The sequence below is a fragment of the Pleurodeles waltl genome, chromosome 10, assembly GCF_031143425.1.
Source record: "Pleurodeles waltl isolate 20211129_DDA chromosome 10, aPleWal1.hap1.20221129, whole genome shotgun sequence".
Classification (NCBI taxonomy): Eukaryota; Metazoa; Chordata; class Amphibia; order Caudata; family Salamandridae; genus Pleurodeles; species Pleurodeles waltl.
In genome coordinates, this window is record NC_090449.1 from 852094077 (window position 1) to 852238255 (window position 144179).

Genomic DNA, 144179 nt, shown 5'->3' on the forward strand with positions numbered 1-144179 from the left:
TTTTTGGGAGATATTCTTGTCTTCAGGAACTCGATCACCTTATAGTAATGTTTCATCACCTCAGGTGAAGGTGCACCCGTTACTTTATCCCTTTCTGGTTCACTTGTTGGCCAATCCACTGCCCTCTAACACTCAACACGTAAGTCGGCTGGGACCACTATCTCCAACAATGTGTTTAAGTCTTCCCACAGACATTTGGAAAGTTTCACACACCTGTCTGTCTGCTGATACCACTCGACCCGTTTCTCTCTCAGTTTTGGGTAATCATTTGTGAATGACAATATATCACTCCTGTGCCATGGGACATGAACAAACTGCCCTTTGGAATTTCTCTCATCTGAAGCATCTTTACTGAATCCCTTTCTTTTTGAACATCTTCAAACCCCTCTTGCGAATCTCGCTTCCGCTTATCCTTCTTCTTTGCCCATCTACCTTCCCACTTCTCTAATGCTCCCCAGATCTGAGCACTATGCAGCAATTCTTTCAAGTGAGTCTTCATTCCTGCTGATCTTATGTGTTCAAAATCCTTCGCCTCAAAATCTAACCTGTAACTGCTTTTTAAATGCTTTGTTTTCTCAATCTCGATGTCGTTTCTCTGCTATCTCTGTCAATTTCTGATGTATTTTACTCACTTCTTTTGTAATCTTTGGGCACAAATACCTAAGCTCTCCTTCAGTGTGGGACTCTAACCTGTTCACACCCATTGTTCCCTCGACTAACTCAGTTGCTTCTATATTTAACCTCACACGATTTATCTGCTCTTCACCCTTGGATGTATTTTGAGGTGTATTTATACTATCTAACCATTCACACAATTGCTGTGCTGAAAATCCCTATAATGAGATATTACTTGCATTTGGCACTGGTACCTGTTGCATCACTGCACCTGGAGTTTGCGGCATCAAAGGTTTCACACTTTGACTCACATTTGGGCCATTTACTGCATCTGGAAGTGCTACAAGTGGACTAAGATCCATTAATGATCTAGATCCATTGAAAGTTTGACCCACAGACAACATCATCTGCCCAAGATCATTCAATCTCCTACTCACAAGACTCTGTGACATTTCACTCTGCTCTCCTGCAATCGCTTTCTTTTGCGCAAATAACGATACCTCTGGACCAACAGTAATCGGTAGCAATATTGCATCTGGAGCTGCCCTGACACTCGCGCCTTGTGGAAAAGTTACTCCCATCACCTGATTCATGACTGGTGTAATATCTGACTGTGTTCCTGTTATAGGTTTAAACTTCGGCAAACCCTGTGGCTGTGCCGCAGGCAGTAACATTGGAGTTGGCTCAGTCTGAACTAGCTTTGGCCTCGGGAGTACTGTCTCCATTGGCACTACTAAGTTTGAAATTGTCTCAAGGACTGGCACATATGGATAAATTCCCTGTATTGATGGTGCTAGTACTTGGACCACCTGAATAAGTCCCATAGGGCGGAGGTCGATCCCTCAACAGCTGTGTAATAGGGTCCTAAACATCAGAGTCCTCATCGTCTACATAAGGCTTACTTTTTTCTTTGTCCCTGCACTTTCACTCTCTTTAGCATTATCTTCCTTCTCTGTCTCGTCTTCCTCTGTAATTGCAGGAAACAGTTGAACTCCCAGGAAGCATCTCTGTTCTCCACCTTTTCTGTTCCCAATCTCACCTAGCTTCAGCTAAGTATTTTCCTACTCTTTTCATTCTCCTCTTAAATTTCATCTCTTGTTGCTGTCTGGCCACCAGCTCCCAAACCGCTAAAGCCTTGAACTGTGCTGGTCTCAGTAACGGCTTCATCTCAAATAATGCAATTCATCCAAAATTCTCAAATGAAATGTTCCATGCTCTGGAAATGCAAAAGATCCTCGCTTCTTTGTTAGCTTGCACTACTGCTTCAACCAAAGACACTGTGCTACACCTCGCTCCTCCATCACAATATAAGACGGAGAATTTTCCTTTGGTGTCGGCTCCCCCACTGATTCCTTAATGTAATAATCACCTTTCATCGCACTTCTAAATGCCTTGAAAAACTTCATTTTTGTCTGTTTTATTTATTTCGATTCAATAATGAAATTACTTTTACCCCCAAGATTCCCTTCACCTGCTTACTCAACCAATTGCCTCTTACAGACGGCTGCCAATCCGCTCGCCACTCTTCTCACTAACCAACCTATCCCAGCGCGGCACACTCTGACATCACACTCACATACTACGGCTGACAAAGTCTTGCGGCTTGTCCTCCTAAACTTCAACTCACACTACTAATGCAGATTATTGCGAGCACCTTAACCAAATAACTAAAACAAACCTGCTGGTTTACTACAGGAAGGGACACAATTGCTTCAGAGACCTTATGGATTTTTACTAATGACCGTTTCGCTCATATAGCTATTCCTCTTTCTCAGTCTCGCAAATTCGCAAGAAAAATGCGACCCGCAAATTTTTACTCTCAACTGATCAATGGGTCTGTCATGGTGCACATAGTACTCGCCAAATCTCAGTTGAAAAATTTCTCTTACACATCTAACTCACACAGACTTGTTGACCACGCCCGATCAACCTACTAAACCAGGCAGATTACAACATATAAGCAAGTGTCTCCTACACTTGTCCATATACTCCGGAGTCTTAGACCACACAGGGTCTGTACATCACCAACAATCATGTGGATAATTTTTTAGCACAAAGCGCATCACACATGTGAAATTCGATGTCTTCCCTACTCTCGCACTGCGGAGTACGCACACTCCTACTTAACCTTAACTGGAGTACGCAGACTCCCTACTTTACCTCACATACATCACAATTCACCTGCGGTTTGCTTAAGCTTGTACAAGCGCAACCTACCACTTTCACACTATCACAAAAAACGCCGAGAACATACCCAACTTTTACGAGCGGGATCCAGGATCTGGGAAAGTCATTTCTGGGCTCATCTTTGCCATTTCAGAAAAACAAAATTCAAACCTAAAAAAATACGAACAACTTATCCTAACTTAAACTACCATCATAACCAATAATCACTACATAACTAGTTCTCCAAGGAAACTAACCATCAAGCTGCTACCTAAAACTCCTAGCATGCCTGGTCCTTACTAAGTAAACTTTCAAGGGGACGCCTAGAGGTCGATGAACCTTTTGAATCGCATGGAGTATCCTAGTCATGCCGTGACTACTGAATCAATGGCTAACATCAATAATAAAGACACGTTTTGTGGAAAACAGCTTATAACCATCTACTCATGAATAACCACAACTCAGGAATTAGTTAAATAATTCTATTTCCCTATTGATTACAATTCTAAATCATCCGTTAGTTCAAGCTTTATTCAATCCACTCAATTTATTAATTCATTAATAGAAAACATCATCTCTTGAAAGAAACATATACGACAATGCAATTTTATAAACTAAGAATACCAGCATTAATAGCAAAGTTCAGCAAGATAAGTTAATCAGTCATTTGTCACTGTCACATCACCCTTAACAGCCTACCTAACCATGATTAGCATCAGCATGTGGGTCTTCATGCAAAAAAATCTTTAGAGAAAACATTAATTTGGAAAAAATCTATCTAAATGAGAATTTCTATAATCAGCTCAGTGGGTACCTAGAAGAAAAGGCATAAACATTGTCAGTCACATTTTCAAAGCTACCTATCCAGAATAGATCAGCAACAAGTCAGTCTTCAACTTCAGGTCATCAGTTAGCCACGGATCAGGCTCACAGAGTATGAGCCCAATGTCAGCACCTCGGACAGCGTCTCCTGACGTCATCAATTCTCTCCCCATCATCTGAAATTTTAGCCCCTTGTCATGACTTTTTATTAGGGTCTCCCAGTCCAACCCCCTAATTTCTAATTGGTCGGTCAGTCAGCAGATATAGCTTTAACTTATAGTATTTGTTTACCGAATCTACAAATTTTACTATCAGTTTGTTCACAAGATGTGGATTGGTCCACTTTATGATGTCCTCATCGTTCGGCTCTTGAGGTATCGAAATTGTTGCATGTTCCTCTTCAGTCAGTGCCTTCATTGTTCAAGTCCTGTGAAAGTACATTTAGCCTACTCTACACATAATTGTATCAAATTGTCTTCATCATCTCCTGTCCATCGGTACAATGAAGAAAATTCTAGCTAAGCAACTTTAACATCGATCTGGTCAAGGCTAGTTCGTAGCAGGTTCTGTGCAAATGTGGTTATTGTTTTCTGCTCTCAGTGTGCGAGGCCTAGAGTGACTAGGCCTTTAGTTCAGCTAACTTAGCACTACAAATTAATGCAAAACATAGGTTATACATCTCAATATGACATATTATTACATTTTGCTCATATATTTTAATTATTTCTTACATTTTCAGTTCTATTAGTACAGATGTTGATCACTCCCCGAGGGCACATTTTCAAACATGCACATTATTTTCTCTATGATTAATTTCTCTACGCATTTCTCATTAGTAAACACTTATACATCATTAATAATTTTCCTAATCAGCAAATCTGCTTCAACAAGATTGTGGATGTAATATCGTACTTGCTGGGGACTTCAATGCTAAACTGGGCTCAAGGGATGTGATGTTATCCCCCTACCTGTTTAGGCATGATGTAAGTAATGCATTCAAATTGGTAGCTCTCATTGTCTTTCAACACCTACCTTTATGGGAGAGGGAGTCTCATTGATCATAGATTACATATTTGTCAGCAGGAATATGCTTGGCCCTTTGGCAGATGGAATGGTAATTCCCAGTATTTTTAGTGATCACAGTCCTCTTTCTGTTACATTGTCTTGGTTGAATTTCTCTTTAGTTTGTCTTCAAAGATAAGCAGTAAACTTGTAGTGGCCCTTATCGAGATTTACAAAAAGAAGTGCTTGCCGATCCTTACTTATGCTTCAGGCTTGTAGGGGTGCAAAGCTGCCAATATATTACAGGCTGAGGATAACAGTGTTTGCAGCTGCATCCTCAGAGTGCCAATAGGTAACCAACCTATTCCATCAAAGACGAATTTGTCAATCCTGTATGTAGTTATTGCTATTAATCTGGCCCCTCTGATGTTATGGTGTTCCTGTGGCATAACCCGGAGGCTTCCCTGAATAGGGTTATCATCTTGGACTATCTTGCATTTGAAAAGGGTCTTTCCATTCCCTGGTATGTTAAGGATATGTGTAACAAGCTTGGCCGTCCTAACATCATTTACTTGCCTGGTGACATCACCACAAATGATAAAAGCTGGCTAAAATCTACCTACAGCATCCTTATGAAAACAGAAAGGGAGGTGTCCGAGCTGAAGAAGCTCACTAACAGAGAGTACCTACTGGTCCAAACCACCCTTGGTCTGGAGGCATCTTATCGTGATCCCGAATGACCTGGATAGGGTTTCATTTAACCAGGTTTTCACTGAGTCAGATTAGATGTCACCTCTCCTTCCCCCTAGGTCAGTTTGACCCATAAGGAATCTTGGGTTGACCCTGTGACGAGTGCCCATTGCAAACCTTGGTGCACTTTGTGTTCTTCTGCAGGTTTTATAGCTGTTGCCCCAGAAAGTTTTTTATCCCACTTTTGAGGGGCCCTTGATATTTCCACCATAGCCCTCCTTTTTTTTTATTTACAGTTGCTCCCCACTCCTGAGGTTTGTCTAGGCATGGTCATCTTTTTTAAAGACATGTTATGGCATAGGCATTCCTAACTGTTTTAAGTGGTAGTTTTAGCTTGCTCATATAGATTATGATCTAGGTATGAACCGATCAAGGCTAAAGAATTGAATTACACTTTGACTTTATTAATGTCACACAATTAATAAATATCCCATAATAATTCCATTCCAGATTTTTACATATACCCCACATGTATTGCATGTTACATTGTCTGTAATTCTATTATGAAGTCCATGGTATCAGCACTGGTTTTAATATTAAACACGAGAACAAGAAAATTCGAGCTCTCATAGTAATATTTTAAACAGAACAAAGTGAAATGGTGTTGGACGTGCTCTCTCTATAGGGGAACCCCCAAACATTTTGCCTTAACCCCTCCTGCTTCTGAATTTCATTTTTGTTAGCATTAGAACTGCTAACCAGTGCTGAACTACTCATGCTATCGCCCTAAAACATAGTCAACTTGGCCTACACCTGATTGGCACATTTAATTTACTTGTAAATCCCTATTATGTGGTACCACATGTACACAGGGTCTGTAAATTAAATGTTACTAGTGGGCCTCCAGCACTCATTGTGCCACCCACTCCAGTAGTGCTTTAAAACATGACTCAGGCCTGCCATTGCAGCCTGTAGTGCATTTTTAAACTGCCAGTACAAGACAAAATAAACATTGCCATTCCTAAATCTTCCTTTTTAATACAATAAGTCACCCCTGTAGTAGACCCTAAAAAGCCCATAGGGCAGGGTGCATCGTTTTTCACAACCTTCCCCATCGGGTAACAGTGGGCTACAGTATTACATTTAATAAGAGCTAACATTTCATTGGGAACATTTAGAAATGTCTTGGTTAGACTCAAATGAACTTACTTTAAAATCTCCTTTAATGGTAAAGTCAATTTTTAAGTCACAATTCTGAAAATGCCACTTTTAGAAAGTTGGCATTTTTTGCCCTAACCATGTTGTGCTTCTGTAAGTGTGCTGGATCACACGACAGTGAATGGATTAGATGTTGGGATTTGTGTATTCCTCCCAGACAGCGAGACAAAGGGGACTAGGTGCTGAAAGGATGGGTTGCTGGGGGCAGAGTTGTTCCCTGCCCTATGTACATTTCAAAGGGCTGCCACCAGCACATGCACAAAGGAACCCAACACTAGTCTTTTGTCATCCCAGACATCCTATGGCCTTGAGAGGGGAAAGGCGGAACTTTCCAGAACCAGATGTGGGGGTAGCCTAGAAGATTCCCCTCACTGCACAGGCTGGCACCACAACCTTGAGAGCACTTCTTAATTACACTCCTGGACTTGTGGAAGACTTCAAAAGGACTGCTTGTATCCCCAGAGGACTGCTTTGCTGCTTGAGGACTGCCTTGCTGCCCAGAGGACTGTCCTGTTGCTTGAGGTCTGCCTTGCTCCCCCAGAACTGCCCAGCTGCTTGAGGCCTACCTTGCTGCTTGAACACTGGCATGACAGAGTGACTCAAAGGGCTACTTGGCTAACCTCCTGTGTGAGGTTCAGAAACATAACAAGCGCCAGAGACCTTGAACCCGATGCCTCGCCTCGGCTGGAGTGAGCCCTACCCCGAAGTGGTGGCCTCTAAGTCCTTGACACTTGGAAGTGGAATTAGAGGTCCTGCTCCTGCCTAACCTCAAAAGTTGGGATTTAGAAACTTTTTCACCTAAAATTGCCACAAGAACTGAAAGAAGACTGGAACCTACCTGTCAGCTAATCTGCCCAAAGTGCATCGTCGGTCAGCCTGCCTTTGCGGAAGCTCCTGCGGCATTCTTCACCGCAGCAGCAAAACCTGTTCAGCGGGAACTCAGAGTGACAGTATCTGTCCTAGTGGAGCCCTCTTCAGCTACAGCTTGCATCTTTGACCAGCAGGAGGATTTCGACTTCCATAAAGTTCTTTAAGTCCCAAGGTAAAAATATTTACTGCATTCGATAGTTTTTTTCAAGTTAAAGTTTTATTTAAATGTGTAGTTAATAAAAACCAATGCATCATACATGCAATAAAAAAAAAAATACAAATAAACATCCCCTCCCTTACACTTTAAAAAGGATCAAGACTTTCCATTCTGGGCCCTTTGCAAAGCCTGTCTGATTGGAAGGAATAATACTGTTCTCAGTTGCCCACCTGGGAAGTTGCTCCAGTAGTAGCCCATCATAGTATTTGGCCTCTACATCCATTAAGGTAATCAATCGATAATTCTTAGGATAAAATGTACTACCTCCTTTAGATATTGGGTGGATTATGGCCCCCACTCCAGGATTTTGGAATACTTCCTAGTTCTGTGCAGTGGTTGTAAGTCAGGACCAGTTTTTCTCCCCAAAAGGCTGGGTTCATTTTGAACAATGTATTTGGGATCCCATTTGGACCTGGAGCACCTCCTCTTTTACTGTTCTTTATTAAATGTACAACTTCCGACGTTGTGAATGTTAATTTTACAGATTCTTTTTTGAGAGAAGGGGGCTTTAATGTTAATTCTTTTGGGCTTGACTCATTTATTGTCTCATCTGGGTTTTTGATAGTTCCCTTTTTTCCACCAAAGTGGTGAATTAAATAATCAGACCATACAGATTCCGAAATATTGCAGAAAGTCAGGGTCATTGGGGCTTTGTTCAAGTCATTTACCATTTTCCCAAATCCCTGTGCATTTGATTTTTTGCTTAGAAATAAGGCCTTTACCCAATAGTCATTATTTTCCTGTTGTTTATGATCCCAAATTTGTTTCCGATGGATATTGGGGGTCATTATGACCCTGGTGGAAGGCAGAGAAGCGGCGGTAAAGACTACCAACAGGCTGGCGGTCTTTTTTTTTTTATTATTTCATCCGCTGCTTCTCCGTTCCACCCGCCAGGGCGGAGACGACCGCCGGGCTAGAGACCTGGGTCTCCAGCCCAGCGGCCGTCACTATACCGCCGGCGGTATTTTGACCCGGCTTACCGTGGATTTCCTGCGGTTGGTAAGCACTATCAGTGCCAGGGAATTCCTTCCCTGGTGATGATAGGAGTCTCCCCCATCCCCCACTCCCACCCGACTCCTTCCCCTACCCCCCCACCACCCATGCCACCCCCTATAGGTGGCAGGACCCCTCTCCCCTCCCCGACCCCCAACATAACATCATGCATACACACACGACACGCACGCAGGCACCACCAACACACATACACGCACACACACCGACATACATGCCAACATCCACACACACAGTCAGACACGCACACCCACATTCACACATACACGCACACATCCATACAGACATACCTACAGACATACACGCACTCATTCCCAAACACACAACACCCCCGCAAGCATACACGCACTCACACACCCCCTCTACACACGCACACCCCCATGCACACACACAACACACAACACCCACCCACCCCCCTCCCCTCACGGACGATCGACTTACCTGGTCCGACGATCCTCCGGAAGGGGACGGGAGCCATGGGGGCAGCTCCGCCGACACCACACCTTCAACAGAACAGTGCCACAGCGAATCACAGGACGTGATTCGCTGGGCGGTGTTCTGTTGGCGTGGCAGTGGAGGTGGAGCAACCTCCACTTCCCCGCCTCCCGCCAGTATGGCTGTTGGCGGCTCTCCATCCGTAAAAGGACAGAGAGCTGCCAACGGTCATAATAGGCCGAGTGGCAAACCGCCACCACTGGCGGTCTTCCACACAGCGGTCCCTCAGCGGTCTTGGAAAAAGACCGCTGAGGTCAAAATGACCCCCATTGTTTCAATTTTTTAGGTCAGCCTTCACACTGCAGTCCGTTGGATTTGTTTTATGTAATCTTAGGAGTCTGTTTTGTTGTCTTCTTAATTTTATCATGTGGACTGAAATTTTATATTCTTATTTGTTTTTGCTTTTAATTGCTTTTGGTAATTCTTTTGTAATTTAGATGTGAGAAGACCAGCTGCAAATCTATCCAGGAATGTCGACCAGATATCTGTTGCGTCCCTGGATGTATCGTTATAGCAGTCGTCAGTTATCACCATTGACCGTTCTCCAATGGATTCCATTGATTTTTCAGTCCATCAAAGTTTTTTGTAGTTCGTTGTGGTGACATCCCTTGGTGCAGTCAGTGCAGAATTAAATATGGGAATGCCATATCCAATCTCTAAGCATTGTTGACCATGGTCACTCTTATCTGATTTTAAGATCTGATACTTAGTAATTAGAGTAAGTAGAAATAAGGAGGCCACAGTGTAATCAATTGTTCCTTGAGTTCCAGTGACATAATAGGTGGTTGCCGCCGGAGTATCTTGTGGGAACCTGCCGTTTAGGAGTCTGAGCCCTGGGGCCTCAAAATCTATTACTAAGGAAAGTGCTGTTGTGCTGGGTTTACCTCTCTATCGACCCCACTGACTGCTGTGATACTGCCCACAGTTGATCTTGCATGATGGTTTGGACATCCCTCTTGAAGGGATTTAGTAGTCTCAAGTTGAAATCCCCAGCTATTAGAAACTCCAGGGATACCAAATCCTGATGGGCAGTTAATATTGTGTCTATCAGTTTGGAGGATATATGTTTCTTCGATCGTGCATCTGGATGGATGTAAACATTTATTAGCAAGAGAGGCAAGAGCGTTCTTTATTCCATCGATCTAGCTTAACTCTTTGTTTTCCTCATATAATCATGTGCATGATATATTTAACCCTGCTGAAATAAAAATTGCTGATTCCCCCTTTGGATGGCCAAACTTTTTCTCTCTGATTGCTGAGGAAAAAAAAACATAAATCTGTTGATTGCAAATGGATTTCTAGCCCAAGTTGCATGTAGTAGGATAATTTTTTATTTTTTTTAATAAGCTTGTCATATCTTTTTGTTTGGTATTTGATCTAACCCCATTTATGTTCCAGGAGCAAACTCTGAGTTACCCGCCTCATGGGAGCCCGGCTGTTCGGAATTCACTGACGATTTTCTAAATGAATTACTTCTGACATCCAACCCGAATCTAGCTGCGATAAAGGGTACGTATTAGATGCTTTGAACCCAGCGGAGTGATCATCCTTTTTCCCAATTGCAGATCTGAGAACTAAAAAAAGGTTTATTTAACTCTTTTGAATTTATTGGGTTTGGCATATTGATTTGATCCTCTAGAGCATGGGTACTCACAAACATTTTCCCATGGGCCGCACTGTTTGGTCTGTGATGTGACCGAGGGCCGCACTGATGCCAGCAGGGTGGCGATCGGAGGGGTAGTGGTAAAGTGGTTTTAGTAAAATTGCAGGAAATTAGTAGTAAAAACAGGAAATGAAGCGTATACATCTAGTGTGTGAATTGCGCAATATGAAACCAGAAACCTGGGTATAAATCCCAGCTTCTCCACTTAACCAAATTGTGTGATCCTAGGCATATGTTTTATTAAGTCTTGCCTCCTTTTTCTTCATCATCACATATAAGAACCTTGAAATACGTCTTCAGGATGTATGCTGTATAAGACCTTCTGGATCTGTTTTAAGAATCTATAATATTGTTCATGTATAATAGAAACCCAGCCCTCCCAAAGAGTTCGCATAACAACTGACTTGCCTCTTAGTTCACGGTTCACATTGTTGTCAGGGCGTGGGGGGTGAAAGGGGATGAAATTTTGTAAATGTATGCTTGTAAAATATCACTTTAAAAAATACTTCTCAATGCAATGAAATAATCGTGTGTACTAAGGTGAAACTGTTCTGCAGATTAATGAAATGCACCTTTTGAATTTCAAACAGATCATACTTTTATATTTTTGCTGCAAGATGTTGTTAATAATGAAGGTATTTCTAAATTTGAGTTCCAGGACACTGTAGTTACTCCCTTTTCAATTAGCCTCCAAATAAATACTTGCCCGTTTATTTGACAATTTTTTGTGCTAGTACCAAGTCAAATAAACAGCAGCACAGCACAGTGCTGCTGATGACTTTGGGGCCGCATGTAAAAGTCAGGAGGGCCGCATGTGGCCCTCGGGCCGTATTTTGAGTATCACTGCTCTAGAGGGTCAGGATAGCCTGTTTGTTTGGGTATGCTGAATTTAATTCCCCATTTTAAGAAGGAGCTTTTTTCTTTGACAACTCTTCTAAACACTTGTGATGTCTTCCACGTTACCAGGGTTGATTAATTTTGTCCTCCTTCATTATTTTTGACCACTGGTAGAAATTCTATAGAGACATTGTGAGTAGATTTTATATCTTTTAAAACCTGAATAGCTTGTAACAATTTTAATATATTTCCTCTTTTTAGGATATCATATGAGCCCCTAGGTTTATATTGTGGTTCCAGAATTAGTTGTTTGCAGTCTCTAGATAGGACGTAGTTGGGGCTTGTTATAGAGACCTCCAGTTCTCTTATTTTGACAGTCCTTTTGTGTTCTGTTACCTCTGTCTGTGACGGAGAGCCTCTATCTCACCATCCTGAATTTGCAACAAATTGCCTCACAGCTGATCTATTTTGGGACTCTCCTCCCGAGAGTGGTCTAGACACTCTTCCTTTTTTTGGCTGGTGCCGAGCCATTTGTGCCCCTGTTTGAGCTCCTTGATGCTCAGCATATTCAGGGTTGGCAACTGTAATTGTTATGCCCTCTTTATCAAATGACATCCTTTTAGTTGCAGGACTAAGACTTGATTCAGCATTCACCTCCCGTTGATGTAGATTGATGTTCTGTGATTCCTGCTTGTTTTGGCCTATAACGTTTGGAATTGGTGGAACTCATTGGTCCTTACATTGTATTAACTCCACATTTGAGTATGGTTCGTTTGGCCCCTTATGGTTTTGTAGAGTGGGGCCCCTCATTTGAGAGTTGAATAATGGGAACAGTTTATTTGCCGTTGGGATACTTTTTTTGCTTTTAATGGGGTCATAGTGCATTGACGTACCATTACTTATATCCAGATTTGAAGACGGGCTTGACTTAACAGCAGGGGAGCCCATAGAGACACCCCCTATTTTGTTTCTTGCTTTTTTTTTCTTTTGTCTTTTTGTAGGTGGCTTTTCTAAGCATAGCAGATGCCCACAGATTTGTGGGTTGGAGGGGGATGGGGAAGTGTATTTATTTGAAGCTCAGGCTGACATCTTTCCTCGATCTCAGGAGATTTTGATGAGCATGCATTTTCCTTTGGTGCTCCTTCCTGACCGCATCCTGATTCTACAGGGGATTCTATTTCCTTGTCAGTCATTTCCACAGGGCAGCCATAGGCTCTGTTGCCCATATTTCTGTTGTAGCTGGCTTCCTCCATTTGTGATTCTTCGGTTGAAATTTCACCCCCTCTTTTCATATTAAGGTTTTCTTTTAGGTTAATTATCATTGAATTTAGCGCTTCTGGGAGTGAGGCCAACTTGATAATTGTGGGCTCACAAGTGCAATCAGTTATTGTCATTTCTGCAAGATTCTGAGCTCGCCTTATCAAATTGTTTACGTTTTCCAGTTTCTGATCAATCCTTGATACTGATTTAGCCATAGCGTTCAGTAAGTCCACCTGGACGTCCATTTCAGAGGACTGATAGGACAGGGCATCCAGCTTTAGTTGCAAGGTTTTAAAGAAGATATCCCAAACAGCATTTTGATCCAGTTGTTTTTGTGAAGGTAATACATTCTCATAATTTTCGTCCTAAGTTCCGAGTTCAATTATTTTTGTTTTTAATGTGGCAGAGGCGTTTGGGGATCTGTATTCAAGCGCAGAAGTATCCAGTTGAGTTTTTGAGATTGCAGCTTGCTCTTCATTTGGATTTTCCTCCATATCTTGGAGGAAGGACCCATTAGAGGTGTGTGTGTGTTGGAACTCAGATCCACTTGTAGACGACAAAGATTTAATTCTGGTGATTCTGGGTTATTAAAGACCTCCAAGGTGTGGATAGTTTCTGGATGGGGATTCCCTTCCCCTACTTTACTGGCCTCTTGTGGCCTCAAAGCAGGTAGACTTATTGTGGAGTCCTTGGCTCATTTAACAATTAAGTTTACCTCAAAGGGAGGTTGGATATCTGTTTGTGGAAAGTCAGTTTGATTTTCTAGAGATGGAAAGTTGGAAGTATGGGGGACGGGGATGACAACCAGAGGGTCAGTAATTCTAGGTCACTGATTGAACCCAAGACATTTTCTTTATGATTGTCGTCCATTGATATTTTAGTGTTACAGAGAGCAGTTTTTTCAGACGGCCCCTCCTCATTGAGCTCGCTTTTGTCACCTTGCTCATATAGCAAGCTGCTTTCACTTTTTATAGGGGAAATTGGATGGGGTAGAATTATGGAGCCAATAGGTAAGGAAAAAATTGCATCCACAGGATCCTTCAGGAAGTCAATTTTGTGGGGGATGTTGGCTGATTTTTGAAATCTTTGAAAGAAAGGGGTTATTGGGGAAATCAAGGGTTGATGCTTTGACTTCATTTTTGCTTCCCATTTTGACGTTGAAGGTGAGAGTAGGGTTTGTTAAGCTTCTCTTTTTGCTTGCAGCTGAAAGGCCCTTTCTTTTCCTGATCGCATCCTCGCCATCTGTAGGTTTTCCTTAAGATTTTCTTATTTACTTCTTTCTTGCCTGATAAACGTGTGGTTCCATCAAATGCTGCCAAATTTTACTGCTGGTTATTGTTGAGGTCGCTGGAAGTCTGGGCCTGCTGAGGCAGCTGGGGCTTCCTGTGGGACTTCCAGAAACCTTTTGACTGTGGACGCGCCGCCTCACCCCGGCTATTGAGGGGCACGAGCACGCACAGAGTTCCTCGATCTATTCCTGGATCCTGCTGGGCCCAAATGGAGAACTGCTATCGATATGAGTGGCCCTTTAACAGTTGGTGTATTTCAAGAATTGTGTTGGTTTACAGTTGGTTTATAGTTTGAGGTTTTGGTGTTTTGCCGGCTTTTTCTAGGCCATAGTATGTCGACTATGGTGAGTGGAACAGTTTTGCCACCACAAGCCGCACCCAACCCTGGCTGGACCGCTTCTGTGGTGGCCAGGACTCACCCGACCTTCCCTACACAACCCTGCTGAATGCGTAGTGTGGCAGTATAATAGTGCAGGTATGGCTGTATGGTAGATGGTGTGGCAGTAAGGTGATGTTTCAGGATTTTTTGGCAGGGATCAGAAAGGGGGTGGGGGTCCGGAGCAGCACCTATTACTTTCAAAGGAGGACTACTGTTGGATCTGATGCTTGAATGCTTGTAGTAATTCCTAAACGGCGGTGCAGAATGTCCTTTAGTGACAGTGCATTTGTTGGTAATGCTCATACCAAGATTGGCCATGAGGTACAAGTTGCCAGTAACAGGAGTGGAGTAGGGGCAACAGTATTGGTGCTTTATCAATTAGTATTACCCAAGTGGGTTGCCTTGTGCGTGGACCACTAGACAATCTGAGTGAAAGTTTTTTTTTTTTTTCCCTTTTAAGCCTTCAGGAACCGCTGCACCCACTTGCTATACCTCTTTTTCCCAGCTCCCCGGTTCCTCAGTGGCGTATCCACTTCCAGCTGCCTTCCAGCTGCTTCCTGGGTGGTTCCTGGTTGTACCGCAACCCGCGGGACCCCCCGGGCCTCCGGTCGCTGCCGGTACCACCTGTGCACGTTCACGTGCAAGTGCAGGTTTTTGGGTGATCGGGGTAGGTACCCGACCGCTCAGTCCACCGGTGCGGCTCCATACAGCCGTACAGCTGGGGAAGACTCGAAAATGGGAACGCAAGCCAAGGCTGCTCCTGCTCCTCTCCATGGACACGAACGCCGACGTGCGTTTGACAGCCATCAACATCCTTGGCCTGTGTTGGAAAATGGGATATTGGTAAGGGCAGGTAGGTATCTACACATAGCAATAGGCCACTAAGACCCACTTAGGTCCAGTTAGGTCTCAGTAAATTAAACCCAGCTCAACCCTTGGTAGCTTCGCAATGAGCGACAAGGCTTAACTTAGGAGACAGAGTGTAAAGCATTCAAATATTACAAAACACTAATTAAATAAAACACAGGAAACAGTTTTAAAATCCAAAACCAATTTATAAAAATAGATTAAATTTTTATCTTTAACATGACACAAAAAGGAATAAAATCGGATAAAGGGAACCGGAGTTATGAATTTTTAAAGAATTATAGTTTTTTTAGCGCCTTGAAACAAATAACGCCGATCGGGTCATCTGGTTGCACCTTGACCGGAGCAAAGTCAAAGTTTCAGGCCGACCGCGATGGAGCCTGGATCGGTTACAGGCCACGGGAGGCCTCGGTCAAAAGTTTACCTTCACACTTAGTCGTTTTTCTGAAGATTTTCTTCAGCGGGACAAACCTCCCAGTCCAATCCAACCTCCTGGAGCCCATCTTCGGATTCGCGTCGCGGGAATCCTCTGTGGAGATTTTTACCTTCGGACTTACTTGTTTTTTTCGAGGTGAAAATCCTTTGACCGGGGTAAACCTGGATCTTGATCCAACGTCCCTGGAGCCCTCCTCGGATACTCTGGCTGGGAGGTCCCGGTCAACTTTTTACCCTTGGACGTAGTCTCTTTTTTGGAGATTTTCTTTACCGGGATGAACCTCCAAATCAGGCCGGGTCGCGGTTGAGGCAAGCTAGCTAAAGTTGCCGCGGCGGGTCAGTCCCTCTATGGAGCTTTTTTTCAAAAGTTCTCCAAACTTCTCCAAACTTCTGGGGCTTCTCCCAGATGTTCTTTTAAGGTTCTTTTGGGGTCCACAGCTCACCCCAGGGGTCCAGAAGCTCTGAGATGATCCTTGGGGGTGCAGACTACAACTCCCAGAATGCACCTGGCGCAAACTCCTTTTTGGCCACTGGGCAGTGCCCAACTGGTTGATTTCTTCAGGAGTTGGTGCAGGGGACTCTGGTTAGCAGTTTTTCAGCTGTAGCCAACAGGGAGTCCCTCCTTGAACCAGTTGAAGCCAGGCAAAGTCCTTCTTGTGGTGAAGCCCAAGTGTGCAGCTGGTGCAGTCCTTCTGAGTGTAGGTTCCAGGTGCAGGCCAGGTGTCCAGCAGGGCAGTCCTTCTTCTCCTTTGGTTCTTCTTGTTTGAATCTGATGGGGATCTGAGGTGTGGGTGCAGGTCTGCCAGTTTTATTCTTGCTCCTGGGTGAAAAACAGGGGAGTCCTGATTCTCCAATCAGGTGCAGGGTCCTTCCTCCTGTGATGACCACTTCCTGGGAAGTGTGGCAAAAATAAATCCCAGGAGGCAACATTCTTCAAAAATCCATTATGGCTGAATCTGATTTTTGGAGGTTACATCTGGCTGAGCCCACCCACTGGTGTGGCTAAAAATCATAAACACACCCTTCTCCCGCCCTCTCCTAGTCTAATCAAGGGGGCACCTAGTTGTCTGGGGTTGCAGGATGTGGGGGTGTTGCTGGGTTGTACCAAATATCCTTCTCTGTCTTTGAAGACCAGTTTGGCAGCCCTCCCCCTTCCCCCCTCACCATCTGCTGAGGGGAAATTCCCTCCCACAGGCACATTTCTTTGTGTGAAGCCAGGCCAATTCACACCTCATCAAGGCAGGCTGGCCAATCAGAGCCCATCAGCAAAAACAATGCAGGACTGAAATTGGCAACTTTTCAGGTAAAGTTTAAAACTCTTTACCTGAACAAGTTATATTAAATCCCACAACTGGAATTTGTGGGATTTATTATAACAATTAATTTGATACCAAACTCTTGGTATCCATCATTTAAGGGGACTTTAAAAATTAAAATAAAGTCTCCCCATTTATACCTCACCAGGGCTTATAAAACTATTTGTATAAGGTCCCTGCTTTTAGTTACATGGCACCCAGCCCTAGGGGCACATAGGGCACACCTTAGGAGTGACTTGTATGTAACAATAAGGTAGTTTAAGACTTTGGAACTACTTTTAATTCCAAAGTCGAATTTGCATATAACTTTAATTTAAAAGCAGCCAGCAAGGCAGGCCTGCCTTTAAAATGACACTAGGCACCTCAGCAGTACACCTATGGGTGCACTACCTATGCTGTTGTCCCTAAACCTACATGCCCTACCATATACTAGGGACTTATAGGTAGGTTAACGTAGCCAATTATAATTAGCCTAATTTGCATATCCACTTTACACAGAGCACTGGGACTGATAAGCAGTACCCAGGGCACAGCCAAGAGTCAGTAACCACCAGTACCTGTCCAAAAAGTGTGGGGGTGACAAGGGCAAAAAGGAGGACTTTCCTACAGCCTGGAAGTCCAGCATCTCCAGCTCAATGTTTTTTCCCACCATTGTCAAGGGCTTCACCTAGACCTCGTCCAAAGCATTGAATGTTTAGAGATCTACATTCTTAACAAATCAAAGCAAACCTTTTTCTTGATGTCTGGGATCAGCGGTTTATAGGTATGGTTCTAAACAGAAACTGCCTATGGATGGTGCCTCCTTATTCATATATGTACACAAGGACTGCAGCCAAAAAACTCTAAATCATCCTGGAGACAGTGAACTTCTAACTCTAACTGAATCCCTTGATACTGTCTAATACGCACTTCAGCACTACTTTACAGTATTCAGTCTACCCAAAACCATGAGAATCCTGTCAATATATTGGGAGGAGAGAGCCTACACAGGAAGAATAAAAAATCCAGTAGAAGCAGCAACTCTAAAAGAAGAATCGGAGCAGCTATACTAGAGAAGGACTGTGCACCTATATGGGGCAGACACAGGCCCCTTGATGACCATCTTAATATTTTCCTCGGAATCATGACTTAGAAATAAAATTGACACTAAACTGATGACTCTAAGTAACTCTCCAAAGTTAATAGATGTAAAAGTAACATGCTTTGAAAGACAAAATGATAAACTAGGAGGCTATATTTTTCATGTTGAAACTCAAACAGATGAAGATGATATAGAAAAAAGGGACACAGAAGTTGCAGAATTTTTAGAAACCACTTGAAAACCATTCTTACCGTGACAGTATTTGGGTACTGAAGACCCCAAGCCCTGGTGAAAACTATATGGTTATGTTTTGAAGAAATGTTTGAGATGATGTCTGACTGAAATGCAGATGATAATCAAGATTGATATATTCAGGAAGTCCATCTTTATCTGTTGTGGAAGAGATATTACATTTTACATCACTCTGTACCTTAGTGAAATTTACACAGTAAGCAAAGGAGAAAGTACTAAGTCACAGATATAAAACATGCACGGCATCAATGGCTGTGAAAATATAATCTCAACAGTCTAACCGCCCACTATTAAACACAAGAAACGGGATTTCAAATGATTCATTGATACATTTCCAAAATCAACATAAAGGTTTTCCTGCAGTGTCTAGCTGAGTATGAATTATTTCAAGTCATCCCAATCAAGAATGCTTCCAACAAGGAAGAGGCACAAAATGCAGGCCAAGAATATACAGATATCCCTCTTAAGGAGCTACAGAGTGAATGCATTGAAGAATCTCAAAAGGTGAAGACACAACTCATTAATCATAGATTGGAGAAAAAAAAAAAACACAAAACAACGTACCAATGCAAGTCTCAAAAACCTTATGAGGTTATGAATAGGAGACCAGATCCTACCAAGGATGAGAAAGACACATTATCTGTAAGTATTTTTGGTAGATGTGGTTTAAATTTCAGTCTTTCCTAGTAAAATTTCCAACAGAATGAGATTAGATGGGCAAATGCATTCAGAATTTCTTTCAAGCATTTGCAGTTTTCTTTAAAATCTGAATGTCTGCTAATCAAGCTCACTCAGTCTATTAAGAACAAATGCTGCATTTTCTGGGTATCGCAGAGAATTTGTTCAACTCTTCAGTGACCAACATTGTCACTCTCCTTCCACCAAATTACAATTTTCTGAAGAACAACAGATCATAGGAGAAAAGGTGATGTTGTTAGGTCCTACCATTTCCATACCAGTCAGCCTTCCTCAGCATGGTGAATGTAACATCAAACTAACACCCATTGCACTGGCAACATTGTATTGTACGTCCTCATTGCTGTTGGTTGCTGGTTCTTGAGGAAGGTCTGTGTAGCCTATGTGTTTACTTGTGAAGACCAGCCCTTCTTTTCTGTTGAGAAAAATTCCAAAGATTGGTAAGAACCATGTGGTGTTTTCCAAGAACAGGAAGCAATGTTTATTTTTTCAATTTCTGTTCCAAAAGGTACTATTTTTACCCAGTGCAACTGTGCTATCAGGGGGTCCTTGAACTTAATTTGCATACAGTTCTATAGTACCTGCACTTACGGAACGGGTTCAGTATTTGTTGGATGCTTTCTGTTTGAAGTCCAAATCTGCTCTGGACAGTGAGGCTCACACCTCCCAAGGAGATCAGCATAATAAAGTGAAAAGCAACGTTTTAAGAAGCTTTCAAAACTGGAGACTCTCCCTTCATTTTCCCTAGAGACTGTGGAATACAAGGCTTTGTATATCTAATCAACTGCATTCCATCCTAACATATTTCAATGTATCTTTGGTGATCCTTGACGTAGTCTACCGTTTTACTTTACTCTTCACTCCATTATCATTGCAAGCTATAAATGAGTGCATTGGGTTTGAAGACCTTTCTATTGTCTGGGACTTTGTGTTTGGTTGAAGTATACATATGCTCTGATCCTATATCATTCTGCATATCAGGTGAGCGTTTCTATGGTTGCTGTGTTCCATGTAAATTCACTCCCTGAGACCTGAAAAGACCATTATACACATCATTAGAGTACCTTATAAACAAGGGGTTCACAAGCCCAACCACCACACTACTCAGCTTGGTTGTTTACCATAACATAACATGTGTATTTGTAAAGCGCACGTTCACCCGTAGGCATCTTGGCGCTGAATAACAGATGTTTATTGTTACCCAACTCAATGGTACTCATTTTATCGACCTCAGAATTTTGGATGAAAGGCTGAGTGAACCTGCCGGGATTTGAACCTGTGACCATGAGGTCAAACACAGGCCCATACAATGGACGTATTAGTCCACTAAACTTCCAGACCTGGCCATCAACCCAAGACATGCCCTGCTACCTTATCTTCTGATTTCCTTGATATTGCTCAGCACATACTATCTCCAAGTTTTATTTTGTGTGATTTAAATATCGTGACTGAGAGTCCATCTAACTTGTTCAGTCAACATAATTAATAACGTGTTCCAGTGGTTATAGGTAATTGGTCAATCAACCACTTCTGGGAGTAACTATAGCCTTGATCTACTTTTCTCCCTACCACCTTAATTAAAGCTCCTAGAGTTCCAACATTACTCCTGGATCTACAACCATCACAGCAGATTCTACACTGAAAACGAACTAGATAGTAGACCTAAGAACTACATTGACATTAGAAAAGTCTTCTCATGGCAAAACCAACACATATGCAGCCTTTGCCCTGGAAGCATTGCTGACTGACCTATCTTGCTAAACCCTTTACCATCCTTCCTGAGCCCTCCAGTTCTCCATGTTCAGGACAGCCTCCTCCATATTTTAGACTGAAAGATTACTAGTAGAAATTTGAGGCACCTTTTCTGTCTTGACTTCAAATACCCATATCCTCTTCTGTGATAGCCTTTTTCAGGCAGGTTGCTAACTCCTCCCTGGTCAGATGCATAAGATTATCTTTGCTTTCTTCACCTAGGCTTTCATGACATTTGCTGTTATTCAAAGCTTTTTAATCATACTGTTTTCAGATGGGTATCTCCAGGCACTCTCCCCACCACATAATTGACTTGTTCTTCACCTGAGGGTTGTTGTAAAAATTTCACATTGCTTCAGGCCTTCCCCTTATACATACCCATTCTCCACAAAAGCACTCTGGGTCCACTGCAGGGTGGTTAGTAGTGCTTTACAAAAAGCCATATAAATTAAACAAATACATATCTGCTATGGTTCCACTTATAAACAGGGCATATGCTGTGTTATTTGAAAGAAAGATGGCAATTGTCTGTAGATGACTCGTAGATTGGCTAGTGACATCTAGGTCACTGGTGATGTTGGCACTCGCTTAACTCAGAACTGGGGTGTGGAGATGCTCCTGTGTGCTCCAGCATGCACTGGACTCCTTTTGTCCATATTGGGAATTTCCTTTATGTGGTCTGAACAAAATTCTATTTCCTGTTTTAAAAGTGTACTGGTGGTCTTGCTCATGTCTTAACAGACCAGACTCTCTAAATAGCAGCTTGACGCAGAAGGGAGGAAATCTACTATCAAGAAGCCAGTCCTGTAGGCTGGAGATTTTGGCCCATAGCAGATCTGCTCCACAAGGCACAGGAGAGCAGAGGTAATGTTGTAAACATGACCTACCTCTCCCGAAAAGTGGGTGGCTCCATCTTTGAAGTCTCCTCGTGCTGGTGGTGGTGATGTAATAGATTTAGAAAAGATTGTCCTGGGGCATGAATATAAAGGTTTCTCATTAAACGACAGACCAAACCCTACTCTAAAAGACACAGCACTGCTGCAATTCACTGTCTTACTGACATGTCCAGTCAAGTAGTGGCTGGCCCCGCAGAAATACAGAAGATCAATGCTGGCCACCGCACTCCTCCTAGGAACCTATGATCTCATGGTGGTGGTCCCGTGGGCAAGCTTGGTGTGGGACAGCAGCAATAAAAATACAGAATTGATACCTAGCCTGTTTGCCCAGGCCATTTTGCATGTTGATTTATTGAAATCTCACAGTATAACTCCACTTCAAGATGGTGCTGAAACAATGAGGCAGCAATCATGTTCTTACTGTCAGGCTTAGTTGTCAGGCTTTAATGCTGCTCATGCTTCTCATGAGCTGCCAACAATGATTACTACCCTTCAGTGAAGATCAGTTGGCCACTGGGAGTCTATTAACTTTCTTGTTCACAGTCTAGCAAGATGCTGAACACTTCATCATCTGCTTAGATAGCACATTACATTGGGACATTAGTTAGAATAAAAGGCACCACCAGCAGAAAAGCCCACTGATTGCCGGTTTTACTCTTGCACTGGAAGCAGTTTGAAAACTGGCTGAATGTCCACCTTGTTAGAAGAGCATCAGCTACTATGAAGTGCAGTAGAGTGATTTTCTGAACTAATGAAGTGTGTACAACAAAATAGTCCTACTGTTCAGGAAATTGTTGCTCAATAGCCATTATGGAATATGCATCATACAATATTCATAACACTCTAGATATCAGTTTAAAAAGAGGTAATGGTGCAGGAAAAGTCCCCATTGCACACCCCACCCTTCATTCTCTGGATAGTTTATCTGGTAGGAAAGCTTCTTGGATTACTTCTAGTTCATCTAGTACCCAGTAAATGACGACCAAATCCTACAGCAGGCAAGAGAATGCACTGGTGCGATAAAGAGTTATGCACTATAAAAACAAAGCTTAGTGAAGATGGAATAGTAAGTTGTCTAATGTCCTTGACAAGAACAGGATATTGCCTGTGCAAACATTTTCACATCCAACTAAAGGAAAAACGAGTGTATTAGTACAATATAGGGAAAGCAAGCTTCTTTCATGATGAACAAATTAATTGCATTTAATGAAAGTGCTGTTGCACCAAAGATGCATCAGCACTTGATACTGATGCTTTGAGCTGCATCAAACAGTGAAAATTAGTCTATCTAGAAAAAGGAGAGTCAAGTTTTAGGTGATGTCATAAAACTAAGACAATTCTCTTCAGTGTGCAAACACAAGGACAGAGAGTTACAGACTTAACCACAAGAAACAAGACAGAACAACTCTCCTCTTTCTGATCCTGGGAAGGTTTACCTCATAAGTGTATGCAGAGCTTAACAGTCTGGTTGGCACGTGCCACCCAGATACTGGATATTTCAGCTTGGCTATTCAGTGATATTGGTTTTAGTTTTAAAAATGCTCTTTAAGCCAGTGCAAGCCTCTAATATGCAGGGACACAGGATTCTACAATACGGATCCAGGCGTAGTCTGGTTGTGGTATTTTGCACAACCTGCATTCTGGAAAGGAGGAATATTGGGGTCGAGAGCTCCTGCAGTCTAGGCAAGTCTTAAAACACATTCTGTGGTAATGATAAGAGAAAGTGACTTTGGTGACTTCTATCAAGAGTGAGAGAGTTTGATTGGAAAAAAAACAGATTCTGTACCACCTGAACTCAAACTGGAACAGAATCTAAGTGACTAGACCACCAATTGCTGGAACAAGAGGAACTGCTCCTCCCAAATATAAACATTTCAGGTTGTTTTATGTTTAATGTAGTAGCATTAACATCCATCCACCAGACAGGTTTGACCTCAAGGACTGTCAAGCTGAATGACAATTTTAGGATTGATTGGTAAGGAATAAAACACAAAGTGGGATAAGCTGAGAAATGCCCCTGCGCTCTCACCCACAAAAGTCAGTTTATTCTCCTGACTAACTATTACTACATTGCCACAGAGCTGTGGGGAGAAAAACTGAGTACAAGAGCATTACAGAAAGAGCAAAATACACCACATACAGTAAATCATTGAGTACATATTGTTATATTATTCTATAGATACAAATCATATCATGCGAAAATGCAAATCACTATACATGCCATCTGATCATAAAAGACATTTCCCATAAATCAAATTAAGCAGTAAAGTAGGCCAATAATTTTCATAACATGATCATCATCTACTGAAGTTGCCAAAATTGCCCATGCACTGAAGTTGCTGAGATTGCCAACATGTGTTTTGTTTTTTTACTTTTTTGTCCTCATACACCTCCGAACTTTTATCACACCTTCATTCCCTAAGTTTCTCACTTTCCATGACCAAAAGCGTAAAGGTGGACACGCAGCCCAAGGAGGCCCATCTCACCCACTCAGCCTTCCTGGGATCACCCTTGTGGCTTGCACAGAAGTTTTTTAAAATCATTGGACTATAACCACAACAGTTGTCTTCTTTTAGCGGCTCCTCATAATAACTTTATCCTAGCATTTTGATTTAAGGGGGGGGCACTCCAGAAGATAACTTCTTTTTCTTCAGTCTCTGCTCAGGGCCACCCACCTTTATATCTAATTTGGCAGTATTAGAAAAAGCTTCAAACCAACTCCTGTGCATGGGTGGGGAGGGGGCACCAGCAGATCTCCCTTCTAGCTAAAAGAATGGCATAAAACAAAAAAATCCTCTTTTCCCTAGACCAACCCTTCCGATCTTGTGGTTTCCCAAAAATAATGAGGGGAAGATTTACAATTATTCCCCTTCCTAAAACCTGCGACAATGTTCCCACCACCTCAGTCCCAAAAAAATCAATTGCTGGACACTCCATAAACATGTGAATATCAGTAGCATTTGGGGCACCACATTTAGCACAGTTCACCACTTCCCCTTTCTTTATTTTCGTGAGTTTTGCTAGGGTGATATAAGCTCTAAGTATCACACACAAATTATTTTTCCTCAACGGGGCAGCTTTTACTACCTCAAAACACATTCTCATTGATTCTTGCCATCCTATCTGTGCCAATTCCCTCGTCCTGGTGCCTCCCCATAGCTGCTCAGGCAATTTAAAGTCACCGTCAATTAGCTCCAGAATCTCCCAGTACCTAATTAAGACCTTATTACTGTTAGAGGAGCCATTAAAGAGATCTTCTGCTTAGGGATTTTCCCCTTGCCCACTTAGGGAAATGGACTGTGCCCAAGCTTCCACTTGGATATATTTAAACCTGGTCAGAGCAACCTCAGTTTTTTTCCCTTAATTCTTCCCAGGAGAGTAACACTGCTTCCCTTAAAAGTTTACCCCAAAGTTCCAAACCGACTTCCCTTATTGGTTTGGCCAATATGTCTTTCAAACACTCTGGTGTGCCCGGAAAGTCTCAAATCAGAGCCCGCTAGTTATAATAAGCTATCTTAGTGATCATTTTAACCTGGTGCCAGCACATTGCTGCATCCCTCATTACTTTTAGTCTTATTTTCTTGAAGAATTTTTGATTGCGAACTTAAAAAGAAAATGATTTGCAGCTCCATGGATAGTTTTTGTCATAGCCTTAAACATAACGCCCATCACTGTATCATCTGGTGAGGCAAATAATAACCTTAAATTCCTCAATAGGAAGGCCCATGAATTTAGTTGTAAATCCGGCAATGATAGAGCTCCCTTCTCTCTCCTCCTCTGCAACTTTTTCCATGCAATTCTAGCGCCCTTGCATGCCCAAATGAATGAGTTTATAGCTTGTTGGAGCTCATTGAGGTACCTGGCATTCATTTGTAACGGGATAACATTCTGAATAAAATTTATTTTGGTCAAAATATTCATCTTGACCAAGTTTACCCTCCCCAATATCGTCAGCAGGAGATAAGCCCATCCCTTCATTAGGTTAGTGCACTCCTCTTAAAGCTTTTCCTGATTTTTCACTGCAAGTTTCTCAATGTCTTGTGTTATAACTAAACTTAAATACCTCATTTCAGTGCCATTATTTTGTTCTTTTCTGAGTTCACCTGAAAGCCAGAGACAGAGCCAAAATCCTCAACTAAGCTCAATAAGACTGGAAGTGCGGTGGACAAATTTGTGGTACACACCATTAAATTGTCTGCATAAAGTGCTACTTTCCTCTCCCACTGATCCCACTTAAATGGGACTATTTCAGGATCCTGTCTTATTTTCCTAGCGAGAGTTTCAATGTACAAATCAAACAACAGTGGAGCTAGAGGGCAACGCTGTCTGGTACCCCTGGATATCCTAAAGAGCTTTGTTAGTTTACCGTTGATCAAAATTCTAGCAGAGGGATATAATAGATCCATCTTATAGCCCTACAAAAGCTATCTCCTAAATTATGGTTCCTCAGAATTAGAGTTAAATAGTCCCAATTGACCCTATCAAAGGCTTTTGTAGCATCCAGAGTTATGATTCCTAAAGGGAACTTATAGGCGGTTGCCAGATCTATTGCTCCAATTAGAGTGTGCGTAAGCTCATGTAGGTGCCTATCCTTAATAAAACCCTTCTGATCTGCATTGATCAAATCTTTCACTACAGCCTTTAATCTATCCGCTAATGTCTTTGCAAATAGCTTATAATCACAATTCAACAAAGAAATGGGTCTATATGACTCACACCTAACCAGATTTTTACCTGGTTTCAGAATCACTGAAATAATTGCCTTATTCCAGGAACCTGGAATGGGAAAATCATTCCCAAAAACCTCAGAGAATAATTTTAACAAGAATGGTGCTAGTGCCTCCTCCAGTACTTTTTACAGCTTGCCCGGGAGACCATCTGGGCCTGGGGCTTTCCCTCCTTTACTATTCCTTAAGACAGCTGTTATTTCACCTAACGTAATAGGTCTATTTAACCAGAGCTGCTGCTCTGGTGATAAGGTAGGAAAAGTATCCTTCCCTAACAAAGTATGAAACTCCATTTCCCCAACCCTTATCTCTTCAGAATAAAGTTGGGGAAAAAATTGCAAAAAGGCACTATTTATTTTTTCACTCTCTGTGGTCTTTTCCCCTCGATCTGACTCAACTTCCTTAATGCAGTTTCTCACTTGATCCCTTTTTACTTTCCACACTAATAACTTCCCTGGACTTTCCCCATATTCGAAATGTGACAACTTGCTAGCCTCCCATCGCTTTGCAACTTTTGATTGTAAAAGGCCTTTAAATTGCTGTTTGACAGTGTCCAGCTTTTGCTGCCCCACCAGTTTCTCCCTTTCATTGGTACTCTTCAATAACTGCTCTCTACATCCCCTCATCTCTGTTTCTAAATACTCTAATTCTACCCTATACTGCTTGTATCTTGCAATATTCATAATTACCCCTTGTATCGCTGCTTTATAAGCGTTCCAGGACACATTAAATGAGGCTGAACCTAGATTCTCCTTAAAGAAGTCCTCAGTCTCTGCAAGCAGCTTGGTTATAACTTCTTCATCTTACAATAAAGTATGATCTAACGTCCACCGGTTCGCCTCTCTCTCCTTTAGTAGATTCATTTTTAATACTACAGCTCCATGGTCCGATAAGTGAGGGGGAAGGTAGACTAGGGGCCTGATTACAACTTTGGAGGAGATGTTAATCCGTCCCAAAAGTGACGGTAAAGTGACGGATATACCACCAGCCGTATTAGGAGTCCATTATATCCTATGGAACTCGTAATACGGCTGGTGGTATATCCGTCACTTTACCGTCACTTCTGGGACGGATTAACACCTCTTCCAAAGTTGTAATCAGGCCCTATATCTTCTATTGCATCACACCATACCTGATCCACCAAACAATAGTCAATACGTGAAGAATTACTGTATTCTTTATTATTATATGAAAAGACCTGCTGCAGACCCGCTCTGTCCCTCCACCAATCGTACAACGCCCTTTCCCTCATCATCGTTCTCACAAATTGCTGAGATTTCGAGTTAACTGCCGATCTACTTTTTGTTGATCTGTCAAACTTACTATCAAAAATTACATTGAAATCTCCTGCCATTAATACTGGGTCAGGAAAGTCCAAAAGCCGACAAAACTGCTTTCGGAGTGATTCTATATTATCACAGTTAGGGCCATAATAATGAGTCTTCCAAATAGCCGTACTTTAACTATTATCCATCTACCTGTGTTATCTGTATTGACCTTTAATATTACTACATCTATCTGATGTTTAAACAATATTACCACCCCTCTAGTATTGAAATCCTGTTTGGTACATACACAAAGACAGACCCATTTCTGTTTTCTAAACAACTCTTTACATTCATCCCCGGATAAATGAGTTTCTTGCAGTATCAAAACCTGGGTGGGAGAATCCCTCAGATACTGTAAGATCCTTTCTCTTCTTCCTCTCACCCTAAAACTGTTCACATTCCAGGACAAAATTTGAATGCCTTGGTAACGACTGGTCCCCTGGGCTACCCCCTTCCTATCCATCTCTTGCGGTTTGTTTAACAATTTCAGAGGTGCACAGGACTTTTTTTCCAACATTTTCTCCCATCTGCTCCCCACCCAGTGCTCCCCAAACCTCCCAACACCGCCGTGCCCCCCCTTCCCACCCATGGAGAACCCTCCCTTCATATGGACTGATAATGTCCCAATTATGAAGCACCTTCGGGTCTTCCTCAGCGGGTGCAGTACCCTCAGCTATTTCTCGATATCTCTGTCTTGAATAGTCTCCAGTAGCTCATCCGCTGCTTTAACCTCTCTTATGTTATACATTTTGTTATTATACACAATCATGAGGGTTGCTGGAAATCTCAACTGTACAGATGGACCCATTTTCTTGAACTCATCCATCCACCTCCCAAGCTCTCACTGCCTATTTATAGTCACACTAGACAGATCTGACCTGACCTCAAATGTAAAATGATCTCCCTTTAATGTTTTCCGCCTAAGCGCCAAGGTCAGGATTTTCTCTTTCAATAAATATGTCTGAAAATTTATCAAAATCTTCCGGGGTTTGAGACTATCCGATTTTTTCTTAAAAGGATCCCTTGGAATCCTCTGAATATCATTCGCTATTTCTTCTGGACTTTTCTCCAACGAAAGCAAAACCTATAGAAGAGAGCTCAAAAACATTTTAAGATTTTCGCCTTCTGCTCCTTCCGGAACATTCAACACAAATTGGTCCTCCTAGAATTATTTTCTAGCTGTTCCAGCTTATTTTGCAAAGTCTGCTCGTTTGCCTTTAATGTGTTGATTTCTGCTTTGTGAGCTCTAATTTCATCCTTCATTACTTCCACCGCCTCTTCTAACGCTTGTGTTCTTAATACCAGGAGGTCCAGCGTTTTTTCCAAGGTTCCACAGGCCTCCCTTATTTCTCCTTGAATATTTTCAGAAATCGCGAACCCCCATTTAATATCTTTAGACAAGGCTAAGAATGCCTTTTCAATAGAGGAGTCCGGATTGTTTACAAATAAAGCAGAGACCGGAGATAGGGGCCAAAGACAGGCAGGTAGACATGATTGGTGCCACGCTTCCTGGTGGCACCGGTACTGAGGGGTTGGCAGTATCAGGTAATACAACCATGGTACTGGTGCTCTCTCAGTTCTTTTCCTGAAAGTCAGCAGATTTCTGGGACGCCATCAGTGAAAGTTGTTGCAATATTATATAGGCAGCTTTCTACTTGGTGTCCACCCTCACCCTCCATACTCAGCGCTCTTATAACGTTAGCACTCATTCCTTCTTCCTCACTAGCAGACTTAACTGGAGGCCTCACCCTAAGGAAAGTTTTCAAAGATGGAGTCAACTTTGAGCTAGGTTTAGTAGAACAAGTTTTTTTCTTTACTTTAATATTTTGAGCAGTTTTTAAAGCACCCTTTTCACTACCTTCCCCAATTTCAATTTTGGTTCTAGGCAAACCTTGCCTGTCTAGTGGATTATTATGCCTCATAGAAACCACTTTGGACTATGTGTGTCCCTGCTCTCTCCCCCCTCCAGTTACCTCCTACCTACCAACAATAGTCCACTCCTTTACTGGGCGGGAGGCAGACTGCAGCACCCCCTCCACAGCACCTTTGTGCAAGGTTTGTAGTTTTTCCACCATCAATCGGCAGCCTGTCAGCGCTTGTGCGGACTCGAAGCTCTTGCCCCGGAAAGAAACCTGAGCTGAAAGTTGTCTGGAGCGTCTGAACTCGGACCTCGCCCTCCACCAACTCAGCTTCGGGGGGCATCAAAACCCCCAGAAATGCCCCCGGACTTGCGGGCTACTCCCATTCAGGAAAGCAAGCAGATCCTCCAAAATTCAGCTCCAGCGTGAGCGCCCGCCGAGAGACCCGTGAGTACTTCAGAGCGCTGCAGACCGTGCAACCGCCATGCTCTCCTTTTTGAAACTTTGAACTGTTTTGTTGATGTGCCAACACGTGTTGAGAATCTTTTGTGACACATTGTGGAATGCTAAAGAGAAGCGTCGTAAAATTAAGTGACTCTCTACAGCACTTATCTACTGATATTCTTAGATCTTGTCTAGAGTAGCTAGGCTAGTCTTTATACCGGCGCTGTAGGGAAACCTTATTGAAAAGGGTTTGAGATTTTCTTTGCCTCTAGAAAATGGAAATTTGTTTGAGAGAGAAAAGTGAGCGGACTCCATCGTTTCTCTGTCATAAACAGTTTAAAATGGAAGTCTACTGGTCACAGAACAAAGGAAGTCGTCAGGTTGCTGCACACTGCTCTGCATTGTGGACCACAAAACTCAGAGTTCGTGATGCCAAGGTGAAAGACCTGGGTAACTGTTATGTCTACGTCATTGGTGCATACCAGGTATGCGAGGGGTGGGCTCAAAGCGTGTGGTGTAACACGTGCGGGCCATCACCCCTGTTATAGGAGGGGCAGTTGGTTTTGACCGGGAGTTAAGCAAAGTTTAACAACAGCGCGCGAAGGCAGACGGCGCGAGGCATGGAAGCAGACATCAGTGTCAGTGTGATTTTATTACAACGCGCGTTGCGCCCGTAACAATTATGCCGCGCGGTGATTCCTGATTCAGAGTATATCGGGAACGCAACAAATTGGCGACGAGCGGGAAAGAACAACGCGGTCGGTTGAGCGGTATTTGTCAGCGGCGTGCACCATCGACGCGCGCTGAATAGGAAAAAGCGACTGCTCGGAGAAAACGTTTGACACGCACCTGGGGAGAAAAAGGGCTCACGGCCGGAGCACAGAAGGTGAGCGGGCTCACACGCCGACACGCCAAGCCAACAGCTGACTCTGACTCAGAGGCAAGACATACGGGGACATCAAACGGAGTGGATCCTTTGGGGCGGTGATTTTCTTATCCAAAGCAGTGGCCCCGCCCCCCCCAACAAAAAAAAAAAGAGGCTTGGTCATAAAACACGAACTTTAGTCAAAAAAAAAAAAAAAAGAGAATAAAAGATTTACTTTCTCACTTTTTTCAAAGGAAGACTCACCTAAGTGGAAGAATCAATAAGATGGCCACATTCCCAACATTAGAACCTTTTGTCATGGAGGGGCCTCCGTCAGCACAAGCTGCCAAGTGGAAACTATGGGTGGAACGCCTAGAAAACTATTTTGCAGCCACCGCGTTACACCCAGAGAGACAAAGGCCGATGCTCCTTCACATGGGAGGAGTGATGCTGCACAAAATTAGCAAAACAGTGACGGAAGAAGGACCCCCATTCAATTACCAAACTTTAAAAAGAGCAATAACGGCATACTTTGAACCAATGGCGAATCCTGACTATGAGCGTTTTATTCTGAGACAAGCCAGACAACAACCAGAGGAGTCGGTGGACACCTACTACGCCAGATTAAGGGAACTGGCCAGCACATGCACATTACCAGATACCAATGATGAACTAAGGGCGCAATTTATTCAAGGATGTCATTCCACAAAACTCAGAGAGCACATCCTACAAATCCCAGGCATGACAATGGAGGATATGCTGACCATGGGCAGGTCGAAAGAACTATCCAGAGTAAGAGCGGCACACATGGAGTCGGTGCTTGCACAACACATTAAAACAGAACCGGTGAATGTCGTGGCCGCAGGAGTCGCAACAAGATAATTCATAATGACTACATTTCCACCTTTGTCTGCCTCACGAATTACAATAGATTGGTCTTTTTTGAGGCCGATAAGTGCCTTGCGTTCTGAAAAGGATAAATTATCTACTTGACACCAGTTGGTTTTAGGCCCATTGAAAAATTTATAAAGGTCAGAGGATATCTTGCTTGCAAATAAATCGATATTACTTGTATCCGAATCGGAATATTGGTATGTGCTTTCCTTGACTCCCCTTTTTTCAAAAATGTATTGCTTCACTTCATGATTTGAACTAACTTGTGTCATTTTGTGACCTTAAGGGAAGGAACTATATTAACATCTATCACGTTGCTTCTAATATGTATATTACAATTGTATGGGCTTTGAAGCTTACTTTATTCACTTTTCTATTTCGGTGCACATCTTTCTCACAAGAGATATATGTATATATATTGTTTGGGATGCTCTCTCACCCCTTTTTCTTGCTGGTTCTGTGTATAAAATACGATTTGATATCGACCTTAATTGTTTTTCTTTGTTTTTTGTAACTTTTTTGTAATTTCACTACAGTCACAAAATGTATCGTGTTCTTGTAATTTGGTTTCTGTAAAATATTGTTTTATACATTAATATGTTCCTTCTTGTTTTTCTATACATTACAACTATGTTATCTTACTTTTTGTATGGTCGTATGTTACTTTACAGCCCTGAAGAAGCCCATGTATAGGGCAAAACGCGTTGGCTGCTTTCTCTTACGAACCAGTGCTAATTAAAAACTCTTTGGAAGAAACCAACAGACATTTGGCATCATTACTTTTTTGACTATATTGGACTTTGTATATATTTATTGTATTTCACCTGATGGATCAAGTGGTGCACCCCCTTATTATGTTTAACCATATGGGGTTCTCTGTTACCTCTTAGGCTCTTCTGTGCAGCAGGAGCTTCGGTGGAGTTGCACACTATTGTACCTGGAATAATTTTGTATTATTATATATATCATGAGTTACTGGATACTAATAGGGCTTGGTGCGTCTCTTCTCCTTTTTGGGTTTGCTGCATTTCTTCTTGTACTAATGTTACTCAGCTGTCGAACGGCTGAAGAACTGAAGTTGGTAGCGTTTGCATTCAGCATACACGCGGAAGAGTTGGAGAATCTGCAAGGAGAGTACGCCGAGTTGTTCCAAGGGATAGGCTGTCTCAAGGACCGTCAAATAAAGCTGAACATAGACCACTCCATAGAACCGGTGGCACTAAAACACAGGCGTATAGCTTTTCACCTCAGGCCGCAGGTGGAGGCTGAGCTGAAGAAACTGGAAGAGGCGGACATCATTGAAAAGGTGGAAGGGCCAACTCCATGGGTGTCGCCCATTGTCGTCACACGAAAACCAAAACAACCAGGCGAGGTACGCATATGTGTAGATATGCGTCTTCCCAATGTGGCCATTCGGAGGGAACGGCACCTAACTCCCACGGTTGATGACATCGTGACTGAAGTCAGCGGATCCAAATGGTTTTCCAAAATGGACCTGAGAGCAGGATATCATCAGCTCATGCTAGCCCCCGAATCTAGAGTAATCACCACGTTCTCCACCCATGTGGGACTGAGGAGATACAGAGATACAAACGCCTAAGTTTTGGCATTGCCAGTGCAGCAGAGGTCTTCCAGGACACCATAAGAGGAGTGCTGGCCGGATTAGATGGAGTCATCAATGTGAGTGATGATATCTTAGTGCATGCGCCCACGGTGGAGGTCCACCTACAAAGGCTGAGAGCCGTATTCCAAAGATTACACACAAATGGACTGACATTACACCAGGAAAAATATGAATTCCTGAGGCAGGATATCGCTTTCTTTGGGTACCATTTTTCAGAGAAAGGTGTCCAACCTGATCCAGAGAAGGTGGTGGACATTAAGTCCGCGACAGCCCCCACATCGGTCACAGGTGTTCGTAGTTTCCTGGGAATGGTACCTTACTGTGGCAGGTTCATTCAAAATCTGACTTCCCTCACCGCCCCACTGCGTGAATTGACAAAAGCCCACACCCCATGGGAATGGAATCGGACACACGAAAAGGCATTTCAGGACACGAAAAAGGCACTGTCTGCAGAGACAACCTTAGTGTTTTTGACCCTACCAAGGCTACGGAACTGTCAGTAGATGCCAGCCCCGTAGGGCTCGGAGCCGTGCTATCACAAAGAGGAAAAGAAGGCGAGTGGGCACCCGTGGCATATGCCAGCAGAGCTTTGACACCCACGGAACAATGATATTCTCACATAGAGAAAGAGGCACTGGCGGTAAACTGGGCATGTCGACACTACCATCTGTACATCTACGGTCACCCTTTTGAAATATACACAGATCACAAGCCACTCATTCCACTGTTCAACAAGACGGGGTCGCAGCCTCCCCCGAGAATCGAGAAATGGGTTCTTCAACTATAGGGATATCAGTTTTCAGTCATATATCGCCCAGGTACTCATAATCCTGCTGACTATCTATCGCGACATGCCCGGCCAGTTACAGCAGGCGAAGAAGAGGAAATGGAGCATACCGAGGAGTATGTAAGACTGATAGTGGAGAGATCGCGGCCTTTGCCCATGTCCCTCAACGAAATACAAGAGGCCACAAAGGAGGATGAAGTATTACAAATGGCCATTTCATGTGTTAGTGATGGAAGGTGGCACCTGCTGAAACAAAACCTATCGCTGAGAACCACAGAGGCCACCAACACATTGAAAGCACTGTTTCGAGTCAGACATGAACTGGCAGTGTCGTCAGAACAGTGCCTTTTGCGAGGTCACCGTCTGGTCATCCCTGAACGGCTGAGACAAAGGACCGTTGACTTGGCCCATGTTGCTCATCAGGGCATCGTGAAAACCAAAGCGAGACTGAGGAGCAAAGTGTGGTTTCCGGACATGGATACACAGGTGGAGCAAACTATACAAAGGTGCCATGTTTGCCAACTGGTGGGGCCGACGGAGCCGCCACCCCCCATCATCACTGAGCCCATCCCGACCAATCCCTGGCAGAGAGCCAGTGCAGACCTAGGAAGTCTACCAGATGGACGACACATGCTAGTAGTAATTGATGATTTCTCAAAATACCCAGAGGTGGAGTTGCTGGAATCCACTGTCACTGAGAGGATCATACCCTGTTTGGAGAAAATAATGGCTACCCATGGGATAATACAAGAGCTGAGAACTGACAATGGTCCCCCGTTTTCAAGTCATGATTTTGCATCATATCTGGCATCACATGCAATCCAACACATAAAAATCACGCCGCGATGGCCCCAAGCCAATGGAGAGGCGGAGCGATTTATGAGGACTTTAAACAAAGTTTTGAGAATAGCGGTGGCAAAAGAAAGGAACCTGGACTGTGCCATTTTTGAATTCCTCAGAGAGTACCGTCTGACACCACACAGCACGACGGGAGTGTCCCCGAGTTAAATATGTATCCAACGGGAAGTAAGAGATGTCATCCCTCATGTGGGAAGCACAACAGTAAAACAGAAACAAGTGGAAGCGAATTTGAAACTAAGACACATTCAAAATGAGCGAATGTCAAAAAGAAGGAGAGCTCGGATGAGGTATTTGCAGGTTGGCGATGTGGTCCTGGTGAAAAACAGACATTCGGGTGGAAAATTCCAAACACTGTTTGAACCAAAAGTATGGACAGTCACACGAGTAAAATGAACATTGATAACAGCCATGAGAAAAAATGAAACAGTAACGAGAAACATCTCGTGGTTCAAGCTATATCATGGAAAACCCAGGGAGTCCGAAAGGCTTGAAGTCAGCAACGAACCGTGTTTGGGCGATGAGGAGTCTGTGATAACTGGTCCCGTCCAAGCCGGTGAAGACTCGGAAGAAAGGTACAACACATCATTGAAAGCGCCTGACAGGAGAGAGGAGAGAATTGGAGCTGAGGTGCCATCAGCTGAGGTGACATCAGCGTTTGGCCAGAGAGGAGGCATGGACAGGTATAGCCTACGACCCCGTACGTCGGCTCCTGAAAAACTGAAAGACTATGTGAGGTATTAGTTGGACTCGTGAGGAGGTACGGGGGTCCCTCAGTGCTCGTCCGGGAAGTGTGGACTGAATGCACTGGTGTGTAATGTGGGTCGGGAGGTCATATGCCATGACTTTATCTATTGTGTGTTTTTGTTGTCAGTTTTACGATTTTGTTTTAAATCCAAGTTGAGGAGGAATGTTATGTCTACGTCATTGGTGCATACCAGGTATGCGAGGGGTGGGCTCAAAGCGTGTGGTGTAACACGTGCGGGCCATCACCCCTGTTATAGGAGGGGCAGTTGGTTTTGACCGGGAGTTAAGCAAAGTTTAATAAAGGAGCCGAGGGCTGCGCGCGAAGGCAGACGGCGCGAGGCATGGAAGCAGACATCAGTGTCAGTGTGATTTTATTACAACGCGCGTTGCGCCCGTAACAATTATGCCGCGCGGTGATTCCTGATTCAGAGTATATCGGGAACGCAACAGGTAACAAATTCCTCTTGCTTTCTAAGGGTGCCGGCTTCAAAAAGAAATTGAAGTTCCATGAGTTAGTTGCGGGTGAAAAAGAATGGCTTTAGCTACACTCTCTTGCCCCTCGAGGGTGTGTCCAGCCTATTGATGCCATCTCACCTCCAAGATGATGTGACCACTCGTGATCTAATGACATCAGATATTACCTGGTTGCTTGCTAAACCCTGCCCTCTAGTAGCCACCAAACAACCCCCCTTTACCTCTTACTTTCACCTTCCAGAGAACTGCCATAGCCAGTCACAACGGGTTGTTTCTATCTATTTCTAGTAGAAGGATCGATCATTAGTGAAATTCATGTTTTCAGTATAATTGCTATGTTCTATTTGTATGTTTTTTTCACTAAAAACAATTATTGCTGAAGCACGTCCGTTCACGTGCATTAATTAAGGAGACTTACAGTGTGCATTAATTAAAGAGTAAGTGGTTGCCATATTGTAGATAGATACCAGAATTTCAATAATATTGACTAATTTCACATATAATATGCAGCAAATGACTTCAGCTTTAGTCAAGCATTCACCTCTTTTTTGCCAGTCACAGATGTTCTGGTTCATACTTAGTATTTATATCCAGGAGGTAGCAGATGCTTCAAGGAAAATTAAGTGATTAGAAATGGAAACATACATAGTTTGGTAGTACATCTTGCATAGTTTGGTATTGAACCTTCAGGCAATTATCCAGCCTGGAAGTGTAGTACCTAGAATATGTGTAGAGATGCATTGTCTGTCGGGCAAGTTATGTAAGCAGCCAAGGTCCAAACATGCCTTTGACGCTTTTGGCTGCTAAGCCTTATTCCCATTGAGCAGGCACTTGTCCTTAAAATGGAATGTACAATAGTCTGTTAGGAAACGACGTCCTGAGAATATTACATCTTATGGAGCTGCTCATACAACACAATGCCATTCAAGCGACATCCACTTTAACAGAATAATGAACGTTTGCAGCGAGCAAGATGTAAGACCATAGAATAGGCAGAAGGAACTAAGGGTCCGATTTACAGAAAATACATTCATGCATCATTCACTTATGACTATGCTTCACATAGTTTCTCATACCATACTTATTGGGATTCTGAAAATCTGCTTAGGTCAGAGGCATAAGTGTGTGATGTGTAGGTGCTCGCATTTTCTAGTGAATTGTGGTCCAGTGGTTATGCTCATGCTTTTCCTCCTGGAGGAGTTTCTTACTTTTTAGTAATTTTCCATGGTGACCAGTGTTTTTAAAATTGTATATTTTTTTGTGCAAGAAATAATATCAAGTATTAATGATTTTTGTGTTGGATTTGAAATGAAAATGGTTAATTCATATGATTACAGTTGGAACGAGTGTAATACAACATATAGAAGTGTGTTTATTAACATAATTTCGTTATGCCACATTTTGGTGAAAAACTCAATTTTGGAGAAAATGGATGCTGCTGTCTCTGTTTTTCCTCCTATATTCATCCCCTTCCAACAGGTTCCTATGTGCATCTTCTCTGACCACTGCTGTGCAGAACGGAGACAAATTAAGGTAATTTTCTTGTTCTGTACTCGATTGAGTGTTCCTAATTGTGACATTTTGCCAAGGTTCTTCCACTTTGTTCCATAGCTCAGTTCAGTGTTATTCATTTGTGAATTGATTTTGTTAAATATTGCATGGTTTGAATATCTCCGGTTGACAGTGACACGAAAAACAGAATGATTTTTGATAAATAGTATAGTGCTAATGTATAATGTTATTGACATGAATTACTCTTATTTGGTTAAGAATTGATACATGGGGTCATACCAAGTTGAACTGTGGTTTTAGCAAGAATTGTTAATAAGAACCCCTTGATTCTGGGGGTGAGCCAGAGTTTTTACCAGACCTTCCTGTTCTATTAGGGATCAATTTCTTACTGATTATTAATGCTCACTTGGGTCTTAAACTAATTTTTGACTAATCTAAAAATCCAAAGAAGGGTTAATTCATCTAGTTTTTATGGACCTTTCTTGCACACCCAACATGGTAAATCAGTCTAAATTATGGACTATTATGGAGGTGCTAGAAGTTGATCATGTCGTGATCGATTTACTATGCAGGATGCATTGGGATACAGTGGGCAAAATTCGTTATGGGATGAATAGGGAAATGTTCAGAAGGAAAATAGGTCGAGGTATGTGATATCAGCAGTTAGTATCTTGGGGATTCCAAAGTTTTTTCCCAATCCAAATAGCATTAAAAATGGCACCAAAGGTTTGGTCAGATATTCCTTTTTTATATGGTGATATGGGAGCTGTCTAAAGGAATTTTATAACTTACAGATAGCTCCAAAGGATGAACTTATTATATCAACAGGTCTAGAGTTGAATCTGTCTTCTATCCAAAATGCCAAACACATATTTTACCTTAGCAGGCTTCCCTTTAATATCTTCCACTTTTTAGTTGCTTTCCCGGTGCAGCCCACCTGTTTCTGTAATCTCCCAAACTGCCCCTGTAATTATGCTCAGTATTTCTCGCATAGGAAGCATTTTTTGGTCCCGATATCACGTGCTGCAAATATCTGACATTATAAACCTTACACTCTTGTCATGCTGTGATTAATTTCATTTGAAGTTCCTTAGGGCCAGATGTAGCAAGCATTTTGCATGGCGCAAACTGCGAAAATCGCAGTTTGCGCCATGCAAAATGCCGATTGTGATTCTCATTCACAATGTGCGAGTCGGTACTGACTCGCAAATTGTGAATGCGACTCGCAAATAGGAAGGGGTGTTCCCTTCCTATTTGCAACTCGCATCGCTATGCTAAATTGCTTTGTGACCGCGAATGCAGTCGCAAAGCAGTTCGCAGTTACCACCAGTGTCACACTGGTGGTAACCCATTCGCAAAAGGGAAGGGGTCCCCAGGGGACCCCTTCCCCTTTGTGAATGTTGCCAAAAAGGGTTTTTCAGAGCAGGCAGTGCTCCAATGGACTACTGCCTACTCTGAAAAACCGAAACCAAATGGTTTCATTTTTTTTATTTTATTTTTCAACTCGTTTTCCTTTAAGGAAAACGGGCTGCAAAAAAAAAAAAAAATGATTTATTTAAAAAGCAGTCACAGACATGGAGGTCTGCTGTCTTCAGCAGGCCACCATCCCTGTGAGTGCAGGGACTCGCGATGGGGTCGCAAAATGCGACCCACCTCATTAATAATAATACAGGAACAGGACCAGCTGACGTAAATTTTAGGCTGATCTAAATTTTGGGATTTCCTAAATATTGGGGTTTGAGGTCATGTTTATATACAAGTAGCATAAATCCTTTCATTTTTCTATTCATTGACATTCCATCATCAAATAGGTGCACTAGGTTTTGATGTTACGTCATGAGGGGATTTCACTTTCTTCTACCTTAAACCATGTGAAGTTATCATCATTTTCATTTCTATTCTTTGAGTGGTTGAAGCTATCAAGGGACGAAAGTGAACCAGGAACCTGTTGCTCAGTGCTGACATCCCTGACTCTGCCTGCCAGTCTTTACTGGGTCTCAGGATGTACCCAGATTGTTGACCGTAGTAAGATGGGGGAAGGGGGACTTTGGCGATGTGTCATCTGTATTGGTGGATCTAAAGTGTGTCTTGTTCTGTGATTGAATCTCTACACCTGAATGCACAACATTGAGATTAATGTGCTAAAACTACTACTCGAAACTACGGAACCTCCCCTCATTTCCCCTATGCAGAATAATTTCTCCACTCTCCTCTAACCTGGCATCCTCTGCCCCTGCAGTCTGATTAATACACAATGTTGTTTCCTCACATTCTAACATCTTTATTGCCTTCCTAGTATCGTCTTTCTTATTACAGTCTTGACAGGGCCACTGACTGCACTTTTGAAGTCTTTTGCTGAATTCCTTTCTCAGGAAATACTTGATAAGTTGAGATTTTTCTTTCTCATGAGTGTATTGATGTATCTCCACCCACATTGCACTCAGAGTATTGGCGTTTGAAAACTTAAACAAGCACTAGCAATGTCAAAAGGTCTCTCCTTTGAATGAGGCTGTGCAGCATCAGCCAATAGTAAAAAAAAAAGCATAATAACATAGTGCCTGAATTAGATATAGGCAGATGGGTTACTCCATCACAAAGGTGATGAATATCCTGTCCGCCGAAATCTAATTCCCATTATTTTCTATGGGATTTGGATTTCGGCAGATGGGATATCCACCACCATTGTGATGCAGTAAGCCATATACAAAGAAGGCAGCAGCAATGGAGTAGCAAGCTAACATTCTAGAAGTTTTATTGATCATGTATAAAAATGATTGGTAAACTTATTCTGCTGAAACTTGACAACTGGGCACCCAAATATGACATATTGTGCCATTACCAATCGGGCTTTTAGAAGAAAATTTGATTTTCCAATTCTACATGACAGGGGTGCAATATTCGACAATCAATATGTAACAATCTGGAGGGGATCCTTAAATGTGATGGTTGTAGATGAAAAATCTGGATTCCACAATGCCCCTTGGAATCTTCTTTGGGATACACAAAAAAATGGGGGCTATGCTAGACCTACTCAAAATGATAATTGAAATACATAGTTGTAATTGTGCTAAAATTATATGGGGCTCTGGTGGTGAGGCAACTAGATCTTTCTCCATCACACACGGTGTTTGCTAGGGCTAAGCCCTGGTACGAAGTCACAGGAAAAACGATTACAAAATATGTTACTTCACTATTTCTTTACCCTCGAGGAAAGACATACAAGTTAGAAACACATCTTCAAACAATGAAGTCAGTCAAACTACGGAACAAATTAGAAACATTTTATACAGCTTGCATTATTCAATGACCTTACATCTGCTTCTACTTCAGTCCGGCAAAGGCCACTAAATACACATTTATTTCTACTATTTGTTTTAGTTAAGAAACACACTCTCTTGTAAAGACAAAATAATTTCATAGGCTTACGATAGCATGGACAAAATATAGGCCTTACATAAGATGGTGGCCATTCAATTAGTCACAGTTTTCGTAAACATAACAGGGATGTGGGAATTCCTATCGCCCGACCGGGACATCTTGTTTGGGGTCAAGGGCAACAAGTTTTTATGTCTACTTTGTCCTTGGGACAAGTAGGCCCAACCCTCTGCAGCACAAACCCTTTAGCTGCCTGTTTACAGAGAGTGGAACTCTCTGCAGTTGAGGTAATGTGTTTCCGAAAGATAATGCTGTTCGAACTTGTATTTATGGTTCATTATTTGAAAGCCTTCATTATTAGGATGAGTGCTGTAAATAAATGTTTTAAGGTCACACTTCACTACTGACGTTGGTTCCAGTACAAAAAAAAAAAAAGTGTATACACATGTTTGAAAAGTTTAGGCTATGAGGCTAAGTATAATGCTCCCAGAATGCTCTCTGTTTAGATGCAAATGAAGTGTCATTTAGTAAAATGTTTTGATGCATGCTGGTATTTCCCAAATATATTTCTAATGGAAAATCAGTGTAACCATTTTCAACACGATTATGGGAAGCATGAAAATAAACAAACACTGACAAAGCCAACTGATCTGACATATTTTTATAAGTCCTTTAGTTTCATCAATGCGTGTCTTGTTTTGACATGGCTTTTGTAACACTTTATTGTTGTGGGAGGTACCAGGCCCTCAACATTGTAACAAACACTGGCATAAAAAAAACGAAACGTTTTTGAACTCTAAAAGCACACGTTTCCACCGGTGGCATAACAAAGGCCCCGCAGCCGCCCTCCAGGGGGCCCCTTCAGCACAGCACCTGCCCTGAGTGAGTCTGGAGAGGGGGCTCCTCCATGTTCTTTGCAAAGGGGCACCCTCCAGTTTCGTTATGTCACTGATTGCCACTGTAGTTCCTGACACCGAACAAAACTACTTTGTGTGCCAATATGCTCCTTGTGGAAGAGCAGAATGCGATCACTCACAGTAAAGCCAGCCGAAAGAGAGAGAAATAGAAGTTTAATAAAAACAAAATGTCTTTGTTAACACCAGACCTAATTAGGGACCAAGACCCACATGTAGGTAGCTTTTTGCATGTCGCAAACAGCGACTTTCGCTGTTTGCGACGTGCAAAAAGCACATTGCGATGCACAAACCCAGTTTTGCGATTCGGTAACCTGGTTACCGAATCGCAAAACGGGTTTGCGACTCGCAATTAGGAAGGGGTGTTCCCTTCCTAATTGCGACTCACAGTGCAATGTAGGATTGTTTTGCGAATGCGGGCGCAAACCAATCGCAGTTTTCACCCATTTCAAATAGGTGCTAACACTTTCGCAAAAGGGAAGGGGTCCCCACGGGACCCCTTCCCCATTGTGAATGTTACTGTAAACATTTTTTCAGAGCAGGCAGTGGTCCTGCGGACCACTGCCTGCTCTGAAAAAGTGAAACAAAAACGTTTCATTTTTCGTTTTTGTAATGCATCTCGTTTTCCTTTAAGGAAAACGGGCTGCATTATAAAAAAAAACTGCTTTATTGAAAAGCAGTCACAGACATGGTGGTCTGCTGTCTCCAGCAGGCCACCAGCCCTGTGAGGGCCGCCATTCGCAAGGGGGTCGCAAATTGCGACCCACCTCATGATTATTCATGAGGTGGGCATTTGCGAAGCCCTTGCGAATCACAGATGGTGTCAGGGACACCATCCTACATTCGGATTTGCGACTCGCAATTTGCGGGTCGCAAATCTGAACCTACCTACATGTGGCCCCAAATTCTTAAAGAAAGTCACAAAAGTGCACCCATGGTATATGTCGTACCCCTATAAAATATTTGTGAACTGTATTTTAGCATAGGTAAATACGCATGTGTAGATTTGCTCATGTGAAAATCTATTGAGCATTTGCAAGTTCATTTTCCCTCCAGCCACTTTCTTCCCAACCCTGGAAGAAGTTCTAATTCTGCCATTGTCAGGAGTAAATGTCCAACCTTTCTTATTATGGGAAAATATTAGAGAGAAGCTGGTGAAAATCTTTAAAACATGCAGGTTAGTAGGTTTGCAGACTCAAAGGCATTCCAGCCCTGGAACTATTGCTTACTGCTTCCTCCAGCCCCAGTATGCAGATCTGCAGAAAGGTGGCAAAATAAGGAAATTGCTACAGTAGGGATTGAAACTGCAAGTATTCAAGCCCTACTATGGTAGTAGCCCTGGCATAGTCAGAGAGGCTATTATCAGAGCTCTTACATAATGAGATTGCTGCCATAATTTGGCACCACACTACATGGCACCAAAGGGACAAGTAGATCTTTTTACAGGACAAGTAGATTTGAGAAGCAACCTGTCCCCTTGACAAGTAGATATTTTAATAAATTCCACACCCCTGCATAATATTATCTAATAAATTCACACATTAAACTGTAAGTATAATCACTTAAAGACTCAACATTTTATCAAGAAAATCTCTGCACTCACAGCAGCGAAGGGTTAATAATCATGTTCTTTCATTTCCAATGTTTGTATGTGTTTTTGGAATCCAGGCAGACCTAGAACCATGCCAGGGATATTTTACAGTTATAACATCTTTTCTTTGGTAGTTTCAGACAATGTTCATTAGTTTTAGATTTAAGGCTCCATGACTTTGTTTTCCTGTTTTGAACATTGTCTCTCCCACAGCTTTGCAAAATGCCTGTTTAACACGTTGTCTCACTATTAAAAGTGTTGTAGCTTCAGCACAAGATCATCATGGAGACACTCTGCAATTCCAAAGTTCCCCTTCTACACCACAAGAACAAACTTAAACAAAATGTGTTAAAAATCCATTTTAAACTTTTGATGAGCGCGATTAGGTATTTTTTTTAGGGTGAACAGATGAAAACATTTTAGGAAGGTAGCAGCTTTCGAAGGTGGAGAAGGCAACTTTTGCCATTAAGTAACGTAGAGGCCAGGTAGAGTCCAAATGCATTCCAAGTTTTGGGAAATTTGATGCAGTTTTCAGAAATGTGTTCTTCAAGATGGATCAGCAAATTAAAAATATTTCCCAACTGCTTCATTTCCTAGGCATGCGTTTGCACAGTGATGCATGAGTGCACACATGTTATCAAGCATGCTAGCGACTACGAAAATGACTTAATCATTGTAGAGACTATGGGCCTGATATAGATATTGGCGAATGCAGGGGTGTGGAATTTATTAAAATATCTACTTGTCCAGGGGACAGGTTGCTTCTCAAATCTACTTGTCCTGTAAAAAGATCTACTTGTCCCTTTGGTGCCATGTAGTGTGGCGCCAAATTATGGCAGCAATCTCATTATGTAAGAGCTCTGATAATAGCCTCTCTGATTATGCCAGGGCTACTACCATAGTAGGGCTTGAATACTTGCAGTTTCAATCCCTACTGTAGCAATTTCCTTATTTTGCCACCTTTCTGCAGATCTGCATACTGGGGCTGGAGAAAGCAGTAAGCAATAGTTCCAGGGCTGGAATGCCTTTGAGTCTGCAAACCTACTAACCTGCATGTTTTAAAGATTTTCACCAGCTTCTCTCTAATATTTTCCCATAATAAGAAAGGTTGGACATTTACTCCTGACAATGGCAGAATTAGAACTTCTTCCAGGGTTGGGAAGAAAGTGGCTGGAGGGAAAATGAACTTGCAAATGCTCAATAGATTTTCACATGAGCAAATCTACACATGCGTATTTACCCATGCTAAAATACAGTTCACAAATATTTTATAGGGGTACGACATATACCATGGGTGCACTTTTGTGACTTTCTTTAAGAATTTGGGGCCACATGTAGGTAGGTTCAGATTTGCGACCCGCAAATTGCGAGTCGCAAATCCGAATGTAGGATGGTGTCCCTGACACTATCTGTGATTCGCAAGGGCTTCGCAAATGCCCACCTCATGAATAATCATGAGGTGGGTCACAATTTGCGACCCCCTTGCGAATGGCGGCCCTCACAGGGCTGGTGGCCTGCTGGAGACAGCAGACCACCATGTCTGTGACTGCTTTTCAATAAAGCAGTTTTTTTTTTGTAATGCAGCCCGTTTTCCTTAAAGGAAAACGAGATGCATTACAAAAATGAAAAATGAAACGTTTTTGTTTCACTTTTTCAGAGCAGGCAGTGGTCCGCAGGACCACTGCCTGCTCTGAAATTTTTTTTACAGTGACATTCACAATGGGGAAGGGGTCCCATGGGGACCCCTTCCCTTTTGCGAAAGTGTTAGCACCCATTTGAAATGGGTGAAAACTGCGATTGGTTTGCGCCCGCATTCGCAAAACAATCCTACATTGCACTGCGAGTCGCAATTAGGAAGGGAACACCCCTTCCTAATTGCGAGTCGCAAACCCGTTTTGCGATTCGGTAACCAGGTTACCGAATCGCAAAACTGGGTTTGTGCATCGCAATGTGCTTTTTGCACGTCGCAAACAGCGAAAGTCGCTGTTTGCGACATGCAAAAAGCTACCTACATGTGGGTTTTGGTCCCTAATTAGGTCTGGTGTTAACAAAGACATTTTGTTTTTATTAAACTTCTATTTCTCTCTCTTTCGGCTGGCTTTACTGTGAGTGATCGCATTCTGCTCTTCCACAAGGAGCATATTGGCACACAAAGTAGTTTTGTTCAGTGTCAGGAACTACAGTGGCAATCAGAGACATAACTAAACTGGAGGGTGCCCCTTTGCAAAGAACATGGAGGAGCCCCCTCTCCAGACTCACTCAGGGCAGGTGCTGTGCTGAAGGGGCCCCCTGGAGGGCGTCTGCGGGGCCTTTGTTATGCCACCGGTGGCAACGTGTGCTTTTAGAGTTCAAAAACGTTTTGGTTTTTTTATGCCAGTGTTTGTTACAATGTTGAGGGCCTGGTAGCTCCCACAACAATAAAGTGTTACAAAAGCCATGTCAAAACAAGACACGCATTGATGAAACTAAAGGACTTATAAAAATATGTCAGATCAGTTGGCTTTGTCAGTGTTTGTTTATTTTCATGCTTCCCATAATCGTGTTGAAAATGGTTACACTGATTTTCCATTAGAAATATATTTGGGAAATACCCGCATGCATCAAAACATTTTACTAAATGACACTTCATTTGCATCTAAACAGAAAGCATTCTGGGAGCATTATACTTAGCCTCATAGCCTAAACTTTTCAAACATGTGTATACACTTTTTTTTTTTTTGTACTGGAACCAACGTCAGTAGTGAAGTGTGACCTTAAAACATTTATTTACAGCACTCACCCTAATAATGAAGGCTTTCAAATAATGAACCATAAATACAAGTTCGAACAGCATTATCTTTTGGAAACACATTACCTCAACTGCAGAGAGTTCCACTCTCTGTAAACAGGCAGCTAAAGGGTTTGTGCTGCAGAGGGTTGGGCCTACTTGTCCCAAGGACAAAGTAGACATAAAAACTTGTTGCCCTTGACCCCAAACAAGATGTCCCAGCGTCGGGCGATAGGAATTCCCACATCCCTGTATAGTGTTTTAATGTTAACCCTCAACCAAGACTTGGTGATGTGGTCCATTACAGATCCATAGGTATACTCTTGAGATCAAGAGCCAGATGTACAGAGCATTTTCCAGGACGCAAACAGCCCTATTCACAGAACTGGGTCGTTTGCGACTGGAAAATAGCTTTTTCAAATGTACAAAATGGAAAATGTAATTCAGTAACTTGTTACAAAATTGCTATTTGCATTTACGGCTCGGTATTTGGAAGGGGTGTGTTTTGGCCATCCCTTCCAAATACCAAATACCAAATGAGTATGGTATGGAATTCAGGTCACCAAACAGTAATACTTTACCATCTTTTAAAAGGTGGTGATAACTCATTAGCAAATGGGAAGAGATCCCTTTGGGACCCCTTCTCCTTTGAGGATTATGACAAAATATTTTTAAGAGCAGGCAGTGGTTCCACCAACCACTGCCTGCGCTTAAAAAATGAAACTTCAAAGTTTAACTTTTTTCTTTTTAAACGCATCCCATTTTTCATTCAGGGAAATTGACTGTCTTTTTTTTTAAACAAAAGATTGCTTTATTAAAAAGCAATCACAGACATGTTTGTCTGCTGCCCTCAGCAAGCCAACATCCCTTTGATGGCTGCGATTAGTAAAAGGTTGCAAATTGCAACCTACCTCATTAATATTTGTGAGGCAGGTTGATTTGCGACCCACTGGTAATCGCAAATTAAGAAATAAACATGTAATATATTTAGCAAACAGATTAACAAATGGTGAAGCAGATTTTTTTTTATATGGGAGTCATTGTTCTAAAGATACCCACATCTGGCCGTGCCCAGCAACTCTTTTGGCTAGGTCTACAACAGCAGAGGACATCAATTAGAAGGGAGTATGAAAACATAGATCTTGTATATATTTTGACAATGTCTGACCTTTTTTTGTATTAATGTACACATTTATGCTAATTATCCTCTGTCATGTAAAGTTTTTGTGTGGCAACAATTTCCCTAATGGAAGAGATGCATAAATCAAATTATAATATTTTGTTCATTAGTAATAAAGATGTCAAGGTAGGTACTTTGTTACTGTTTTTTTACCAGATTTCTTTGGGAAGTGAAATTATCTGTGTAAGTCATGGGCACCAAGCCTGAAGAGGAGTTCTACGTTCTTCTATAATAGAAGTTGCCAATAGTTTAGAGATTTCTGTTCCTTGTGGAGCTGTGGTGGGGATTTGGCTAAATGGTTAGGAGGCAACGGCCTGTGTTTCAAAGACTGCATGCCTAGGCCTGTTGTCATGTCTATGGGTGGGTTCAATTGGACTTTGTTGTTTTTGGCACTCAGACAATCTCCTCACTACAGTACATTCTCCAAGATGACCTTCATTTAGCACACACCTTGTGTCTCAGTCCTGTATGTATAAAAACACTGCCACTCAAGACAGAGGCCCTCTTTATGCAAATCAGTACTGACTCTACTCCTAGTGTGAACTGTCCATCTTGATCTGCCATGTGAAGCAACCGCCCTCCACTATACCCGACCCCAGAAGGAACCACAAACAGCTCCAGACAGGTTTCAGCCTTGTTAGGCTTCATTAGTGAGCTGTAGCTTAGATTGTATGGCACAGTCACCAGGGGACCAACATTTGGGCATTCCATTGGCCTCTTACTAAATACATTAAATACACAAAACAGTGATTGGAACACAGCATGTTAACAGCCTAGACTAGTGGCAATCTCTCTGAGTAACATTCTGACCCATATTTCCTTGCCGCTGTGCTACTCTTAACAGAGGCCTGCCATCTGCAGACCATGACAACAGGCTTTCTTAAACTGCCAGGCAAGGTACTCTTCTGAAAGGGATCACTGGAACTACCCAGGGTGATTGCCAGTGGTTTAGACTAGTTGCAAACATTCCTCCCATCACCTTTCAGGTGGTGCACCTTGGGAGTTGCTACTCCATGGCAGCCTCTATGGCTGTCCTGAGGCTTCTAATGTCAGATGCTAATTATCTGCCTTGCTTTGACACTGTGGTGTATGCAGGTTTCAAATACTTCCTCATGGACTTTTTTATGTGCTGGTTGACTGGTGCTCACAAAGGTGATACTCCATATGTGCAGTGTCTGGCTACTCCTGTCAGCCATGCAAAAGCCCTGAGAGAGAGCAGCACTAACAAGCTGTACAAGACCTTATCACTCTAACTCCACAAGGCATCTAGAGTCCTGCACCCCAGATAATGCTAATGCTCATAGTAGGCCCATTTCTTGACCCACCATATTGTTCCATCCCATCTGTGACCAGCTGATTCATTTATCCACCAAGGCTCCTATACGCATGGTGCTTACAAAAGTATATAAAAGCCTTGGTTCATGCAGGTTTTGAATAAATTGCACTACCGTTGTTTGGAGGACATCAAAAAACCTACTACAGTCCCCAGCTGTGGTGGTGCATTCCCTGTTCTCTTCAACCCACATAAATTAGTGACCTGGCAACTAGGTGGTTAGAGTCCTTCAAAATGGACTGACAAAGGTATAGATTCCTCATTTCACAATGCCAGATTTCAACAGTGTCTTCACAAAGGCTACTAGGACACAGCATTATTCCCTTTGCCCATCAGAGACATTGGGGTACTGTAATCTGTAGTGTGAAATACAACAGGGCTTTCTACAGTGAGAGAGAGGTTTTCATGGTAGAGAGTGCCCTCATGTGCATCTATCCCCAACAACGATTACCGCTGTGTTTCTACCTGATTTTGTGACAGTCCAGAAGCTGCATAAACACCCATTCCCTCTCAGATGAGCATAATAAATGGTTCTCAGTGTATAAAGCACATTTAATTGAATGTAAACTTTGTGGGTGTGGATTACAATCCAGAAATGGAGGCATACACTGGGAGTGGTTGTGATGTTTGAAGAACTCATGCCTTTACCATGCATGCTGTTACTCCATGGTCTTTACAACAAATGCGTCTCACACAGAAGTGCCAAATCACCATTAATGATTGTTTATGTGCAGGAAGGGACACCTTCTCACAAATAAACAATCAAACCCCTCAACGCAGACATCCTTGCACAATGGTGTAAGAATGCCTGTGTTGGCAATAGGCAGCTCAATTTAGCCCCAGTGCAGGAGACAACACAGAGGTGCGCCATATTCAATTAAATACGGCGCATCCCTGCAATTTGAAAATGATGGAGAGCAGCGCTGCCAATTTTGGCACAGTGTTGGGCTCCATCAATTTCCTTTAAATATGGGCCTAAAGGTCTAACTTAGAGGTCACTGCAACACTCAAAACGATTACAGACATGTTCAACGCCTGCTTTAAGGCCTGTATCCATATCGTTGATCACCAGATAAAGGCGGTTTTAATGCAGAGCCCAAAGTGGGTGACAGTGTAGGAATAATGCACAATATGGGTACAAAAACCATAAGCAATTATTATGCCTCGTTTTCTGCTCGAACAAATGTAACTGGTGTTTTTATCCAATTTCACTGCTTTACTTTAAACCATTCATAGTGGTCGGTTTGAATCATTATCTTGTAAAATATTCTTGCTAAAATATTCTTGCTGCTATATTCCTGGAGATTAAGGGTATGCATTAACATCCCTTAATCTATGTGCTTACAGCCCCACATCGGTTATCCCGCAGGTTTTGTTTTAGTTTTCAACAAAACTGATGTTTATTGTTCTCTCTTTGCGCCCAAAAAACCTTGTAAACATTGTTACGGGACCATTTAAGCAGCAGTAGTTACTTCCTTTTCTTTCAGATGTATACCTCAACGTGAGCAATAACCAGATAACTTCATATGTTTAACCTGTTGTGTGCCTTGGACGAGGTCACCTCGTCCAAGGCAGCGGTTCCCGTGTGCCTTGGACGAGGTCACCTCGTCCAAGGCACGGGAACTGGGGGGAGCGCTAGCGCTCCCCCCCTGTGCACCCCACCCACCCCCCCAAGGCGGGGATGGAAGGGGAAGCCCTTCCCCTTCCACCCCCGACCCCCCCCGGCAATCTGATGACGTCAGCGCGCGCACTGTGCGCCGACGTCATCAAGTGTTGCCGGGACGCGTTGGAAGCCATGTGCTTCCAGCGCGTCGAGGGGAGAGGACTTCCCGAGGTAAGTCCTTCCCTTTTTGGGGGTTTTGGGGGGGGGGGAAACAGACACGGGGGAAAGGAAAGGGTTTTTCCTTTCCCCCTGTGCCTGTTTTCACTAGATTCCTGCTCCACGATTGCGGGCAGGGCCCGCGATCGTGGAGCAGGAATCACCACTACACACCAGGATTTTTTGGGGTATGTTTCTTTTGGGGGCGACCCCTTGGGCAAGGGTCGCCCCCCTGGGAGGCTATTTTTTTTAGTATTTTGCCCCCCCCCCGGGGGGCAGATCGCCGATTTTTCGACCGATCTGCCCCCGGGGTGGGGGCGAAATCCACTAGACACCAGGGATTTCTTTATATATAAGTTTATTTTGGGGGCGACCCCTTGGGCTAGGGTCGCCCCCCTGGGGGGCTATTTTATTTAGTATTTCGCCCCTCACCCCCCGGGGCAGATCGCTGATTTTTCGGCCGATCTGCCCCCCTGGGGGGGGGGGGCGACATCCACTAGACACCAGGGATTTACTTTTATATGTTTATTTTGGGGGCGACCTCTTGGGCAAGGGTCACTCCCCTGGGGGGCTATTTTTATTTTCTGTTTCGCCCCCCCGAGGGCAGATCTGCCATGTTTTTGGATGATCTGGCCCCCGGGGGGTCGAAGCACACTAGGCGCCAGGGATTGTGTGGTGTGTGTGTGTGTGGTGTGTGTTTGGGGGCACCCCTTGGGCAAGAGTCGCCCCCCCAAAGTGGGGAAAGTTCGTATTGGCCATCTCTGCCCCCAAGGAGGGCAGAAACCACCAATACGGCAGGGATTTTTTTTTTTTCCTTTTTTTTTTTTGTGCTGGGGGTACCCCCCTTGGGAAGGGTCGCCCCCTAAAGGGGGCATAGAGCTGTTGCCCATTTCGGCCCCCCTTGGGGGCAGATCAGCCAATTTTTTTTACGCCCATCTGCCCCCGAGGGGGGCAGAATCCACTTAGGTACCAGGGACAATTTCTAAGTTCTTGGTGGTGGGGTGTTTGTCAACTGGCGAAGTATTTGTATTTGTGATTATAACAATTTATTTCTTCTTTTTCTTCTAGTTCAACGCTTTTGCTTCCTTTGCTGTGGATCCTTGCGGTTTTGGCAGTAGTTGTCCTGAGGTTTGCATAGTTGCATGTTTTAGGTAAGTGAAAGCAATTTACTCCAAAGGAGTATTGTTGACATGCATGAATGACATGTTTGTAGGTGGTGTACTAAATGCAGTATTGTGTGTGAAATTGTCCTTAGATTTGAGCACAATGATATTTGTGTTGTCATATGTCTAATTTGCTTTTTTCTTTTTAGTGGGATATCATTGGTGATTGCTGTGTCTGTGCAGAGTAGTTGCTTGGTGAGTAGCTTTTTCAGGCAAGTGAGTGGTATAGTTTTTAGTACATAACTCTTTGTGATAAAGCTACACTTTGCTTATTACTTATTTTAGTGCTAGTTGTTGTTGGCAATCCATTTGTTGTTAGTGAGGATCATGGCTAGCCGCAGAGTGACCGCTCAGCAGGTTGTTGGCATGCTCTTTGAGTTGTCTTCAGACCATGATTACGAAACTGACTCTGCATCTGAGGCAGAGGAGGAAGTGGGAGATTCTGGAAGTGAGTTTTCTGTCCGAGAATATTCTTCTGATGAGGAAGCTACTCTCAGTGCAGATGAAGGGCCTGTTGTAGAGGAGGACATTGATGTGCCAAGAGTGCAGCAGCCTGGGGCTGAAGGGTTTCCCATTAGAAGACCTGACACCTGGATTGCCCCAAAAATGGAGCAGCCACAGTTACCTGCATTTACTGGTCTCCCAGGGTGTAGAGTTAATACGGAAAACTTTTTGCCTGTCCATTTCTTTCACTTGTTTATGGACGATGTATTTTTGGAAGAGATTGTGGAGCAGACTAATTTGTATGCAGAGCAATATTTGAGGGACCACGCTGCCAGACTTAAGCCTCAGTCTAGAGCTACTCAGTGGTTTCCCACATATCTGGAAGAGATGAAAAAGTTTTTAGGTTTGACTTTTTTGATGGGGTTGATCAGGAAGCCATCACTGGCTTCTTATTGGTCTACTAGTCCCTTGATGGCAACGGCTATATTTCCTGCAACTATGACACGTAATCAGTATTTGCTTCTTCTTCGTATGCTGCATTTTGTAGACAATGCTTTAGCCTTGCCACGAGATCACCCTGATTGTGACCGTCTTTTTAAGATTAGGCCTGTCCTTTATCATTTTGTAGATCGGTTTTCAGAGGTCTATGTTCCAGGCAAAGAGATAAGTGTGGACGAGTCTTTCGTCCTTTTCAAGGGGCGTTTAGTTTTTAAGCAGTACATTCCTAGTAAGAGGGCACGGTATGGGATTAAATTGTATATGCTGTCAGAAAGCAGTACAGGATATGTGTATAATTTCCGGGTCTACACTGGTAGGGATTCCAGTATTGACCCTCCTGGTTGTCCAGCCACTTTTGGAGTTAGCAAAAGAATTGTGTGCAAATTTGGTAGTCGGCTGTTTAACAAAGGTCACCATTTGTACGGAGATAATTTCTACACTGGAGTGCAGTTGTTCAAGGAGTTGTTTAGAGTGGACACTGTTGCTTGTAGCACAATCCGTTCTAACCGGAAAGGCTATCCAAGGGAGCTTGTCTGTAAAAAAACTTGAGAAGGGACAGTGCAGTGCCTTGCGGAATAATGAGCTGCTAGCTCTGAAATTTTCATACAGGAGGGATGTGTACATGCTGTCTACCATCCATGATGAGAGTACTTCCCCTGTGACTGTTTGGGGTCAGGTTGCGGAAGTGCGCAAACCTGCGTGCATTTTGGACTACAATAGGCACATGGGTGGTGTTGATAGAGTAGATCAGAGGTTGGAACCTTACACTGCTCTTCGTAAGTCTTACGTATGGTATAAAAAGCTGGCCCTACATTTATTTCATTTGGCAACTTTTAATGCCTTTATTGTGTTGAAGGATTGCTCACCTGAGTCAAGGATGACATTTGTTAAATTTCAGGAGTCTGTGATAGAAAGCCTTATTGTGGTGGAACAGGCAAGAGTTCCTAGAGTAGAAGTGGTGGAGGATGTGGCTAGATTGAAAGATCAGCACTTTCCAGATCACATTCCTCCCACTCCCAAAAAAGACTTGCCCTCAAAGAAATGTAGAGTATGAGCCCGGAGATTAATCCGGAGGGAGAGCCGGATGTACTGCCCCGAATGCCCTTCAAAGCCTGGGCTGTGTGTGCCCAGCTGTTTTAGAAGTTACCACACAAGGAAAAACTTTTGGGAAATACCGTGAGCGTAAACTGTCTGTTTTATATTTTCATATGTTTCACGGTTGGCATCACTGTCATGTATTTAGTTAGAGCTTTTGTGTTTGTAGTTTTGTGCTTATTTTATAATTAATTAGTGTTTTTTTGTTGTTTATAAACAAACAAAAAAGTCATGGCGGTGTGCGTGGGGTGGCGCTTGGCTGGCGGTGTGCTTGGGGTGGCGCTTGGCTGGCGGTGTGCGTGGGGTGGCGCTTGGCTGGCGGTGTGCGTGGGGTGGCGCTTGGCTGGCGGTGCGCGTGGCGTGGCGCTTGGCTGGCAGTGTGCTTGGGGTGGCGCTTGGCTGGCGGTGTGCGTGGGGTGGCGCTTGGCTGGCGGTGTGCGTGGGGTGGCGCTTGGCTGGCGGTGTGCGTGGGGTGGCGCTTGGCTGGCGGTGTGCATGGGGTGGGGCTTGGCTGGCGGTGTGGGTGGGGTGGCGCTTAGCTGGCGGTGCCAGCCAAACGCCAGTCCACACTCCCATCAGCTGGTGTGATTGTTGTATCAAGCATGTGGGCGTATGTAAGTGATGGGCCCTTGAGTGGCGCTGTCTGTCGATGTGAGTGTTGTAATGTGCTGGGCCCGTGGCTGGCGGTGTGAATGGTCTTGTGCGTGTCATGTATGAAAGGTGTGTGCCTTGTCGCGGCTTTACAGCTCACGAGCTGTGAGTCATTGGTTCAGTTTTTTGCCTTTCAGTTATTAACAGTGCATTTCATTTTTGTGAAATCTCTTGTTAATAAAATTTGATCTACTGAACCATCACTCCCCCTTGTGCCAAATCCAACCAGTATGTGTGGTACAAATGACAAAACCTGCTCCGCTGTAATCAGGCGTCGCAGCACACTTGAGACACGCTAGGTGTCTCAGGTGGGACCCCGATGATGAAGCATGCCACCAACTTGGTTGGTGGGTGAGGGGTCTTTTTCACATAACCTAAGTGCGTTTCTTTTCACAATTTTAGTGTTTGGCACATCACAGACGTATGTGGACACATCAAAATGATATATTTCAAAACTACCTGTGTTTGGGGGGCGGGGGCCACCTATGTTTTTGGTCCTGGGTGCGGCCTTCATCTAGGGAAACCTACCAAACCCAGACATTTTTTAAAACTTGACACCCCAAGGAGTGCAGGGAGATGTGGCTTGCGTGGATCCCCCAACATTTTCTTACCCAGACGCCTCTGCAAACCGCAACATTTGCTTAAAAAAGCATATTTTCCTGACTTTTGTTTGTACGATCACCACTCCAGCACAAAATTCCTACTCCCCAGCGTTCCCCTCAGTCTCCCAAGTAAAATGACACCTCACTTGTGTGTGTCCCCAAAGCAGAGTCAGCCTAAAGATGTATAAAAGAAGAATATGTCCTTATCAACTCGCTGTGCTATCCCCTCTATCTCTACAAGTTTTTGGCCTTATTCTGTTGCAGGCACCTGGCCCACCCACACAAGTGAGGTATCATTTATATTGGGAGACTTGGGGGAACGCTGGGTGGAAGGAAATTTGTGGCTCCTCTCAGATTCCAGAACTTTCTGTCACCAAAATGTGAGGAAAATGTGTTATTTTAGCCAAATTTTGAGGTTTGCAAAGGATTCTGGGTAACAGAACCTGGTCAGAGCCCCACAAGTCACCCCATCTTGGATTCCCCTAGGTCTCTATATTTTAAAAATGCGCTGGTTTGCTAGGTTTCCCCAGGTGGCGGCTGAGCTATAGGCCAAAATCCACAGGTAGGCACTGTTTTCTATGAAAAAATGTGATGTGTCCACGTTGTGTTTTGGGCCATTCCCTTTCGTGGGCGCTAGGCCTACCCACACAAGTGAGGTACCATTTTTATCGGGAGACTTGGGGGAACGCTGGGTGGAAGGAAATTTGTGGCTCCTCTCAGATTCCACAACTTTCTGTCACCGAAATGAGTGGAAAACGTGTTTTATTAGCCAAATTTTGAGGTTTGCAAAGGATTCTGGGTAACAGAACCTGGTCAGAGCCCCACAAGTCACCCCATCCTGGATTCCACTAGGTCTCTAGTTTTAAAAAATGCACAGGTTTTGTAGGTTTCCCTAGGTGCCGGCTGAGCTAGAGGCCAAAATCTACAGGTAGGCACTTTGCAAAAAACACCTCTGTTTTCTGTCAAAAAATGGGATGTGTCCACGTTGTGTTTTGGGCCATTTCCTGTCTCGGGCGCTAGGCCGACCCACACAAGTGAGGTATCATTTTTATCGGGAGACTTGGGGGAACATAGAGTAGCAAAACAAGTGTTATTGCCCCTTGTCTTTCTCTACATTTTTTCCTTCCAAATATAAGAGAGTGTGTAAAAAAGACATCTATTTGAGAAATGCCCTGTAATTCACATGCTAGTATGGTAACCCCGGAATTCAGAGATGTGCAAATAACCACTGCTCCTCAACACCTTATCTTGTGCCCATTTTGGAAATACAAAGGTTTTCTTGATAGCTATTTTTCACTCTTTATATTTCAGCAAATGAATTGCTGTATACCCGGTATAGAATGAAAACGCACTGCAGGGTGCAGCTCATTTATTGGCTCTGGGTTCCTAGGGTTCTTGATGAACCTACAAGCCCTATATATCCCCGCAACCAGAGGAGTCCAGCAGACTTAACGGTATATTGCTTTCAAAAATCTGACATTGCAGGAAAAAGTTACAGAGTAAAACGAAGAGAAAAAGTGATGGTTTTTTTCACCTCAATTTCAATATTTTTCTTTTTCAGTTGTTTTTTTCCGTAGGAAACCCTTGTAGGATCTACACAAATGACCCCTTGCTGAATTCAGAATTTTGTCTACTTTTCAGAAATGTTTATGTTTCTGGGATCCAGCATTGGTTTCACGCGCATTTCTGTCACTGACTGGAAGGAGGCTGAAAGCACAACATTTTTAAAAAATGGGGTATGCCCCAGTAAAATGCCAAATTTGTGTTGAAAAATTGGGTTTTCTGATTCAAGTCTGCCTGTTCGTGCAAGCTGGGAAGCAGGTGATTTTAGCACCGCAAACCCTTTGTTGATGCCATTTTCAGGGAAAAAACCACAAGCCTTCTTCTGCAGCCACTTTTTCCCTTTTTTTTAAAAAAAAACGAAATTTTCACTGTATTTTGGCTCATTTCTTGGCCTCCTTCAGGGGAACCCACAAAGTCTGGGTACTTCTAGAATCCATAGGATGTTGGAAAAAAAGGACGCAAATTTGGCTTGGCTAGCTTATTTGGACAAAAAGTTATGAGGGCCCAAGCGCGAACTGCCCCGAATAGCCAAAAAAAAAGCCTGGCACAGGAGGGTGAAAAGGCCTGGCAGCGAAGGGGTTAATAAACAAGTGAGAACGTTTTCTGTTAGCATCCTGTCCAATAACCTATCGAGGCACTATACACATTCTTCTGGTTGAAATATTATATTATATTTGAGCTCCCAGTTCTCAGTTTTTGATGATTTTTATTGCTGACCATATATAGAAACCAATTTGCTTGGGTGTCTACATTTACCTACATCGTACATAACAACTGCAGAAATGTGAAAATGAAAGTGTTATTAGCAAATCACAGTGGAAAAGCAATAGGAGAAAGGAATGAACATTGAAAACAACGAAGGAGAAAAATAATTTTGTTTGGAAGAATTCAAGTTTGCGTCCATCGGAATGGTCATTTAATATTTGAACGTTTTAGGATTTGAAAAAGACACATGGACATTTCACAATGTCTTTTCGGATTTAATAGAAGTTTGTCTCTAAAGAAAGAAAGGTAAAATATTGTTATCACCAGTGAAATTCCCAGACGCACTTAAAATGGAAAAAAACACAGGAAGTTGTTTTTTTCAATACTGGTACAGCATGCAAATATGGTAATACAACCTTGAGGTCTGAGGTAAGCGATTTCCACAGACTCATTAAAACTTCACGATCGCCGATTCAGGAAAAGTCTGGAATAAAGTACAGGTTTCTTTTTTTACATTTAAATGTTGGATGTGATTTTAGATTTAGTATGAATTTTTACTGGGCAATCGAACTGGGAAACCCAAAATGTATTTTACACGTTCAGTTCAGTATGGATCATCACACAGCATGATAATTTACAACTGTTTTTTTAATGTATTTTTATTCACAGTTCAGTTTCATAGACTTCTATTGGTTTAACAAAAAAAAAAAAGCGCAGAGAAAGATTCATAGAGGATGCAAAACGCAGTTTGCAGTACATCTCTGAACACAATGAAGATTGGATTGCAAATAGAAATATGAAAGTTTTTAGACGCACATATCTATAAGTACTGCATTAAATATGTTGTTCAAGAGTCACTTCAATTCATACTGTCTTCCCCTTAACCTATTTCCATTATAGATTTCTTAGAGGCTTTCCTTCAGTTGGTAGGGATAACTTGATGCCTCCAAGATCCATTGTGGTGGAGAAGTGTGGCTCAATGGTTAGAGCGGCAGACCCTGATGCAGAAATCTGGCCGGGGGCCAGGGTTCCATTCCTGCCTTGGCAGGGTCTTGGGTTCAATTTCCTTGGACCTGATAATTCTCGCATCAGTGCCTAATCTAATTCATGGGTCCCACTCTGTGACTCTGGGCAATAGCTTGCTTAATCTCCACAACAGCCCCAACAGTGCTGGGATGCCTGGCTTCACCTTGGAGGTTACCCAGGAGTGGGCACCTCACAGGGAAAAGCCAGGAGGGGTTCCACAGCGGTATGCCTACAGCGCTTGAGACCCTAACGGGTGAGTAGTGCACTATACAAGTACGAAGTTTACAAGGATCAGTTTATTGAGTTTCTGCTGTGTCTGATCTTGGTACATAATTGTATTATATTGAAATTTAATTTTTAAAGCTCATTATATCCCAATGTGGAGGGCCGAAGCTTATTACCATATGAGTAGCACAATACACGGTAGGGGAATGATTGGTTGTAGAGTGTACTTGCTGGGAGCCAATGTGGGAAGCATTTTTGTGTCCCGTGTGAGTCACTATAGAGGTGCATTTATTACAGCACTTAGCAGTGTAATGGGGAAAATAGGAGAATGACCCTCTCGTGTGATTAGTGCGCTATGCAAATCAATATAACACAGCATGACAGATAGAACACAATGCTTGTATTAGCTATACATTATGCCTGGGTTTGCCTACTCCATTTTGTCTGATTGACTTCTCAGAGTTTAACGTCCAACCAGTAGTAAGCAGGCTGGTTGATTTCTTATTTTTTCTTAGAAATTCAAGCGATCTATGTTTCTTTCTTCAATCTTTCTTAGAATCCTATTTCCACGTCATTACTCACTACGATTCGTTTCATTTACATTTTTCATTGATTCTATTAACTAAGCCTTGTACATATTATGCAGTAAAAACAATAAAAAAATACAAGAATCTGTCAATTTGGATAGGTAAAGGAGTGTTAGGGTGGAAAGTCAGGGAAAATAAGGAGTGTTACATTGTTGCGATTGCTGATGAATCTACGCTATTTTGTTCTGATTGGACTAGACTTGCACTGCCTATAGCTCTATTGTATTGTTCATTTAGGCCCTCGTCTCGAGTACGCCGTTAATTCCAATGGGCCTGATAACACGAGTATATGCCATTGCATTTAACAAATGAGTCAGGGACTCTGCCATTGAGTCATGAAGTTAAAGGCTGAACACTGAAAGCAGAGAATACATTTTTCCTTACTACACTACTATGGATCATTGCCAAGGGCATGAAGGCGCATTGGCAGCTGTGAGCAGTGTTTGCTACAAGGAATTCACAATAAAAAACAAAGGTCAAACGCTTGAGATGTTTACAAAGCAAAACCTTCACTTATTTGTACTGTTTCAGGAGCGACTGTCAGCCGCTTTTCCAGGAAGAGGCTCTCATCTTGAGCAATTGCCTAACGAAACCTGAGGCTTCCCCGCCCCCCCTCACCCCCTCTCAAGATACATTGAGTGCGCGTCCCTCCTGACCACCTGCAAGTCAATTTATAGCGAAAGAGTTCAAATTCACCATTTCTTTTCAAAGCTTATGCATTACAAAAGTGTATTGTTTTACATCTTTATACAACTATTATCATCAAATTCTGGTTTGTAATCTGATCTCTGAGCCAACCCCTGAGCCAACCTCTAAACCAACACGAGGTTCTGTGTTGGACCTCGTGTTCGAGATACTCCAAACTCCTAGAGTTGACACCCTATCAAAGTCTGAATGGATTGACCATATTTATTTTACAGAATCAGGACCACCAGATTTTAACATTTGAGGGTGGGTTTAGCCAGCGTTGTGTACTAAGGTATGTGTCAGAAGTTGAAGCATGCACAACTGAACACTGTCACACTTTGCCTTCAGAATCAGCAGAGTATCAGTGTAAACAAAGAATCATTGAAAAATTCCAAAAGTTTGCTAAAACATTGAGGCCCTCATCATGAGTGTGGCGGTCTTAAAACCGCCACACTCACTGTGGTGGTCTTACCACCGCGGTCCCGGCGGTAAAGAACGCCGCTTTACAAGTTTGGTGGTTTGGCTGAAACCAAACCGTCTCAATGCCGTCATTCCCGCCGGTGCAGTCGGACTGGTGCGGCTGGCGGTGAGCACCTCCGGGCCGAAGACTGCCGACTGTATTACGAGGCAGCAACCTGGCAGGCTTTTCATGGCGATTGCCCGCCACGAAAACCATGGCGGTAACGCACCTAGAGACATGAATCCCCATTCCTGTTACCGGCACATGCACCACCACATGTCCACACACTTGCAGACACACACTCCTACACATCCACACACTTGCAGACACACACCACCACTCGACCGCATGCATACATGCACACACCCCAACTCACTCGCACACAAACTGACACGCATCTCCACTCACTTGCACACAGACACGCACCCCCACTTGTTCTCACACAGACATGCACCCCACTTGCTCGCATGCATACACACCACCACCCTCTGCTTACATGCACACACCCCCTCCACACATGCATACAGTCACATACACACAAGTGCACACTCATTCTGACACACACACATGCTCACACACATACAAGCATACACCACACACATGTACCTACCACACGCCCCCCACCCACCTTCCAGTCGGTCCACCTACCTGTCTGGGCCGCACAGCAGCCCACGTCGAGGTGGTCGTCCGGGGGAGGGGTGTTGGCAGTTCCACCACCAATGCCGCACCGCAATACAAGGACCACCGTGCTTGTAATATGGCAGGCGGACTCCTTGCGGCATGAAAGTGCTGCCCGTGGTCTTCGGACTGCCAGCACTGGTGGTCTTTTGGCACCCGCTTTGACCGTGGTCTTCACGAAAGACCGCCAAAGTCATAATGAACACCTAAGTGAGATACAAAAATATAATATTTTTTAGATTTTTTTTTAAAAGAAAGAATTTACTGATGATAGAAAGGAAATGAAGAAAAGAAAAAAGCAGCATAAATTTGTCTTTGTCATATTGTATCATGGCTTCAAAAGAGTCTAGTAAAACAATGACACATTATGCATTACATATCGTAGGTATGTAGAACTAGTAACTATATATACATATAGATCAAACAGTTTACCTTGATTTTTTGTCACTTATTGGTAAGTGTTATTAACGCTCTAAATGGCATTCATTTTATCAACCTTGAAGTACAAAATCTTTGAGCTAGCCTGCATGGGTTCAATCCTAAATCATAATTGTTGTGCACTGATGTCTGAGCCGAACTGTCCAGCATACGACACTCAGGCAGGAATTGACACTGTAATGTAAAAAATAATTCTGACAGTCCCCACTATGTATTTTATGGGCGATTCAGAGGAATCATCTCTACCCACTAAGTTCAGCCTATTGCTCCCTAGAGGCATTTTACTCATGTTTCGCACCTATTATTTATCTCAAAATTATCAGGATCCAATCAGGTGTTATGGCCATAAGGTTACACAAATTATCAAATTATTTATCTTGGTCCAATCAGATCTTATGGCCAGAGGGCTGCACAAGGACCTCTCAAACAAATGAATGACTGCATCAAACTATCTTACGAGGAATCAACTAGGTGATCTAGGAGTTACATACTGTGCACAATAGAATGCTGATATATCAATTTAGGCTATTTGTTAACTCCTTAAACTGTTTACCACCAGGTAGATATAGATAGTAGATAAAGCCAATGAGCTAATATCTCTGATGGGTAAACTGATGTTAAAATCAAGATAATCTTACTCCAGCTCAGTGTTTCATTCTGCATTGACCTTGTTCTCTATAAAATGCTGTGCTTCTCATTGGAGTCAAGTTGATACATACCACCAAGCAACATCAGCATTATTGTCCTATACAGTATCAAGCCATTGGAAGCCCAGAAGAATAGCAGGCTGTGATAGTTTAAATTGAACATATAGATTTATACCCAATCGGCCTGAGACACCACTTAAGTTAGCCTATGGCAGGTGTAAGAGGAGTAGTTCATGCAGTCTTGATTAGGGTTGATGTGTATGGTACTTGAGCCAATACAAAACTTAATTTTAGGGGCTTTGGATCTGCCACTTTTAACCATCAGCGTCTTTTGCCCTAAAACCATTAGCTTGCAACATTTTCAACTGTGTGCCTTTGCCAAATAAAAACTCAGGCATGTTACCTCTCTAGCTATTCCAACAAATGGGTGTGTGTACATGCACGCAAACACACACTTCTGCTTAGAAATAAAAATCACTGAAGGCACCTTTTGTTTTGAACTTACACATAAAACATCAAGTGCACCTCAGTTCTAACACAGAAAACTATCTTATTCTTATCCTGAGCACAACCTACAAATATTCTTTAGTCTAGATTCCTCAGCTGTCCTATACTGAGCACTGCAAAGATCTGCAAAATCAAATCAGTTGAATCTGAGTTATGATTTTTTTTTAGTTTTTAGTGAAAGCTTGCACCTAAAAAATCAAAGCACCAACCACGAACATCTAACTGAGTGAAATTGGGGCAAAGAAGAAAGTGATGGACTATCCTGATGGAGCGTGATTTGGATACATGAGGTGGATTGAGCCTGGTCATCACTTACCATCGGACTTATATATACTTTTGAAGAAAAATGTCTGAGAAGGTAAAGTTCCGCAGGGCAAGGCAATCGGTGGTGTCTGAGAAGGAGGCATCGTAGTTAGGGATGTCATGATGAAGATTTCTACATTTCCAGCGGGGCAAAGTTGCTGGCTGTAGCTAATGAGGGCTTCACAAAGGCTGAATACCCCTCCTGCAGTCCTCTGAGAGTACAAAGCAGACCTCGGGTAGCAGGGCAGGCCTTGTGAATGTCCTCCGCAGGTCCTGGAGTGAACTAAAAACTGGATCTGAGGGACCTATCTTTGCAACTGGTACCAGCTTTGAAGTGGAGATGTTTGGAGTTTCCCCCCGGCAGATTGTTCTGGGATTTCCCTCCTCCGTGCCCAGGCTGCAAGGGGTGTGGGGTGACAAAATGCTACTGTCAAGTTCTTTGTGAGTCTGCTGAGGCAACTTCTTAGCAATGTAAGTGTTCCAGGGAACAGCTCGCCCCACGCATCCTGGCAGGATGGTCAGTCCTGTTAACACCTCGTTCGGCTTTGTCTCATTGTCTGGGAGGAATTCACAAAGGTCAACTGTCATGCTAATCACAGTCATGTAACCCAGGATACAGGCCCCAAATGGTTTTGACAAGAAAATATCAACTTTTGAAAACTGGCATTTTCTGAACTGTGACTTAAAATCTGACTTTACCATTAAATGAGAATTGAAATTATGGTTATTTAAAGACCAAACATGATATTTCTACCTGTTCCCAAACAAACATTATCACCTATTAATAGTGATGAGGTAACCCAATGTTATCCTATGAGAGGTAGGCCTCACAGTAGTGGAAAACAAATGTAGGAGTTCTTCACTACCAGGACATGTAAAAAGTCAAAAGTACACATCCAGCTCTTTAAATAAAATACACCCTGCCACATGGACTGTTTAAGCCTACTGTATGGGTGCCAAGCTACTTGGGGTCGAGCACAGGTTAATTTTGGGTTTGCTTGTGCATTACTTTGACTAGGATTGTGATTGCTGCTTGAGCAGGTATGCCCCAGTCAACCATTAACCCAAATTCTAGCTTTGGTGATCAGCAGTGAGGATTGAACTTCTGTTTTTACAGCGCCGTACAGTAATTTGGTGTATACTACCATCCCGTACCTAAGACCAATCCAAGTTTTGAATTCTTCTTGATTGGCTTCTTTTAGTCTTTTTTCTAAATTTATCCTCATTGCTGCTACTGGAATGACTGAAACCATACCTGCATTAAGGAAATTTAAGCTGTTGAACCTGGAAGGCTACACAATGGCTGAGCTTAAGTAGTACTGCCAGGAAAGGGGTTTACAAATGAAGAAGGCACCCATACGATCAGGATCAAAACTAGGAAATCCCCTTGCCAGAGCAGGAGGCAGTGCTTTAATTACTAAACATTACTCCAACCAACGCCTCCAGGCCTTGCAGCCAATGCACTATAACTACGCAACCCTGTGCCATACACAGCCTTCAGGAGTGCATAGTGGGGGTTGACTGCAGCCCTATGGCTAATCCCCTGTAACTTCACAACCCCATGCCAGGCAGAGCCTTGGCTGTACACTGTAGAGGTAAGCCGCAGGCCCTGCAGCCAACCCCTTATATGCACCCAGTCCTGCATGCATAAGTCTGTGAGTGGGTCTGTGAGTGTGTGTATGAGCACCTCAGTGGGTGCATGAGTCTCTGAGTGGGTCTCCTAATTGGTGCATGAGGGTCTGAGTGGGTCTGTGAGTGAGTGCGTGAGTGTCTGCATCTGTGTGTGCGTGCGTAAGGGTCTGAGTGGGTCTGTTAGTGGGTGAATGAGTGGGTCCTTGAGTGGGCGCATTAAGTGTCTGAGTTGGTCTGTGAATGGATACATGAGTATCTGAGTGGGTCTGTGAGTGAGTGCTTGAGTTCTGAGTGGGTGTGTGAATGAGCGAGTCTATGAGTGGGTGCATGAGTGTCTGAGTGGGTTTATGAGCGAGTACATGAGTCTGAGTGAGTCTGTGAGTGGGTGTATGAGTGTCTGAGTGAGTGTCTAAGTGCATCTGTGAGTAGGTGTGTGTGGGTCTGTGTGGGTGTCAGTAGCTGTGTTAGTGACTCGGCCAGAAAGTAACCTCACCTGCCCTTTTATCCAAAAAGAGTCCACAATTATGCACAAAATATCTACCCAAGTGTAGTTCTTTCTGCCTCTTTGGGTAAATGCCCAGTACGTATTCTACACTACAGCTGTGTGATGGAGCACAAGGAAATGTCACCAGTGACCTTCTTTGCGTTTTGGCAACATGATTGTTCTTGGTGCGTCTTTCGCTAGAATTCTCTGATAACATGAATCCTCCTATAGAGAGACCAATGAGACTACAAAGGCGTACATCTCCACCAAACCATGGTCCTTATTGTTATCTATATGACTTAAGTGCTTCTTTGTCTTGTGGAGATGTCCTCATATTCCTTGGATTTAATTACACACCACCAAAAGCAGTGGGAAACACATTAGGGGACCCTTTGGCAAGCTGTCCATCATCCTGGCGAAAGGAAGGAAGATCTTTGCATACCACTAGTGTGGATGGTGTGGGGCCAAGGGGGCGGAGCTTGCAGGTAATTTGCACATTTACATACTTGTAGCATTATAAAGGAAGAACCATGTACTCTGCTCTCACCAGGAGAGGACAATGAAGAACCCACCCCAGTCACAGTCAAAGATTGCACTCAAATTAATCAACAATGCATTCACCTTCACAAAGGCACACTTAATTGAGGATGGTGGCCACACGACCCACCTCCCTAGGCTGATTTTGGCCCTGTAATCCCATCCCCCAGTGTCTGGCCATGTCTCCTTGATGTCCTTTGGCACCCAGTGTGCAGGGTCGAGACCGTGGTGGGAGCCTCAAGGTCCCTGTGACCCCCAGTCGGCTTCCTGCCTTGTGCAGGAGCCAGCATTCCTATTGCACTCAGGGAGCTGCTACACATTCTGCTCCCTCAGTGCAAGAGCAATTGCTTCATCTCTTTCCCTGCCCACACCTCTACAGGCAGGGAAAGAGATGAAACCTCAGCTTCCAGCAGGCAGGAGCACTTTGACAGTGTTTACTTTTGCTTGGTGGGAGCTGTCAAAGCTCCAGACAAGCAAAAGCAAACAGCTATGTCCTGGGGATGGGTACCCTGGCATGTGTGGTTCCACTTGGTGGGCTCCCCTACCCTCTCCAATGTTTAATCTAGCCCCAAGGAGGTGGTTGTCCCTGTGGCTGTGGGGGTTCATGTGATCCCCTTTAATTTAAATAAATTGCTCTGGTAGGTGGCGGTCCAGGGGGCTGCATGAGGGCCCACATTAATTGCAAGTTTAGACACTGGGAGGTTGTGATCCCTGAGGGTGTGGGGGGGCGTGTAGGCTCCCCTTCATTAATTTACAGTGATTTGCCCAAGGGAGGTGGTTGTCCCTGAGCTGTGGGGGTGCATGAAGGCCTCCCCTTCATTTATTTACCATGATGTGCCCAGGGACTGGGCTGTCCTTGGGGTGTGGGCACGCCCTGCAGGCCAGCCCACATACATATCTTGAAGTGCCTCAGGCAGGCAGCAGTCCCCGGGGCTACCATAAGCCCTAGGAGGGGGGCCCCGTGCACCCCACTCCTAATTTAATCTCCTAATGCCCCTGGCCCACCCAGGGACAAAGAAAAGGCATAGAGTGGGAGACTGTGCTTTAAAAAAAAAAAAATCTCAGAAAGCTCAGTGGATCCAGCTGCAGATTTTTCTGAGTTTAAAAAAAAATGCTTTCCAGCCCTGTTCGGGTCCCTGGGGCTCAGGATGACCGTACCGTGGGCCCTTTTATTTCTTTTTTAATCTTTTGTTTGTGGTACTCGGGTAAAGGTGAATCCCAAATTGGCTGCCAACACTTCCTTGTTGTAGTGTTGGCAGCCAATCTGATATCAGCACAGGGACAGTTGTATCTGCAGAGGACCTGTGTCCCTAGATAGCTATATGTTTTAAACTCTAGTATCTCAAAAACTACTGAACGGATTTACACCAAATCACAAAAAGCACGCTTTCTGGACCATGAGCTAGCAGGCCGCCAAATTTTGTGTTATTCTGTCCACCATTTATGGCTATAGTTGTGTTCTAAATCCCTATAGGAAAATGCATGGGGAAACACATTTTAGGACACACCCTTTTTCTCGCCCCTCACTTGAAGGATCACCTTGAAACTTTCAAGACAACAGTTCATGAAGGTTCATCAAGTGGCGCCCAAGGTATTGGCAAAACAAAAATGCTCTTCCTATGGAAATTAGGTCCTAACTATAACTACCTACAGGTGAGTGCCAGTAGGTAATATATATTTTTATATTAAGACACAAAAGAATCCCCAAAATGTAATCAAATCTGGGCTCCAAACAGTAAGATCCAAAAATAGGACTCCAATTTTGCATGGGAAGGAAGAACGACAAACAAGTTATCAGATAAGACTAATTACCATGTATTCATCTGAAACAAACAAATTGAATTTCATCTTAAGAACACATTGGGCGATCCTCAAATTAGATCCATCTGTGGCAGAAATAGTGGTAGATCACCCAACCGTAACATAGAGGAGAGCACAAAGTCTAAAGGACAAATTAGTGCATAGGCACTTTAAAATAAAATTTAAAATATTTTCCCCAAGTTTTTTGGAAATGAAACGAGTGTAAAGTCTGCAAGATAGCAATAAACGTAAAACAATTCACCTTGGAAGATGGATGAATCTGGCAAATACAACAACACATTACATGCAGGAGCAAATATGTGGTGTACATCATTAAATGCCCATGCAAATTGAAATATGAAATATGTGGGAAGCACCACCTTTGAATTGAAAAAGAGAATACTGGATCACACTCGTGCAACCACAAACAGAGACAGAAGTAACGCAGTAGCAAAGCATATGGAATCTAACCACAATAGTAGATGGGAAGGTCTGAGTTACTATGCCATAAACCAGATACCGTTGCCAGAAAGAAAAAGAAACAGAGAAAAAATGCTTAAACAAAGAAAATCAAGATACATAGGTCCAGATTTAAGAGGGCCTAGCACCATTCCAACGCCACATTAGCATAATTTGTTTTAAGCTAATGTGGCGTTAGAAGTCCAAAAATGCTGCGCCATATTTACAAAGTGACACAATGCTTGCATTGCATCACTTTGTAACCCCTTGCGCCTCATTATGCGTGCGTCATACATAATGTATACAAGGTGGGCGTTCCGGAACTGGGGGGCTGGAAAAATGCAGCAAAGAAATCTAATAGATTTCTTTGCATTATTTTTATCTGCATTTTTTAATGTCTGCTAAGGGCAGGTGTTAAAGGGATGGTCTCATTGTTTTCATTGGGCCTATGGATGCTTTGCAGTAATAGTGTCAAGATTTTTATGCTAATCCTGCCAAACGCTAGACTACCATAAAAAATTATGAAGCTAGTACCCCCGACTACTGCCATGATGAGCTGTATTTTAAATACAGCACACACATGATGGCATTAGGGGGGCGCTAAGGGGCGCAAGAAAAGTGGTGCTGCACTAGGTGCAGCATCGTGTTTCATTTTGTTTTGAAATTCTTTTTATTATTTTCAATCTGTGTTCATCAGGTCATACAAACATGCTTGTTACATCTCATATAACACGGCAGTAGTACCAACCGTGACACTCAGCTTTAGACACTTAACAAAGCTTGTAAGGGCGCTTTTATGACCAGCATATACATTTCGCACAATACCTGTTTTCCATTGGTGTAATATGTCTACTTATTTTAGGGGTTGTACCCCCCCCACTATCAGATCCTTCTATATATCTGCCATGCTTCCACACTGTCTTCCACTTCTTTTGGCAGCCGCAGCTTTGATAGATTACCTTTTCAGTTTTTTGGCACCAGTCTAAGTCTGACTTCCAGTCTGTAAGTCTAGGTGGGTCAGTACTCCCACAAGCGCCCTTGCAATGTTTCTCTTGGCCACTCCTACAGCCAATCGCAACCATGCTTTCTGGTGTATAGTCCAAGTCCCCTCTCCCAACACTGATTATAGGAGCCATTTTGCATCTATTGTTAGCTCAGTTGACATAGCTTGAGACATAGTTTCCACCACCCCCTTCCAACATACCTGTATTATCGAGCACTCACAGAGGATATGATAGAAGGTGCCTTCCAGCCCACATCCCCTGAGGCATGTCGACGTGGGTTCCCTGCCTATCATAGCCAGCCGAGTCCTGGAGTAGAGGAACCTGTGTAATATTTTAACTGGACTAATCTGAACCATGCACGTATTGCTATTTCACGAGGACTTTGAATTGATTCAGACCATTCCTCACCTTCAAGATCACCCAAATCTCTAGCCCATGCGTCCCTCAACTTCATCAGCGGGTCAGGGGAATTAAAGACTATCTTTCAATAGATGATGGTGATCGCTTTGTTTGGAATATAAGATACATAATTTCATTATGAACCTTAGCACTGAGAGGCCTCAACTAGGATGAAGAACTTTATGTACATTATTAAGAAAAAATTGCACAAATAGAATAATAGAATTCATGATCAGCGACTAATAAAACATATGAACAGCAAGAGTTAGTGAAAAGAAGTAGATGTCATCAAAGCAAATACAGAAAATAAATATATAGAAGAGAAAAACAACATCAAAATAAAAAAAGAAGATGCAGAAGAGTGAGTGGTGTCAATAATAAAGAATAGAAGAAGTGAAACCAGGACAACAACATCAAACACTATACATAACATTTATGAAGAGCCAACCAACTGGAGGACAAAATGTGTATCAGATAATCAATCACACCATCAACAAATTGTGAGCAGTGGCACACCACACATGGGATGCTTGAAATGCCAGCTCACCTTAGGGCAAAAAACATATGGTGTAATTGTCAAGTCTATCAAAAAAGAGCAGGAAGGATTAACAATCGAATGTCATGACATAAGATCATCTTATGCATTTTTAATGTGAAGTATCAGTTCACTGAATGGCCCACATTTATGATTAATGAGCATAACAGGACATGCATAATGGTTACTCGACTTTGGATGGTGCAACCTGAGCTCATTGACATCGATAGCAGTGGTGAAAATTACAATATTGCATCAAGGTTTGATCATACCTTGGAAAGAATCAAACACATTTTATATTGAAGAAAAGGACACTGGAGACGCTGTGTTCAGATTCTTAGAAGCACTTTTGCACTTTAATAAATTGGGAAGATTCTGGAACAGGTTGAACTGCACTGTCAAACCGAATGAAATGACATTTCAAGTAGACTCTTAAGAAGCATATTTGTACTTAATTGAACTGCGATGAACCTTCGAATTGCACATCTTTTTAAAATTCATAGCACTAGCACCAGCACTTTGTTTTTTTTAGCACTGTTTTGCGATTTGCACAGAAACACAAAGACACTTTTATTCGAGTTACGCCATTCAACAGAATGAACTTTATATCCCAGTGACCATTGGGACATTAGGAGAAACTAATGTTAGTTGTTGGAAACATAAGCATAGATGAGGGACTACAGAGCTTATACCTGTGATCATACCCCTACAGATCATACTCGTGGTTAGTGTCCAGGCTGACCGAAAAGCGTCAGGATGTTACTTGCTTTATGCTTGTAATAAATTGAAAATAAAATAGGTAAGCAGTGAAAAATCTCCTCAACAGTGTGTTCCTCATTCGCCAGTCAGCACAAAATGTGGAGCAATATATATATATATATATATATAAAGAATTTTAGTGACAATGTAATGCTTTGTCATGTGTAGCATGGGTTTGGCCCCATCCCCTGGGGCCACATGACATTAAATGGGGTGGAGCAAAAATGGCCCCCTCCTCTAGCTTTATTTGGAACTGGAAACCCCATCTTCTGGAGTGGCAGGACTATATAAATGGGAAGGGGGTCATGCAACCCACCCTCTCTGAGCCTATTCTGGCTCCAGGGGCCCCATCCCTCAGGGCATCTCTTAAATAGGGTGTTTTTCTCGAGTGTTTTACCAGAGACCCCTCAAACAGCACATTTGGGTCTGCAGGTGGCGCTCCGGGGCGCCATTACTTCCACCTGAAGGGAGCAGCTGCTTCTACTTGCTCCTTCCAGGTGGGAGCAATATCTGTTTACCGGCCCAAAGGAGTGCAAGCAGGGAAACAAAGTTCTGCTTCCATCTGTCAGGAACATCAATCCCCCACCAACTCGTTTCCAAACGATATTAAGCCCTGGGTACCCCATTTTCTGGTGATGATTACACCTTATTAGCCCCGGGGGATCCCATCCCCTGGCACCACATGATATTAAAATGGGGAGAAGTCAGCAAAGACCTCTCCCTGAGCCTTATTAGGCCCGAGGGACCCCATCCCATGGGGGCCACTTGTCATTATGAAGGGGAAGTAGCCCCGGGACCCCAACCCTTAGTCCTCTCTTAATTATAGGTGGGTACCCTGGTGCCTTCATTAATATTTTACTACTAGGTCATTTTTTATAATGATTGGGTGAGCTGACCCTATTTCATTGCTAGCTGATATATTCTGTTAATTGTAAGCATGTGACTTAGGCAGTTTTAGTTTTTTTAGGCTTGTACTTCCAATAGCTATTTATATAGAAATCCTCAAAAGTTCTTGGTGACTCCTTTTGTTCCCCTTCATCCGGACACATTTCTAAACTTTCCTTTTTTTGTGCATGCACATTATATGAATTATTGTTTATTCAATGTGCAAGGTGTTTCTTTTATCTGTACTGAAGAGGACCCCACTTTTGATGCACTGCTGACACGCTCCATTCGAAACATCAATGATAATTTCAGCCTATATCAAAAAGACCAAGTTAAGTGAACACAGTCCTTGAAAACTAAAGTGACTTGCCCCTATTGTGCAGACTCTATGAAATTTATATTTTGATCAAGCCTTCATAGAATCGAATCTTGAATGCTATACATGGATGTCTCTTGTTTATGTTTTTTACACGAGTTCAAGCAATGATTGAGCTCCTCTTGCACATTTCAGGGAGCACCTCAGCAGAAATCATTGTGACCTTGATTGGTGCAATATTTTCATAAATGTTCGTCTGTGACTTTTAAATTTATGTGTGTGTTATTGAAATATTTTCCTCATGTGTAATAAGTGAATCCAACAGAACCACTTTATATGATACTCCATTTTAATCACCAACAGTCATTATGAAGAGCCCCCACGCTTAGATGATAATCAGGCATTTTTCTTGGTACACACCACTAATTAGACTTAAAGATGACGTCAATTGGATTGTGATCACTCTCTGCCTTATGATGTATTGAAAGTTACCAAGAGAGCAACTATATTTTTAAGGACCAAACACTAATATGGTATTGAAATAGCTCAGACAGGAAAAGACAGTATAGTTGAGGCATTACTAAAAAAGCTCTGATTTCGGGTACATAAATTATAAATTGTAAAGTGCCATTACCTACAGGGAAACATGGTCTTTTCCATCACTTCCAACATTGTTAGTAATAGTATATGGGATACCCAAAGAAGCATTTGAAAAGGCGCCCCGCTTTTCAAATAAGATCCCCCATCAATGTTTGTATCCTTATTATTGATTTATCAACATAATCATTTGTCTTGACCTTTAAATGACACAACCTTTCAGAAACAAGCTTTTTATGCTTCATAACTGATTCAATTAATCAGCAGTTACATGAACCAAAGAATTAGAACAAAGAGAGGATGGACAAACTCTTGGTTGAAATCCTTGCATGCAGAAAAGAAGGTGGAAGCTTAATAGCATTATGAATTGAATTGTTTTAAAATAATTCCACAACTTGCAATTAAGAGGCCTAATTATCTGGGTAGATTTAAAGTAGCATTGCACAAATTGCTCCAGATTTGATTTGTTCACTCCATTTGTCAATATGACTGAGGATGGTAACAAAAAACAGAAAGAGCTTGTTTAACACTGAATGCCTCATACCTGGTTTTCCAAAAGTGCAGAAGGTATTGAGTACCTTTTTTCAGAAATATTTGTATGAGATACACTGTGAAGTAAAAAACAATTAGTCAAAATCCTTGAGCAATTCATTTAGCTGTTGGTAATTTGGGCAGTGGAGCAAAATGTGTATCTTCGAAAAAGTATCTACAGTAATCATAATAAAGCCCTATGCTTCTGAAGATGGGCAGTCCATTATAAAGTCAGTTGAGGTAATATACCAAAGTTAAGGAACTAATGGTAATGGTTTAGATTGCATATGGTTTAGAACATAAAGAGTTATGCTGAAGACAAATTGGGCAAGCAAAACATATTTCTGAATGTCAGGTGAAGTGTAGGCTACCAAAATGATTGCAGGACTAAATCCAGAGTAATCTTGACTTCTCTATGACAGGGCATTTCTGCATCCTGAGACATCTACATTACATCCGTTTGTAGTTCTTTTGTAGAAACAAAGATAACTTGATGACCAAAATATAGTTCATTTTGGTGAACTAGAGGAGTCTTTAGATGATGTTATTATGTTTGATCCATCTGTTCTTGAGCAACCTTGACCTCGTCTAAAAAGGACAGCACAGCTGCAGTCATTATCTGAAAGGGAATCATAGTCTGATCATATATGAATGATGACTAAGGAGAATGATAGGCTAAACCATCAGCTAACACATTCTTAGAAACAGATAAGTATGCGATGGAAGAATAGTGCTAAGAAACAAATGGCTGTCTAGCTTGATGACTGTTCTTAATTTCAAGATTTCTCAAACCCTGTAAATTCTGATATTATGTTTAAATTCTAAAAGGCTCTTTACTGACCAACAATACATGTATTGATTGAGTACAAGATATCTTGTTAATTAAACATTTCATCTCAAATATTGCATTCATATTCTTACAAAATGTAGCCTATCTTCTGTTTTCCTTTGTAACAGAAATGCCCTAACTGATCTTTCAAAGTCATTTGTTCTCACAATGAATTCCCAGGAAGTAGCAGTATGACGTAAAATTGGTTATTGCTTAAATATTAGTTTCAGCATATTAAAACTTTTTCATCTTAATAATCCCAGCAGAAGCCTCTTATTTTTTATCTTTTGCAATGCACAAGTATTATCACTGGTTGCATCTGCAAAAGGCTTACATTCTACCATTTAGTCAAATTATGTGGTGTACAAAGGGTTGTGCTGATTCTCTTGAAGTGGGTAACTCTAGTAATGGGATAAAGTTCCCTTTAAAGCTAAAAGATGTACAACCACCGAATCTACAGTACAATTCTGGCCTTTGAGACCCTCTACTATAAAGTCCATTGACACTCAGGCCCTCATTTCGAATTCAGTGGTCTTTCGCAAAGACCGCCGTCAAAGCGGGCACCAAGAGACCAATTCCTGTCACCAGGTGTGTTACCACCAGGGTTTTCGAGGTGGGGCGACCGCCACGAAAAGCCTGGCGGTTTGCTGCCTCGTAATATGGGCGGCGGTCTTCGGCATGCCGCCAGCCCAGAAGAGCTCACCGCCAGCCGTGCCGGTCAAACCGCACCAGCGGGACTGGTGACATTGTGGCGGTTTGTCTTCGGCCAAACCGCCGAGTTCATTATGCGGCGGTCTTAAGACTGCCACACTTGTAATGAGGGCCTCAATGATTAAGGTTGGGTGGGATAGGTAATGGTCTCAAATGGCCTTCAGATTTAATATGGCAACTCAGAGCAGAAATGCAACACACCTTAGTTTATTGTTTCACATCACCAAAACAGGCTTGACCAACAAAACTATCTATAAACTCCTGGTAACATCTTAGCCATTTAAGGATGCCCTGCAGTTTAGCATAATGAATCCAACAAATAACCTACTTTCTTAGTTGATCTGATGGCAAGTACAAAGTCCCTATATGATACAGTAATGTATCCATTTCCATTTCAATCTTCAAGTTCTTTTAGCCAAGCATCTCTGTCTATAAACTGTGTTTCTGTACGTACTTCTGTCTGTACATTCTTTTATTAAGAATGATTTAAATTGAATTAAAGTATAGAATGATTGTTAAAAATTTTGAAAGCAAAAATTAATGGTGGATCATTCACTGGGTTATTCTCATGGTAACTCAGCTAAGTACTATACAATCTCACATCCCGTTTAGCTAAAAACGAATACAAGGCACCACCTTTGCCATCCTAATGTTACTAATATCCACAACACTTTGTGCTATGATTTGATTCTGAAATTGGTTTTAAAATGCTATTTTTGATGAACATAGCTCATTTTTCCCTCAAATCAAAATATTCCAGTTTGAATATAAAGAACATTTTCTCTTAAAATGCAGAAGCGTATACACAATCTGAAACATATTCAGTTGGATTTCAAGCACCTGGGAGAATTTAGAATTACCTCCTCCTTTGTTCAAAGACAGTGATTCCTGCAGGGCCATGGGCAATCCAGAAACACTGGAAATTTTCCTTTGATCCACTTCACACCTTCTTTCGTATATTGTGCCACATGAATCTGATAATATAGGTCATCCTGGTAGGTGTGAAGGAAGCATATGCTCATATATCTTGGAGAAATGAAGATGTAAAGATTTGTAGCAAAGACCAATGTAGAAACCCATGGAATGCTGTACATAAGGCCAATAGGGCTAATTCCTTATCTCAGAGACATAAGTAAGGACACTATTGGACCACTAGGCTCTGGCAGCAGTGAAATTGCTTATCAGAGGGACGTGATATGCCCTTTGAAAATACATGTTTTGAGCTAACCTCTGAAGTGCATTAGTGTAGTAATGTCTGGTGTAAGGAGGGATGCTGTTCCAGATTTGGATGTATAGTTTGTGACAGCTTGTCTTCTCGCTTTCCCTTGTTTTTCTGGGACAATGATTTTTGTAAAAAATGGTATTATGTTAGTGAGGAGTTTGTGTGCTTCTCTGGAAAAGTATTTCAAGAGATGGTTAGATCTTCTAACAGATAGGATGGTTTGCTTAATGTGAGGCCTTGTGGAGGTGCAGCATGTCTTGACAATGACGAAGACCTGTAGGACCGGTCACCACAGACCTGCAGCATTGGGCAAGATGTGGTGGTGCATCCTTCAACTTTTGATGAAATGCAATGATTTCTTAATTGCATTAAAAATGGCATCAGGCTGGCAAGGCCTGTGCTCAAACCATCTATTGTTATGTCCAAGACTAAAAAGTTGGATATATTTTGCACAGAAAAAAGTGGGAAATCACATAATTCAATTAACATACGAGGCTGTTTGGTTATTAAATAGACTAACAAAGAGGGAAAATTAGGTTTTTTAGGGCTGAGTTTGTCCTCCTTATAGCCTATGTAACATTACAAAAAGGCCGAGCCTGAAGGAACTTCCACAGAGTAGAAAAAGGGATTTTTGTGTGAAAAACCCTCACCCACCAGGGTTACCCTTTGGTGGCATGCTTCATCATTTGGTTTCCTCCCGTTCTGCTGCGGAACAGGGTGTGCTACGACCACCAGAAAGCGTGGGGATACTGTTGTAGTTTCATCAATGTGAATACTGACAGGGATAGGAGTTGTGGGGTCTTAGGTGAGTTAAAAATACCTGCTTATGGATGGTATTACTAATTTAATATGTCTCACAGGGGCAGCATGGTTAAAAAAGGGGTGTTGGAGGTGGGGTATATTATGTACCCCACCTCCTAATCGGTCTACATGTTTCAGAGTCTACCCCTAGACTCCTCTTCAGGACCAAGGTGGACTCCCTAGTGTCACTCCTTGATTAACTACCATTGGTGAAAGCACTAACGTTAAATGCTCTGTTGTATGGTGTGGTACATCTAACTAAAGTAAAGTAATACCCAATTGTAACAATGTCTACTAACGGTTTCACAGCGTTCCCCTCACCTCGCGTCACCATATTAGAATGGCGACGGTTGAGGCGAACGCTGCCATCTCTCCTTACCTCCTCTGGAGCGGCTGGCTCTCATTGAGCTCATTTTCTCACTGTTCTCACAAGGCTCGTTTTTCCTTGTTACAAAAGGTTTTCCGTTCCTCTGGTCACCGTCACTTGCCTTTTCCCCGCCCATCGGCGGAGTTTCTCCATTTCTGCCGGCAAAAGACTGATTAACCCTTTCCTTGCTGTTTTTTCCAGCTATACCCTCTGTCAAGCATTTTACAATGGAAATTGATAGCTCTCCCATAGCTATGAACCAAAATGAGGAGGAGGAACTTATTAATGATACTTTGAATTACTTTATTCAAGTCTCTGTGGAACAGGCAGTTTCTGCCTCTATGAATAAATTGTCAAAAAATCTTGAAAAATCTGTTTTAAACGTCGTGTCCAAGACGATTTTGGCCCAATCTGTGGGGGATAGCAGAAAGCGCCCTCTCCCCAAAAATTCTTCAAAAATGGCGCTGTTGATTGTTGAGACTTCCTCACACAAGGCAGGGGATGTGGCTCCTCACAGGCCTCCCTAAAGGGAGGGGATTCCTAATACTAAATCGTCTTCTAAATGCTCCATGAAAACTAAACACATTTCTTCCCCTATAGTTATATCTAAAATTCTGGACACGGACGATGAGTTGGGTGATGCAGCGTCGGAGGCTGACAAATCTGATAGGGACAATGATGATCCTTTCAACGCTCCTCCTCCAAAAAAGTCCAAACTCTCCTCTTCCAATCCTGCCACAATTTCTAACTCTCAAGGAGTCCCTATGGTTGATCCTAGTGAGATACATCACCCTCAATCAACCGAATGGTTCCCAGCTGTACATGTTGGAGAGTACGTTGCCTCACGTTTGCGTACTCCGCTGGACAAACAGACTAGAGCAAAGTTACGCTCTGAATGCCCTCGCCCATCTCTTCACTCTAAAATTTCTTCAACTCCATCCATTGACCCTTCTTTGCTCAATTTTTTCACCAAATTTGGCAAAGACCCACGTAAAGGAGTGGACAAGGCCTGGTCCACATGTCAAGACAAACTTTTGAATGTGGTGGGCTCGTTAACACGTATATTTGACTTAGCGGAATTGGCTAGGTTAGAACATGCTGCTGTGAATCCAAACGAACTATCTTTATAGGACCAACGTCCTGTCTGCCTTTTAGGCAATGCTAATGGCGCCATAACGCACGAGCGTAGGAAGGGACTCCTTCTAAAACTGGATCCCAAGTTGGTTAACTTAGCGTTTTTTTTATCCAGGTATTAAGAACTTAGTAAGTACGTGATCACCTTTGCATCTCTGGACAAAGCCCAACAGTACTTGAGAAAGATGTTTTCTGGGCGGGTTTTTGCCAGGGCCGGCACAGGTACGAACCGCTTTGCCAGCTGTTCATAGAACACCCAAGGTTCCCGAGCCACTTACCAAGCCTCGTACCAGAAATATAGTCCACAATTCTACCCATAGAGGAGCCGTGGATATCGTGGCAGAGGCAACAGAGGTTCCAAATATACCTCTCAAGCAGATAAGTCACCCTTCTGGCCTTCCTATTGTAGGAGATCATCTAAAGTATTTTCTTCCAAAGTGGCAGGCTATAACTTCGGATCCATAGGTTTTGAACACTGTTCGGGGTTACGTCATAGAACTTTATTCAGAGCCCTTTCAGGCGGTGCTCCCTCATCCCCCATCTTTTTGCAAACTTGATCTCATTGGAGGTACAAGCTTTCCTTCAAAAACAAGCTGTCGTCCCTTGTTCCCTGGACCCCTCCGGGTTTCTCAGCTCTGTGTTCCTTGTTCAGAAGAAAAACAAAAAGATGCGTCCAGTCATCAACTTAAAACAATTCAATCACTTTGTCGTCTACAGGCACATCAAGATGGCGACTATTTTGCATCTCCGAGACTCTGCCCTACAAGGAGATTAGATGGTTCACCTAGATCTTCAAGATGCGTATCTTACTGTTTCAATTCACCCCCAATTCCAATGGCTGGATCAGATTTTTCACTTTTCCTCTCTTCCTTTCGGTCTTTCTTCCACTCCATGGTGTTTTACCAAATTCATGAAACCAGTTGTAGCGTATCTCAGAGCTCAAGGTGTCAGACTGATTATTTACTTAGACAACATTCTCATCATGAATCAAACTGTTTCCTCCCTTCAATTTCAAATCCAATTAACTTGTTCTCTCCTCTCATATCTCAGGTTTGTCATCAACCCAGAAAAGTCTGCCTTAATCCCTCAACAACAAATAGAATTCTTAGGCTTCCTCGTAGACTCCATCCCTGCAACTCTTCACTTACCTTCTGCAAAGGTAAAATCCATCAAATCAGAAATTCTCCAGATTTTACGATCAGCCCAAATTTCTCTCAGAACATTAGCAAGAATGGTAGGTCTCCTCTCCGCTTCCATTCAGGCTATTTTTCCGGGGCCCCTTCATTATCGAGCTCTTCAAAGACTCAAGATTCGACATCTTCAGGAAGGTCTCACTTATTCAGATGTCATTTCCCTAGATCAAGAATCTCAAATAGAGTTACAATGGTGGCTAGACCATTTAGACACTTGGAACGGAAGAACCATTTTTGCATCAGCCCCAGATCTTGTGTTGGAATCGGACACAAGTCTTTCTAGTTGGGGTGCCCGGTGTGGCCCGATTTCGACTGGGGGTACATGGTCACTAGAGGAGTCCAAGTTGCATATCAATTGTTTAGAGATGCTTGCCGTCTCCTTTGCAATCAGAAGCCTCGCAAAAGACAGACGGGGTCATTACAACCTCGGCGGTCTTTTCACAAGACCGCTGAGGGACCGCCATGCTGAAGACCGCCAGTGGTGGCGGTTTTCCGCTCGGCGTATTATGACTGTTGGGAGCTCTACATCGTTTTTCCGACGGAGAGCCACCAACAGCCATAGTGACTGGCGGCGGGGAAGTGGAGGTTGCTCCACCTCCACCGCCACGCCAACAGAACACCGCCCAGCGAATCACGTCCTGTGATTCTGCGCGGCGGTGTTCTGTTGGCGGTGTGGTGTCGGCAGAGCTGCCCCCATGGCTCCCATCCCCTCCCGGGGGATTGACGGAATAGGTAAGTCGATCGGCCGTCAGGGGAGGGTGGTGGGGGGGTGTTGTGTGGGTGCATGGGGGTGTGCGTGGGTGTATGTAGAGGGGGGTGTAAGTGCGTGTATGCTTGCAGGGGGTGGTGCGTGTTTTGGGAATGAGTGCGTGTATGTCTGTAGGTATGTCTGTGTGGATGTGCGCGTGTATGTTTGAATGTGGGTGTGCGTGTCTGACTGTGTGTGTGGATGCTGGCATGTGTGTCGGTGTGTGTGCATGTATGTGTGTTGGTGGTGCCTGCGTGCGTGTCGGGTGTGTATGTGTATGGTAATGTCGGGGGTCAGGGTGGGGAGTGGGGTCATGCCACCTTTGGAGGGTGGCAGGGGTGGTGGGGGGTGTAGGGGAGGGAGTCGGGGTGTGGGTGGGGGAGACCCCTCTCAGTGCCAGGGAAGGAATTCCCTGGCACTGATAGTGCTTACCGCCATGGATTTCATGGTGGTTCCTACCGCTGGAAATCCACGGCGGTAAGCCGGGTCAAAATATCAGTATTGTCACGGCCGCCGGGCTGGAGACCCAGGTCTCCAGCCCAGCGGTCGTCTCCACCCTGGCGGGCGGAACGGAGAAGCGGCGGATGACCATGGCGGTAACCACCATGGTCATAATTAAAAAAAAAAAGACCGCTAGCCTGTTGGCGGTCTTATCGCCGCTTTAACACCGTCCGCCAGGGTTGTAATGACCCCCAGAGTCTATTGTTCTGTTCTCCTCAGATTGGACAACATTTCTGCTGTCCATTACATCAACCACTTCGGAGGCACCAAGTCCAAACCTTTGGCGGATCTAGCCAGGTGTTTTGGGGATTTCTGCCTCCAAAACAGAATCTCAGTACATGCAGAATATTTACCAGGGGACCTAAACTCTGTAGCTGACTGGCATTCACATCATTTCCAGGACTCGAGCGACTGGAAACTTCATCCAGACATCTTCAACTCTATCCATCAAATGTGGGGTCCCTTCAAAATAGATCTATTTGCTTCCCGTCTCAATGCCCAACTCCCTCTATTCTTCAGTTGGCATCCAGATCCATTGGCCTTAGCATCCGATGCTTTTTCTTAGGACTGGTCAACCTCTCTCAAGTACGCTTTTCCTCCTTTCATTATGATCAACAGAGTACTGGCCCAAGTCAGACACCAGGGTGCAGTACTAGTTCTTATAGCCCCTTTCTGGCAGTCTCAGGTGTGGTTCCCCACCCTTCTAGAACTCTCAGTGGAACCTCCATTCCTTCTCCCTTCTTTCCCTCACCTTCTCTCGAATCCTCAAGGTCTCCTTCACAACCTCATTACCGACAATCTCTTAACTCTCAGCATGGAAAATTTCAGGGATTCCTTTTCAGTCCCGCTTATTTCGGAAGAACCTTCAAACTTCATTAGGCAATTATGGGCTCCAGGAGCTAAAAAAGCATACAGATCCGCATGGTCCTTATGGGATAGCTGGTGCTTGGGAAAACACATTGATTCCCTTTCAGTAGATGTATCCGCTATAGTCAATTTCCTAGTTGCTGAAGCCAGCAAAGGTAAGTCCTGCCGCACCATTAACCTATATAGATCAGCTATTTCCTCTTCTCATCCTTATATAAACGGAAAACCAGAAGGAGAACATCCTTTATTCTGCCGGCTTTTAAAGGGAGTAAAAATTTGTAATCCCCCTTTACCAAGGTATAGTTCGGTGTGGGATGTCAACCTAGTGTTAAACCTTTTTGTTTCATGGCCTGATAATTCACTTCTTTCATTGAAAATGTTATCTGCAAAACTTACTATGTTGTTATGGCTAATTTCTATAAAACGCCTTTCCGATGTCAGAGCTCTCAATGTTACTGCTCACCAATTTACTCCTTCAGGTGTCCTGTTTTCAGTTCATAGACGTACTAAAACTAATTTGTCTACCGTGTTTTATCCTTATTTCCTGGACCATTCTAAGCTATGTGTAGCCCAATGTTTAAAGATTTATGAACAAAAGACAGCCGATTTGAGATCGTCCTCAGCGTCCCAGCTTCTTGTTTCCTTCAAGAAACCAAATAAGCCAGTTTCCTCTCCTACCTTGCTCGTTGGGTTAAGTGGGTTATGTCTTTGGCTGGCATTGACACCTCTTCTTTTGGAGCTCATTCGTCCAGAGGAGCCATGGCTTCTAAGGCCTTTTGGGCCGGTTCTCATCTGGAGGACATTCTCAAATTGGCTGATTGGTCTAATGATAATGTTTTTAAAGTTTTTTACTGTAAATCTGTTCAACATGCTGCCTTATCTGTGATTAATTTGCTTTAATAAAGCACAATATGAGCCTCCGTTCTTGCCATAAAATGTAGAATTTCCTAGTAATTTATGAAGGAAATTCTTAATTTTATTAAAGACACGGAGGCGAGTATTAACCCACCACATTGTTTTTACTTCTGTTTTCTCCCTCCCTAACAGCTTCATCTACCTCGACTCAACCTTCATTGCAAGGATAATTCTACTCTTCGTCTCCAGATGCGGAGCGATACGTCATCTCCGATTCTCCCCTACATTGCTGTTCCATAATCTGTGATTTTGCTGCAACGACTTCATCAGATTGTGAACTTTATATAAGGACTTTTTTCAGTTTTAATGGCTGCTTGTATTATCTTATCTATTGTTCCTATGTTTTTTACCTTTTGATCCCTCGCACAAGAAAAGTGTGCTGTTCGCACACAAGATAACTACTTTAAGGGTGCTTTGGTCGTTGATTGGTGCGTTATTGTAGTCTTCGTTTCATTTCCCATTGGCTACTGTTCCTAGCCTCTTGGGATTTGTAGTTTTGACTGCGCTGCAATTTTAAAAATAAATGAAAAGAGAAGAATAATACTCGCCTCTGTGTCTTTAATAAAATTAAGAATTTCCTTCATAGATTACTAGGAAAAAATACACTATATTTTAATATGTGAAATACTTATCTGAGATGCTGCAGCACAGTAACTATGTCCCTGAGCATAGCAACTGTCAATTTTACCTCATTAAAAACACCTTATTTCATAGGTGAAATAGTTTATTTGCCTTATTTACAGTTCAGAACAACTTCACAAAACGTGTAATAACTGGCCAATATTTTTACATGCACATTTGAGCTACAAACAGGAGGGGCCAAGTGCACACACTTTTAATTAGGATTATAAGTAACAGGAAATCATCAGCACATGTGCAAACTAAGTACAATTTGCGTAAATCAAAATATGTACAGGTTCACATTGTTTATGATATGTCCTCGAGTGTTAAGGAAAACAACACAGAGAATGACACTAACTGTTGCTGGGAGATGGCGAGAACTGACGTCCATTCACAAAATTATTTTACTTGGATATTCGGAAAATGTCAGGGAGAAATTAGGTGCTGACCCTATTGCTACTCTCTGTAATGCTAATGACCCCACTCCAGTTTGAATATAAATTACTTTACAGATGAGATTATCTATCGCATTACCCCTACCACTATGAAAGAGACAACTTATATATTATTCTTTTTTTGACTTGAGCATGTGTTGCTATTTAATAATGTTGACTTTTAGGTGTTATTAGTTACTGATATGAATATTATGAGGGCATGCACATTGCATTTAGTATGCGAGTTATAGTTTGCAAGTCTGGTGTCCATGGTATGGATTGCATAGATAACCACATAACAATGACTTTCAAATTGTGGTGGTTTTCAGTTTCATTTTAACAAAGCTCCCATAACTGTAAGACAGCTGCCATATTTACACGAGTAAGCGTATGTTTTAAAATTTAACAGTGCCTTTTAAGGTACATTCATACAAGTAAAAAAGCGGTAAAAATGAGACGATGTATTTTTAAATTTTATAATAAATTGGACAAATTTTAATTTAAAGCAGTGCCAGCATCTGGAGTATAGAAAAAATAATAGCCTTAGCATCACTTCTAATGTTATACTTGAATGTATGTAATCTAAGGTCTTAAAATTGGTTTATATAATGGGAAGCTCAGTTCTCTACCACCATATGGAGCACAATTGGTGGAAAAGCACGTAATCCAATTAACAGTCTTCAATGGGAGTTAGCTGTACAATCAAGAGTCAGTCTTCCAAGGAGGATAATAGCACATATTGCAGACATTGTTACCGGGCAAGAAGATCATGCAGTTTGCCCATTAATGCACAGCAGTCACTGTCTCACATATCTTCAGGGCACAGTAACTATGCAATGCCATGTGAATTGATATTCTCGGAAAAGGGGCCTTACGGTTAATCAAAACCTTGTAGGAAGCATCTGTAGAGCAAAATGCCGTTCTCCAGAAGCACTCTTTTCAATTAACCAACCTACCAGCCTCGTGCAGATATCAAAGAAGCACATTTGTGAGTTACCCAGTGTGTGAAGAGAGCAGAACCATCGAAAAAACTGAATGGTAGCCGGTTGAAACATCATTGAGAAAAAGTCAGCATCTTTTTGTTTTTCATAAACAAATCTATGCTCTTCAGCCCTGATGTATGCTTTTTTGTGTCACATTACTGTCATTTTTTTGATGCAAAAGCGGCACAAACTTACAAAAATAGTATACATCAGGGCCTTAGTTTCTTTAAAAAAAAAAAGGACAGGCTTTTTTAACCTAGATGAGTGGTAAGCGCTATCGTGGTTAGTCTACTGGCAAAGAGTTTCAATGGTTGAACAAGCTGAGGCTCCCTTCTCAGAAACCAAGGGCCGTATTTATACTCCGTTTGCGCCGAATTTGCGTCGTTTTTTTCGACGCAAATTCGACGCTAAACTAACGCCATATTTATACTATGGCGTTAGAGGCATATAGCGCCAAAGTTCCCGGAATGTGCGTCATTTTTTAGCGTGAACCCCTTCCTTGCGTTAATGATATGCAAGGGAGGCGTTCCCGTCTAAAAAATGACTCCCAGGCCTTTACGTGGTATTTATACTCCCGGGCAAAAGAGACGCCCGGGAGTGGGCGTGGCTAAAAACGGCGCATTTGCGCCGCTTTTTAACGCCTGGGTCAGGCATGGCGTTAAGGGACAAGTGGGCTCAAAATGAGCCCAGAGTGCCCTCCCCTGCCCCCAGGGACCCCCCCTGCCACCCTTGCCCACCCCAGGAGGACACCCAAGGACGGAGGGACCCATCCCATGGACATTAAGGTAAGTTCAGGTAAGTATTTTTTTTTTTTTTTTGTGGCATAGGGGGGCCTGATTTGTGCCCCCCTACATGCCACTATGCCCAATGACCATGCCCAGGGGACAGAGGTCCCCTGGGCATGGCCATTGGGCAAGGGGGCATGACTCCTATCTTTACAATGATAGGAGTCATGTTGATGGGGGATGGGCGTCGAAAATAAATGGCGCAAGTCGGGTTACGATGATTTTTTCGACGTAACCTGACTTGCCCCCATTTTAAGACGCCCATGCGCCATTTTCCCCCTACGCCGGCGCTGCCTGGTGTACGTGGTTTTTCTCGCGCACACCAGGCAGCGCCGGTCTGCTTGCGCCGGCTAACGCCATTCAATAAATACGGCGCCCGCATGGCGCTTCAGAATGGCGTTAGCCGGCGCAAAACTTTTTGACGCTAAACTGCGTTAGCGCAGTTTAGCGTCAAAAAGTATAAATATGGGCCCAAGTGATTTCCCTGCATCTAAACCTGTCAGGGTGAACCACAAAAAATTCACTAAATTAATTCACTACATTTATTTGTGCTTAAAGTTCGGGTAGCTTGCCTCAAAAGCAGTCAGACTTAACTTAGGGGCAATGTGTAAAGTATTTATGCAGCAGTTTAAACAGTAATAAAGTGAAAACACAACAAATGAAAAACCCACACCGATTTAGAACAAGAGAGTAAAATGTAATACATTATTTGAGACCAAAACAACAAAAACCCAAACATTAGAACTAGAGACATGCAATTTTAAATATTTAAGTGTAGATAGTGCCTAGAAGCACAAAGTGCCAACTGTGATTATCTGCTCATACAGAACTGAAACAAAGTCACAATTTCAGGCTAACTACAAAGGAGCATGGGCAGGATACAGGAGCCAAGTTAGGCCTGCTGAACAAGAGTATGTTAAATCCTGATAGTGGAGCATTGCAGGATCCCGTGTTGTGAATGCATCACACAGCAGCAGTTTGAGGAGCTGCAAGGTTGCAATGAGAGGTCCTGTATCATTGACGATGATGCCATTGAAGATGGGTTTCAATGCAAAGTTCCAGCGTAGAGGATGTGTCGCACAGTGATGGATCATAGAATTCTAGGGGTTGCGATGCACAGTCCTGTGTCGGTGATGCATTCTGCAGTTGTGTTTCCAAAGCAGAGCTGCAAGGAGATGCATCAAGCTGTATCATTTCTCCCCAAGGGACCACAGCTGAGCTGGCAGAGCACCTTCAGGTCTACTTTCAAGGGTCCAGAACTGAGGTGGCACCACCTGGGGAACAAGAATGACAGCAGAGTCCAAGTGCTGGATTCAAGGTGGTTGGAGCCTGTTCTGACCCTATTGCTTCTGATCAGGAGGTCAGCCAACAGGCCATCAGAGTAAGTTTGGTGGGTCTAGGTTCAAGATGCAGGCCCAGTCCTTCACTCAAGCAGCAGGACAACAGGGTAACAGAGTAGCAGTCCTTCTGGCAGAGCACCACAGCAGTCCTTCTGAATCCTCAACAAATCCAGAGGTGTACTGAATAATTGGGTCTGAGGGTCCAATATTCATACCTGGTGCCCACTTTGATGTAGTAGAAGGCTCTGGAGATTTCCACTCACAAAGGGATTTGGAATGTCCTTCTTCCCCCTCCGAAGATAATCTGGGGTTACAATAGACTAGTGGCAAACCCTTTGACACTTTGCTCAGCTACAGCCTTTTTTTATGTGCAAGTGTGGTAGGCAACAACTCTGCTCACTCATCAAGTTAGAAATGGCCCATCCAGCCAACATTTATCATCCATTTGTTTCACTGTCTGAAAGCAGTGCACAAAGATCAACTGACAGCTACATCTAGCCGTCTGACTCAGGATACAGGTAGCAGAAACAAATGGTCGGGACAAGAAAATGGCAACTTTCTAAAAAAAAGTGTCATTTTCAGAATTGTGACTTGAAATCTGACTTTACCATCAGGGAGGGCTTTAAATTACCATTCTTGTGACACCAAATTCAATATTCCTCCTTTCTCCCAACTCAAAAATCTCACTTATTGATTGTAATAAGTTACCCCAATGTTATATTTGGGAGAGGTAGTCCTTGCAGTAGTGAAAAACGAATTCACAAGTTTTTAACTACCAAGACATCATTTGTTTAATAGACTGTGCCCTGCCATATGTGCTAGTTAGGGCCTACCCTAGAGGTGACCTATAAGTATTAACAAGTGATGTAGGCCTTGCAAAAGGTTTATTTTGCCAGGTTGAAATAGCAGTTTAAAATGACACACACAGGCTGCAATGGCAAGCCTTAGACATGTTTAAAAGGCTACTTAAGTGGATGGCACAATCAGGTTTGAAGACCATATTGCAGTGTTTAATTTACAGGTTGTTTGTTCATGTAGTTCACATTTACTTAGGACTTACAAGTAAATTAAACGTGCCAAATGGGTGCAAGTCAATTTTACAATTTTTAAAGGAGAGAGCACATGCACCTTAGCACAGGATAGCAGTGGTAAAGTGCACAGAGTCCTAAAGCCAACAAAAACGAGATTGGTAAAAATGGAGAAGGAAGGAAGTTTGCGGAAAGACCACCCTAAAGCTGTCAGCTCTAAAAATTCACATGTAATATCATTCCAGTATTATGTGTTTGCATACCTGCACACAGGGGTGGGGAGCATGTGTTTTTTTCTATAACTGCAACAACCACCTAATTACACAGCCAACCACTAAGTGACAACAATGTGACTATTCACAAACATTTTACAAACTATTACCATTCCATGAAGAGCCATTGACCTCTCAATGGCAGTAGTATGCCTGTACCCTTAGTGAAAATGGGGTGGGGGATACAAGCCCCTCAAAATTAATGAGGAAGTAGGTGATAACATTGTGCATAAGGTAGACAGGAACCCAGCTCTTAAAGCCAAAACGTCTGATTCCAGAGATCTCCAGAGACCTCCGTCTTACTGTGCTTCTGTGAGGCAACGTCACACCATCCAGTCTCACAGTACTCAAATGTATACCTTGAATTAAGTTGTGGCTTCTAAAAAAATGACTTTACCGAAGAGCTCAAATCAATAAGAACTCAAGCAGTGCAATTATAGTCCAGGAACACATAGGGCTTGATTACGATCTTGGCGGATGGGATACCCTGATTCTGGCCAGGAGTCCATTTGGCTCCAGCAGCCGCCTCTGTGCCCCTGATCCCCACCTGCTGCCAGGATTTAGAGATCGAGGCCCTCCACCACCCGCAGGCACCCGCCTGCGCCTCATCCCTCGTGCCTAGTGATAAGCTTACTCGGTCGTTGTGCTCTGCTGTTGCATTTAGCTTTTTTCGTATTTCAGAATTGTTTTTTCGTTTACTGTACTGCTTTTACTAGCCTTTGTGCCATTGTTTTTGCCCGTTTCGTTCTCTGCGCCCTTTTCTGTGTCCTTTTCTGTGCCCGCACGGCTCAGCCGGCTCTCACCGGTCTTCCAGCCCCCTGCCGCTGCATCCCCTTCAGCACTGCCCCCTCGAGCACCCATTGGTCCCTTCCACCCCAGCTGCTCCTCCCTCCCACCTCCCCCTCTTAATGGCGGCCACTGCACGGAGCCCCGTGTGACCCCCTGACCTGATTCTGGCCAGGAGTCCACTTGGCTCCACCAGCAGCCTCCGTGCCCCTGATCCCCGTCTGCCGCCAGGATTTAAAGATCGAGGCCCTCCACCACCCGCAGGCGCCCACCTGAGCCTCATCCCTGGTGCCTAGTGGTAGGCTTACTGTGTTGTTGTGCTCTACTGCTGCATTTAGCTTTTTTCGTTTTTCAGAATAGTTTTTTTCGTTTACTGTACTGCTTTTACTAGCCTTTGTGCAAATTTTTTTGCACGTTTCGTTTTCTGTGCCCGCCCGGCTCAGCCGGCTCTCGACGGTCTTCCAGCTCCTGTCGCTGCATCCCCTGCAGCCCCGTCCCCCTTGTGCACCCATTGGTCCCTTCCCTCCCGCCTCCCAGCTGCTCCTCCCTCCCACCTCCCCCTCTTAATGGCGGCCGATGTGCGGCTGTGCCGCCGGCACGCCAGAGGCAAGCCCGTCTGTGCCCGTCCACGCCTGGACCACGCCCAGCGCCCCCCCCGGCCCTCGCAACCCCGACCCCCCTAGACAGCATTACTCTGCCACCATGCTACATGCCCTAAACCCAGGTCCACACCCCGCCTGCGCCCAAGCCAACCCCAAGCACACACACAGACCTTTCACATGTTATGCATGCCAGTTCTCCAGGCACCCCCACACACCAACAACACCGACACGCTCCACTCCAACCCTAACACACTCTACACCAACATGCCCCACAACAACAACATAGCACGCTCTACAATAACACTAACGTGACCCACAACAACACTAACACGCCCCACAACAACAATAACACGCCCCACAACACCAACACGCACCACAACAACAACAGCCCTCGCAACCGGCTTAACTGCATACTCTTAAACACCTGCTCCATACAAAAGCATGTCATCGAGCTCTGGGACCTGATCACAACACACTCCTCTGACATCGTCTTCCTCACGGAAACTTGGATGAATCCCTCATCTGAGCCCGACATAGCCATAGCCATCCCAGAATACTACAAAATCTATCGTAGAGATCATCTAAACAAACCGGTAGGTGGCATCGCCATTGTACATAAAAACACCATAAAGATCACCACCAACACACACAACACTCTAGACAGCGCAGAACACCCACACTTCTTAATTCACAAAAATGCCAACACCACCCTCAGAGGAGCCCTCATTTACAGACCACCAGGACCTCGCCCCCCTTTCTGTGACACCATCGCTGACACCATCAGCCCCCACGCCCTCACCTCCACAGACTACATCCTCCTTGGTGACATTAACTTTCACCTGGAGAACCCCCGCAACCACAACTCCACATCCCTACTAGACAACCTCATGAACCTAGGACTCAAACAACTGGTCACCTCACCCACCCACTCAGCAGGACACACGCTAGATGCGATTTTTACCTCCAGCAACCACATAACTTTGACACACACCACTGAACTCCACTGGACCGACCACCACTGCGTCCACTTCTTCTTCACGAAACCCTCCACCCACCACCATCAACCACCACACCCTACCGCATGTGGATCAAGATCCCCACAGAACACCTGAACGCCAAACTCGCACAAACTCCCCCCCACACCAACAACCCCAACATCGCTGCCCATAACCTCACACAATGGATTACAACTTGCGCAGACTCACTCGCCTCTCTGAGAAGAAACAACACCACCCGCAACACCAAGGACGCCCCCTGGTTCACCACTGAACCCCAAGCCTCCAAGCGTGAATGCTGCAAAACTGAAAAAGTTTGGCGCCAACAACCCTCACTGACCAACTTCTCCACCCTCAAAACCACTGCACGCAAACATCATCAACTCATCCGAACCACCAAAAGGGATTACTACAAGGAACACATAGACAGTAACTCACATAACAGCAAGGAACTCTTTACCATCATCAAAGAGCTCACCAAACCCAAATCCTGCAACATCGACCCCACTCACACCCAAAACCTCTGCAACTCTCTCGCCAACCATTTCCACCTCAAAACTTTAGACATACACAACAGCTTCACACCACCAGCACCCACCATCTCCACCACCAACACGACCAACAACAACACACACACCCTCTCCAACCAACTGCACACCTGGGCCCCTACCAATGATGAAGAAAGCGAAAAAAAAACATGAACTCCATCCACTCAGGCTCCGCCACGGACCCCTGCCGCCACCACATCTTCAACAAGGCCGTCCCAACCATTGCTCCCAAGCTTTGCGCCGTAATAAACAGCTCCTTCGACGACGCCACCTTCCCAGACTCCTGGAAGCACCCCGAAGTAACCGCACTCCTAAAAAAAAACAAAGCAGACCCTGATGACCTCACAAACTACCGCCCCATTTCTCTTCTCCCCTTCCCCACCAAGGTCGCTTAGAAGGTAGTGAATGCCTGCCTGTCTCACTTCCTACAGGAAAACAACGCACTCAACACCTCCCAGTCTGGATTCCGCAAGAACCACAGCACTGAGACCACCCTCATCACCTGCACTGACGACTTCAGAACCAGAGTCGACAAGGGCGAGACCGCCGCACTCATCTTCCTGGACCTCTCCGCAGCCTTCGACACTGTCTGCCACCAAATTCTTCGTACACGCCTCTACGATGCAGGAATCTGACACAAGGCCCTGGACTGGCACGCCTCCTTCCTCGCCAAAAGAACCCAGAAAGTTTGCCTCACTCCCTTCCCCAGCAACGAAGATCATCTGCGGGGTCCCCCAAAGGTCCTCCCTCAGCCCTACCCTTTTCAACATTTACATGGCCCCTCTCGACAACATCCTCCGCCCTCACGGAATCACCATCATATCCTACGCTGACGACACCCAGCTGGTCATCTCCCTCACCAGGAACCCCACCACCGCCAAGATTAACCTCCACGCCGGACTCCTCGACACCGCCAAATGGATGACAGCAAGCCACCTCAAACTAAACTCCAACAAAACCAAAATCATCATCTTCGGCCGCAACAAGACAGTATGGGACAACTCCTGGTGGCCCACCGCCCTAGGATCACCCCGATCACCCGCCACCCATGCACGCAACCTCTGCATCATCTTAGATTCTTCTCTCCCCATGACCAAGCAAATCAACTCTATCACTTCCTCCTGTTTCAACACCCTCCGCATGCTGCGAAAAACCTTCAAATGGATACCCATAGAAAACAGGAAGACCATCGCCCATGCACTCATCAGCAGCAGACTAGACTACGGAAACGCCCTCTACGCTGGCACCACAGTGAAGCTTCAGCAGAAACTCCAGAAGATCCAGAACACAGCCGCACGTCTCATCTTGAGCCTCCCACGCCATGAACACATCTCCGCCCACCTCAGATCCCTTCACTGGCTACCCATCAGCAAAAGGATTATCTTCAAAGTCCTCATCCACGCACACAAATCCTTCCACAACACTGAACCAGACTACCTGAACGAAAGAGTGAACTTCCACACTCCCACTAGTCTCCCCGCTCTGCTGACCTCGCCCTCGCCACAGTCCCCCACAGACAACGCAGCACCTCCGGAGGCAGATCCTTCTCCTACCTCGCCAAGACCTGGAACTCCCTCCCCACCAACCTATGCAAGACCCAGGACCTCCTGTCGTTCAGAAAATACCTCAAGCCATGGCTTTTTGAACAGTAAAACGGCATCCCCCCCTGTTCTGCCCCCCCCCAGCACCTTGACACCCTTGTGGGTGAGTAGGGCGCTTTATAAATTTTTTGATTGATTGATTGCTTGATTGTCACAAGTTCCATAGGATATAATGGAACTTGTAATACAACTAAAGGGGTATCTGTCACGTTTGTGACGGAGTGTCCCATCCGCCAAGGTCATAAGCAGGCCCATAGTGAAGATGGTGTTTCTTGAAAGTCTATGTAATGGTGTAGTATTCACTAAGTACATATCATTGTATCAACATACGCTGTCCGGTACATAAACAAGAGAAGAACAGAGGCAGCCAACGTGTTTTGTCAATTGTCTTTTTCAAGGCTGGTATCAGGAAGTACAAGGAGGTAGGACTGTGTTAAACCCAATACTGTAAACAACCTAAAATGTTGCATGCTAAACAGTTGGACCTTTTTGGAGGACTTGATACCTCCCATTGACATTTGATTGTCATTATATAGCACACAACATTTAGGCCACTTCGGTAAAGTCATTGTTATATTGCTGGCTCTAGACTTTTTTTAGGACTACCACTACATCCCTAGGTGATAGAGTGTTTTTACCATGCGAGCACCAGTACTATTAATTTCAGCCTAATATAGAGTCCCCTTCATGTTGGTAGAATAACAGATGTGCGGCACTTGTGTAATAACCACCATTATTCTTTAAGTTGTGGGTTTTCTTCAATCTGTGTGCTGGGCCTTTCTCCACTCTCTGCATTGTTTAAAACGGTGAGGCTCCCACACCTGCTATATTATTTTATATACCTTCCACTGTTTTTGCCCTGGTCCTTTTTCATAGACCTTGATCGTCTGACGACTAGCCTAATTTGGGCAAATGGTTGGAGTAGAGTAGCCCTATCAATGTTGCAATCGCTGTTGGATGCAGGCGGCCTTAGCCTTCCAAACCTGGAATAATATTATTTGGCAGCTCAATTGCAATCAGTGTGTAGATACTTTCGGGTCACTTCCTGAATGAGATGGGATTGCAATCGGTGAGGTTAACAGATGGCTACACAGGCTACTTTATTTTAGAAAAGCCCCAGGTCTGGGCTACTGGTTCTATTACATACAGCTCTGGCGTGCCTGAAGCTCTTACCCTTCCTTATCCACCTGCATCCCCATTGGAAGGTCTCCTTGCATATACAGGATGGCTTACTGTATCTCTCCCACCAAAGTCCAAAGGGGAGCCTCTGCCCCCCAGAATTAAATCTAGTTCTGGTATCAGTCGAAGGCTTGGTGATAATATGTGCAGGCCTACTATTTGTACAGGTGTTCCAAAGCCCTGCAAGGTAACTGAGAATATAGATCTGTCTGACTATGCGTTTTCAGTATTTATCAACATCTCATTTTAGTAAGGTATTATGTGAATCACTTTAAAGCAGGCCTGGGTGCACTTGCTGCTGAAGAAGCCAAGTGTGGAGCCTTTAGACTTTGCAAATTAATGTCCTACTGCAAAGGATCAATGTTTTCCACAATAATTCAAAACTCTGGGATGCTACAAATGGGAAAGCACTCAGTGATGAATCTTGTCCAAGGATCCTCGTCTTAACGGAGGGACAGAGATTTGTAAATTGAACAAGGAAACAACAATTAGAGGGTTTTAAACTAAGCACAGCAGCGCTACTTGCAATGTGCAACAGCGAGCACCACAGATCATGCTATCTTTCCTGAAAGATTAAGAATGGTTGTCAAAGCACTGGTTGAAACCATTCTCTGATTTGCCTCCTTCTTACAAGCATAAACTGACACAGACCTTCGTAAATCTCTGTAAGTTCCCCAAATTGTTTGTCATCCTATTTTCCCCTGCAGAATCCACTTTCCCCTTACCTGCTTAATATATGCTTACAGTCCCTCCACCAGTAGTTGCAAGTGTGAGGTGAAATGTAAGGGGTCAATCCTAGCTGTTGTTGACACCAAAAGGAATCATGTTTCTAATTTCAAGATATTGTGGCCCAGATTTACAAAAAGTGATGCAGTGTGGCATTGCATCATAAAAAGATGTTGCTTTATACACTTTTCTTAGTGATGTTAGCGCGTCAGTCCTTAATAAGTAAACTTACAAGGGGACGCATATAGGTCAATGAACCTTTTAACTTGTTTAAAGTGTTCTTACCATAGTTCCAGTGCAGAAACATTAATCAATACACAATAATCAATAATCATTAGTCAAATCAATAATCATTTAAGTCAGTAATTTTCACACACCATGACTTTACAGCCATGAATAACCACACCCTTAATTAAAGTTTAGTACGTTTATTTCCCTTATATTAACAATACTAAAATCATGTAGCTTAAACACCAAGTCAAATCAAACAAAATTAATAATAATTGTTAATCAGCAAGTAGCAAGAAACATGATCTAATCAAAGCTTGAAGCAAAATGCATTCCAAAGCATCAACACAAATTATTAGTAAAACCAATTTCAGCAAGACTATAATCGCCATAAAGTTCAGCAAAACAGTCCATCAACCATTGGTCTCTGCAATTCGTCAATCGGCATGTGAATAGCCTCAACTAACCCAAATTAGCATCTGCATGTGGGGCTTCATGCAAAATAATTTAGATCAGAAATGTGAAAAACATCTAACTAAAGAAAGTATCAAGACAGTGCAGTTGGTACCTAGAAAGAAAAGGCACAAAAATGCAATTCAGTCACACAGTCATATCTACCTAGCCACGGTATGGGTCAGCAAGCAGAATCAGTCTTCATCCTCAGGTCATCAATCGATCAGCAAAACATCAGGCTCTCAGTCAGGTATCAAATTTGTTGCATCTTCCTCTCCAGTCAGTGTCTTCATTGTTCACGTCCTGGGAAAGAACCCCTTGCACATTTTACACACAATTTGTTACTTTGCAATAGACCTCATCGCCTGCCCTTCGGTTCCCATAGAAAGATTCTGCTAAGCATTTTATTAAAACAATAGCATTTCCCAGTTAGTTCACTCTGTCAGCACTTTTCATTAACCGCTAAGAAACACATTTTCTGCATGAGGCCTGGCAAAACTAGGTCAAGACACTCGCTACGTTAAGGCCTACAGTTAATAAGCAAGAACATAACTCATAATCCTTAATATGACTTATTACTACATTAATCTAATACATTTTCAATATTTCATATGGATTAATTATAAGTTAGCACATTTCATGAATATTGGTGGCCATTCTTCGAAGTCAGATTTTAAAACGTGGACATTATTTTTCTATGTTATTCAATTTTCTGCATAAGTCATTATTCAAAATACGGAAACATTAATTAATAAATTCTAATTAAGACATCTGCTTCAGCAGTGGCAATGCATATTTAATATGTTGCGTACTGTGAGGCATTGAGTAGGCACCTGGGCAACTAGCCTGCCATTTGCCTGTGGCCTCCAGTTCCTGCTTGTTCTAGCCTCATCCAGTTGCCTCTATTTGACCAAGTGACACCACTGCTGCCCGTGACCACCCCGGGGTTTTCCGGCTCACCATTCTTCCCACCAGCAGATACCCCACCTATCCCAGGACCTTGTTTGTGCAGGCAGCAGAGCAACTGCGTCACTGTTGTGCCAAAGGCAAGCCTGTTTGGGCCTGTTTATGCCTGGGTCTCTCCCAGCACAAGGTACCCTGGCCCCATGACCATCCAACGCAACACCACAACCACAGCTGCAGATGCCCACAGCTGCAGGTGCCACCAGAGTCAACGAACGCCACCACTACTCCTCCACCATCCTCAGTGACCTCAACAACACACACCGACAAACATGCTGCTGCCGTGCATCACCTAGCACTAAAACAGGACTTTTCTTCTGCATCCATTGTGATTTCACCTGGGACACTTCAGATGCAGACACCACTACCTCCAAACAACTAATACACACCACCACCACCACCCCACACCAACTGTTCGCCATACAATTCAACATCCAATCCCTCAGGAAACACTACTGAAATCTGAGACCTCCTCAACAGCAACACACCAATCTTTTCTTCCTGACTGAAACATGGCTCAACCGAGACATTGTTAGAGCCATCACTTCTGCCTACAAAACCATACACCAGAACTGAACCCACAAACCAGATGGAGGACTTGTGATCATCTACAAAAACATGATTGACTTCACCACCTCCACAGTCTCAGACACCAACCTCATGGAACACCTCCACTTCAAAATATGAATGGACTACAATGGAACCCTGAAGGAAACCCTTGCCTACTGTCCCCTGGGCCCCTTAGCAGAATTCTGCAAACCACTTCATCAGATCAACCAAAGGCATCCTCCTCGAAGACCTCAATTTCCACCTGGAAGTCACCACAGACCCAAGCTCCACTGCCCTCCCCGATAGCCTTAGCAACCTCTGACTCACTCAGCTTGTCCAAGGATCAACCCACACAGCAGGCGACATGCTCGACCCTATTTTCTCTCCAACAACAGTATCACAACCACCCACAAGACCCTTCTCAAATGGTCTGGCCACACACCATACATTTCAAAATATCCACCCACCAAGCCACCTCATCAGAAAGTCCCAAAGCACTATCAAGACACTGGGGCAAAATTTCCAAAGAAAACTGGACCAAGACCCTACAGGAACGCCCACCTAACCACACCGGGATCCTCAAAGTCGACACCAAAGTCCTCAATAAATGGCTCACCGACTGTGCTAACCGCACTGCTCCCACCAGAAACAAAACCTCCCAAAATAGCGAACAACCTCAGGAAGTCTAAGGGGGTCATTCCAACCTCGGCGGTAAAAGGCGCTTACCGCCGTGCAGAAGACCGCCATAACACCGCCGCGGCCGCGGTAAACCGCCACGGTCATTCTGACCCACAACAGGCAAACCGCCAAAATACAGACATCCACAAAAGTCCGCCCCACCAAAGGCCAGTGATAACCTGGCGTAGACCAAACCTCCACCGTCACACCAACAGAAATACGCCCACACTATCACGACACACGAATCCATGCGGCGGTCTTTCAACCGCGGTATTCCATTGGCGGTACACACCGCTGCGCTCAAAATACACACACATTTACAAAACACAGCCACATTGGACAATTCAAAATACACACACCTGATACACATACAAACAATACTCCCACACACCCAACACAATATAAAACACACACCCACATCACCCACAAACCCCCACTCCTAGAGATTCGTGTACACGCACAGAGATAAGAGACCCGAGCACCCAGACGCGCAATTCACTGTCACCCAGCAATATTACCACGCACTTCAAACTACACACCAATACACATCACCACACTTAGCACCACACAATCCACCCCACACATCACCCAAACCACCCCATGGCACCGCAAAGACACCCCAGGTTTTCTGAGGCTGAACTCAGGGTCATGGTGGAGGAAATTGTACGGGTAGAGCCACAGCTCTTCGGGACACAGGTGCAGCACACCACCATTGCCAGGAAGATGGAGCTATGGAGCAGAATAGTGGACAGGGTCAACGCTGTGGGACAGCACCCAAGAAATCGGGACGACATCAGGAAGCGGTGGAACGACCTACGGGGGAAGGTGCGTTCCATGGTATCCAGGCACAACATCGCGGTACAGCGGACTGGCGGCGGACCCCCACCTCCTCCCCCAGAATTTACAACATGGGAGGAGCAGGTCTTGGAGATCCTGCATCCTGAGGGCCTTGCAGGAGTAGGCAGAGGAATGGACTCTGGTAAGTCAAATCTTTACTACTTCATCCCCCCCACCCCACCAGCATGCCAACTCATACCCCCACCCTCACCCCCACCCCATCACACCTACTCCTTGCAAATGTCTCACCCTCACAACCCACCCATCCCAACACCAAGCCCTGCATGCGACCACAAAGCATGGACACCCATCACCTAAGCATGCCCACTGCACATACCCATCCCCCCCCAAACCACCGTCACAAAAGCCCCCACACAGGAATGCAAGCACAGGGGTACACGGGCACCCACCCATTGCACCCTATGGCACACACAGAAGCAATAATCATACTTTTATACCCCTGCAGGACCCGAACGCCACGTCACCGCGCAGGAGGGTTCACAAATGTCCACTCCACTCCCAGAAGAGGCCCACAGTGATGACAGCAGCTCTGTCTCCCTGGATCTAGATGACCAGCCCGGCCCATCGGGGACCTCTGGACAGTCAGTTCCCCTCAGACAGCCACAGGCCACAGCAGACCTGCCCCCCTCTGGGAACACCAGCACAGCACCCACACAGCGGGCCCATATCTCTGTCCCTAGGACACATCAATCAGCGGTGTGTCCACCACTACAGGGCACCCAGGCTAACCCACCACCCCAACAACAACAGGGACCTGGGGGCAGTGGTAGTGGGCACACGGTCCAGGGGACAGAGGCACAGGGAAACAGGGGAACTGGGAGAGCTGCTGTGCGACGGGGGGGGACAGGCCCAGGGAACCCACTCTCCACGAGGCCCTCTCCTCCATCATGGGAGCATACCACCACTCCCAGGAGACGATGGCGACGGTTCTGGCCAGGTTTCAGGAGATCCAGCTTCTGCAGGAGCAACAGTATATGGGGTTCAGGGAAGAACTAAGAATCATCAGTACCGCCATGGGCACCATCGTAGTGGCTCTGAATCAGGTAGTCACCACATTGCGGGACACTGTTGCACCACAAAGGGCCCCTGACACTAGCATGGACCAAGAACTGCCTACCACCTCCGCCAGTGCTAGTGGACAGGAGGCCCGACACAAGACCAACAGGCCACCAGAACCCCACCCCCTGCAGAAGGAGAACCACCCCGCAAGCGGGCCCTAAGATCCAGGAAGAAGACAGAGTAAGATGCCAAGACCCCCACCAGCAAAGGATACCTCCCTGATTGTCATCCCACTGTCCCACATTGACACCCTGTCCAACCTTACACTGCCCCTGCTCCACTTTCCACAGGCATCTGGACACTGCACCTGTGATACTGATAGTCTGGACTCTGCCATGGACAATCCTCCACCATCACACCTCAACGATTTGCAACCACCCACCAATTTAGAGCACTGTAATAAACACACTTATTGCATAAAACAATCTGGAGTCTGGCTGCGATTTTGTACAAATGTATTAGACATTACCGTGCCAAATGGCATATTCACATTGTGATGCCAACATACCAATGTCACACAGCTGTAGTCCATGGGGAAATAAAGCAGATGTCACGCAGTGGGGCCCACATCTCTGAAATCGGAAGGGAAAGTCACAACTCAGTTACCATACACTGGGGGAAAAGGTCAGACAGTAGAGAGGTAGTAGGGGTTAAGTATATGTAATATGCCGGTGTGTATTCTTACCTGTGTGTCATTGAAAATACTGCTGTATTACTGTGTTCCTGTTCTCTATGTCGTCCTCTTCGCCTTCCTCCTCTTCACTCTCCACAGGCTCCACAGCTGCTACAACACCACCATCTGGACCATCCTCCTGCAGAAAAGGCACCTGGCGTCGCAAAGCCAGGTTGTGAAGCATACAGCAGGCCACGATGATCTGGCACACCTTCTTTGGTGAGTACATTAGGGATCTACCAGTCATATGGAGGCACCTAAACCTGGCCTTCAGGAGGCCGAAGGTGTGCTCGATCACCCTCCTAGTTCTCCCATGGGCCTCATTGTACACTTCCTCTGCCCTTGTCCTGGGATTCCTCACTGGGGTCAGTAGCCATGACAGGTTGGGGTAACCAGAGTCTCCTAATAGCCACACACGGTGCCTCTGGAGTTGACCCATCACGTAAGGGATGCTGCTATTCCGCATGATGTACGCGTCATGCACTGACCCAGGGAACTTGGCATTAACATGGGAGATGTACTGGTCAGCCAAACACACCATCTGGACATTCATGGAATGATAACTCTTCCTGTTCCTGTACACCTGTTCACTCCTGCTGGGGGGGACCAAAGCAACATGTGTCCCATCAATGGCACCAATGATGTTGGGGATATGTCCAAGGGCATAGAAATCAGCCTTCACTGTAGCCAAGTCCCCCACCTCAGGGAAGACGATGTAGCTCCGCATGTGTTTGAGCAGGGCAGACAACACTCTGGACAACACGTTGGAAAACATGGGCTAGGACATCCCTGATGATATGGCCACTGTTGTTTGAAATGACCCACTTGCTAGGAAATGGAGCACTGACAGCACCTGCACTAGAGGGGGGATCCCTGTGGGTTGGCGGATTGGTGACATCAGGTCTGGCTCCAGCTGGGCACACAGTTCCTGTATAGTGGCTCGGTCAAGCCTGTATGTCAGTATGACATGTCTTTCCTCCATTGTCGACAGGTCCACCAGCGGTCTGTACACGGGAAGATTTCTCCATCTCCTCACATGTCCCAGCGGACGGTGCCTATGAAGGACAACAGCGAGCACAGAGTCAATCAACCCACAGGTACGTAACCACAGCTTGCACATAACACGATTCCCAATGCATTGAATGGCTTGTATGAGTGTCGATGCAAGGCCTAGGTATGTGTGACGCAGTAGAAAATAAGGCATGTGGGCCCTTGAAATGGTGGCTGCCTGACCTGTGAAGTGCGACAATGGGATGTGAGGTCAATGCGCTGGCGTGGCACACCGTGGCGGTAGGCGGTCGAAGACCGCGGCGCAAAGCTGCATTGGTTAACATAGAACCCTATGGGTCTCAGGAGCCAATGACGATGTGCGCCGGCGGTCGCGGTATGCACCATCGCGGTACGCACAGCCGCGGGCGTGACCGCCATTTTCTATCTGCTTAATCACTCGATACCTGATCTTCCACAGGACAGGACCTACACTGCAAGTGCTGCTGTGACCACGGTCTGGAAGAGACAATGGCTCATGCGACTGGGGAAAGGGCCCCTGCCTTCACTGCTCAGGAGTTGGAGAAACTTGTGGATGGGGTCCTCCCCCAGTATGCGCTACTCTACGGTCCTCCAGACCAACAGGTAAGTACACTGGGACCATGCTTTGGGGGCAATGCCTGTGTTGAGTCGGGTGGATGAAAGATGGTGGTGAGGGGAGCGATTGAGGCATGCATCAAATGACAGATGAGAGCATGTGCCACATGGCAAGGGTGGGGATGGGGGGGCCACTCACATCGAGCATGTAGAAGGTGATGATTATTCTTCTCTCCCTGTACATTTCACATAGGTCAGTGCCCACCAGAAAATCGGTATTTGGCGTGCCATCGCCAAGGACGTCCGGACCCTGGGGTTCCACCACAGACGGGGCACCCACTGCAGGAAGAGATGGGAGGACATCCGACGCTGGAGCAGGAAGACGGCGGAGGCTCAGCTGGGGATGGCCTCCCAATGTGGGAGGGCTGCCAGTCGTACTTTGACCCCCCTGATGTCCCGGATCTTGGCGGTGGCCTACCCCGATTTGGATGGGCGCGTGAGGACATCACAGCAGACACAAGGGGGTGAGTACACTCAAATCCTGGTGACTTTGCGTGCAGTAGAGGTGTCTGGGTGGGGGAGGAGGGCTGTGGGTATCCCTAGGCCAGGGCGATATCTGTAGGCTAGGCCCCTCCGTAAGGCATGGCCCTGTGCCCCCGCCCCCCACCTCTGTAGGGTGCCAAGTACAGCTATTCATTGCCCTGTGTCATGTATGTGAGCAGAGGTCGCCCATAGGCTTGTAGACCATGTCCCACGGATTGCGTAGTCGACCCCAAGTGCACGGCGTAGTGCAGGGGGCTTCTGTGTCTGTCCTGTCCTCCAACGGTGTCGCCAATGCATGCACTCAACATTTCTTTATTTTTCCCCACCCCCCTTTTTTGTTGTCTTCCTGTTCATTTGTGCATTAGCATCATCAGGTGGAGGAGAAGTGGCATAGGAGCACGAGGGAGCTGCATCTCACATGGACATGGCGGGCCATGCAACTGACTCGGAATTCACCAGTGAGACTCGTGCGGATGTCAGTGACAGCGACTCGTCCTCTGAAGGTAGCTCCCTTGTGGTGGCGGCAACATCCGTGCCCCCCGCAACAACAGGTACAGCCGCCACCCAGCGCACCAGCACCGCCCTCCCAGCAGCCCCTCAGCGTTTGCCCCGTGCCCGCTCACCCAGGAAGGTGGCAATCTCCTTCGCCCCAGGCACCTCAGGCCCTGCCCCTGTCACCCCTGCTGCCCTCAGTGAGGAGGTCATTGACCTCCTGAGGACGCTCATTGGTGGGCAGTTTACCCTTTTGAATGCCATCCAGGGTGTAGAAAGGGAGGTGAACCAGAGTAATGCATACCTGGAGGGCATTCATTCGGGTCAGGCTGCCCATCAGCGATCGTTCAACACTCTGGCCTCAGCACTGATGGCAGCAATTGTCCCTGTCTCTAGCCTCCTCCCTCCAACTTCCTCCACCCATACCCAATCCCCTGTACCTCTGCCTATCCCAGACACACCATCAGACCAGCCTGCACACACCTCAACACCCAAGGGAAGCTCAGACAGACATAAGCACCACACATCACACAGGCATTCACACAAGCAACATCCACATGCAGACATACCAATACCCACTGCCTCCACTGTGTCCCCCTCCTCCTCGTCTCCCTCCTCCCTCCCTGTCACGTCTCCTCTCACACCTGCATGCACAACATCTTCAGCCACTACGTCCATCACCAACACACCCGCCAGAACCCCCCGCACACGTGCAGTCACCACCCCCACTACCATTCACACGTCCCCTGTGTCCTCTTCCAGTGTGTCTGTCACCCCCTCTTCCAAGCTACACAAACGCAGGCAGCCACCCACCCAACAGCCATCCACCTCACGACAGCCTCCAGCCCAAGCACCTGCACCCAAAGACAGCAGACTTCAAACTCCTACAACCACAACCTCTTCCTCCACTCCCATACCTACTACACCTACCCGTCCCTCTCTTCCTAAACTTATTTTCCCTTCCAAACTTGACCTCTTTCCAACAACACCCCCACCCCGTCCATCTAAAAAGACTCCAGTCAGTACCTCAGCCACCACAAAAGCGGGCCCTGTGAAGACAGTCTGCCATGGACTGTGGAGTCCCCCACCCTCAAGGGCAGCCAGCTCAGTAGGGAGCCAAGGCACGGGCAGCCCACCGCCGCAAAAACATGCGAAGATTGTCAGTGGCCGGCGCAAGAGGCCTAAAACACCTGGGACCAAAATTCCTACCATGGCTCCGGCAGGGAATGTGGTGCCACCTGGCACACCGCCAAAGGTGGGGAAGGGCCACAGGCGACCAGGGAAGGCTGGGAAGGGCAGCACGCCCGACAAGACCGCCAGCAGCCCAGCTGTGCAGGAGGGCCCCGCATGCCCCATCCCAGGTGGGCAGGAGGACACCAACAGGCCCGGTACTGCAGCCCAGGAGGGCCCCACCAGGCCCATCCCAGGTGGGCAGGAAGGGGCAGCCAGCCACAGGTCAGGTGGTGAATGACCTCCACTCCATGGGCTGATCCGCTGAACTGGGCACTCATCCGAAGCACTGCTCCGCTGGGCCCTTCATCTCAAGCACCGCTCCGCTGGGCACCGCCGTCTCAAGCACCGCTCCGCTGGGCCCTTCATCTCAAGCACCGGTCCGTTGGGCACCGCCGTCTCAAGCACCGCTCCGCTGGGCCCTTCATCTCAAGCACCGCTCCGCTGGGCACCGCCGTCTCAAGCACCGCTCTGCTGGGCCCTTCATCTCAAGCACTGCTCCGCTGGGCCCTTCATTTCAAGCACTGCTCCGCTGGGTCCTTCATCTCAAGCACTGCTCCGCTGGGCCCTTCATCTCAAGCACCGCTCCTCTGGGCCCTTCCTCTCAAGCACTGCTCCGCTGGGCCCTTCATCTCAACCACCGCTCCGCTGAGCCCTTCATCTCAAGCACCGCTCCGCTGGGCACCACCGTCTCAAGCACCGCTCCGCTGGGCACTTCATCTCAAGCACTGCTCCGCTGGGCCCTTCATCTCAAGCACCGCTGAACTGGGCCCTTCATCTCAAGCACCGCTCCGCTGGGCACCGCTGTCTCAAGCACCGCTGAACTGGGCACCGCCGTCTCAAGCACCGCTGAACTGGGCCCTTCATATCAAGCACTGCTCCGCTGGGCCCTTCATCTCAAGCACCGCTGCGCTGGGCCCTTCATCTCAAGCACCGCTCCGCTGGGCACCACCGTCTCAAGCACCACTGAACTGGGCACCGCCGTCTCAAGCACCGCTGAACTGGGCCCTTCATCTCAAGCACCGCTGGCCCATTGGCGGAAGGGGCAGGCCCGCATCTGTTTTGGGCAGGGCTGCACGAAGCACTCTGGGCACTAGTCCCCCTCCAGTACCAGTGGAGACTGATATTGACTTGAGAGACTGTGGCTTTGCACTCCCCAGGATGGCACAGTGGGCAAGCCACCCACTGTAGAGACTTGAGAGACTGTGGCTTTGCACTCCCCAGAATGGAACAGTGGCCATGGAGGCCCCTCGTGGATCTGGTGTCGTGGACTCATCCGTGCTGTCCAGATTCCTCGTGGGGTGTATGGAGGTGAGCGTTTTCCGTTTGAAATGGCTGTTTCCACCGTGTTTTTCATCGGTGGGGCTACCGCCCTGGAGAAGGTGGCGGATTGGTGGGTTGTGATAGGGTGGGCGGTACATTGTCTCCCGCCTGTCTGTTGGCGGTGACCGCCGCACTGTTTGTTTGTCCCGCCGTGGCGGGCGGTGTGTTGAAGTGGCGGTCTCTGTTGGCGGTTTCCGCCAGGGTCGGAATTGCATTTTTTTTACCGCCAGCCTGTTAGCGGTTTTGCCGCCGCTTTAACACCGACCGCCAGGGTTGGAATGACCGCCTAATTGCCATTGCAAAAAACTTTAGAGAAAATGAAAACTCAACAAAAACACTGCTGCAAGATCTACATACAAAGCTTCCCTCAACTTCTACTACCAACAACTATGAAATACAAAGAAAAATACCCTAACTCTCACACTTGATGCCAGCCCCAACATCGCCAAAAGATTCTTCTTCATCATCAAGTTCTCCAAACCTGTACGCTGCTCCCAGCAATCACATCATCCCATCCCAATCGCTATGCAACGACCTCTCAAACTTATTCAAATAGAAAACTGCCAAAATCTACAACATATTCGACCCAGAGCATACCATTATGAATGCCCCACAAGACACCGCCCTCATCGTCCAACAGCAGCTAAGCAACTGGATGCCCCTCTCGGATGAAGGCACCACCGCCCTGATAAATACCATTCACTCAGGAGCCCTCTGAAACCCATGCCCTCACTCCAAATAAAACCTTGGAAGAGACATCCTCTCCCTTGCGCTCACTGCTATCATCAAAACCTCCATAACCACCTTTCTGGCCTGGTGGAAAAATGCAGAAGTGTTGAAGAAACCAACAGTGGACCTCAACACCGTTAGCAGCTACAAACACATCTTGCTCCTGTCTTTTCCCGCTAAAGTCATGGAGAAAGTCATCAATATTGAACTCACAGACCACTCAGAACTCCATCAGCTCCTGGAGAGTTCACAATCTGGCTTTCTCACCAACCATAGTACAGAAACAGCACTCATTGCGGACACTGATGAAATCAAAAGCATCCTTGACTGAGGAGCAACAGGAGGACTCATCCTCCTCAACCTCTCCACAGCTTTTGATAAGGTCTCCCACAACTCATTCATCAGAAAGCTTTAGCACTTGGGTATCTGTGAACTAGCCCTTAAGTGGATATCCTCCATCTTAATGGACAGGTCTCAATGAGTTAGAGTTCCCCCTATACCTCAGAACCCAAGAAACCCCTCTGGGGAGTCCCTTAATGATTGTCGCTCAGCCCAACACTCTTCAACGTCTACAATTCACCCCTCACAGACATCGTCAGAGCCCATGGCAGCAACATAGTATCCTATGCCAATGATATACAGCTCATTGTCTCCCTTACTATCTCAAACTGCACTACCAAAGCAAACTTCACCATCTGCATGGGCAATGTCGCTGCTTGGATGAAACTCAACTGCTCCCAGCTCAACACAGACAAAACCGAAGTCTTTATCTACAGCAATAAACACTCCCTGTGGGGTTCTTCTACGTGACCCTTGGAACTAGGCCCCCCACCCACTCCTGTATATAATGCCAAGAACCTCAGGATCATCCTGGACACCAACCTCTTCATGAGCAGACAGATCAACACTGTTGTTTCATCAAGCTTCGTCATCCTGGGAAGGCTATGCGAGATTTTCAAGTGAAAATGAAAAATGTAAAAAAGTTAAAAAAGGAACTTATATAGCGTCTAAACCCACAACCATCAAGGCACTGTATTCTGGAATTCCCCAACCCCCCTCTGGAGAACCAGACTTAAGAAGAAAACAGCCAAGTTGTTAGGTGTTTTAAAAAAAAAGGCAAGAAAGTAAATTTTTGCGTTTTTGTTTGGCAGATTGTTCCATAATTTGGCAGCTGCAACTGATAAGGAGCACCCCATCTTGCGTTCAGAATTTTGGCACAGTAACTTTCCTGCTTTTTTTTGTAAACAGATTTTTATTGTTTTATTACACAACAAAGTTGTTAGCTCCAGGGCAACAATTACAATTCTATTGCTAGCTAAGCCGGGCCATTATCACACATTTACAACAGTATATGCATATGTAGTGTTTGCTGTGTCTTCATTATCATTTCATGCAATATGTCACTGTGCACAGAGGTAAATTTACTTGCTGCCGTAGTCTAACACCAACCAAGTCACTAAAGGAAACTACCCTACTACACCCGTATATCCCCATGCCACAATGCAGCCACCACCCACTTCTCCACAGCAAGGTATTTGCTCCCAAGTATCCCCCTAGCCCAATCACCAACCCTTCAGTGTCTCCAGGGATGTGGTCTGAGAGTATGGAACTATCTGAGAAATTATTGTCAGGTGTTTTAAGGGACACCACTAAGGTGTTCCATGCTCTGGCCTTGTCTGTGGTGCAATGCCCTTGTCTCATCTCCCAAAAGAGGATTGCACCTCCGTACCCAGCCCACAAGAGTAAGGTGTCTTTCCACTTGTCAACTTAGAGGCTAACAGTGGCCTTCCATTTCATTGTGATCGTGGGCTTTGCTGATATTAACTCTACATCTACAAATTAAGTTGTTACTTTGTACTTAGCTGGTCGTGGGAGGCCTCCCAATAGGCCGACCAGCAGATCACTTGGGAGTGCCCTTTCTGTAATCTCATTGATGCAGTTCACCACCCCCTTCAAGAAGGCTTGCAGGGCAGGGTATGCCCACAATACCAAAACAAAAGGGGGATATAAATACAAGGAGTGTTATATAACCCAGTGAATCGGTCACCCTACGGTAACCTATGACTAAACTAAGATGCACTGTTCTAAGAGAGAAAGACTCCACTCTACCAATTAGGGTGGGGTCTTTTTAGTCCCTGCAAGTATTAACTTTTGAGGAACAATAGGCCCCACTCACCATTAGATGACATGCTTCATCATCAGGGCATGCTCTTCGTCAGGCCGGCACTGCATTGCCTGACGGGCCAAGTGTCAGTGGTGAGTGGATGTGTGAGGGGATGGAACAAAAAACATTAAAATTGGCTATAGGTGCCCAAGAAAATCATCTTTACTGTGACCTGACACCTATGACAAGATTAAAAGCAAAAGAAGGGAAAACCACAGAGTAGAATGGTCTGGTTCCTTACGAAAAGGATAAGTGTGTTTCTTGTGTTCTAATTAATGGTGTGTGTATGAAGGAACTGTGTGTGGATATTTCCTATGGACTGAACTAACAGACATGTTCAACATGTTTCTCACCTAAAAAAGTGACAAGTATTTAGTGGCGATTCTTTAGGACCTACTCTGACTCCTAACCATCACTATGAGAGTAAAAGTACTCCTTGCCACTTGTGTAAGAGTTTAATGAAATCTTATACTAACGTTGTGTGCTTCTGAATGTGGGGACCCTCCTAGATTAGGTATACAGGCCCCTTGGGTATCGTATGAATGCTGGCTGCTCCTCTAGCAGTGCCATTTGTGCTACGAGCGCCATTGTCATTACGACCTACCGTCTCTCCAAGCTCCCCCTAAACAAGGTATACCCAGACCATGTGGAGCATTTCCGCTCCTTGATCCCTACACCTGGGGCACCCCACATCAGTTCCCTAGAATGTTTTCCTCATCCTGCCCTGGGTGAGGTACGCCCTATATGAAAAGTAAAAATTATTTAACTTAAATCTGGCATTGCGGGAGACCCTATAAAAATTGGCCAGTATTGCAGCACATTTTGATTCCACAATCGGGTGAGGTACGTCCTCCTCCCATTTTTGTCATAGCTCCTCCAGTGGCATAATGATATCCGCTCTTATCACCTGACAGAGGAGGGAGACAGCCCAGTACCTGCCAGACATGGTACAAAGAATTCAGTTACTCTGGTGGGCAGGAGGGAGTTCTGTCATTCCCACTCTCCAGTGGTCCTGCAGGAATGCTACCACCACATAATTTAATAAGAGCTGACCTGGGTACAGTTCAAAGATATCTGAGAGTTCCTCAACTGATAACAATGTGCCATCTCTGTAGAGATCCTCCAACTGAGTTACGCCAACCGTAGTCCACTCCGCCAGCCCTCGCAGTGCCCCTGTAGTATTGTAAGAGGTGAAACTCTGCAATTGGATGTCTGAGGAGTAAGGCAGGTGGGTCCGGTTATGCTGTATGCAGTGCGACCAGGCGTGTCATACAGATCACAGCCTAATGGTGCTCTGGGCCAGAGGGTCCCTGGGAGTCAGGAGAATCCGGGACAGCACTGGAAACCCAGGCATGCCATCCAGGACAGCACCTTCGGGGCACAATCGGAGGTGTAGCCATTGTTGAACCACTGGAGCTGTGCTGCTATATAGTAGGCCTCAAAATCAGGCGCAGCTAATTCTGCATCAGGGGTGGGTCTGTGCAGTTTTGTCAATGCAACTCTATGATGTCCCGATCCCCAGATTAACTCCACCAAAAAAGAGTCCAGCTCAATAAACAATTTGCGAGGAATAATGAGAGGCAATGTGGAGAAATAGTAAAGCAAGTGGAAAGGGCCAGGCTCTTCATGACCCCTATTCAGCATGCAACCAACAAAGGCAGAGCCCTCCAGAATCCCATGCTGGCATGAAATGCTCTGAGAGTGGCTCCAATATTCCCATCCAGTATATCTTGGATATCATGATAGATCTTAACTCCTTTTCATACATGATCCCTCCCATGTTTGCCTATGCAATTCATGTGGTCTAAGCATAGTGTGGTTCAAAGGGTATGCCAGTGATTTTTGCCTGTTAATACAGAGGCCTGAGTTATTCCCAAACTGCTCCAACAATGAGATTGCTCCCAGGAGGATCACCTCCATGTTCCTAAGAAGCAAGAGCATATCATCTGCGTATAGGGCTATTTGATGTGGAACCTCTCACCGTGTTAGCCCTTAATAGTGTATTCCAATCCATGCAATTCTGGCAAGCAGTTCAATGGCAAGAGCAAAGAAAGCGGAGAGGGGGCAGCCTTGCCTTGTACCCCTCCCCACTTCATAGGAGTGCCATATTACCCTGCCAGTGCAGACCCGAGTGGTTTGTCCCAGGTAGAGACGTCTTGTTCACTGGATAAACCCCCTGCCTAGTCCTAATTTGCCCATCATTTGGTACAAATAGTCCCATCGTATGCTATCAAAAGCCTTTTTCAATACTGATCCTATCCTCTCCAGGGAGGATAGTCTCCATGATAGGAAGGAGCTCCTCTGTGACTTCCCCATTGAGGCGTGATAGTTCTATGGGTCCCAGCAAATCAAAGAGGGCTTACTGCTGTGGGGCGTGTGGCATACAAGGCAATGTAGTATTCCTCAAATCTACTATTGATCTAATTTTGCCTATAAAGACTCAGACCCTCCGCTAATTCTATTTCTAATATTAAGGAGTGTCACTGTTACTTTCCTGTTTGAAGATGATCTTAGAGGCCTAGTAGACCTATACAGACAAAAGGAAGACCTAATGGCCAGTGAACTATTGCAATGTAGAGCTAGGTGGACTGTACAAAGCACTTTGAAAATCACCCACTTCTTGACTGGAAGACAGTAGAGATATTGAAGGTCTTCTCATGCAGAGAGATATTTTGGGTTGTTAAGAATGAGTTGCACAGCCGCATTTTGCACAAACTGAACTTAGTTCAAAGAATAGCTGTTTATGTTGAGATAGATAGCATTACAGTAATCTAACTGTGAGGTGTTTAATGCAATAGCCACTGTTTTGTGAAGCTCCACAGTAATGAAAGGGAAGATCTTCCTGAGGGATCCAATAATAGAAAAGCAGGTGCTTGTGGTTCAATTTACCTGCAGATTAAAGTTGAGCGAGGCATTGAACAGAACACCTAAGTTCTTTACTGATTCTTTGGGAGTTGGGAGGGACCCACAAGAATCGGATCTCCAAAGCTATGACCAGATAGAGTGCTGGGCTCCAAAGACCCTGACCTTGGTCCTATCATCATTAAGCTTAAGGAAATGATCCTTCATCCAGCTACTCACACCACTCATGCAAAGTTTGAACTTCTCAGCCATCTCAGATAGGTTGTCAGTGAAGGACACAATATTTTTGTATCATCGGCATATGATACTACATGGAATTCGCAGGATCTCATAAAGACTGCCAAAGAGGAGGCTTATAAGTTAAAAAGTGTGGGACAGAGAAAGTATTCCTGTGGCACTCCACATGGAAGACTGAAGGCCTTAGCTCTAAATTGACCACAATTTACAATCTGCTGTCTCCCAATAAGGAAGGAATGAAGCAGTTTTTGTGCCTTCACGCCCACCCCAATATGTTGTAGCCATTTGACCATTTGTGAGGGCAAGACAGTGTCAAAGGCTACCGATAGGTCCAAAAGGACCAGGACCGCCATCCCACCCTGATCCACCTGTATTCTCATAGAGCCAGTGTCAGCAATGAGTGCAGCCTCCACGCTGTAGCAACTTCTGAAACCATTTTGAGAAGGGTCCAGAATAAATATCACTAACTCTTTGTTCAGATTTTTCTTGAGAATTTTTGCAGGGGGTGTGAGCAGCAAGATCGGACAATAGTTCTTCAGCTCGTTGGGATATTCGTTGTTTTTTTTTTGGAAGTGGTATGATAATGGCTTCCTTCCAGCTCTCAGGGAACATTCCTGCTAACAGGATGTGATTGAAAACTTTTTCCAAAGCCTCTGCTACTGGGTAAAGGGCTAGCTGAAGAGTTTTGGGAGGGCACAGATCAGTGAGAGAGACTGATGTAATACTCTTTCACCTGGTGTGCTGTGATCAGCAGGAAGATCAAAAACAAAGAGGCTGCAGGATCCCACTTAACACCAAGCAAACAGTCACCTAGGTTCTTATCACAAGTAGACCTGATTACAGAACCACCCTCTACTTCAGAATCCCAGTCCATGGTCTACAGTGACTCAAAACCACCCAGAACACCACCACCAGACTCATCCTGAACATCCCGCAAAATAACCACATCTTTACAAACCTCAATAACTTCCACTGGCTCTCAGTCCAGCAAAGATGAAAGTTCAAACTACTCACCCACACCTCAACAGCTTTAGACAACACTGGTCTAGCACACCTCAATCACTGCCTCAACTTCTACCAACCCACCAGATACCTTTGATCTTTGTCCCAGGCAAGAGCATACCTCCCTTGCAACAAGAAAGTCAGAAGCAAAGACCTAGAATGACCTCAAGCAACACAGCAGAACCTCCCCCTCCCTCATGGACTCCCAAAGGTTCCACACAAACCAGACATGGGGGGTTATTCTAACTTTGGAGGAGTGTTAATCCGTCCCAAAAGTGACGGTAAAGTGACGGATATACCACCAGCTGTATTACGAGTTCCATAGGATATAATGGACTCGTAATACGGCTGGTGGTAAATCCGTCACTTTTCCGTCACTTTTGGGACGGATTAACACCTCCTCCAAAGTTAGAATAACCCCCATGATCTTCTACTCCACCCTCAGGCCTGCCCTACTCTGCACCTTGATACCGTCATTGGTAATTAACCGAGCTCTACAAATTCACCTAACATAACATAGCACAATGCTCTGTTATGCAACTCATCCTTCCATGACGCAAATTCTCAATGCCATAAGTCAATGTTACATTACGCAAGACATCTTTTAGTCAATTTTCAGTATAAGTGCCACACAACACTTCAGCTTTTTGAACATAGCAAGGCAGGAAGATGCTACCATCCAAGAGGGTCCCCATCAAGAAATAGGGAGTGTCCATGACAGAAGGAGACAGGAGGAGAATGAACTTTAATTTTCTGTGGTGAAAAAACTAGAGAAGTAGCTGTTTTTAAATTAGCATTATCATAAAAGTCAGTTTTACAACCAAATCCAGCAATGTGTCGCTTTAGCGCCAAAAGATGTGCCAGATTTTTGACACATCCGTAAACTCTTGCGCCATTGAGCCCTGTATTGTAAATACAGTGCATCTATGGCATCCTAAGGGCATTTGCGGCAGGCGCAAGAAAACTGACGCATCGATGCCGATGCATTAGTTCTTGGAAATGAGGCCCTGAGATTGTGGCTGGAATTCAGGGCACTGATACCACCTACGATGTGGACTTATCTACATCTCAGAGTAAGTTGCTTTTAGAAAATAATGTTGACCTGTTTATTACACTATGAATTTCAATAAATAATAATGTACATTGTCGACATCAACATCTTCAACATAGCTAAAATGTGAGCAGTTGCGTCCTACGAACTGTTTATATTAATTAAGAACGTTGAGAATACGTTTATTCTGCATATCGCACGTTATACTCCAATTTAAGAGTAATCCAAATTTCTCTGTGAAGAAGAAGAATTTTAAATTTATGTTACTGTTACAAAGTGTTCAATGGATGCTTTCTGTCAAAGGAATTGAAATGCAAATTTTAATGAAGAATGTTCATATTTTTCTGAATTCACATGGGTGGATTTCTGGGAATGTGCCATGTGTCAAATAGGCCTCTTTTGTTTATGGAGAAATAGTGCTAATAAGGGCATCAGTATCTGTAGTATTACTCTTACTTTTAAAATAAATAATATGCACAATTAACCTAGGTTTTAATGCACAGAAAGTGTTCATAATCTATATAATCATTGGTAATGGAACATGTACATTATTCCAAGAATTGGGAGTTTTTATTGCAGGTTGATAAAGACATTTAAATAGAAAATGCAGCTTATTTGGTCTTTATTTACATGATGGGCTTGTTAATTGTTTTTAATGTGCATCCTACCATGCACTTTCATAAAATATGATATATCTTCTAAATACTACACAGGGATCATAGTAAAATTGGAATGAGGAATCAGCCATGCCAAGTAGGATAAGTGTTAATTTTTTCAATGTTTTTATTCAGAAAGATTAACCCCTTCACTGCCAGGCCTTTTCCCCCTCCTGTGCCAGGCCTTTGTTTGGCTATCTGGGGCAGTTTGCGCTTAGTCCCTCATAACTTTTTGTCCACATAAGCTAGCCAAGCCAAATTTTCGTCCTTCTTTTCCCACATCCTAGGGATTCTAGAGGTACCCAGACTTTGTGGGTTCCCCTGAAGGAGGCCAAAATACAGTGAAAATGTAGTTTTTTTCAAATAAATGGGAAAAAGTGGCTGCAGAAGAAGGCTTGTGGTTTTTTCCCTGAAAATGGCATCAACAAAGGGTTTGTGGTGCTAACATCACCAGCTTCCCAGCTTTCAGGAACAGGCAGACTTGAATCAGACAACCCAATTTTTCAACACAAATTTGGCATTTTACTGGGACATACCCCATTTTTAAAAAATGTTGTGCTTTCAGCCTCCTTCCAGTCAGTGACAGAAATGGGCGTGAAACCAATGCTGGATCCCAGACACCTAAACATTTCTGAGAAGTAGACAAACTTTTGAATTCATCAAGGAGTCATTTGTGTAGATCCTACAAGGGTTTCCTAAAGAAAATAACAACTGAAAAAGAAAAATATTGAAATTGAGGTGAAAAAAACTGCAATTTTTCTCTACGTTTTACTCTGTAACTTTTTTCTGCAATGTCAGATTTTCGAAAGCAATATACTGTTACGTCTGCTGGACTCCTCTGGTTGCGGGGATATATAGGGCTTGTAGGTTCATCAAGAACCCTTGGTACCCAGAGCCAATAAATGAGCTGCACCCTGCAGTGCGTTTTCATTCTATACCGGGTATATAGCAATTCATTTGCTGAAATATAAAGAGTGAAAAACAGCTATCAAGAAAACCTTTGTATTTCCACAAAGGGCACAAGATAAGGTGTTGAGGAGCCGTGGTTATTTGCACATCTCTGAATTCCAGGGTGACCATACAAGCATGTGAATTACAGGGCATTTCTCAAATAGACGTCTTTTTTTACACACACACTTATATTTGGAAGGACAAAATGTAGGGAAAGACAAGAGGCAATAACACTTGTTTTGCTATTCTATGTTCCCCCAAGTCTCCCGATAAAAATGATACCTCACTGTGTGGGTAGGCCTAGCGCCCGCGACAGGAAATGCCCCAAAACACAACGTGGACACATCACATTCTTTGAAAGAAAACAGAGGTGTTTTTTGCAAATTGCCTACCTGTAGATTTTGGCCTCTAGCTCAGCCGGCACCTAGGGAAACCTACCAAACCTGTGCATTTTTTAAAACTAGAGACCTAGGGGAATCCAAGATGGGGTGACTTGTGGGGCTCTGACCAGGTTCTGTTACCCAGAATCCTTTGCAAGCCTCAAAATGTGGCTAAAAAAGCAAGTTTTCCTCACATTTCGGTGACAGAAAGTACTGGAATCTGAGAGGAGCCACAAATTTCCTTCTACCCAGCGTTCCCGCAAGTCTCCCGATAAAAATGATACCTCACTTGTGTGGGTAGGCCTAGCGCCCGCGACAGGAAATGCCCCAAAACACAACCTGGACCCATCACATTTTTTCATGGAAAACAGTGCTTACCTGTGGATTTTGGCCTCTAGCTGAGCCAGCACCTGGGGAAACCTAGCAAACCAGCGCATTTTTGAAAACTAGAAACCGAGGGGAATCCAAGATGGGGTGACTTGTGGGGCTCTGACCAGGTTCTGTTACCCAGTATCCTTTGCAAACATCAAAATTTGGTCAAAAAACACTTTTTCGTCTCATTTCGGTGACAGAAAGTTCTGGAATCTGAGAGGAGCCACAAATTTCCTTCCACCCAGTGTTCCCCAAAGTCTCCCGATAAAAATGGTACCTCACTTGTGTGGGTTGGCCTAGCGCCCACGAAAGGAAATGGCCCAAAACACAACGTGGACACATCACATTTTTTCACAGAAAACAGAGGTGTTTTTTGCAAAGTGCCTACATGTGGATTTTGGCCTCTAGCTCAGCCGGCCCCAAGGGGGCAGAAATGGCCTAAAATAAATTTGACCCCCCAACCCCTCCCCGGGAGCGACCCTTGCCTACGGGGTCGCTCCCCCTGCATGACATTGGAGCCAAAAAAAAATCCCTGGTGCCTAGTGGTTTCTGCCCCCTTGGGGGAAGATTGACCTAAAATCGGCCAATCTGCCCCCAAGGGGGGCAGAAATGGTCTAAATACGATTTTGCCCCCAGGGGAGCAACCCTTGCCTAATGGGTCGCTCCCCATCTCTAAAAAAACAAACAAAAAAAAACACCACAAAAATAAAATTTGCCCTGGCGCCTAGAGGTTTCTGCCCCCAGGGGGGGGCAAAATGGCCTAAAATAAATTTGCCCCCTAGGGGGGCGACCCTTGCCTAAGGGGTCGCTCCTCACCTCCAAAATAATAAATAAAAAATAAATAAATGATCCCTGGTGCCTAGAGGTTTCTGCCCCCCCTGGGGGCAGATCAGCCTAATAATGCGATGCGCGCTGATGTCACAGGGGGGTGGGGTGTTGGGGTGGAAGGGGAAAGGCTTCCCCTTCCATCCCTGCCTTGGGGGGCTGGGTGGGGAGCAGCGGGGGGAGCGCTAGCGCTCCACCCAGTTCCCGGGTGTAGGACAAGGTGACCTCGTCCAAGGCACCCGAGAGGTTAATTTCATCTGATTGCAGCAGTGTCAGATTTTATTGTTCAGGGGGCACCCCAGGTCATGCTTCCAGGTTGTTCTAATCTTTTCATCTTGAGGATTCATCAAAGCAATGCAAGCACAGCAAAGTTTAGCAACACTTTTCCTCTCATCCATTTATTATTATAAGAGTAAAGGGGGAATGCGTCCAGAGCAAAGGAATAGACTGAGATTTTGGCGTGCAGTGCACTATGCAATCTCCGTAGCACAAAGTGGTCGATGGGTGTTGAATTCCAGAATCGTGTGTTGTCAGTGAGTCTAAGGACATGGCCATCCTAGAAAGTATCCCCGAATGTTCCTAAACCAGATGTAATAGTGTGCGTTGGCCCAATTTTTCCTGTGTGATGGGGATTCACAGGTTGTTTGTCAAAGGTAGAGCAGGTGAATATAGAAGACTTCCCCCCAAAAGTATACGTAATTTCTGCCAAGCCCAGCTTGGGGTCAATAAGGTTTGGATGTCAGTGTCAGCAAGAGCGATACCCTGTGGGAGCATGGAGTGTAGAGGCAGAGTTCCAGCCTGATCCCTTTTCAGTTTAGGGTAGAGGAGGGGTGCATCTGGGTGGTGCCAGTGGTATGCCAATTGACATTGCGCTACAAGATAATACAACTGGAAACCAGGGTCCATGAATCCACTGCGGTTGTACAGAAGCACCAGTGTGTTCCATCCAATCCATGCTCGGTGACCAGCCCAAAAGAGGCGCAGTAAAAGATTCTACAGGGATGGAAAGAAACTGTTGGTAAGCAGAACAGGGATATTTAAGAACAAAGATAGGAACCATGGGAGTACCACCATTTTGATAATAGTGAAACGATCATCCATGGAAAGTGGGAGTCTAATCCACCTCTCCACCTACATGGTCAAATTATCAATAGCCAGGCCGTAGTTCAAGCAAACCACCTTTTTCTTTTGACGATGCATGATTATGCCCATTTATTTGGTGGGGCCATCACACCAGGTCAAAGGGTATTCTCACAAGTTTGTGGGGTGGCATCAATAAGGGGAAATAGCTCAGCTTTGGCCCAATTGATGTGCAAGCCAGAGAAGGTACCAAAGCCAATTATCTTTCTCATGATAGCGGCAAGGTTATCCTGTAAAATGTTGTCTGCATAGATGGAGTGCAGAAAGGGGCCAGAGTAAAGTAGAGACCCTGATGCGTGTGTTTATCTTGTAAGTGACGAACCAGAGGGTTCATAGCTATGATGAATGAAAGGAGGGCATGGCTATGATGAATGAAAGGGGTCCCCCTAATGATTGTAAAGGCGTTGGACAGGGAGCCATTAGCTCACAAATGTTCCTGTTGGGCTATAATACAGTAACTTGATAAGTGTGACAAACCCAAACACTATTCCCAGCATAAGGAGCATTGAATGGAGGAATGGCCACTCTACGGAGTCGAATGCTTTTTCAGCACCCACAAAAGCCACAGCTGCAGTGGTATTTGGAGAGATCCTATTGAGTTCTGTGAAGACGGTACGCAGATTGAGGGAGGTTTATCTGTGGGGATGAAGCCCGAGTCCACAGGTGATATCATCTTGTCCATGAGTAGAGATAGGCGAGGTGCAAGGATTTTCGCTAGTATTTTATTGTTGAAGTTAAGGAGTGAAACTGGATGGTAAGAGGTGCTCAGATGCAGGATTTTCCCAGGTTTCAACACCAAAGTGAGCACTGCTTCCCGCAGTGATGACAAGAGGGTCCCGGTCTCACGAACCTTAGCATATATGTCTAAAAGATGTGGCACAAGAAGATTTTTATCTGCTTTATAGAATACGCCAGTGAGGCCATCCAGTCCAGGGGCCTTGGAACCATCAAGGGCATCAATCGCCTGCACGATTTCTTCACAGGAGGAAGGTTTGTTCAAAAACTGCCTCTACCAGACTGTTAGCCAAATCATGGTGACCTCATCTAAGTATGCCACCTGGGCAGAGGATTCCCCACCTACCCTTGCCGAATAGGTGTTTGAAATACCTAAGGAGTTTGCGTATGACACCTGGACATTCCCCCTCTCCACACTGACGGGCAATTGCGTACTCTCCCAGGAAGCATGTCTCACACTAGGTCTCGAAATTGGGCTGGGCGGAGGTGTAGCTAGGGACTAGCTTGCTGCTGGGAGGCAGCCTGAGCCAGGGCACCTAGTTCGGATTCTATGCAGGCGAGGCTGTTATGGATGTCTCTGACCATCCCAGCATGCTTAGAAATACACACACCGTGTATATACGCCCTAAAAACATCCCAGAATGTGGCCTGCGTAGCCACAGAGCCAGTATTGGGTGTGAAATAGTCAACAATAGAGTCACAGAGTGAAATACGTTGTCCAGCAGGACATTGCACGGGTGCCTCAGACCTTCCTGTATGGCATGTGCAGTAGCACGCGTATTGGGGAGTGATCTGATAGTGTATGTGTGAGACATTGCACATCGTCTAGCCAGAGGGTGCCATTTGCAGATATGAACCATTAGTCTATGCAAATCTACATCCCATAGGGTGTAGAATAAAATGTGTAGCCCAGGGCATTGGCATATTTCAAGTGCCATGAATCCCTCAGCGCATAGATGGCATTAAGGTCTTGAAGGTTTTGTAAGGAATATGGGGCCAGATGTATGAAGAAATGGCCTTGCGAATCACAAATAGCGATTTTTAAGAAATCGGTATTTCCGAGTCGCAATAGGCCATGTATCGTAATTGCGATTCGGAATTAGCGATTTCTTAAAAATCGCTATTTGTGGTTTGCAAGGCCTTGCGATTCGGTAATTGAAAATCGCAAATTGCGAGAAATTTCGAGAAAGCACCCCTGGAGGAGCCTGATGACATCACAAGCAGGAAGTGAGTCATCCCAGGCAGTTTCAGGTGCCACACCCAAACCAGCATCCAGACAGAGCAGCCCAGCCACACTGAGCAACACTCTGAAGGAGGCAGCACACCTGAACAAGGATGGACACCTCAGCCCAAGGAAAGGAGAAGGGAGAAAGAAAGAGGAAGCTCAAATTTGGTGAGCAAGAACTGGAGGTGCTGACAGAGGAGGTGGTCAGGAGCCATGACCGCCTTTTTGGTAAAAGCTCACTCCAGGTGCCTGAGAGTGAGAAGAGGAGACTCTGGGCAGATATACAAACCAAGATCTGCGCAATTGGAGTGGCACAGAGCTCGGTCGACGAGATTAAGAAGAGGTGGTATGACCTGCGGTCCCGTGCGAAGGAGAGTGTGGCAAGAAGACTGCAAGAGGCCAGGAGCACAGGAGGCCGTCCACCCACAGAGGCACCATCCACCCCATTAGAGGACCTAGTGGAGTCCACACTCCTCCCTGAAGCAGTCAGTGGGGTCACAGAGATAGACACCTCCGGCACATCAACTACCAGCCAAGGTAAGTGCATTATTGAATTGTAACCCCATATGTGGATGCACAAAAGCCCCTTAGGAATTAGCAAGTAATGTACAACATTGTGAGAAGTAGTCTATTCAACATCGTAGAAGCAGCACAACAATGCATTATGGGAGTGGCAGTCCACAACCCAGAGCAGAAAGTAGCACATACAATGTAATTAAGTAGAGCGACACCCAGAGGAACACAACACCCACAACACAGTGAAGAGAAGTACCTGTACCTTTATTACCATTGTGTGCCCTTACTTGCAACAAACATAACTGACATGCTGCATATTGTCGTTGCAGGTGGGCCAGGCCTAGCAGCCACAGCATGTGCGTAGTGGAGACTGACACCCATCCAGACTCAGACTCAAACACCAGTGGGTCTCTCACCATAGCGCCACTCCGACACAGACCCAGGACACTGCCACTGCCAGAGCTCAGTCAGGACTCGGATGAGCAGCAGGAAGGGCCACATTCACCATCCCCAACTTGCAGGTGCACCCAGATGCAGGAGGCCAGTTTTCAGCAGACCACAGCACCCCGCAGGATGGTGACAAATTCCGGTGCACAGGCGAATGAGGCAGGTGAGGGTCCCTCCTTCTTTGGTGGGCTGGAAGCAGCTATGTTGCAGCAGCAGTGCCTACAGAACAAAAAGATCACTGGTTTACAGAAACAATTGCTGCAACCTAATGCCAGCATGGGGGGCCTGCATCACCAGTTTGAGTGCCTGAATGCGAATATAGAACAGCTGCCTGAGGGACAGGTGCAGTCATCGCAGGACACAAGGGAGCTCACTTATGCTGTGCGGGAACTATGCCAGGAGCTGTGCCATGACAGGGTGACCCACCGCAGACAGGAGCGACGATTCATGAACATGTTCGGGGGATTCTGTCGCTCTGTCAACAGGCTAGCTACTTCAACCTCACTGATTGCATGTTGTGCAGTGGCTGCACAGGTGGAGGCAGCACACAGCAGCAGGGATGTGGCTCACGGACTTGTCCAAATCACAAATGTGATTGATAACATCATGGGACAGAGGTCAGCCACACCTAGTGAGCTTGGACTGGGGGACACAGAGGACACTTCCAGCCTCAGCAGCCTAGCTGTACCTGCAATGGACACCAGACTGCGCAGTGCCAGGCACAGCACTGCCACTGAGGCGGAAAATCGAGGTGCCAGTGAGGCAACTGGGCACCTGAGTGGTGTGCGTAGCCGCAAGAAGTAACTGTAGCGGCCAGAGGGGTATTGAGTACACTATGAAGCAATAGTGCATTACTCTGAACTTCTATTGTTTCTAGTTTTTTTAACTACGTTTTTTGCTATTCGTTGGACTAACATTACCTGACATTAAGGTAATAAATTTACTTCACTACAGGTTCATTTGTCAGTGCATTTGTCTTATTCATACTTACATCTGAAATGGTTGTGTGTGATGTCAGCACGCCTTTGCCTTCCCTCTGCTGCACTGGTCCTGTCTGCTGGCTGTAGGGGTGGTATGGGATCATCATCCTCATCAGATTCAGTATCACATATTTCTACAGGTATGCCCCTGATGGTAGCTATATTATGCAAGATTGCACAAGTTACCACTATTCTACCACGTTACCACATTTTTGCATTTGCAAATGGCCGAATTCTGCGATTCGCACCGTTTGCGAATGCAAAAAAGTTTCATACATTTGGCCCATGGTTTGCTAATGCAGTTACTTCTGTGGAGTCTAGTAGTGGGTCGAGTGCCATGTTAAGATTTCCACACAAAAGGACAAAGTTAGGCTCCACCAGTCCCATCTGGGATGAGAGGTCTCAGAAAAAGTCTGGGGAGATGACGTTCAGGGCTTAAACATTGACAAATAAATGCTCAGGCCCACCGTAGTCCCTGCAAGAATTACAAAGCTCCCTTGTTGAATCACAGTACTGGTGGTAGTGCACTAAGATGCACTCTCCCCTGGAGTATATACTATAGCAGGAAAAAACCTGTGTGGGGCCCATGTGGATGCAAATATATGTGTGTCTCTGGGTGGGGCGTGCTATTCCGGTAAAAAGGCAATTTTGACACCACAGGTGTGAAGTCACATCGGCGGTGGACCTTAAAAGTCTGTCAAGGCAACAGTGTTCCTCCCGCTGTACTTAGATGTTTCATCTAGTGGTGGACTGGCAACGGAATGCTGAGAGAGGAAGATGGAGGTGGGACCCAATGGACTTCATACAATTGCAGTGGCTTTAGAATAGAGGTAAGTCACACACACACACACTTTGTCCCTTTGCCATGTGTCCCTCTCCACCCCACACTACACAACACACCACATACACACCATCATCCATTGCAATTCTAACACAACATGCATGCAGAAAACACACATTGACATGCATCCATGAAACAACACACACCACTGATCCTGCACCCACACATGACACAAACACACCAACCAACACATCTACACAAACTCACTTACAATGACACACATCATGAAAAGACCTGCTACACAACAGCACTCACATGAATGTGTCACACAGCAACACAACATACACAACAACCTCAATCTCACATGCAAGTGACACACATACACACACAAACACACCACCCACTCCAGCTCCCTCCACCTCAACCAGATAATCCACACACACATACACATATTGACTGACATACCCAACAGATAGCAAGAACAGGTACCCTTGCAATGAGCACACATGGACACCGTTTTCAAGTATGATTGTACTGTCATTGCGGTGCCTGCGTTCATTTGGCAATGAATAATGACACCACAACAATTTGTGTTGTATACCAGTGTGTCCCCATGTCTGTCTGACCCACTCATGTCCCCGACACATGTATGTCACAGTGATTAAAATAAATTACTATGACAAGTATATGCCTGCAGTGATCCCAACCTCACAAACAGTCCCAACCCAACATACCCTCGCAATGCAGCGTCCCTACCTTTGAGTCCAGCAATGGAGGGGATGTGTTTTCTCTCTGGGTTGGTGGCAATAGTGATGTAAGGTGTTGTCTAGCCGTGTCCAGTCAAGAAAAGAGGTGGAATGGGGACAAAAAATGAGTTTTCACCTCTTGCCTTCCTCAAGCTGCCAACTCAGAAGTGGAGGTCGGACTGCCACTTGTTGCTTGGCGGTAAGGCACATCCAACTCTGCATGGCGGTAAAGGTAGTAGGGGTACTGCCGGCAGCCACTGTTCCTCTCCCTCAGTTGATGCGGAGGTGTTTCTTGGCGGAGATGGCAGTTTTAATGCGGGCTTTCGCCTATGTGACCTGCCATCATATAAATACAGCGGGAGGACTGTCATGGTGGTGGATGAGTTTTCAGTTGAAAACTTCCCAGCGGGACTGTTACCACCAACATTTAAAGCAGTCCCCATATCGGGAGAGATAGGCACCTGTTTATCCCTATGGGGGATAAATGTTCTTGTAACAAGTGATTAGAATTCCTTTTGTGCTAATGAACTAAGAGATGTAATTCTATGGTGGATAGGGCACAGCACTTAAATCTAGCAAATACCTATAGTTTTTAACTTAGATTTCCAGGAGTGCTGGTGTTGACCTCTATATGTGGGGAATGTGGATATACAAAAAGTGGGACTGCACCTGCTACACAGCACCAGCGTTGCTAGGTGGAAGCAGCCATACTTTGCAGGATCTCTGTTGAGAATGAAATAGGATACATATGAACGGGGAAGTTTGGAAAAGGAAGACTAAGTATGTATGTTATAACCCATACACACTACATTAATTATTATAGTGTCAGTCTGTTGGATTAAAATTGCTGGTCAATTTTTATCATGCATTGGACACAAAACAACTTCCACAATTCGTACTTGTAAAATTCAGTATGTAATATTTTTGGTTAAGCACGCAATTTCTGTGCTTTATGTATTTAATTTTTACATTTAATTTATGAGGTTTACTTGTGTGTTGCATGAATGGAATTGATTAAAATAAAAAAATTATATGAAAAACCTTTCTTCAAAACCATAGTTTTAGTGTTGAGTATCAAGTATAATTGTAATAGTGTAAACAATCAGATACTAAATAAATTACAAGAATCACATGTTCAATATGATAATATTTTGTCAAATTGATTGTTAAATACAGTTTTTTTTATTTTGAAACTTATACATTATCAAGTAAGAAGTCTATTTCAGAAAACAAAAAATATATGTGTTTGCTGGAATGCACTGATTATTTGTTATTGTCTTCACTCATTTTATTTTCTTAGTTTTATAATATTTTTCTCTTTTAGAGCCTGATTATGAATCTCACAGTGTAAAGACGAACAATGCCTTTTTGAGAACTTTCTTGGATAATGAAACATAATCTGAACTTGTGGATGTTTAACACAATTTCCCAACAATCTTGACAAGAGTCTGCAACATCACAATATTTTCACAAGTTTCAAAACCTTCTTCCTCACTAAGAAGAACTGATCAACATGCTCCTTTGAATGACAATGATCCTGAAGTGACATTTGAAAAACAAATTCACAGTACATGGCAACATCTTGCTGAAGAACAGAAGACCCAGATGGAAAAACTCACAGACACTCTTGAAGTAGCCTCAGCCCAAATAGGAACCTATCACTGAAAGACACCTGCTCTTGTCTGCATAGAATTAAAGATTCAATAGATGACATAGTTGAAGTCATCAAGATCAACAATTAAGAGACAGTGCTCTCAAATTTAAAAAGAAGTTAGGAAACATTAATTCCTCCATCAATTAAATCCAACATGGACTCCCTAATATCAGTTATGACTGCCCAGAACAAAAACCATTATCACTGTTTTAACATCTCAGCACACCCTTTGCCATAGAATTCATTGCAGCCTTAACATATCCTTAATGCACACAGCTCAAACATTGTCTGCTCACACAAGACCAAGTAAGGAGCTTGAGGATTTATCAAAGGGCAGAGATGTAGGCATGCATATTGTGCATTACAATGTTGCAAAATTGACATCAGTGAGCCATTATTCTAAAGCCTTTACCTTATTCCAGAACTTGTCTTCATGTCATCTTTTTGCAAACATTCAGCATCCTTTTGGTGGCCTCACTGTTTTTTTTGGTTTTTCAATGTATTGCTTACATTAAGCATCCATGTTGGATAATGTAATTTGTATGTTTATTTAGTCATAATATTCCTTCAGATTGTCTTTTCAGTTACACTTTATTAATCACTCGTTATATCTATGAATTCTTTCATGAAAGTCAAAAAAAGACATTGTTTCTACCTTCATTAAAATCTAGACTTATTTTCAATTGTGTTACTTTTATAATGGATATATATTCTTCATAGCCATGCTATTTACTGACATTCATTTATATAGCTTCAAGTTTTCTGTACAAGGTGCAACTAAAGAATTTTGCTTGACTATTCCTATAGAAATTGACAACAAATGTCTGTGTATTCACAATGAGGATCTCATTGAGGCCTATGTTTTCTTAACACATCTGTGTTAATATGCCACCCACTTAAGTAGCTTTGAAACATGTCTCATACCTACCGTTGTAGCCTGTGGGCAGTTTCAAATTGATGGTAAAATAAACCATTTGCCAAGCCTAAAAAGCCCGTTTTAATACATGTAGGTGACCTCGAGCCTAGGCCATAAACAGGCAGCAAGATATAGTGTATTTAAAAAGTTGGCCATGTACTTTTATGTTTCATATGTCCTGGTAGTGAAACTACTTTGATGCCTACCTCGCCATATGATAACATTGGGTAACATTATTACATTTAATACATGCTAACGTTTGAACGGGAACAGGTAGAAAACCACATTTGGTCTCAAAAGAATTGTAATTTAAAATTCTCTGTAATGGTAAAGTTGGGTATGAAGTCACAAATCAGAAAATGACACATATAGAAAGTTGTCCTGTTGTTATCCTAACCATTTGGTGCCTGCAGCCTGTGCCTTGGGTCACGTGGCTGTGGATTGAGTGGCAATGGGCCTTTGTGTATTCCTCCCAGATAGTCAGACACAGGGGGACTAGATGTTGGCAGGATCCTGTTCAGTGGCTCCACTTGGAAGGGGGATCTAGCCTTGTGAAACCACTGTCAGCTGGAGCCTGCAACTTTTCCCAGCTGGAGATTTTCAACTTCTAAAAATATGAATATATCTGAGCGTAGAAATCTTCACTTCGACTTCGTTCAGCAGCTTCCTGATGATGATGCCTCCTCATCAGACCCCACTGGCTGCCTTGTCTCACTAAACCTTATCTTCTCAGAGATTTCTCTTCAAACTTTCTTCTAAGTCACAATGTCCGCTGAGATTGGGGCCAACCCAGTGAGTGAATATGAACTGTACTCTATCGTGGTCAGCCATAACGTTTGACTTTACCATGGTCTTGTGCACCTTTATGTCCGCAGTTGGTGCTTTGATCTTTTAGGTGCTCATTTTTACTAAAAACTTTAAAAATCATAACTCCAGTTCTACTGATTGTATTTTTGTCATTTTGGTGTCATAATCTTTATTACATTTTCTCTATTTTTCTAAATTAATGTGGGATGTTTCTTTTGTTGTGTTTTCACTTAATTACTGTTTGAATGCTGGAAAAATACTTTACACATTGCCTCTAAGTTAAGCCTGGCTGCTTTTGTGCCAAGCTACAGAGGGTTAAGCACAGGTTAATTTAGTGACTTTTTGGTTCACCCTGACAGGCTTTGTGGTTGTTGTTTGAGAAGAGTCTTTACTCCCCTCAATCAAAAAACCAATTTCACATAAAAGCACTTCCTCACACATCCACAACTAAATCCTCCAAAGAAAATTTTGGCTGTGCCTGTTGCGTGATTTTGGGATAACCAAACGATGTTTTGCGACATGATGTTTGTCTTTTCCTATGCAAAGCTACGTCAAACATAGATGCGTGAGAATCCGTGCTCAACCCCTCGGGTGCCCAGGATGTAACGGTTACATCCTTGTTTGCACAGTTCGGGTGCTGAGGACGTAACCGTTACGTCCTGCTATGGGCCCTCGGGGGAAGATAGCCAAGCACCCCCCCGGGCAGGGATGGAAGGGGAACCGATTCCCTTTCCACCCCCGCCCATCTGACTCCCCTGTGGCGTCTGATGACATCAGTGTGTGATCGCACACTGACCTCATCAGAGGCTGCCCCCACCAGGCCTGGGGGGAGATCGCCTTTTCTAATTAGGCTGATTTGCCCACGGGGGGGCAGAAACCACTAGACACCAGGGATCATTTGTTTTGTGTTTTGTTTTAATTTTTTACACATGGGGAGCGAACCCTTAGGCAAGGGTTGCTCCCCAGGGGGGGAAATTATCTTTAGGCCATTTATGCCCCCCTTGGGATCAGATAAGCCTAATTTTATTAGGCCAATCTGCCCCCAGGAGGGGCAGAAACCACTAGGCACCAGGGATTTTTTTTTGCATAACTTTTATGCAAGGGGAGTGACCCCTTAAGCAAGGGTCGCTCCCCTGGAGGGGCAAATTTATTTTAGCCCATTTCCGCCCCCCTTGGGGGCAGATTGACCTGTTTCTATTAGGTCGATCTGCCCGCAGAGAGGTCAGAAACCACTTAGGCACCAGGGATTGGTGTGTGTGTATGTGTGTGTTTTGTATGGGGGGCAGCCCCTTGGGCAAGGGTCGCTCCCCATGGGGGCACATTACTGTTGGCCATATCTGCCACCCTTGGGGGCAGATTGGCCTATTTTTGGAAGTCCCATCTGCCCCTAAGGGGAGCTGAAAGCCCACTAGAGACTAGGGAAGATTTTTTTTTCATAAAAAGAGGGTGGGGGTATGGCCATACCCCACCCCAAATAAATGGGGTCAAAGTTGTTCTGCCCACCAGTAGGCAAATGGGGCAATTACACCCGATGCACTCCCTGTGGGGGCAGAACGCCTACTAGATGCCAGGAAATAAAAAAATATATATTGGGGTTGTGGCTACCAACTAGTATGGGCATGGTTATGCCCCCACCCCATCTAAATGGGGTAACAGTCTTTCAGCTCTTCCCCACACACTAAAACATCTTATCCCATGGCAAGCAAGAGGACGTTTGATTATTTTGGGTTTTGGTTTTATATTTGGGCCATGAGAGCTTGTCTAACTTTCAAAATCGTCCCACTTGGAATGGTGAGGGCTGTACTTTTTGGACTTTGGGACGTTGCATGTAGAAAAATCCACAAGACCTAGACACATCTGAAAACTAAACATTGGGGTGAGTCCAGGGTGGTGTGTTCACATGCACCCCACACCATTTTCCTACCCATAATGCCCTGCAAACCTCCACCTTTACTGGAAATCACACATTTTTCCCACATTTTTGTGATGGAACCTTCCTGAATCTGCAGGAATCCTGAAAATTCCTACCACCCAGAATTGTTTATAACGATAAAAAATCTGCCCCACTTGTCAGTCTAAATTTTTTTTTTCAAACTGCCCTTTTGGACCCACTTTGGTTCCCTGTCATTTTTGACTTGTTTTTGGCTCTTCCCAGTCACAGGCACTTGGCCAACCTACACAAATGAGGTATCATTTTTACCGGGAGACTGAGGGGAACGTTGGGTGGCAGAAGATTCGTGCTGGTGTGGTGATCCCACACAGAAATGTGGGAAAATTTTCATTTTTTAGCTAAATTTGAGGTTTGTTGAGGATTCTGGGTAAAAAAAGCACTATGGGGATCCACGCAAGTCACACCTCCCTGGATTTCCACGGGTGTCTAGTTTTCAGAAATGTTTGTGTTTGGTAGGGTTCCCTAGATGGCTGCTGAGCCCAGGACCAAAAACGCCTGCAAAAATAGGTAGTTTTGTGTTTGATAATTTTGATGTGTCCATGTAGTGTTTTGGGGCATTTCCTGTGGCGGGCACTAGGCCTACCCTCACAAGTGAGGTAACATTTTTATTGGGAGACCTTGGGAAACACTGGGTAGAAGGAAGTTTGTGGCTCCCCTCAGATTCCAGAACTTTGCAGCACCGAAATGTGAGGAAAACATGTTTTTTTTGCCAAATTTTGAGGTTTGCTAAGGATTCTGGGTAACAGAACCTGGTGAGAGCACCCCAAGCTAACCCATCCTGGGTTCCCCTAGGTGTCTAGTTTGCAGAAATGTCCAGGTTTGCTAGGTTTTCTTAGGTGCCAGATGAGCTAGAGGCCAGAATCCACAACTAGGCACTTTGTAAAAAATAGGTCTGTTTTCTCAGGGAAAATGTGATATGCTCACGTTGTGTTTTGGGGGAGTTCCTGTCGCAAGCACTAGGCCTAAACACACTGGTGAGGTGCTATTTTTATCGGGAGACTTGGGGGAACGCTGGGTGGAAGGAAATTTGTGGCTCCTATCACATTCCAGAAATTTCTGTCATCGAAATGTGAGGATTTTTTTTCTGGCCCAATTTTAGGGTTTGCAAAGGATTCTGGGTAACAGAATCTGGTGGGAGCCCCACAGGACACCCCATCTTGGATTCTCCTAGGTGGCTAGTTTTAAAAAATGCACAGGTTTTGTAGGTTTTCCTTGGTGCCGGCTGAGCTAGGCACTTTGCAAAAAACACGTCAGATTTCAATGTAAAAATGTGGTGTCCATTTAGCGTTTCCTGTCGCAGGCACTAGGCCTACCCACACAAGTTAGGTACCATTTTTATCGGGAGACTTGGGGAAAAAAGAATAGAAGAACAAGTGTTAGTGCCCCTTGTCTTTCTCTACAGTTTTTCCTTCCAAATGTAAGACAATGTGTAAAAAAGACATCTATTTGAGAAATGCACTTTAATTCACATGCTAATATGGGGACCCAAGAATTCAGAGATGTGCAAATAACCACTGGTTTCAACACCTTTTCTTGTGCCCATTTTGGAAATACAAAGGTTTTCTTGATACCTATTTTTCACTCTTTATATTTCAGCAAATGAATTGCTGCGTGCCCGGAAAAGAATGAAAACCCATTGCATGGTGCAGCTCATTTATTGGCTCCGGGTACCTAGGGTTCTTGATGAACCTACAAGCCCTATTCATCCCCGCAATCAGAAGAGTCCAGAAATTGTAATGGTATATTGCTTTCAAAATTCTGACATCGCAGGAAAAAGTTACAGAGTAAAACGTGGAGAAAAATGGCTGTTTTTTTACCTCAATTTAATTTTTTTATTTATTTCAGCTGTCATTTTCTGTAGGAAAAGCTTATATAATCTACACAAATGACCTCTTTGTGAATTCATAATTGTGTCTACTTTTCAGGAATGTTTAACTTTCCGGGATCCAACATTGGTTTCACACCCATTTCTGTCACTAACTGGAAGGAGGCTAAATGTGCAAAAAATAGTAAAAATGGGGTATGTCCCAGTAAAATGTCAAAATTGTTTTGAAAAATGTGGTTTTCTGATTCAAGTATGCTTGTTCCTGAAAGTTGAGAAGATGGTGATTTTAGTACTGCAAACCCTTTGTTGATGCCATTTTCAGGGAACAAATCACAAGCCTTCTTCTGATGCCCTTTTTTCCCATTTTATTTTTAAAAACAACATTTTTGCTGTATTTTGGCTAATTTCTTGGTCTTCTCCAGGGAGACCCACAACCTCTGGGTACCTCTAGAATCCCTAGGATGTTGGAAAAAAGGATGCAAATTTGGCATGGGTAGCTTATGTGGACAAAACGTTATGAGGGCCTTAGCGCGAGCTGCCCCAAGTAGCACAAAAAACCTGGCACCTGAAGGGGAAAAGGCCTGGCAGCGAAGGGGTTAAAGTCACACAGCTTCTTGCAAATGTGAGGTTACACACACAAAATACCATCATGTAACCAAGAGTAGATTGTTTTCAAAATAAAATGACAGAAATAATTTAATGCAGTATTTGCTTGTAACTTTCAAATGAAATATTATACAATCATTACAATACTAAATGTTTTAATGTTAAACTAACTGAAAAAATAAACAAATAAACATTCTGAAATGGTCACAATAGTCAAAATATATATGTATGAGTAATAAATGTGTGAATAATAAAGGTATTTATCGATATATGTGCAATATTGAAGTATAAGATTTTGTTAAGTTAGTTGAAGTTAATCTGTTATTAAGTACTTAACCCCTTAGCTGCTGGGCCTTTCCCCCCCCAGTGCTGAGCCCTTTTTTGGCTATTTGGGGTAGTTCGCGCTTAGGGCTTCATAACTTTTTGTCCACATAAGCTAACCACGCCAAATTTGCGTCCTTTTTTTCCAACATCCTAGGGATTCTAATGGTACCCAGAGTTGGTGGTTTCCCCTGGAGGAGACCAAGAAAATAGCCAAAATACAGTGAAAATTTAGTTTTTTCCAAAAAAATGGGAAAAAAGGGCTGCCGAAGAAGGCTTGTGGTTTTTTCCCTGAGAATGCCATCAACAAAGGGTTTCTGGTGCTGAAATCACTATCTTCCCACCTTTCAGGAACGGGCAGACTTGAATCAGAAAACCAAATTTTTCAACGCAAATTTGGCATTTTACTGGGACATACCCCATTTCTACTATATTTGGTGCTTTCAGCCTCCTTCCAGTTAGTGACAGGAATGGGTTTGAAACCAATGCTGGATCCCGGAATGCTAAACATTTCTGAAAACTGGACAAAATTCTGAATTCAGCAAGGGGTCATTTGTGTAGATCCTACAAGGTTTTCCTACAGAAAATAACAGCTGAAATAAAAAAATATTGAAATTGAGCTGAAAACAACAGCCATATTTCTTTATGTTTTACTCTGTAACTTTTTCCTGCGATGTCAGATTTCTGAAAGCAATATACCGTTTTGTCTGCTGGACTCTTCTGGTTGCGGGGATATAAAGGGCTTGTAGGTTCATCAAGAACCCTAGGTACCCAGAGCCAATAAATGAGCTGCACCCTGCAGTTGGTTTTCATTCTATACTGGGTATACAGCAATTCATTTGCTGAAATATGAAGAGTGAAAAAGAGGTATCAAGAAAACCTTTGCATTTCCAAAATGGGATCAAGATAAGGTTTTGAGGAGCAGTGGTTATTTGCACATCGCTGAATTCCGAGGTGCCCATACTAGCATGTGAATTGCAGGGCATTTCTCAAATAGACGTCTTTTTTACACACTCTCTTATATTTGGAAGGAAAAAATGTAGAGAAAGATAAGGGGCAATAACACTTGTTTTGCTATTCTGTGTTCCCCCAAGTCTCCCGATAAAAATGATACCTCACTTGTGTGGGTAGGCCTAGTGCCCGTGACAGGAAATGCCCCAAAACACAACATGGACACATCCTATTTTTTTTATAGAAAACACAGCTGTTTTTTCCAAAGTGCCTACCTGTAGATTTTGGCCTCTAGCTCAGCCGGCACATAGGGAAACCTACCAAACCTGTGCATTTCTGAAAACTAGAGACCTAGGGGAATCCAAGGAGGGGTGACTTGCGGGGCTCGGACCAGGTTCTGTTACCCAGAATCCTTTGCAAACCTCAAAAAGTGGCTAAAAAAACAAGTTTTCCTCACATTTCGGTGTCAGAAAGTTCTAGAATCTGAGAGGAGCCACAAATTTCCTTCCACCCGACGTTCCCCCAAGTCTCCCGATAAAAATGATACCTCACTTGTGTGGGTAGGCCTAGCGCCCGCGACAGGAAACGCCCCAAAGCGCAACGTGGACACATCCAAATTTTTGGAAGAAAACAGAGGTGTTTTTTGAGAAGTGCCTACCTGTAGATTTTGGCCTCTAGCTCAGCCAGCACCTAGGGAAACCTACCAAACCTGTGCATTTCCGAAAACTAGAGACCTAGGGGAATCCAAGGAGGGGTGACTCCCGGGGCTCGGACCAGGTTCTGTTACCCAGAATCCTTTGCAAACCTCAAAAAGTGGCTAAAAAAACAAGTTTTCCTCACATTTCGGTGACAGAAAGTTCTGGAATCTGAGAGGAGCCACAAATTTTCTTCCACCCGGCGTTCCCCCAAGTCTCCCGATAAAAATGATACCTCACTTGTGTGGGTAGGCCTAGCGCCCGCGACAGGAAACGCCCCAAAGCGCAACGTGGACACATCCAAATTTTTGGAAGAAAACAGAGGTGTTTTTTGAGAAGTGCCTACCTGTAGATTTTGGCCTCTAGCTCAGCCGGCACCTAGGGAAACCTACCAAACCTGTGCATTTCTGAAAACTAGAGACCTAGGGGAATCCAAGGAGGGGTGACTCGCGGGGCTCGGACCAGGTTCTGTTACCCAGAATCCTTTGCAAACCTCAAAAAGTGGCTAAAAAAACAAGTTTTCCTCACATTTCGGTGACAGAAAGTTCTGGAATCTGAGAGGAGCCACAAATTTTCTTCCACCCGGCGTTCCCCCAAGTCTCCCGATAAAAATGATACCTCACTTGTGTGGGTAGGCCTAGCGCCCGTGACAGGAAACGCCCCAAAGCGCAACGTGGACACCTCCAAATTTTTGAATGAAAACAGAGGTGTTTTTTGAGAAGTGCCTACCTGTAGATTTTGGCCTCTAGCTCAGCCGGCACCTAGGGAAACCTACCAAACCTGTGCATTTCTGAAAACTAGAGACCTAGGGCAATCCAAGGAGGGGTGACTCGCGGGGCTCGGACCAGGTTCTGTTACCCAGAATCCTTTGCAAACCTCAAAAAGTGGCTAAAAAAACAAGTTTTCCTCACATTTCGGTGACAGAAAGTTCTGGAATCTAAGAGGAGCCACAAATTTCCTTCCACCCGGCGTTCCCCCAAGTCTCCCGATAAAAATGATACCTCACTTGTGTGGGTAGGCCTAGCGCCCGCGACAGGAAATGCCCCAAAGCGCAACGTGGACACATCCAAATTTTTGGAAGAAAACAGAGGTGTTTTTTGAGAAGTGCCTACCTGTAGATTTTGGCCTCTAGCTCAGCCGGCACATAGGGAAACCTACCAAACCTGTGCATTTCTGAAAACTAGAGACCTAGGGAAATCCAAGGAGGGGTGACTTGTGGGGCTCGGACCAGGTTCTGTTACCCAGAATCCTTTGCAAACCTCAAAAAGTGGTTAAAAAAACAAGTTTTCCTCACATTTCGGTGACAGAAAGTTCTGGAATCTGAGAGGAGCCACAAATTTCCTTCCACCCGGCGTTCCCCCAAGTCTCCCGATAAAAATGATACCTCACTTGTGTGGATAGGCCTAGCGCCCGCGACAGGAAACGGCCCAAAGCGCAACGTGGACACATCCAAATTTTTGGAAGAAAACAGAGGTGTTTTTTGAGAAGTGCCTACCTGTAGATTTTGGCCTCTAGCTCAGCCGGCACCTAGGGAAACCTACCAAACCTGTGCATTTCTGAAAACTAGAGACCTAGGGGAATCCAAGGAGGGGTGACTTGCGGGGCTCGGACCAGGTTCTGTTACCCAGAATCCTTTGCAAACCTCAAAAAGTGGCTAAAAAAACAAGTTTTCCTCACATTTCGGTGACAGAAAGTTCTGGAATCTGAGAGGAGCCACAAATTTCCTTCCACCCGGCGTTCCCCTAAGTCTCCCGATAAAAATGATACCTCACTTGTGTGGGTAGGCCTAGCGCCCGCGACAGGAAATGCCCCAAAACAGAACGTGGACACATCACATTTTTTCATAGAAAACAGTGCCTACCTGTGGATTTTGGCCTCTAGCTCAGCCGGCACCTGGGGAAACCTAGCAAACCAGCACATTTTTGAAAACTAGAAACCCAGGGGAATCCAAGATGAGGTGACTTGTGGGGCTCGGACCGGGTTCTGTTACCCAGAATCCTTTGCAAACCTCAAAATGTGGCTAAAATACACACGTTTTCCTCACATTTCGGTGACAGAAAGTTCTGGAATCTGAGAGGAGCCACAAATTTCCTTCCACCCAGCGTTCCCCCAAGTCTCCCGATAAATATGATACCTCACTTGTGTGGTTAGGCCTGGTCCCTGCGACAGGAATAGATCACACAACGGTCAATGTTGGTCCTTACGTGAGGCAGCTGTTGACCCTGGGGTGATCCATTCCTGACACAGACACTAGGTGTAGGCACTCAAGTGGGGTAGTGTTTTTATCAGGACAGGTGAGGAGTCACTGGGTGGTAGGAATGTTGTGGATCCCAGCATATTCCTGTAGTTTGTGTGACAGAAATGCGAGAAATATAGAGTTTTTTTTCAACATTTCAGCTTTGCAGGGTATTCTGGGTAAGAAATCTTTGGGGAATCCACACAAGTCACACCTCTGTGGACTCCCCCGAATGTCTAGTTTCCAGAAATGTTTGGGTTTAGTGTGTTTCTCTATATGGCCGCCGAATCCAGGACCAAAAACACAGGTACCTGCCTTACAAAACCAGTTTGTTTTGCCATAGACAATTTTGATGTCTCCACAATATGATTTGGGTGGTGGAATTTGGGGCTGAACTAAATTGGTGAGCTCCCAAGAGAGCACTCTCTCTCTGCTTGCCGCCGCATTCACCTGCTCTCTGGGTTGGCCTAACCCACTATTACCCAGTTGCACAAACAGCTTGGGAAGGGACAGCAGGACTGTCCTCATCACCTCCCTCATAATGTACTGGAAGAGGAGTTTTCGAATGGGACTCCTCTGACTGAAAAATCACTCCCAGAGTCTGCGCCATTGTCCTATCCCTCAGATGCTGTCTCAGTATCTGATGTCTCAGTCTCTGATCCTATGTCAGAGCGGTCCTCTATAACCCGAGTGCAGGCATCAGTCATCCATCAAGATGCCATCTCTGCTATTGGCTAAACTGTTGCTCTAAAACACTAGCCTACGTAGACAGTCACAAAATCGATGGTGTGTGTGAGATACGTGCAACAGTAGAGGCCACCTTACCTGCGCTTCTTTCCTCAATCAGCACGTACTTTCAAGACACTCAAAAAACACCTTGTCACATACCATTCGTCACAGTCTTTAGCACCTCCTGCGCCCAGTCCAACAATCATTATTGGTGCTCCCACTCCCTCCTCCTCGGATTCCCTCATTACCACCCAGCAAAAGTGCCCTTCATCTCTCCATAGACTTTACTAATGTACTCAGCTATTTACATAAAATACAGATGTGCTCTTTGCAGTAGGCATATAAACCTTCTGCGCTTCTTTATGGGACTAAAACTGCCACTAGACAAGTCGGACCCTTTTCCCCCCAGGGAAACCACACACATATTGACAAAAGTGATGTATATATGACAGCCAACCACCTGAAACTCAACTCAAGCAAAACCGAAATAATCCTCTTTGGCCCTCACCAAAAAAACCTGGGACCCCCCATGGTGGCCCACCACGCTAGGCCCTGCACCCACCCCCGCCAACTACGCACGCAACCTCAGCATCATCCTAGACTCCTTCCTCTCTATGACCCAACAAATCAACGCTCTTACCTCCTCATGCTTCAACAAACTCCGTATACTGAAAAACATTCAAATGGATCCCCACAGAGACCAGAAAAACTGTCACTCACGCACTCATCAGCAGCAGGCTTGATTACAGAAACGCCCTCTACGCCGGCACCACTCTAAAACTCAAGTGCAAACTACACGCATCCAGAACTCAGCAGCACGACTCATCCTCGACCTCCGCCGACACGAACACATCTCTCCACACCTCAAATCCCTCCACTGGCTCCCCATTGACAAAAGGATCACGTTCAAGATCCTCATCCTCGCACACAAATCACTCCACAACACAGGCCCTGCCTACCTCAACGAGAGTCACCTTCCACACCCCCACACGAAACGTCCGCTCAGCTGACCTCTCTCTCGCTTCTGTCCCCCGCATCAAACACACCACCACCGGGGGCAGATCCTTCTCCTACTTTGCACCCAAAACATGGAACTCACTCACAACCCACATTCGCAAGACCCAAAACCTACTTCTTTTCAGGAAGGGCCTCAAAACCTGGCTTTTTGAACAGTGAACCTCCTAGCCCCTTTCCCTCCCCCCATCCCCCCCCAGCGCCTTGAGACCCTCACAGGTGAGTAGCGCGCTTTATAAATCTCTTTGATACAGATCTACCTATATATATATATATATATATATATATATATATATATATATATATATATATATATATATATATATATACATAGATATATCTATAGATATATCCATATACCTAGATATATCTATCTACATAGATATATATATATAGATATATACATATATTTTTTTTTAGTTGTTGTATGGTTTCCTTGGGGGCCAAAATGGCCCCCAGGGAAACCCTACAACATCTAAAAAAAAAATTGCCCCCACAGGGGGTCACCCTGCCCACGGGCGACCCCCTGTCATTTCATTTTATTTTTTATTTTTTATTTTTTTGAAAAACAAAAAAAAACCCTGGGGGGGGGGAGCGATCGCCCCCCCCCCCCCCAGGGGGCACCTACCTTTTTTTTTATAAAAAAAAATTATGCCGGGGGGGCCGCCCGTTTTCCGGGGGGGCCGCCCCCCAAAAGTGAAATCCCTGGTGTCTAGTGGGGTTTCCTGGCCCCCGATCGCAGCTGTTTCAGAAGGCCTCGTAAGAAAGGGGAGACTCTCCCCTTTCTTACGAGGCCTTCTGAAACTGTTTCTGGCCCCCGATCGCAGCACAGCTGACGTCACAAAGGGGCGGGTGGGGCGGGGGGAGACACTGTAGCTTCCGTGTCTCCCGGGGGGAGTAAAAAAAATAAAAAAAATCCTCGGGTGCGACGCACCCGAGGATTTATTAATGCCCTTCCTGGTGTCGGCCACTGGTCAGTGGCCGACGCCCGCACTTAAGAGGTTAACATAGAGATTCCAGATGTTACATTTTTCATATTATTTCCAGACTGTATCCTTAAATGATTCAGAATTCTAATGTTTAGGGTGGCATCTTCGTTTTATAAGCCTGTAACATAATTGTACATGTTTTTGTCCAACTCAAAAAAACATTTGTTGATCAGCTGAGGAAAGTAAATGGCATGGTGTGCACTTGGTAGATTCCTGATATAGATTCAGAGAAAAAGAAAATGCATATGTAATGTTATGATTATGTAGAAGTTATTGTAAGAATCATGTCTACCACAATCTAAATACGATAGTTAATATACTAGATTTGTCCTTAAAAAATGTGGAGGAATGAGTATGAAGACATTTTGTGGAGCTAACTCTCATAATAATGAGGCTCAAATATCAAAATGTTTTGAGCCACATGTGTGTAAAAATATGTTTGCTAACTCCTGTTGAAGTGTAATGTGCGAATTGACAAAACAATGCTAAAAATATGATTGTTGATAATTACCCCTAGCTAAAGTAGGATAATATTTCATATGACTTCAGTCAGCATCTAGGGTGGCATATGAATATTTGCATACCACCACTCATGTCTTGTTAAGATCTATATACTTCAAAAGATATGATTTACACTAGTACTCTGAATTACTGTTATGTCAAGAATGTTTGATATTTGTATGCTAATCTAAATTATTTTGAAGATTCACATGTATGCTGCACTGTACTATACACAGACAAAGGTTGATGAGTCTAATTCTGACACATCATATTATTTTTTAATAAAAGTGTATCATTCTAATACAAAAATATACTTCTCATCAAACACATGTCATTTCACTGAGATACAAGAGTATTTGCATTGGCACAAGCCATACAATTGCAGTACTGCAGTGGGATAGAGAAACAGGATCACACTAATGAAGAAGAGGGATACTGTTTGACTCTTTCCCTTACACACAATGCAGCACTGTATTTTTTCTGTGTTGCTTCAATGCCTTAAATTATGTATCTAAATATCCTTTGCAAAATGTACACTTAATTTGTTTACAAATGTTCAGCTTGTTTGTTAAGTTTTAAATGAACATATATGTATAGTAATTTGCCTTGGCTAGTCTGACATCTACCTTGCAATTGCAAATTGTGCTGCATACTAGAGTCATAAGTCATGTGCTGATTTTTTAGAATCAATTGATGTGTAGCTAATATTTTCCAGTATTTAAATTGCACATTGTAATCCAATAATGTAATATAATTAGTATTCTACCTCTTTGAGTAATGTTTATGTTTAAAAATTTACTCAGAGGAAGATGAGGGTACTTTAATCCATGAATGGGATGTGAATCAAAAGCTATTGTTTAAAATAAAAAAATAGGTTGAAAAAATATTGTGCAACATTTAGTAGTTTTGTTAAGTTAATAAATGACTTTTACTATGGGAATGTTAGATGTTAAAATATTTCTGAATGTACTATTTCCAATGAAAAAATACTCATTAATGAAATGCCATGATGATAGGTTCACATTGTTATATTATAGTAAAATGTGCATCCCTTATACAGTGCACTAGCTCAAACTCTTGGAATTTGTATGCTATGAAAATAAAATACATAGTTCCAGCTGTTAAACCTGAAAATCTTCACTTTTAACAAAAGTACTTTAATTGAAAATCCCTCTATTGTTTTACTTTTTTTTTAAAACAAGTGAAACAGAGGGTTGAATGTTTATTATATTTTCACAGGCATTTGGACAATTAACAAAGATGACAGCGCTTAATTAGACAAGCAAAATTCCATAGCATTCAAGCTATGGTTTGTTGATTCCAGAAGGAGGAACAGAGAGCTGCTAGATCGCAGGTGATACAGTACCACCACCACCACCATCTCCAGCACCAGCATAGCAATGCCAACAAATACAAAGTAGCCAGAACAGACAGCATTTCTAAGGGCTCCTATAGCATAACGCTCAAAGAATATGAAAACTCAAGCATTATAGCAGAAGTATAAATAGACAGTTATGTCAAATGACGGTTTTATTGTATGGATGCCATGAAGCACTTTACACAATTGCACAGCAAATTAAAAAGGGGTTTTGACTGGGCTGACATTAGCAATTGATTTATATTATTAATATGTTATAAATATTTTTAAGAACAAGATTAGTTTAGCTTTAAATAGTTTAGCTTTTAGATAAATGAAATGGTAATAATGTAGATGTGTTTGTTAGAGTGGGGGAGAAAATGTTTTAATCAGCATTTTTAAATGTATGTATTAGTAAATATTTTGATTAGTAATATTTTAGATACTTTATGTATTTTAGATAAGATTAATACAGTATATATGGAAGTAGTGGGGTTTTTAGAAATGTAGATTAGTTTATATACATTTACTTTACGAGTAAGAGATTCTTTAGAAGTAATTGTTGATTTTATTTAGTTCCCATTGTTATTTAAAGTAAATATTTGAAAATGTTACTCATTATAAACATTAACTGTAATATACTTAACATATATGAACATATATTAGTGATGTAATACTTAATTGACAAAAATAGTATGTTAAATTACACAGAGTAAGTGTCACCAGCAATTCAGCAATCTGTGATTGAGACATTGGACACACCATTAAAATATATTCAGTTTTGAATGTAGAGGAATATCACACAACACACCTATGAAATGTTTCTGTATTTTTACAATTTTTAGATTTTATTTAAATTTGTATTTACCAAACAAAGTAGATGTATAAATGAAGTCACAGAAAATTAACAAATTTATGTTTTTGAAAAAAAATCAAAACTAGTTGGTTTTTTCACACATGTCTCTCTTGAGGATCCATTTCATCTCTTGTATTAATAATATGAGATGTATCTAGGGTCCGGGTCCTGGAAGGGACCATCGGAGGTTGACAATCCAAGTTTTTCCCAAGTCATGATCCACAAGGATGGCACCATGCAGGTGTGGGATGCTGATACCCCACAGTCACTTGAAGGGGTGCCTTAAGTTCTCCCCTCAGCCGGTCTGGTGCCTAACACCTCATGTGTTGCAATGGACTTTGTGTCGGACACAATGTTATCTGATTTGAAGCAGGCATAGTCCCAATAATGTCTTCTTGCTCACCTTTATTATGTGACTTAGCCTCGGGGGTTGATTGTTTTGGGTCCTCAGTGCACATGCATGGTACATTGGCATCTGGTTGGAAACTTAGGAGGCATTGATTGCATAATTTGCCTCTTTGCTATGTGTTTGCCTGTATGTCTGAGTTATTGATGGGTTTTCACTTCTCTATGGACCCCACAGTCTTAGCTGTGGTGGGGTGCTGCCTATGCCACCTGTGGGGGGGGGGGTGGGAAGGAGAGGACCCTTGGACTGAATGGCTGTGTTGAAAGACGTGTGTTTGGGGTCCTGACCCCATTGAATGGAGTAGGGGGTGCTGTGTTGGGTGGGCTTATGCAGGTATCTTTGCCCGGGGTGGGGGTGCTAATTGTTTTGGTTACTTTGTCACAGAATGAGTTGATACAGCTAAAATGGGTTGTCACAGTACTGTGGGGGCATGGGAGGGTCTCCTTTACTTCTGACTTCCAGGCATGGGAGATGAGTACAGAAAATTGACATGGAACATTCATGGGCTGGGGGTCATACATTAAGCGATAAAAAATGCACTCCTTCCTGAAACGTCACAAAATTAGCATAGCCTGTCTACAGGATATGCACTTGGATGATGCTGAGGCCGAGAAGGTGGCGAAAAAGTGGAGGGGCAGGTATTTCATGCATCATACTCAAACTCTAGGTATGCCAGGGGTGTATTGGTTATTGGTTTGGGTGGCGCCAGGGACACAATTCTCCTTTACCTGTGTGGAGGCTGATGTTGAGGGTCGATATATGCTCATTCAAGTTATGCTGGATGAGAAGGCCATATTCCTGGTCAACACTTATGCTACAAGTACAGATGATCCACACTTTTTTTTTATAACATTCAAGCTCTGGTTAGCCAGGACGTGGATGTACCCCTTCTGTGGTTAGAGGACTTCAAGTGTGTGTTAGATGGAGAACCAGACAGGCTGACTCCTCGTCTGGGCCCAAATCCTGAATGACGAATGCCTTAACAGCGGTGATACACAATTTGGGGCTGTCAGATGTCTAGCATTTATTACGACCACTGCACAAGGTGTACATATGACACTCATTAACTCAGTAGAATTGATATGGTATTGGTAGTCGGGATTCCCCTTGATGAACGGGTGACTATGTCACATTTGGCTAGGCTCATGTCTGATCATGCTCCTGTTTGTTCCATGCTGAATTGGGGTGGGGCTGCAGTGCAGAGTCAAGTGTGGAGATTCTTAGTGGATATCCTGATGAATGCGGTGGGCAGGGAGGCACTGGCTGACTACATGTGGCATAACTGAGGCACAACATCTTGTAGGGCCACCAAATGGAAAGCCATGAATGCCGTGTTGTGGAGAGCAGTGCACTGGGTTGGCGTGCGGGGTGCACCACCAATTGTAGAAGGAACTACATATGGCTGAGGCTGGTTTGAATAAATTGCAGCCACTGGATTTGTCTGATCCAGAACACTGAAGGGAAGAGTCTTGTGTGCACCGCCACATTGCAGATACATTGGACTGGCTAGATAGGTACACTTTGAAGCAACACCATCAGAGGTTGCATTGCTAGGGCGATAAGTCAGGCAGACTTCTGGCCTAGACCTTGTGCAGGGAGGCAGCCATTCCCCCTGTATTCCATTTACTTGCGTCTGAAAGTGTGATGGTGACTTCTCAGGAATTTGTTATGGCCACCTTTCAGCATCATTTGGAGGGATTCTGCAGAGAGAATTTACATATTATTATTGACTGGATTCAGATTTTCATTGGGGAACGTTTCCTCCCATGCGTTATGGTTTCTGATTTGGACTCAGATCTCACTCTAGACAAGTTGCATGTGGCACTGCAGATGCTCCATAAGACTAAAGCTCCTGGGGGGCAGTTTCCCAGGGCAGTATTCTATCAGGAGTTCTTGGTTGTCCTCATGCAGGGGTTGTCAGGATTTTCTTGGAATCCATGGTTAAGGGGTTCTGCCTCCAACCATGAGGGAAGGAGATGTATGTATGTTGCCAAAGCCAGGTGGGGATAGGACAGACTTAGGGCACATTGTACGCTAACAAAGATTAGCACAGACATGAAAATTATGGAGAAACCTTTGGTCAACTACCTGAGCCCTATAATGAGGGGCCTGGTGCATGAACACCAGTGTGGGTTCATCCCAGATCATAACACTGGAATAGTCGGAGAAGACTTAGTCATGTATTTCATTAGATAGAAGCTATGGGCGGATAAATGACATTGGTATCGATCTGTATAAAAAAATCTTTTGATAGCGTGGACTGGGGGTATCTGCTTGAGATCTTGTGGGCCATGGATCCAGTTAGTCTATACAAGTCCCAGTGCCAGGCTCAGCATGGGGCATTATCAGTCGGACAACTGGGAATTGGGGAGAGGGATCCAGCAAGGTTTCCCACTGTTGCCTCTATTGTTTACCTTGGTGTTACAGCCTATAGCGATTTGGGACCACTGGAAACATACAACTGGGGCAGAGTTGGGAGTGATGTGGAACATTTTGTTGCTGTATTCAGATGATGCTATGTTCTATCTTAGAGCACCCAGAGAGTCCCTTGGGGTCTTGCTACATCTCTTGGACAAGTTTGGAGAAGTGACAGGTCTGCAAATTAATAATAAGAAATCATTACTGTTCCCGTTGGCAGCTTTGGTGGAGACCCCAAAGGACTGCGTGCCTGATATTGGACTGAGGTGGAAACTTGATGATTTTCACTATATAGGTATGATGGTTGCTCATACAAAAGAAAAACAGTATTGGCACAATATTGGGAGGGTGCTCAATTCGTTGAACTCTTCAATTAATTTTTGGGACACAATGCCACTGTTGCTTATGGTAGAACCTCCATCTCTAAGATGGTGCTTCTCCAGCACTGTCTTTATACTATTCAGAATTCCCTATGCCTCTTCCCTTCTAGAGTGTTCCAGCAGTTGGATACCTTACTCATCTCTCTTCTTTGGGTGGGTAAGCAAAGCAGAGTGGCTCAGGTCACTTTGACAAAGAGTTATGAGGGGGAACGGGAAGTGATGTGGCTGAAGTATTATTATTTTGCAGCCCATATGCGGCATGCTGCCAGGTGAATGGCTGATGGTCGTAATTGGGAAAAGTGGTTGCTGGCTGGTGTAGTTGACGGTACTGAGCTCCCAGTGTTTTTGATGGAGGGGTATGGTATAGCGTTGGAGCTACATATGTGGTTTGACAAACTGTGCACATGTGGCAGAGGCTGATGTTGGTTGTGCTTAGGAGAGTGCCTTTTCACTGGGAACTACTGATGTGGATTCTTCCTCCGATCTGGGTCTTGGAAGCCAATATGTTCTTCAGGAATGGTGTGATGGGGGTTGTGAATTGCTTGGAGATTTATATCCAAACGAGCACTTTACCTCCTTCGAGGGTGCACAGGCTGAGTTTGGGATGGGACCCGTCACATTTTTCATTATGCAGGCTGGAGGGCATCGCTAGACAGACCTGGATGGCATTACCTGCGGTGTTGGCGGCGTCCAGTACACTGGTGGCTTTGCTACCCTGTGAGTGGGACAGCATTTACTGTCTGCTGTGTAAAGCCATAGTGGCAGATGTGACCCATTGGCCTTTGCAAGCTTGGCTGGCATGG